The sequence below is a fragment of the Rhea americana genome, unplaced genomic scaffold (genome assembly GCF_003343005.1).
Source record: "Rhea americana isolate MKP2758 unplaced genomic scaffold, rheAme1 scaffold_281, whole genome shotgun sequence".
NCBI classification, from domain to species: domain Eukaryota; kingdom Metazoa; phylum Chordata; class Aves; order Rheiformes; family Rheidae; genus Rhea; species Rhea americana.
In genome coordinates, this window is record NW_028186403.1 from 821,689 (window position 1) to 955,382 (window position 133,694).

Here is a 133,694-nt window from a genome sequence, read left to right on the forward strand (position 1 = left end):
ATAAACATTCCCCACATAATTGTTGAATTATCTGTAGTTCCCCTTTGAGAAAAAATCTTTAATTATTGGATTAGTTAAAACATCAATTACACATAAGCTTGATCAGAACTTTTGCCTCAAAAAGCATAGAATGCAGGCCTGTGTTATATGGCCAGATAAGCGTATCTGAAGTAGCTGATCTCCAGTTCGGTAAGGGAGTGATCTGTGAAGGCTACAACTGGCTTAATCCAGGAGCTATGGCAGTTGTTCTTTGTAGATGCTAGCTTAAGCTACGAATGGATACTGGCCATGCCTCTATAAGGGAGCAAGCCAGTGCCTTATTTACTTCTGTTGCCTTTCTCCCAGGAATATTGTTTTCGAGCTGATTCTTCATGAGGAGAGCAGTTGTGTGTGATGTGTTACCAGATTTTCCATGAATGTCTATTCTGTTAAGTTCAAGAACAATGCAACTACATTGTCATTGCTCATCTAGCACCACTACATACCAGAGTGAATTCCGATGCGAATCCAAACAGGCAGGCCTGGCAGATGTCGCAATTCAAAGGATCCCATGAAGCTAAGGATGTCCAGAGCCATCATAGAGATGTCTACTGCATGGCGATTGCCATTCCTCTTCGGTAGACCGCTCACCACCATGTAGGCATCACCAATGGTCTCAACCTGTGGTGGAAACACAATTAAAAGATGCCAGTTCCGTACACAGTAAAATAAATACTTAGTTAAAAGTTAATCCTCTTGTTCACGACTAAGCATGTCTTCCCTAACCAGCAAGATTGCTTCATTTAAGACAGCTGACACTTTTTCAGCATGTGAGTATTCATAACTATCCACAGCATTCCAAGTAATGAATCTCACCTAGTATAGAATATTAGCTATAAGCAGGCACACAAGCATTGACATGAGGTAATCTTGGCCTGTTGGTATCTCTTTTGTTTCTGCTTGTCTTTGCTAGTACTGAGACATTCTTCCAAAACCCACCACATTATCCAATTTTGACTTCTCTGTCTCCTGATTTTAATTAAAAATTTAAAAAGCGAGGAGTTAATCACCTTGTAAACGTCATGATGGTCAAGAATGTGGTCAAAGTTCTTGTAGATATCGTTAAGCATATCTACCACCTCCATTGGGGTGCTGTATTTGCAGAGTGTGGTGAAGCCAACAATGTCACTGAAGTAGATAGTGACTTCTTCAAATAGCTCTGGTTCTACCAGGCCAGTTTCCTTCAAAGACTTTACTACTGGCCTGTAGGTATAGAGAAGGCAGAAAGAAAGATGAATAGTCTGTGTTTTACATTAAASGAATTTTCTCACACAACCCAACCACTTCGTTGTTTCCTGGGTAGGAAACATCAAATAGTTTGCTGAAAACTACCATTGTAATAGCAGTTTAGATGTCCATAATGCCTTTCAGCCAAGGACTTCAAAGCACTTACTAATATTAAATAATATACAACAGCCTTACARAATCCAAGTGTGTTAAGTAAAAGCCATGAGGAAACTGAAACACAGGACAACTGAACTTCTTAGCCAAGGTCAGAAATGGGAAAACTGTGCCAAACCTAAAATTGAAATTCTGGAATTTCTGTCTTGTAGCCCTAGATTCACTCCCACTTTTGTTCCCAATAACTGAGAACAGACACTTTTTCATGTTTCCTTGGTGCAGAAATAATTGCATCCTGACAATTAGATCACCTCATCCTGGTTTCAGATGAGATATCATCATCTGATAATTTTATGGAACAAAAATTCAATATCATCACACTCACTATCCATTCAGATGCAATTTCTTTTTCTTGCATGTCTAAATCCAGGAAAAATCTGTTTTTTAATGGGGAAATTAGAAAAGAATAACTGAAAGTGACCCAGAAAATGTAGATGTTGCACAATGGTGTGTTTCATTTCAATGAGATAGGAAAAGGGTGGAAGGAAATGGATTTCTTGTCCTGTAGCCTATCCACTCAGAACATTTCAGATATTCACCCAAATTGGATTGATCTGAACAAACACTTAGATTTTTTTTCTTTTTTTTTAATCAGTCATTAAGTCAGCACCTTGACTGTTTATATGCCCTTGAAGCTAGTGACAAAGTACCATGATAGTTTTGCTATTCGAAGTGTATGCAATACCAAAATTATTAGCATCATCAGTATTACAATTTCAGTACTACTTGTCCTGTCCCTTAAAGTGTCCATATAGTCCAGTCTGGCCCAGTATGGCCCAACCTGCTCTGCTCCTCTGTTGCACTGCAAAACCACAGCCTGAAGTTGGACTGTACTCTTCCTGCTCTCCAGCAGGACACACTCCTTCTACTTAGCAAAGTGCTGGAGCAGAACAAAGCTCTGTGCATAGGGGATCAGTGTAGATCTCTGCATTCTGCCAGGAAGGCAGTGAAAGAGAGGTTTTGTGCTGGGAGAAGGGATCCTGTACATGAAGGGAGATTGAGGAAGATAGAGGGTCCCAATACCGTCTTAGCATGAAACTTCATTGGAGACTCCTTGTCTCACCAGGTAGGGTGGAGACTTCAGGGACAGGTTCTTCTTTCCTCCCTAGCAAGATCACATTGGAAATTGGAAGAAAACTGGTGAGAAAAGAGGCCCCTAGAAACTCCTCTGCCTTTTGCCCAAAGGACTTCATAGTTCTTAGGATGGGATGGTATTGTGTTATTTTGGTTTTGCATCAGTATAAGAAAAGATCCAAGTAAGGTTGCCATTGCTACATGATGGTCTACCTCACTATCACACCAGCCTTTCAGACTACCTCCTTCTAAATTTGGAGAGCCTTACTTGACTGTAAACAGTCTAGGAGTATAAGCCTTAAAGCATTAAGATCCCTATGTGTCCTGCTTGTAACCGACAACATTAGGGGCCAACATTAGGGTCAGGCAGCCAGCCGCCACCATAGACTTGCACTGTCTGAAATTGTACATACTAATAGTGAGGACATGCATTTTCCGTAGCTTCTTTCTGGACTGTTTGGTGAAGGTTTGACACGTCTGGGTGTTAAACACAGTGCCACCTTGTACATGTGTATGTTTGCTCTTAAGAAGAATACAGCTGCTTGGGCTGCTATTTTGGTCAGATTCCACTTGGATTAAGTGTCCTGCCTCCCTGACTTTCCCTCTCTGGTCTCAGCTAAGCATGTTACTCTAGTGTTCTTCACTTCCCAGTGCTAATGTCTGCTGTTGGAACTGCAGTCTGCACCATTTCTGAATGGGGCTGTCCGATTCTCATGCAGTTTCTAAAAAACACCAAGGTACTTGAGGTATTCAGAGTTTTCCTGCTTGTGTCACCAGAGTAACTGAAAAACCCATGTGTAAGTAGGTAATAAGTATAGCATTATCTTAGTCTGTGAGGTGTTTGGGCCAGGTATTTGCAAGGATCCCATCTCAGGAAACTATATTTAAAATCAGTCTATCTGTCTATCTATTAGAACTTACAATGATTATGTAAAATTAAGAGTCTTCATAATTCAAATTACTRCCAAGTTGTTGAACAGATCAATAGAGCATTGACAGATGCTGATAAAATGAGAAGGAATGATTTGGCCAGTCTTGGTCAAAAAAAAATTCTTCAGTGTCAGTAACATTCAGGTAGGTCATGTGATTTTATGGTTTAGAATGGTACACACAGGTGTGAAAATGCTCCCCTGTTGTGATACAAATGTTACTAAGACACAACTGTCATTAGCAACCTTAACTACAGGTAAATGAGGATGTTACCACAGGCAAATACATTTTGTGGATGAATGAAGATATTTTACAGTGGCTTCCTAATTGAGACATTTTTCTTCCCTTGGCTTAAATCATTCTACTGTAATTGTAGATCACATCTGGTTCATTTGAGCTCAAGTTTGTTCATAATTAAAGCTCCAGTTCAGTAAATCTTTTTAATTCTAACTATACGTTTAATTGCTGAGCTGAACTGGAGCCTCAGGCAGGGACTGCCTAGATAAGCACCAGTGGCCTATATGGGAAATCACACCAGGATGCAAAGTCCATAGAAAGTCTATAGTTCTGTCTGGGCAAATAAGGCCATGTTTTCTCTGTCTGCTATCCATTGTCCTCAAATGGTCAGTACAGGAAAGCAGAAGAGGTACAGAGAGAACTGGTGGCACCTCCTAAATTTGCCCTTTGTGCATGAGGCTGGGAGAATTAAGACAGAGGAAGCAGTTTTTCATTCTCTCATTTGAAGAAATACAAGATGAATATTAATTCCAGCCACACTCTTCAGGAATCAGATGATACATGTAAATAAAATTCAAGTGAAAATCTTACTGGACAATACTAACCCTGGAAGTAACATGAAATTAAGCCTGTCTGCTCTGTCTCTCTCTGCTTTGTATAGCTCTGTCCTTTCCTCCACCAAGTGCTCCAGATTCCGAGAATATAGCTGTAGACGCCGGATCAAGGTATCCATGTAGCTTTCATTGGTCTGGCCATGGTAGTTACTGGGAATAACAGTAGCCAACAGGGAAGAATGATAAAAACACATTGTTGAGAAAGAGGCAAAAATCAGCAACAGAAAACTTTTGCAGTGTTTGACTTCCATACAGTTAGAATGCAAATTGTTTAAAGTATATTGWTCTTAGAGCGTTTATGTTTACGACTTGAAAACCTGTGGCTCGCAATTGTCATCTAGAGCTGCTAATTCTTAAAACACCTTCAAATCACTGAGCAGCCCTGCTAATGTTATCAACTCCAGGTTACCTTAGGTAATCCATGAAGATTCATTTGGAAAAAAGTAACTGGCAAGCTTGAATCCTGAGAGAAATGTAAAGAAAGTGGGCAGAAAATTGTACTTAGCATTGAGCTGGGGATTAGACCTAGAAGGATTGAGGAAATTTGGGGGTGGCTGTGTGGAAGACAGAACAATTCAACACAACAGTTAGCAGGCCCTGAGTTAGTTTCTCTCACAAGATCCTGCAGACTGCAGGCAGCAGACAAGTGCTGGAAGCAGACACACTGTAGCATAAGCCACTCATCACCCCTGTTTGCCTTGGCAGCCCAGGCTCACGAAAGCAGTCTGAAAAAAGATGGGACCAGGCTGACTGCAATAGTCAGATTCATATTGTGCATGGACGAACTTTAAAACTGCTCTTATTCTAAGCAAATCTTTTTGGCAAGAACATACCACCTTGGACATCCTTATGAGGAGAACACCTTGTTACAAGTGGCAACCTCCATCCTCCTGTAGGATGGAGACTTACGAGCTGAACCAAGATGTCTTTCTACCCTTCTGCAGGACGATATGTTTAGTTACGAATAGTGAGTTGCCCTTCTGCCCATGCAAAGTAGAATGATATGAGCGCTGTTGGGATTGATTCATGAAGCCAGCTTTAAAAACTAGGGAGCAATTTCTCAAGAGAAGAAACTAAAAACTCACTGTTTGGATAATCTGAATAATGAACTCAGGTCAAACACCACAGGAGCAATAGTGCAGTGGCCAGGTGAACGGCCTGTGTTTTCCAAGGGGCCTTTCCAACTCTGTCCCTTATTATCCCACGACTTTGCACCAACAAAGCCTTCTAATTAACTCTTCTGATGAGGTGCAACCCAGCACTTTTAGTCACCTTAATTTGGGACCATCCAAACTCATTTATGGTACAACCCAATCCAAACTTTCTAATCATCCTCTAAACATTTGCATGCATTCATTTCCTGAAACTTAGATGACATGACTCACTGTTCAACTCTTAGCTAGAGACAGGTGGTGAATTACTCGAATGGCTTGAATCTCTAATTATTCAGCTTCCTACATCATAGTGTACCAATCTGAGGAAGGGTGATCATCCTGTCCTCAGCTAATATATGCACAGATGCACATATACACACATATACACATGCATGCACATGCACGCCTCCTTTTCTGTCGAAGGATAAGGAAGGATCAAAGTAATCACAGTTTTTCCACTGACTGAATCATATTTACATCATATTATATACATGAGCTTTCTAACACCTAGAAAGAGTTAGGAGTATCTTGACAAACAGCCGCTGCTGCTCACCTGAATATTTTAGCCAGAGTGTTCTCAATTTTCTTAAAGTCAGGTCTTTTCTCTGGATCCTCCTCCCAGCAGCTTTTCACTAGTGTATACACCTTTAAACAAAAACAAAAACAAAAAAAATAAGGAAAGTCTGCCCAAGCAATTGGCATAGAAGGATAATAGTGCTAAACAGCACTAGTTCATTATGGAATTTCCGGTTACTCTTGACTAACAACTTATTAAAATGTATGACTAACTGTTACAAATCTATGGTTARGATTCATTGCAAGCATCTTAAACTTAACTCTGTGGTGACTAGTGACATGAGCTTAACTTGAATTTGCAATACATAAATGAAAGGCAAGTAAATTGATCCAGGCCTGCAACTAGTGCCAGATACGGTTATTGACATGAAGGTCAATGCTGTGGTAATCATATCCCTTAATATCCTGCACTTTGGGATCTTTTAGAAACTGGTGATTCAGTAAAACAGAATGGGGTTCATCTGTCCAATATGTAGATGTCTACAGCACAGACATCTGCACCTGAGCAAGAAGCTATAATCAGTGGAGAGAACAGGCATATTTGCAGTGTGATTCATTCCATCTTAAAGATATCCAAAATAGGTCACAGGAACGGCACCATGTAACTTTCCATTTCTTTCCAGTGACTATGAGGTGATCAGTTCAAATACAGAGATGTGCACTGCATATATCTAAAGTTACCTGAGCTGAATCTGCTTGTAATTCAGTCATTTAAAAGCTAGATGCCTACGTCTGGCAAAATCACCTTGGGTTCCCTTAGGAATTAATAGAGAGAAAGGCATCTTGGTCTAAAATAAGCCTAGAAGATAGGTCAGAATAGTCCTCTGGATGAGTGTTCTCTCCATCAAATGTAAAGTGGACCTGTGGAGAGACTAGGCTGGACTGAGATATCTAGCTCATAAATGTCTAAAGATAGGTGATATGAATTCTTTCTGAAATGTGTTACATTGTCACCTGTTCCTGTGAGATATCATCTCCTGTGATCCTCATGCATTATTTAAAGACAAAATATCAGTGTAGCACAATGAATTACTACCAATTTCAGAAGACATGACATTATAATACAAGGACAAGTAAACAGAAGCACTGCTTGAAAGTACTTTCAAAAGATAATGATAGTCCTTCTTCAATTATTGCAACACAATGTACTTGTGAGTATATTGTACATTGGATCAGAAGACTGATCTATCCTTTAATATGCAGGTCAAGCTGCTGCTTTCCCACACACAGTTATACAACCCTAACAATTTGGTAGTATTTCCTATGTTGGTGAAACACGCTCTTTATGGTATAGCTGTTCACAGCCCTAAGATGGCATTAAATTAAATAAGCACATTTTCTTATTTTATTTTAAGGTCTCCTTTGGTTCATCCAAACTGAATGTAGTTTTTAGGGAATTCCAGTGGAGGCAGGTGAGAACACTGTCTGATATGTTTGCTTTTTTTTGAGATAACCCTGGGCCTCCCTAGTGAAATGGGCAAATCCACACTGCATCTATTTTTAATGTATGTATTAGTTATTGAACAATCACTGGGAAAAAAATAAACAGACACTTCACAGGATACATTGAAGAAATAATTTTTGTACCTTGTATTTCACTTTGGTAAYAACTACAGAACACCTTTTCTTCTCATGAGTTCAAGGTGTTTGGCATAAAATGTGTGCAGCCTTCATCCTCCCAATATCACCAGCTCTAGTTTAGCGAAGAGTTCTGCCCTTCACCCAGAGAATGTTTTAGTTATAGTTAACTTACTTCCATCTCTCTTTCTCCCACAGTTTCTAGTGACAGGTCTGGTCGAAAGGGCTTTCCTCCTTTGCATTTCTCTACTCTGTAAAGTTTCTCTAATAAAAGAGAAAAGGTGCAAACTTTTAACCAAAAAAAAAACATAAGAACAATATTCCTGGTGAATAGTGTGCCATGGCAGTGTTGAAAGTTACTGCTCAGACAGAAGCCTGAAAGTCAGTTCCATCGATCTTTGATGTGAATTTCAACTTTGGAGCTTTTCTAAACATAAAGCACAAGATCAAAACAGACTGGTTTGAAGGTCTCTGAAAACAAAATTAATAGGGATGTACATGAGTATTTATTGGTCACAGTAAACATGGTTATGGCATCTTCCCAAGTGAATGTTAGGCACTAATAGTATGCCTGTCAGCATAAGTACAGTTATGGCAAAAACAATGTGAGAAGCCCATTATGATACTGAACCTTGGTCAAATGTGTGGGGATCTATAACTCTCATCTGATCAGTTCAAATCACCTGCGGATGGTTAGCTTCTTTAAAAATAGGCTATTAATATATGTAATTTTAAAACATTGCATTTGGTAGCTCAGTTGTACTCTTACCATGAAATCCATCCTGTAAGAGTTATATGAACTCAGAACACATCAGAATGCAGACTTGGTTTGCAGGACTCAATTTAAGCGAAGTGACTAAGAGCTAAAGCAAAAATATCTCTCTCCCTCCACCCCAGACTCCCAAGAGTTCCAGAGGGAGAGAGTTTTTTAAAGTGAAGCACTTTTTGACATCCAGGGGAGAGAAAGAGAGAGAAACAGAACGGGACCAGTGACTAGACCTGAAACATATTTATCAGTAATGTCTGGTTATGTTTGGGAGAAAAAATTGTTAATGGAAGCATATGATGAGATGAGGAAGGTTTGTAATCATGATGACGTGTAAGTCTACAGCAGCTAGGGATGCCTAAGCACGCCCAGGGTGCATGGTCATTTTAAATACATACTGGTACTTCTATACTAGCATTGTGATACAGAAATTACAAGCTAGAGAAAGAACAAGAAACTTTAACAGTCTCCAAATGCTATGGAGAGGAGAAAACTGCTTAGAAGTCTCCTGTAAACTAAGACATAACAATCTGTTCGAGTCTCCTATATGCAAGCGGACTGTGTTAGATTTCCATGCTGCACATACTCCTGAGAGCAGAATTAACAGCAACTATTAGCAACACTGCAATTAGCCAATGGCAGAAAACAGTGGCACAAGGAGGCAGTTTGAATTGAATGTTGGTACAGAACAAGATTTCACAATTTCAAGCTGTGAATAGGTATTTCTGCAGGAAAGTGGAGAAACCAACTGGCCTAACAGCTGTCTCATAGAGAAGTCAGTGAAGAAGACTATGATGTTTTTATTATTACACGTTATAAATCAGGTCCTCTATGTCTCTGTTCTTTGTGGGACCTTTCTCTCATTAATAACAATATTGTGTGTTAAATTAATCAATACGTATTTGTAGATTGAGAACATTAGCTCACTGAGTACCTGAAAAGTTGCACCTGAAACTACCTGAAAATTGAGTTTAATTTTCTCAAATTTATAGATGGATGCTATATACAGGCTTTTTTAATTAACTCTTCTAAAATTTGAAGGCATTCCTTGCTGCTGCCAGTGAAGTCCTGGCCAAATGGTTTCATCAGCTGTGCWGAGATATCAGTATGATGTCTTCTAACTTACAGAGATTAACTTCTGACAGCCTAAGCATTGAAAGACTTTCTACAAGAGACTCAACAGATGAATCTAACATGCAACAGGAACATCTTTTTGCCTATTACCATTGACTCTATTTTGACATTCTTTTCCCCATTTTTTCCTGAGATATTTGCAAAATAATGGTCAATCGAAATTTGAGCTACTCTCCTCTACAGCTAGACAACGCCACGAAAAAATCTGCTAGCCTACAATACATCTACTAATGCTTTTAACAAAAAGCATTTTTTTTTCAGTTACACTGAGTTCAGACTTGCCAAACAGGCTTTGGGCCCAATAGGTTCATTGCTGCTTTACTAAACCTGCTGATATGTGAGGCCATCTCTAGCAACAGACAGCCTGCACCTACAGGTACTAAAAATCCTTTCAGTTGGATTTTCAGTTGGATGGATTGACCTAATACAATTTGAAAGGGACAATTTTTCTAAAATGACAAAATGCAGCATTAAGACACATTAGGAACCAGATTGTGACTATGACAGCCACGACCAAACAGCAGTGAAGGTATCAGTACATCTCAGAAGAGCCCAGAAACAGAGCACGGTGTCTGAGGCTAACTTAATAACAATTAACACAACACAGAGGGCCTATAACTAATCAGCAAACAGTTACAAAATGCAGTTTAATAAGGATTTGCTTTGCCAGGTAAAATGAGGAAGGAAGAGAATTGTTCTTTCCCTTCTGCATCCATTCTGGGGATATTTGTAAAATCCTTGCATTCATGAGGATTGTGTCTGCTTCTCACAAGGAAAAAGAATAGAACTTTTATCTTCTGTACCCTATATTATTCATCATCTGTCATACAGTCCTATCTCTTAAACCTGGAGTCCTGAAGAGTTTGGCTGAAGACAAAAAGGCATCTCTAATCTCTCTTAGATCCACATTTATATAAAAGAATTAGTGATATGAAAATTATGTTACCCTGAGTGTGAAAATAGACTTGTGATAATGCAAGATATTAAGCCTACCCTAGAAGTTTTCCTGAAAGAGAAGAGCTATTACGCAGGTTGGATCCTGCTCTGAATATTTTAACAAATGCAAGGTGGATCTATCAGAATGACTCAGAGCTGAAGGTAATATCTAAACCTGTTGTTGGTAACTGTTGCTAGGGGAAACCCAAACCCACACACATTTATGGCAATTTTAATATATAACAATATGTGGGTTCTGGGAATCAGGATCAACAGGGCTGTTAACCACTCAAAAGCAATGTCACAAAAAGGGATTTAATTGATGCAGTATAGGAGGAGATGGATTTTTTGATAGTTAAATGACTTAGCTTAATTTTGACAGGCTTGAAAAAAGCCAGAATTGATAGTCTTTAAATGCCAGCTGTTCTCCTATGTCATGCTGCTGAGTTTTCTTTGTTGTTCTGTGTTGATATTGTTGACTTTTGATGCCAAATATGAGTGAATATTTACATGTTGTGCACAACTCATAATCAGAAAAACCTTTCTTGTGGCCTTTAATTGTTACAGGAGGTCTAGGCAGTGTTGTGTAATGTTAACTTCTATAATGCTGTGGCAAAGGGGGAAAGGGAGGAGGAAGAGCAAGAAAAATAAATTCAAACTTTGTCTACAGAAAAAATAGTGACAATTGCCCCCACAATGAGATTCTTCAAATGAGCTCTTCGTTCATCACACAGTGAAAGAAGCAGTTTCAAGCACTTGTCAGAGACAGTGCCTTTCACAAAAAGACTGTGGAGAATGGACTAGTTACAGCTACACCATCCTGGGCAGTTGCAGTGGAGGAGAAATTTGTGGATTTACCTTTAGTGTCCTGGCAGAGTCCAGTGTAGAAGGTCTCCCTGCGCAGGATGATTTCTTGCGCAATGATCCCATAGCTGTACACATCGCCCTTCTGAGACACATCAGCATGACGAAGGTGCTCAGGAGCTGTCCATAGGTCTGAGATCCAGGTGACAAAAGGGGAGGAGGTGAAGGAGGAAGACAGAAAAGTAATTGAAAAGGGTGACCCTTTTCAGAGCATCATTTGCCATAGTAACAGTTTCTTTTTACTCTTTTAATATCAAACTCCAAGCCCACTGTTACCATTTATTTCTTCTATTAGCAGCTCTGTTGAGAGGCTGACATCAATACGAGCTGGATAATGCTCTGATCATAGAATCATAGAATCAGCAAGGTTGGAAGGGACCTCTGGAGATCATCTAGTCCATGTAGTAGTTTTCAATCGTTTGGGGGTTGCTGACCCTACTATTTCCACCATAGGTGCAGACCCTTACACATCCAAAACAATTAAACTTACTGACAATGAATTTGCTTTTCTTAGGAACCTTTCATGGGCTTTTTAGAAATATCCTGTGCATCTGTTTAAGACCAAGGAATGCCAGTGCTCAAAAAATGACTCAGAAGTAAGTTCTTGTGCTAGATGCAAAGACTGTTTTATGCAAGATGTCAAATGAGAACACTATAGTATTTTCCACTGGCCTTAATATCATGACCCCATTGAAATAATCTCAGAATGCTCTTCAGCCAGACATAATATTACTTAGTCATAATCTCTTTCTTTCTCCAGAAATTATTAATCTGTATTTCTAGTACATCAAGCACCATGGTATCTCAAAAACAGAATATTGCCATGGTATGACGGTTGGTTATGACATGTGGATGATGTATCATAACAGAARGTAACACTGAGGACGATGTTATAATATTAAGTTGCAACATCCAACCACAAAATGAATCTGTAGCTCTCTTGTGAAACTAAGTTTTCTTCAGCAAAGGAAGTTTAATAGCCAGAAATTTTGAGGCTGTTTCTCAATACATTTTATGTGCAACCAAAAAAAAGGAGAAAAATATAAAAATAATATGAATTGAAATAAGAAATTTGTAAAATGAGGAATGAATATTTACATTCTGTGCACTTTTACTTTTTTCTTTTAATCTTCTCATTGCTACTCTTGGGCACATTTATGTTTGAATGTAAAAATTTTCTCTCAATTCAGATGCAACCTCAGGTTCTTCTCAGATCATATACTACAGTCATGGCACAATGCTGTATTTATTATACACAAAACAGACTACACAGATTCAGATGACATAACTGCAGATAGGCTTGTCTTTTCACTCAGATCAAGCAGGAAGGAGCAGAATGAGCTGGAAGGTGGGCTCAGTTTTATAGAAATGTCCTACGAATAGTAGATAAAATAGAAAAGCTATGAAAATGATTCTGATCTCACTGAACAGAAATTACTGGATTCCTATCTAAGGAACAGAAAACATTAAGGATAGCATTACAGATTTTTAAAGATGTTTAAAGTGACAAATGTTAATGATAAAGTTAAATAATAGAGCACTGTGAGAATATGTGTAGTAACACATGCAAATTGATCAATGACAGTGTCAGGTGGTACTTAACTTCTTTTTGTTTCTTCACACAAATTCATCATCATTGCTTACAAGAGCTGTTTGCATTAAGGCCCTTCGATGCTGCAAATGCTTCTTGCAGTCCAGCCACCTGTGAAATCTGTCTTCTCACACACAAATTGAAAATTCATCTTTCTTTCCCTTCTCACCTACACTGCCTAATTTCTTTCTTCACCTGCTAATACTTCTCACTGATTGTGTTATTTAAGTTTCAAAATTGTTTTTGATGTAATTTATATAACAGATGCTACATGAAACAAATGGGTAATGTATATCTCATCCCTTGTACAAGATATAAATAGGTTTAACTGTATTATGAGTGTAAGAAAATATCAGGGGTTGGAAAGCATGAAGGAGAATCCAGCTGAATATTGTTTTTACCTTTCCTTGGTGGTAGAATTGAATGACAGCCAAAATCAGTGATCTTTACCACCATGCGATTGTCCACTACACAGTTTGTGGATTTAAGTCGACCATGGACTTCAGTTTTGCTTGAGTGCAGATAAGACATTCCCTGTGGTTGATAATAAAAGAGGGAGAAAGCAAGACTGTGCATGAGACACTCAATTGTTACCAGAATCAACAAGGATGTGAAGTATTAGCTTAATATCTACCCAGGTAATTAAATGGCCTTTATCAGCAAAGCATATGCAGAAATCACAACTCTCTCTCACAGAGGGAGGGAGGTATTATTTTACAGAAGAAACAGTCCAAGATCAAAGGAGAAGTCAATGTTAAGAATTCAGGATGGATCACTAGATGGACTGTGTCTTAACCTAAGACCATCATACTTCTCAGTTAGCAGAGTGTGACATGGCAGCTTAGTTTTTGGTAAGAGTAAGTCAAAGTTAGGGAATTAGGGAAGTTCATTTCCTCACACAGAAGTTTTTATTTCATTTGCAATAAATACTGTTCTGGGAAATCTAGTATACTAGCTTTGATCCATGTCACACACTTAAAAAATGTTTCCAACTACGTGTCCAAACAACAGTTATAATATGTGTGAGAATTGCTACTTATGTATGTATTTGCTTTGAAGATTACCACACACCAGAGACTTCATTCACTAACAGATTTTTTTCTACAAAGCAGAGGGCCAGAGAAGGGTCGATGCAGAGAATGCTGGATGATGCACCATGGCTTATATAATGTGGAGGATCAAGTTAGACAGTCATGAAGGTCACTGTTCATGACTTTCTTCACACTAGTCAGTACATACTATCAGTTACCCACAAGCAAAACTCAGAAGTGAGCACCATGAGGACTGGCTGATTCAATTTCAGTCATATTTCCTTAAATTCAGAGTCCGACTCACAAAATCCACATTAGTGTACACAAGTGGGTAGTTTGCTCCTTCTTACTTATCACCTCTGAATTTGGCTTWTTTAGTCTAGAACAGTCAAATATAGTGTAAAACATGACAAAGGGACCAGCAGTGAGGCATAGCAGGAAAGGAATATTAGTATTAGGTTGATCACTGAGGAAGGAAGTAGGGTAGGCTAATTTGCACCCTCTTGTTATTATTTACCCTGTTTTCATCTTTCTCTTCTATAGTATTTAAGCTTAAACTTACTTATAGTGTACTCTTGTTTTAATTCCTTTAGTCCTCTTTTCTATAGGTCAGAATATGAAGTCCAATATATATTCTGCAAAGGCCATAAGTACTGGCTCATTATGTCCATTTAGTTTCTTCATTGAACTGTCTTCCACTTAAACTCCTACATGTATATCTTGTCCTCTTGGATGCTAGCTGACAGACTTTAATTTGGGTTACATAGTTCATGTGGTCATGAGTGTAGCATATGCCGTGCTGGATTTTCTCTCTTTTGCACCCCCTTTTGGGAATGGATCAGTGCTATAAGAGATCATTGAGACATGAGCTGAGTTTTGGGAAGAGTAGATGTATATCTGAGACATAAGCAGCCTGCTAGAGATGCAATCCCTTAAGAATGTGGTTGGACTGGTTAGCCTATTTAGACCATGAGAAAATTTACAGAAACTATGTGCACTCTCTATCCAAGCAGCATGTTTCTTGATTAAGCAGCTTTTAATCATGCAGCCCTGCTGACAATATCCAGCCTGCTTCAGGGCCTGTTTCCTCCAGCTGCACCTTCTTCCAGCTCTTGCTTACAACTACTAGGAAATATACCCACTATTATAGCAGGAGTTCCTTATCAGTTTCAAGATCAAATTTGAAGGCAAATATAAAGTTAATTTACATATGTCAGGGCTTTTCTGTTACTAATTTCTGTAAGCAGAAGTCTCATAACATAGTATCACCTTTCTTTCCAACTATCCCAGGCACCTATCCGGAAATACAGAACCTATTAAGAAGCTGCAGAGTGATTTTCAAAATTCATATTGGCACTTCTAAATCACTGATTCATTCTTGTAACCTCTATTTTGAAGCTTTAGCTCTGACTGAGACCTTATAATAGAACCATTTTCCTGGTGCAGTGCAAAAATATTACAATTGCTTGCACAAATGACCTGCAGTAGCTCCTTATTTAATAAAACAATCTCACAATGGCAGTGTGTACACTTATAACTGCAAGGCTTGATTAGTGCAGTTCCCTCTTAGCAGAACTTTCATCAGAACTCCTTTGTCACGTATAGCCAAATCCGTGTAGCTATAGGTGGTGCTGATCAGACCTAGAGACAGCAAAGATAGCAAGAAAAAGAAAATGGAGCAGATTTAGGGATTCAGCATTGCCGACATAACCTCCTCCAGTGGACATGGTGCTACTCTGGAGTAGTCACTGCTTGGTTAACTATGTCAGGGAACAGAAATCACCTAACCTGCTCTACTGAGAAACACTGATGCAGCAGCTCCTGTGAAGAAATGAAGGGTCAGGGAAATAAGAGGACTATTCGGTCAAAGGTAAAAGTAGAGTGTAAGAAAGCAGTGGTACAGGGAGGGAGAGTGTATCAAAAGCTAAGCAAAAGAACTGCAGGAACTGGTAATAGGGCTTTTAATTGCAGGGAGAGCTGCGAATGGTCTTGAAAAGTGCAGCTGCTGGGATGAGGGCAACTGGAGCTGAAGGGCCATGAAGTGGCTTAAATAAAGCAAGAAACCATTAGAGTAAAAACAAACAAGGTGCCTGGAGGTGAGGGAGCTGCCATTTGGGAAAAGCAATACAAGAAGTGCCTACATCCAAGAGGCTCCACCACAGCATTAGCTCAAGGAATACAAAAGGTTGGCAAGTCATGCAAACTGACTGTAAATTGCCAGATGTTCCTAGGTACATATGGGTTTTCAGGAAGATTCTCTGAATCTTCTCTGCTAACATGGATAATAATGCTCAGGAGCCATTCCACAGAAAGGATGCTGAGTGCCTTCCATTCTCAGACTCCTTGTCCCCCTTACTGATGATTCAGTGAATGAGTGGTTATGAAATCCTGGTCCCAGTGAAGTCACTGGCCATTCGATTACTAACTTCAGAGAGAACGTGATTTCTCTCTTTCTCATAAACAGAGCCAATACCAATTGATATTTTCTTAGGAAACACCTGCAGGTGAACTGCAAAGTGTTAAAAAATACCCTGCTTTTATGATATGCTAAGAGGGGGAAGCAAAACACCACTGCTGTTACTTAAAATGAAACTTAATGCTGAATGCTAGCTGAATTTAAAAGTAGTTAACAAGGCCAATAAACTGTGGCAACTGGGATTAACAGGATTTTAATAAAGAGCGAGATTTTTCAATATCTAATTAAAAAAGACATAGTGGAGTAATTCATTGAAGAGAGCAAGTCTAAAYTGAGGCATATAGGGAAATGGGAGGCCTGTGAAACTTCAAACCAGCAATAGGAGGAGGAGAGCAACGGGGTACTAGCAAAACACAAAGGGTTGCTCTCTGCAGTGAATCATAGAGGTTCCTTAACTACCAGCTAAACTGGTACAAATCTATAATGTTGAACAACACTTGCTCTACTATGTTCATTGACTCTTCCTTCCACATGGACCTAAAATGCAGAGATCTAATAAAAGCTACTAAAAATCAATCTTGGTTTCTATGCGGGATGATTTCTTCCCTCTCTAACTGCCTAAAATGGACCACTCTAGTGAGTAAGTTTGATCAGGATGCAAAATAAAGTTTTCTTGGAAAAAGCAAAAGCGGATCGCGGTTGGAATAATTCCATTGTTTTGAAAAAACCTTTATATGCCTTTTCCAAGGCCAGACAGCATAGTGTACTTTGTAGGCCTTGTGGCTGCACAGCTTCTACTGATCRAAGCCACTAGTAAACAGATTGTAACCCTCTGATCTTTGGGTCACTTCTGTCTGGGGCATATTTTATTTGTTTGTGTGTTTTCAAATAGCCCAGAGCTAATTCCTCCTCCCATTTCCTCTTTCTGTTGGAGTGCCACTAGCTCATCTTGCCTTATACAGTCCAAGAGGGGAAAGAGGCCTGGGTAGATGCCCTTTTCCAGAGGACTGGTTTCTCAAAACAGGACAGATATTGATTAACATTGCACTATCAACAGGCTACTTACCTTGGCAATATCAAACATAACAGAGATTTTAAATTCCCAGTCCATGAAAGTGCCATCAGGGTAGGAGATTTTATCATTTAAAACATGCTGTAAGGGAAAGAAAAGAATGATTCTAATCTACATTAGGAAAAAAAAAAAAAAAAAAAAAAAAGAGAGAGAGAGATCTACATATCTAAATCACACAGCCTTTCAACCAGGGTATGAAAAAGGTGGCCCTTCATTTTTCTTAGGGAGTACATGCACTAGAACAGGAGTTGACTCAGAAGACAGAGAATATGAAATATATTTTAAGTTTACACAGAACTACATAGGTAAGGACTCTGGRAAAGAGAGGTTTTTAGGTTATTATGGTAAATCATAAATTTGGTCTTAGAGCCAAGATACGTCTTTAGTAATTGTGATGGCAGTCCAGTTCCTACCAATTTACTCATGGCATTACAAGTTCAAAAAAGACTATTCCTGCATGTAATTGTAATGGCCAGTGATCTACAGTTGCTTCCAGCCATCATGATTTCCACTGCTAAATTTAAATCTTTATGAACATGCTGGTTTACAAGAAAAGACCTGGAGATAGAGATGTTATTTTGCTGCCTTGCTGAGAGATTGTTCCAGAGTCTGCTGCAACTGTTAAGTCTTTGCATGGACTCGGAAGCAAAGAAAACTTATGCCTGCAGAAGATATGATGCCACCATTACTTCATGACCAGCATTGAAATAATATTGGCAATAATAAACCATAAGTCTTTCCAGATTCTTGAGAGGTAGAAATTAACCATTTCTTTTCCTAAACCAAAAAATAAGAAGGATTGATGTCCCACACAGCACAGGATTTCCTAAATTCCAGCCTCAAGCTGTGTCCCCCATACTACTATTAGATAGGTTTTTTTCCTATATTTTAAAACTTTGAGACAACTGTGGAGGCAGCAAGAGCATCAGCAGAGATGAGAGCTTGGAAAATAAAGAAAAAGATATACCCTGTATGCTTTCAATGAGCAACACAACACCAATACAATAAATTYCAAACCCTGGCTGCTGCTATTGCCTGGGCATGGCTCTGCCTGTATTTTACTTGCTTGCAACTCACAGCATCATCTAGCTGCCTACAACCAGCAATCTGCTAGCAACAGCAGTAGTTGGGTAGGGGCTAGAAAGAGTAGGGCAAGGAGGACAGAACTTGGAGTCATAAACCTGTCACCACCTGCTCAGTCCACTGCTGCTGCATAGGGGGCAGAGGCATACAGCAGGGGATTATTTTTCTTACTTCAAAATTTAATAGTTTGAGGTGGAAGGGGGCCTGTAAAATCCTTTACCCGCAAGGAACCTCTCTCGCAGTACTCAATCACTGCAAAGATCATGGTGTCTATCTTCACAGTGCCATAGAACTTGGTCAGGTTGTAGTAATCGATCTGTAGGAGCTGCAACAGAAGTATTACATCCATTTTGAAAGAGTAGTCACTGCTGGTGCAGAAACACATGTCAAGGAAAAGTTGTGAAGGGGATTTTATTCTCAGGCCCTGATAAGATGTGAGTTCCCTTTGACTCAGTGTGAACTAAAGCATTGTGTGAAGTACTTGAAAGCATTTTTTATTCTATAGCTTTCTGTTTTCAGGAGATAAGAGTGTCTGCCATTCTTATCTGGGTTTTTTGAGTTCCTGAGATCACTAGATAACTATCTCCATTACTGCCTCTCTAGTAGAAGAACCTCACAGTTGATCAGAACAGCCATTAGGAGTGAATGTTACAAATCAGTGTGTAAATGAGCAAGCCATAAAAATGTAATGATTCTGCAGAAGAAAGTTCTGAAGAGAACTGATCATCTCTAACAATCACTACATAATGATAGCATGGACTCTGCTCATTTATATAGACAACCGTAGTTTAGTTTGCTTTGAATTACTTTTAAAGTTTATTGAATTCATATTGCATCTATATGTTGTGTAAAAAGGAAAAGTGTATTTTATTCAGAAAGATGCAGTACTGTAGCCAAATTCAGTTCTGATGCTGGAGATGTTAGTATGAAGAAGTTAGCAGAGAGATATTTATATTGAAAGAGCTGCACTTAGACTTTAATAATGAGATTTAACTACAATATTTTACTTTTAATGAATTAATTTGATGTGAGCAAAGAGAGTGCATTGCCTTTTAGCATCAGCTAAAAAAGTGTGTTTTAGCAAGGCCCTATGACTGTGTATGAATTTACTTTATTCATCCTCAGCCTCACCGGCTTACAGCACAGACTCTGAGCTAGTGATGAGATCACAGATCCAAGGAGAAAGATCATCAAGCAAAATACTTTGAGGAACTCCTATTCCCTTTCTCCTCATATGTTCAAGTGTATGTCTGTTGAAGTTGACAGTGGAAAGCAATCGCTTGTAGGCTTCACCCACACTGCAGTGTCTGGTTGCTACAAGCAAATTTACCTTGTTTAGTTCTACTTTTTGCTTCTCTGTAAAATTACCATCATTATTCTTGAGATCCTTCAGGATCACCACCTGAAGAAAAGATACCAGTGAAAGAAAAACATAATTTTTATACAACAATTCATCCTTTTTTTCCCCAGGAATGTCTATACAAAGTAATATTTCAAAAACCCCTGCCTACTACTTCACTATTGAAGTATCTCTTAATCAACTAAGTAGTTATGCTTCTACTTCTAATTCAACTAATAATGATTTATATTTCTCTTAAAAGATTTACCAGATAGGAACTATCTAGAACTGACTTTAATGCAGATTCTAACTCAACATGAATATACCTCAGTCAGGCAGATAGTTCTACTGAATGTATAGGAATTGTCCATTAATCCATTAATCTCTTCAGTAGCAAACTATCGGATTATTGGTACCTCTGTTCCTACTTTTGCTCTTTTGGACTAGGCCAGGAGTCCACTGAGTCTAATATTTTGCCTCCTGTCAGTCAGCAAAATCCAAAGCACCTAATAGGAAACAAACTGCTTATTCTTTCCATAAATTCAGCACATCTTGCAATGTCAGATGGAGGTGTTGTGTCCTGACCTCTGAAGAGAACTAATCGTCTCTAACAAAGATTTCACATAAACAAAGGAAGAGAGCGTGGATACTGCAGTCAGTTTTACCTTCTTGTCATATTTGCCTTGACGCAGTCTTTGGATGGTGTCACGCCTCTTATCTTCATCAATCTGGGAACAAAGAAGGATMATCAACTTGCAATTACCACATATTTCCTACTTGACAGGTTCCAAGAGATAAGTAATGTCAGTGTGAGCTACACAGAGAAGCACAAGCAACTCTCTCTCTAATGAGAGCCAATGAATGCCTCAGAAAGTGTGGGATGTCCATGCCACTCCCAGAGCTGCCTGGGCCTCCATCTGCTGACACTATAGAGGCAGAACAAAGCAGAGGGAAATCACTTGTAACAGTGGTGGCATGGAAGAGACTGGAAATCAATCCTCAGACTGTTCCTCCATCACAAAATGAGCTTTACTGTTCAGAAATGTATTTATTCTATTAGGGAGCTATTGACAGGGAATAATCGCTTTTCTCCTTCAATACAACAAGTGAGGGTTAAAAATTGAAATAATTTTAGCAGAACCCAGTCCTATCACAGACACAGCCTGCATAGTAGTCAGAATATGCCAATGCCCCACCATTTATGGTCTTTAGAAGACAGAAGCCAAGACCCAGCCTACAATATCATACTTCTCTTACCTTCAAACTAACATGGTTTGTCTCACTGGTCTCCAGGGGTAAGATTTTCTCAGGTGGTATATGGAACCATTTCTTATTTCGAAGCTTATTATCYTTCCTATACTTCCTGTGAAACAAGCAAACTTGTTCAGAATATCCACTCAGCAAACTGAAACCACAACAGGAGATTAGGGCAGGGAAACTTGGCATGTCAGGAAAATCTTGAACACAAGCTCTGTCCCCTCATACAGTTGCCCAGACCAAAGCTGCTCTTATTCACGTAACTCTAGCAAAGCCTAAACATTTATTCAGGTCTATAGATTTAGCAGAAAGACAACCAACAGGCCATTGCCAAAGTCTCAAGGGAGGACGGTACAATTTAAAGCACRAAGAGCCATTTTGTATGTTTTTCTTCTCTGTGTTACTAAACATACTCTAAAGGGAGGTCTGACAAACAAATATGAGCCAAAGGAAGTCCTGGCATCAATGCTGAATTGTAAGAATTGATGCAAATACAGTGCCAGGAGACGAGGCAACAACACTGTTGAGATGAGATTCCTTTCTACTGGTGACTCTCATATTCTGCCTATCTTGCAAAAATGAGGGAAGAGCCCTTGGAACTTGAAGAGGGAATCTGCTGTCTCTCTTGTAGAACTTCAGAGCAAACATTGTCTTCTTTCAGAAAAGAGTGCAGAAAGACTGGGACTCATTAGACTACCCTGAGTTGCCATTGTGTCACCAGGATGCAATGTCAGGAAGTTAGCACTTTCTGCTTTTGGAAAAGCTTGAAATGCCACTAGGTCCTGTTTCTCTCTTCCTCAATGCTAACAGTTGCAGAAATTCTTCCATTCTAAACTTAGTCAAAATGCCCCCAGAACTAGCAAGGAACATATGAATCCCAAAGTAAAAGAAAATTCAAACTGGTTAAGCACATTCTGAATTGAACTAATCTACAAGGTCTAATGCTTAGTTTTGTGRAAAGGACTTTGCCTTTTTCTTGGCAGTTGGAACTACACAAGAAAATATGATGATTCAGTAGCCCTGATAACTTGGGGGATAAATGAGAAATAATATGGCATTTTTGTTGATTTTCATAATTGAGGGTCTCGTCAGGGTACAGTCTTCTGTAATAATTATGGTTGATAAGTTTGTTTATAGTTTCACACTAGGAGATGAAGATACCTAGTGTCCCTAGAAAAAATACCACAAACATTCTAAAACTTCTCAGGAGTCTCTTCTATATTTGGTATTTGGGTATATTACAGTGGTATGATAATATGTGATAATAATCTAATCTAAATACAATGTTTGCCCAAGCAGAAAAGTTGTTGAAGGACAAACTGGGATAAAGGGGCTAGTACCTTAGAATCAGCAAAGAAATGATCAAAACCAGAATCACAATTCCAGTGAGTGTAAAGACAGCAATAGTCAAGATATGTGGGCCTGCAGAAAGAAAAAAAATTGGAAGTAAACAACTTGATCATAGACACCGAGAAAGAACATTGTATTTTTTAAAAATTACCGTTACCCACAAAAACACAATTCACAGTTGCTGAGCAGGAATATGTTTTGGTTACATCTGAACTCAGAAGCTTTGGTAAAGACCAGACGAAGAGATGACACACACCTGCCCCCTTTCACTGCAGGATGAAGCATGACCAAGAACAGTGCAGTCTCACACCAGCATCTGAGGCATACACATTCGGTAGGGACCCGCAGGTGAGAAGTGAAGTTAACAGTACTAAATCTCATATCAGATCAGCAGCAGACTTTTCAGGTCTTCTCCTCTTTAAAAAGAAACTAGGATAGCTCAGGAATAAAGTTGACTTTCTTAATAACCATGTTTTTAAAAATGATGAGGCCGAATTACTCCTTGTAATAATTCCAGAAGAGTGTGATGGTGGCAGCAAACCTTAGGTATATCCCTTCTGTGAGAGGGCATATAGATGGAGTAGGCAGTTGACCATCTGAAATCCAATGGACTCTTCATTGACTCCTTTGGATAAGGCTTGCTCAAAACTGGGGGACAAGGATTTAGTCCCTACTGTTTTTATCATTAAAAGCAATATTCAGTAATGACAGTCTGATTTAGGCTTTCTTATGCTGAAAATGAGCTATCTTTCTCTTTCCAGTGTAGCAGTACACCAAAACAGTCAGATATATTCTTCCTTCACAGTGAATTTTCTACAGTGACTCATACCTTTTTCACCCAAAATCTTTACTGACATAATTTACTTCAGGCCTAAAGGACCTGAGGACCACAATTTCTATTCAGGACTTGAGCTGATACAGATTACAGCTGCTTGTGAATTCAAAAGGCATTTCTCAAAAGGATTTGTTATCCAGTGAGAGTTTGGGGTGAAAATTATGGTGCCACTTTTGAGATATGCAGTCTTGTCAAGATTTGGCACCTGGGTTCTTCCTTTATTGGCCCAGTTGTTTAAAGCTGCTCTAAAGTAGACAGAGCTTTGGAGACTGGACTCACTTCTGAACTCTTCTGTAGACACTGTGTGTTGGGATTATGAGTGCTACTGAGTGGACTGTTCTCTCCAATAGGAAATGAATTTCCAAAGGAATTTCCTAAAAAATCCTCAGAAACTTAAACTTTGCACACTGTGGTTTGCAGCTTAAGGACCAGCAGGTTCAAGCTCCCAATGGGAGCCCTGTGAGAATCACAGTTTCTTGTTCCTGAGACTCTGCTACCACCTCCTGGCCATTAGTATTACAGTATACAAAAGGATATTGTATCACAAATTAACTGTTTTCTGGTCCTCTATAAGCAGAAATGTTTGCATAACAGAAAGCAGACTTTTTCCATGTGTAGAGTGAGGGTTGAAGCTTTCTGAATAATGGAAAATTTTGCATCCCTAATATCACAGGATGCCAGGAGAGGGGAGGGTATCAGAATTGGGTCAGCTGCTCTCAATTACAGATTAGGAAGGAACTGGGCTCTGATTACTGTATTTGATCTCCTTTCTGGAGGAAAAAAATATATTTCTGTTTGGAAAGTTTCGTATAGTTTTGGCAAAGCTTGGTGATTGCTTAAACTTTGGCTATGAAAAGTAACCCTTTGGAGTGATGTATTTGTTTAGAAATCACACTGGAGGAAAGTTTATTTTTAAAAGTGTAGRAAAAAAAATAGGCAGTTGACTTTAGGAAGCAGTTTTGCTTTGATTGGGTGTAGTTTGGAAGCAAACTCAGGCCATCATTTAAAGTTGAATGATAAGTTACCAGATTTGTAGATACTGGCTTTCTTCAATTCTCAAACGTGGGGATGGATGAGACTGGGCCTGGAGCAATACTGAGAAGGCTGTGCCCAGGCAGCAAGCAGTTTAGAGAGCTGGAGCAAGGAGAGTCTCTGGCTTATGTGGGACTCATTACTGCCTCTGCAGAAGTGGGCCATGCAGTCATGCCAAAGGAGACTATCTGAGCAGTGACCAGAGCTGAGAAGTGAGAACTCATGTCAGCTCCCTCTGCTCCTCTCAGAGCTGCCCAACCGGACTCAAGTCAGTGCTGGTGCATCTCCTCTGTTTCTCTCCTGTCTCTGCCACCTGCTCGTGGTGATTCCCACGGCCATGTACCATTACTCCTGAACACTCTCTGGCTTCTCTTAGGAGGGGAAGACCTGACTTGAAGTCAGCTGTTTTTCTTTACTAATGAATAAAAAATTTGACTCTGCATACCACCTTATTATGAATGTACTCCTTTTTGTTCCCTGTTTGTTCTTTAAGTTATCTATGTTTGCATGATAACATACCCTAATACAGATAAGTCTAATAGTCCCTAATAGAGGTAACTGAATGGCAGCCTTTAGCTAATACCAATGGAACCTCTGGACGCTCGCCGACGTGAATGACTCAGCTAAATACTGTCCCATCGTGCACTACCCCATTCAGCCACTGCCAATGCAATAATTTTTGTCCTCAACATCATACCCTGAAGAATATGCCTTACCATCGCCAATGACCATATGGCAGCAGTCTATACAGGGAAAAAATCCCAAAGTGCTTAGATTAGCAAGGCTCTGCCCTGCTGAGTAACAAGAGAGTTCAACTGTTCTATCCAAGAGTCATCAAAAACCTGGCAGAGAAGCAGTTGGTGATTTCTGGAATTGCGGATTTAAAGTTTGGGCGGAGACAGATTGATAACCTAGTCTCCTATTTTCTATCTGCAAGGATCCAGCTCTCCTACAGCCCATGAATGCTGCATAACTAATCTCACTAGCTGTTGGGTGTCAAAGCTGCACAAAAGTAAATGCTCTGCTAGCAAAAGAACTAATGCATGATCTGCAGGTGATTAATAGATGAATAGCCCTAAACAGTATTATTCAGACTTCTAACTCAAAAGACCAAAAAAAGCTACCAGGTTTGATATGAATGGAAAATTGGTTCCACTAAGCCAGTTAACAGCAACAAACTTGGAGTCTAGACCAGGAACATGTGAAATACCAAATAGAGTAGAAATCTGTGGAATTCTGATACATCAAACCTATAGATGCTAATGAGAATTGAAAGCCTAAACATGGTGTAGCCAACTCGTTCTGTCCTCTGTTTTCCACACAGAGAGGTGCTTCATGATGTGGTCAAAACCTGTCCTGAGACATTTTTTAGTCTGGAAGAAAGCTTTCTAATGAGGTCTGAAATAGTGCTTCTGCCAGCACAGAAGCAGCTAATCTAAGCAGATCTTTGCTGAGGTGCCTTCCTGCCAGTGAAGTTTGTTTGTGCCATATTTAACCAGGAGCTGTTTTTAAACTTCACTGGCAGTATTTTTTATAGATTTTTTTCAACACAAAGGTCAGCATTTCCAAAATCCAAACACTGAGTTAAATCAGGAGTTATGCAGTTCAGACTTCAGAGAATGAGATGGTAGAGACAAACAGTGAATGGGGAAGGTGCTGTTCCTCATTCCCTTCCCTCCTCCCTCTGCCTCCAATACTGAGTCATTTGGTGGGAAGAGGCTTGCAGCAAGGAACTGTGGAAATGAAGAAGCAAAGGCTCCCTAAATCTGAACTTCTGTCCTCTTCTGAGCTCCATCCAGTAAGTTTAAAGGGGCAGACAGAAGCCACTATGCTGCATGAGAGATATAGAAATGCAGACTCAGACAACGCCTAACTCTTTAACTGGTGAAGCAATTCACACCATCACAATCTTATAGTAAAGCTTTATGTTCCAGTGTGACCTCTTCCAAACCATGGCATGTTACTGCCTTCAGTCATTGATTCTGTCTACAGTCTACAAGAGATTTAGCAGTGCCTCAACAGAAATGCAGGTTTAGAATTGGGCTGGATGCAGAGAACAGGAGGGTTTGATTAGGGGAAAGAAAGACACTGTTCTCTCTCCAGCTCCTATTGTCATTAACTGGGAGCAATATTAAGGTGGCATGCTGGTGGGACCTTAGTATTGTGTGAGTTCTCCTCTTAGAAGAGGTAGGTTTAATGAATATCTCACCAGTGCCTGGAATATCATTAGGCAGCTTGTGGCTTCTCCAGGCAAAATCCGGACTGGTAGTCAGCACACGTGTCTCATTCTTGTGAGTGTCGAAATACAGGAGAGTCCTGAACTGTATGTGTAGGAGTGAAGAAATGTAGTCAGTAGCTATACTCTCCCTTTCTTGTCCCATGCTTCAGACTACCTTAATAAATGTATTGCCCAAAGTTGGAGTAATTCTTGCTCTTTCTGCTACAGTGGTGTGTTCCTCAATTTAGCCATATGTTTGGCTGCCATATTCTTTCCTCAGTCCTCCCCTCTCCCTGAAAAGAAATATAGCAGTCCTKCAGATTACCAGCTGTACTTCATTTACTAAGTCACTGCGTGTCATCAGTCCTGTTAACCTTCAGCACATCTCTCATGACCCCCTCTCAGCATACACAGCATGCCTTGGCACACCACCATTTCTACTGTAGCTGTTTTTGACATCCTTATGCCATAGTGCAAGGCATTTTGTTTCTCCTCTTGTATCTATGGTTGAACATTTGCACCCTGGACATACATACATGTGCAGACTGGGACGTGTACAGCAGTGTCAGATTGACATCAACGTCTCCAAATTCATCTAGAGTCACAGGACCTAGTGCACCTGTGGACATAAGGAATTAGTCAGAGGGCTTGTATTCTAAGAAACACAAATATGTGACAGGAAGAATGGGATAAATTAAAAGATTTCTGATGCTTGGGATCGTCTCTTCCTTCTTATTGTATATGCTAGGACATATATCCACATAATGTGGCTTTGCTTCTCCCTTAATAGCACACTACTTTTTTTCCACAAAATCTGGATTCAGTTCCAATAAAAGGTGTGGAACTGACTGCACTCGAGAGGAAAGGTCTTCCTCTAGCCATTGAAAAGATATATTTATCAGGTCTCTTCAGCATACCAAGAACGTCAGAGTAACCTCCCTTGAAGAGGCTGCTTTAGAGATTAGAAGAGAAATTGCCTGTTTGCATCTTCAGTTTGAGTCTATCAGCAAGAACGTAAATACAGACATGCTTTCATACCTCTTGCTCTTTTGAGAGCTATCTGCTTGGCTCTAATAATATTATTTTAACCAGATTCTATTTTTTCTTTAACCTCTTGCCTCCTTATGTCAGCATATGTACACACTGAGAAAACTGCCTATGCAGCACATTCCAAGGATTTAAGGTGGAATCTTMTAAGCCACTCAGTGTTGGCTTGACTTTGCTCTCATGAAGTCAGTCGTAACAAGAAGAGTGCAAGCTAAGCTAATACACAGCATTCCTGAAAATCTCACCTCATTTTTTCCTTCCTTTTTTTAGCATAGTCTTTTCAACCAGCTTCAGATAGTTTTTTGCTGCTGTTTCTGATGACTTATTTTATCCTTTCTGAAGATCAGCGTTGTTATTTTACTTTGGCGATGATCTTCTCCCTTTTTATCTCAGAAACTGATGCTGAGTTTTTGATGGTCCATCTTTGGGCAAAGTTTTAAAATGACATTGTCACAATTTAACAACTTGTAGTAAACTGAAAAGGAAATCTGAATGCCAGCCTATCTCTTGGGGAAGCATAGACCTTGACACCCACTCAGATGCTCCACTGTTCCAAGTCCTTTCTCATTCTCTAAACAGTTTCCCTATAGATAGTTCAGTTTTCTGTACCAGCAGGAGTGAATCACTATATTAGTTAGAAGAAGGATATTGGCTTCAGGGGCTTGTCCCTACCTTCCTTCTTCACTGGCTTGGAAACTCTGTCTCTCCTCCTTTCCCCATACCTCCTTAGGCAGGAATATTCCTTACAGATTCCTTTATATTTTCAAAGCAGCAGGGAAAGGCTACATTCCAGAAAGGAATCCTGTCCTCAGTGTGTTCCTAATTGCAATATTTCACACGCTCCTCATTTTGGCTTTCTGCCTCTTCGATTTTGCATAGACTGAGTGGATTCTTCACATGACTGCTGTATAGGCCTTTTGTTAATACTGAAGATAACATAATTGGAAAAAAATGATAAAACCGAAAAAAAAAACAGTGGGAATAGAACTCACTGAAGAGCTTAGCCTTGTTTAGTGTAGAAGGCACTTACCCTAAAACAGCTAAAAACAAATTTCTTTCCCCTCATCAATTTAGTGAATCCTGTTCAGGACAGTACTATATTACCTTCAAAAGTGACATTTCGGAATTCATTGATGAAACTGATAGGCAAAACTGGGCTCTGGGAGAAGATGAATTTCTTCAGAATATGTCCAAAAAGTAAGACTGCATTAAAATAGCCAAGAACAAAGTCATTGTCCAGCTAGAACAGAGAAAAAGAAAAATGGCAACTTGAGAGTTTGTATTTTTGCCTAGACCTTCAACAGCCTTTGTGGTCTTCATTTGGAAAAAAAACTCCAGAATGGAAAGCCAGAAGTTGCTGAATGCCAAGTGAGTATATGGGCGATGTCAGCATTATTGCTTGGAAAAATGGAGGCCTGCAAGATGGTTTTTGGTGTCTGAATACAGAGAGGTGGGGAAAACTTAGGACTATAAGAGGCCCATCTGAAGCTCTGGCATACTGATCATGGAGCAAAGGATTCAAGAAATTCTGTACTGTGGATCCTGGGCAAGTCCGCTCTGTAGGACCTGAGGCCCCTGATTTTGGATTAGATTTTTTTTTGTACAGATAATCTGGTGTGATGCCAGTGAGTCTAAACTTCCAGATGGCTATAGATCGGGGCAGGGAGCTGTGCCAGAATTTCCATCTGCCTGCTATAGAGCTAGTACCCAAAATGCCCTGGGTCAGGGGTGGGGGATCTGGAAGCCCTGTAAATCCAGCCTGAAGCTTCAGGCTCCCTGCTGGAGAGTTGAACCACAAAGCCACAGATCCTTGGAGGAACTCTATTTGTAGGGTCTGGTTCTTGAGCAGACTGCAAGTGCAGTCATATCACAGAGCAGACACAAGGTTTTGGTAGCTTATGCTTTTCAGGAAATTAAAAATATAAATATTTCCCCAGGAAAAAAAGTTACATTTTTTGAAACATTTAACTGGAAAGTTACTGTACAGAAACAGCAATGGTTGCCACTGCTTATACATATCTGCATACACACATCAGCCAAAAATTAGTAGCTTCTGAACTTTCCACACTCACATCCCTATTACACATATAAATCCTCCTTCAATGACGTCTTGCAGCCACATTGAAAATATGATTAAGGTGTCAGTCACCCAAAAATGGCATAAGAAGGTCATATATTTACAAGTCTTCTGCAAGCCCCATGAACATGACACTTGCAGACCAGACAAAAAACTTGAGCTGAACTTGGCAAAACAGGAATATGAAATCCTGCATGTCTGTCTTACAATATTATGCATTTGCATCATTACAGCAGAATGAAGTATTCTCTTGCATTAATGTATGAAAACATTAGCATAACATCATATTGGGGATGATTACAGATGCATTTTTAGTTTTCATTTCCTAGTGCATGAACATGAATCAACTGAATGTAGTGATCCGATATAAAATAGTGCAGTTACCTGGAGGGCTTCCTCAGTCTTTGTGGTATTCGAGCTGTAATTAGCTGGCCACAGGGTCAGGACAAGTACATTTTGCATGTAACTGGCTGAGCTGTTGTCCTTGAAGTATGTGTTACTGCAGAGCAAAGCACAAGAGCCCCCAAAACAATCAACAGGGACAGCAGAAACCATAACAGAATCATTCTCCTCTCCCCAGTGGAACTGTTAATTAACAGGTTAATGAAGTGGTTCTAAAAATAACAATTCATCATAGACACAGCCCTTAACATTGTTCACTCCCTGGTGGCAACTTCTGTGCTTAACTACATAAAAAGATAAGATCAGGGAGATCTGGCAATCTAAAACACAACAGTTGCAGTGAATTATTGTTATTACAGTAACTGTTTTGTTTCTGTGCTGTTTATTTCCTCTTCTTTCAAGCAAAAGTTAYATCTATTAAAACTGAGTATCTTCTTGGTATCCAAAGTACTGGAATCTGTAGTTTCTTCACGTTATTGTTTCTGACTTTGTATTCTTCAGTGTGTTTCTCTAATTCTGATATTTCATGCTAGAATTGATCACAGCAGGATTTGCACTTAAAACGTTTACCAGGAAGGTGTGAAACAATTTGATAAGTGCAAAGAGCAGCTTATTGATTTGTTCCTTTAATTCAGTGAGCTAGGAAAAGTCAGAAGAAACCATGCAAGCTTGCAAACTATGCTAAAACAAGCAAGAAGGATTGCAGCTTTCAGATGTCTTTGATTTCAGCATCCTGACACATCATCTGGAAGTGTTCCCCCAATTAGTCTGGCAACCACTAAATTCATGTATTACAAAGGAATTTAGCCATACATATTAGTGTCAAGTAGCAGCACCTATCATTGCTACAGCTAGACTGATTAAAACCCTTTTTGTATGAGCTTTCGCTCATTATTCATGTTTGATCATCCTTTTATTTTTTGTTTAGCACCATAATAAGAGTTCTTGAAGACAACAGGCTCTGCTCCACAAGTATGAGATGAGATCCTGACTCAAGAATCCTATCATAGCCATTCATTGAACTGTCTGACTTTGAAGTTGCACTTTTGACCCTGGAGAATTTCAAAGTATTTTTCAGTCCAGCTTGGCCTGAACTATCCAGGTGAAAAGGAGATTTCATTAGACTCCACCAGACTKGATAATCCTACAATAGCCCCCAACACCCCCACCCCCATCCCCAGCAATGTCTGACTTAAACACTGTGTGTTTGTATACTGGCTGCTAGAGGATTCAGACTGAATAAAATTTAAATCCATTGCTTTGCCTGAGGAACTTCACTGCTGGAGAAGATGGGATTTTTGCCTACTGTCTTCTGCTGTTGCTTCAGTTTGGATGTGTCCATATGTGTATAAGTCCAATATGTGTTCATATTTTGTTTGTGTTTTATGAAGAACATGAGATATTCAGCAAAATCAGAGGAGTATGTAGCAAATTTAAGTAGGGCAACATGTAAAATGGGCTAAGGCAGTTGGCTGTATCAAAAGATCACATATCACAGCAGAAGAGCCCCTAATCTCCCTTTCCTATTGTAAAGGGGAGAACTGAGGCAATTATACATGCAGCACCTGTAAGTAAGTCCCTGTTGTGTATTTAAAAATAAAGAAGAACTGTTGCCTTAGGAACAGCAACTGGGAGTTCTTAATGCCTCGATAAAGTTGTGAAAATACTATGTGACTTGCCAGGATGATGAGAGCCAGTCTCAAAAGGCAGTTTGGAYATCTAAGACAGTTTAGCTGTGTGGATGCAAGCTGTGTTGTGTCAGTAGGCTTGGGGCCAGAGATGAGCCCTTGGTCCTCCTATTTACTAATTTGCACAAAGCTTTTGAGGCTACCACTGATAAAGCCAATTTATATCAATCCTCATCTATAAATATTTTGTAATTATAAAGATAAAATTGAACAACGGAGTACTTAGTACTTAGGGTGAATACTAAGAAACACCTCTGAAAATTTAGATTTATGTAGTCATAAAGATGTTGGTCAGTGAAGGGAAGAGTTGTCTCATCCTCTAAGTCATTTAAAAATAGAAAAAACAAATCCTGCAAGATTATTTATGTAATTGTCTGGTTGGATAGATAGTATGAAAAATACACAAACTCATGATCATTCTGACATCAGATTCTATGGTTCTCTAATGGGTTCCACAGTGAGGTCAGGACTATGCCGTATGAAGTTAATCCTACCAACTCTGGTCACTGCCTTAGAAAAATCTTATGTGAACTAATTTTGATGTTGTAGAGGATGTGCCACAATTTAAGCACGAAACAGCTTAAATGGCAAACTTGGGAAGGATGGCAATGAAAAACATTTTGTCAGGGAACATTTCTTCAACACAACAGTTCCAGTCATACTATTTCCATTATCTCTATCCTGCAGCAAGCTGCAGAGAAATGAGGAAAAGCAGAGGTGATACTTTACTTGAAGAGATCAATTAGGATGATAACTACGTCGTCATCCACTTTCTCCATCCCTAGGTCAGTGCTGACATCAGCTGGTGAACCACACATGATGATCACTAGAGATCGGGCAAAAATGGAGAGATACAGATAAGGAGAGGACATTTGCTTATTCTCAGTGCTTTAGTAGCAAGTAGTAGAACAGTCTTGGGCTAAGGCAACCTGTGCTGTGTTGAGACTCAGGCATAGAGCTACAGACAATCTGCAACAAGACTGGGCTATCTGAGGGGAAGCAACATGGTAAAAGGTCCCTCAATGCCTGCTCCACATTATGTTTGATTGCACCAAGGCATTACCATTTGAGGCTTCCTCAAATGAGCATTAGCAATTTTGAAGCAATATAGGCTACCTAATATGAAAGTTTCTAAGGTAAATGGCATTCAAGTAATAGATAGTTTCACTGTCTTATCGCTGTCACACTCGCTTTGCCTGTTGATGCCAGGTGCATAGTCTTACTATGAAGATGAAGAGCTACTCATCAGTGTCTCCAGTATAGATGGATCAGTTCCTGAAGAAGTGCCCCTTTACTGCACAGACATCGCCTGTATGTGTACCAGAGTTGCAAACACAGGAATGGTAGAGAACTAAGCATTCTTGTAATATTCAAGGCCCTGATCAGAGCTGTGATTTCTGGATTTCTTTCATAAAAGAGGGTTTGTAAGAAGACAATGTCATACCTCAATGGCATAATTAACCCCAAAAGGCCTCTCGAACCAGAGTAGTCCCCCATATTCTATAGGGAGGGAAAAAGGAATCTGAGAACTTTGTGCCAGCTTATGTTTGCACCAATATGAAACAGTGTGTGTGTGCTTTCCACCATTTCTGTGGAAAGACTGTCCCTAAAAGGTAACTAAGAGGTCAGACTGATTTTCAGGGAACAGCAACTTACCTGCAAGGGAGAATACTCCCTCAGCCCCCCTTACCATTGCTTTTCCGTTTTGGATCTTTCACAGTTTTTTTAAGCTGCTCTGGAGTCCTTAAAATTTCCTTGATCTTCAGGTTTTCAGAGAACTGTGTGACTCCAGCATCTAGCGCATTCATGTACCTGATACAAGGCAGGGAACACAGACACTGTCAGAAAATTGCTAACCCCTCGCATTCACATAGTTCCTTCTCTCCAAAATATGCCAAAAATGCTAGATAGACTGTTTAGTGTTTGCGACATAGTAAGGAGCAGTTTTTCTACACCTATGAAAGAAAGTCAAAACAGAGCATGAAAGAATTAAAAGTATCCTGAATGTCACTCAAAGGTATTTATGCCTGGTAGTACAAATAATAGGTTTAGAGAATACAATAATGTAATAAGACATTAACACTTGAGAAAATAAACCGGGATGTGGCAAAATTCTACTGGGAGATAGTGCTAGGATTCTCTGCCATAGTAAGACGTGGGGGCTAATCCTAGAAGACACGTCAGAAGATTCAAAGCAGTAAATGGGAGCTACAGAAAGAACCAAGGTCACAAACACACACACACACCCTGACAATGAAAGACAAGAAGGAAGCAGGAATGTAGCAACAAAAAAATCTATACTGAGTCAGTTAAAAATTAAAGGAAAGAACTGAGGAAAGCAAAAAAAAGCCGAGTGAGTAAAAGCTAGCTAATAAATCAAGCAAACCCAGCCAGCTCCCTAAATCCTATTCTTGCTTCACTGTGTTGTGTCTAAAAGATAGTTATTCTGTCTGAAATAAAGTTAGTGCAAGGGGCAAAACACATTTTTCTATTTTCAAACTCTTTAGCTTTCTGATCTAACAACACTGAGGTCCCAGCCCTGTAGAGTACTAAGCATCTTTTTCTCCCTATTATTCTCAGAAACAGAAAACGTAATAATTAATTTACAGGAACATAGAAATAGTTGGGGCATACTTGATACTCAGCTATCAGTGAAGAGATTCATGCACTTTTATAGATATATAGGGAAAACAGTTAGACCATGTAGTATACTTTGTACTTTAGCAAAAATTTATTTTTTAAAATCGGACAAATAAAAAATCTTCAAGCTGGCAGTTTCTATTAAAGCAGATTGCAATACACATTTTTCCAAATATATTAGGATGAAAAATGACAATAAAATGGGAAGAGATACAAAATTGATTTTAAAATATTTTATTAATTCAACAATCAAGAAAAGGAGCTTGAAAAACATGAAGTTATAAAGAAGACCCTGAACAGAGGTATTAATAAAGACAAGGTATGAAACATTTCACAAATAACAACTTATATAAATTAACTTACCCGAATGGAATGAAATTTGCAGAATTAAAGGGATATAGCTAAAATATGTGTAGTGCATTGGCAGTTATGTCTGGAAATACAGAGAAAGAGGGATTGCAGTAGCAGATTAGAGAAGTTCACTCATGTTTCAAAGCAAGAAAGAGAGGTAATTCTAGCAATTACATCATGTCACCAAGTTGCTGCCTGTAGTTAAAATAAAGAAGGAAACAACAGAAATTCCTAACTATTTACAAAATAGTGAAATGGAGATCAGTTTTTAAGCCTCGTAATTCTGCAAAGGTTGTAAAATTACATATAGAAAATATTCTCTAAGTAAGTCTTTATATCACTTTGAAGTCAATAGAGTTTTAGATTTCCCTTAAAATTCTGCAGGTTCCTCAGGTTATGAACTGGAAATATAAATACTAATTATTTCCAAGAATTCTTAGCTGCCCTTGGACTACCTTTATAAAAATAGTAAGAGAAGAGGTAATTGAACTAATCAATATTTCATGTCTTAACATTGGGGGGCGGGAGTCAAAAGAGCATAGAAATATTCACATGAACTGAAAACTAAAGAGTCAATAAACAAAGGGTAATAATAAATACCAGTATATTAATGTATATACTTGACTAAAATAGTATTTGATATTATATAAGGAGAAAACTCAGTATTCTCAAGAATCAAGCACAGGCTAATGTTTCATATCACAAAGTAAAAACTGTCTCCTCTGCTCCGAACTTGTGAGAGCACGGCTTAAATTTTGCAATCATTTGGGGTCATTTTGTTCAAAGCGAGATACTGTTTTGCATTTGGAAATGTTTCAAAGTAACAATAATGTCCACGAAGAAACATTAAAAGAGCCTGATAAGACCCCCTCAACCTAAAAACAAATCTGTATCGAGTCTGATGAGGGGTCCCTCATATGTCATGCTATTCACATGAAGTATTTCCAGCAGGGACAAGCTTTGTATTATGCTGTCTATAGGGATTTCCAAGGCTTTAGAATTCTTAAAAGTATTCTCAGAAGTGCATGAATGTCTGCACTGATAGCTGAGTTCATGCAAAATCAGATGTGTTCCAACTATTTTTATGTTCCTGTAAATTAATGGTTACCTCTTCTGTTTCTGAGAATAATAGGAGGAAAAAAAGATGCTTAGTACTGTACAGAGCTGGGATCACAGTCTACTTTAAAGTAGACTGGGTGTAACATTAGGATATGCCATACACCTAAAGATGTGATTCATCTTTTCCTCCTCTCATTTCTTGATAGCAGTACGGCACCTCCAACAGAGTAGGAACTGAAGAACAGCCTGTAAAAGTAATGCCCCAAGATGGAGACAGAGTTTATCAGAACAACAGGTGGGCCAGATGTGGAACAACACCTTACCAGAAGCAATCTTCTGAGTTTTCATTCCTCTTGTAAATATAGGCAGATTCCCAGGCTGTGGTTTTGAAAGGCAGCTGAGCGTTATTCCAAAAATAATAGAAGAAGTCATTCAGTTTCCTGGCTGGGGTCAGAATGCGGGTTAGGTTTTCTTTATAGTCACAGGACAGTCCAAAACTCCCTGCAGAGATCAGAGGCAGGCTCAGTATTGTGTCAACTCTGAGGGGAGAGACAAGAGGACAAGTCTGAATGGTTTGCTGTTGCATCAAGGCAGCTACTGTGTGATTTCCATCTCTAGCACCCTCCAGCCCTTCTCCAGCCCGTCATGGTACCATGCGTTGTCTGAGTCAGAGGGTTACAACAGCAGTTTAAGTGTTCTAGGATGTATCCAGTTCTGCTCCCAGATTGCCATCATAGACTACATGCTGTTTGCTGGTCTGTCAGGAGTTGGCTTGTAAGTGAAGTTCTTATTTTCAGCAATTCACCCAAAAGCTAGGAAATGATAGTGACTTTATGACATTTTCTAGGGGCCAGGCTAGAACAACAGATCACAAAAAGGAGTCATAGGAGATATTCTCAGGAAAACCCCCATCCAATGGAAATGATAAGCTACACTCTCTTAGTTTCTCAGGTAATCTTTTTGTCAACCTATATGTATGGCAAAAGAACTTTTGGTGCTTGTAGTCACATTTGTAAACTGATAGGAGAATGTCTTTACAAATTTGAGCTATGTGTTCAGGGAATTTAAAGGAGCCTATCTTGGTAATGTTGTTAAGTAAGTTTTGTATGAGCAAGGGGGATCTTATCACCTCTCTAATTTGTGAGCACTGCCAGATGACTMTTTGTCTTCTAGTATGATTTGTAACATGAGATAGATTTGATCTCTTTATTTGGCAGTGCTGGAGGGGGAGGGTTTTGTTGCCATCAAAAAGCTTTACTCCTACAAGTCAAAGGAAAAGATTTTTAGTTTCACTATGTCATGTTTTAGAAGATGGACAACAGCAACAGTCAGAGAGAAAGTAAGACTTTCCTTACTTTCCTCTGCTGGAAGTGATTTGATGAAACAACAATATTTTTCTCCATAGAGAGAATAAGTTGGATGAGATGAAAGCATTTTTATACATGTTGCAGTGTTAAAAATGATTCAGTTTTTCAGATTAAAAATGTTTCAGTTCTTATAGTGGATGAGTTCTTTTATGCCAGTGAATTTTGCCTACAAAAAAAACACGTCCATCAGAGTTGTTGGCATTATTAAGACAGAAATTTGTTTTTCATGTAAAAGCCATTGTCATTATCAAAATAGAGAGTTTACATTTGGTGTAACAGAAATAAACCCAGGAGATGTAATGAATCAGGAAGACTATTTCACTAATGAAATGGACTTTTTTCTAGCTGGTTTAGTATGCTGTAAGGTCCTATTTTAATTTACAGATCTATTGCATCATAGGCAAACCCAGCTTGCTGCCTGACAGTGCTCGTCATTACTCTGCACAAACTTCTGCTACTCATATTTTTTACAGGATACTGGTTTAACTGTGTCAACTTTGGAGGAAAAGACTTGGGCATTATTCTGAATAGTTCCATATCCAGCAGATTAGAAAACCAAACAAACATTTAGGAGACACAGCAAATAAAATGGGGTATATTGCATAATATTCTATCGTGGTCTTATACATAGGATGATTTTATTCTTTTTATTATTCTATAAATCAATCACATACCTTCACTGACAACATTATGGCTCTTCTGGTTATCCCACTCAAAAGGTACAGAGCTAGAAGCAGACAAAGCTTGAGGCAAAAACATCCCTGTCTTTTCAGTATCTCTCAGTGAAGCGAAGACATTAGTAAAATTTTGAAAGGGGACAGTGATTTAATTGGGTAAAAATATGGATTTGTATTTCACAACTGAATATTTTTTAAACTGAATTATGCTAAGGCTGCGGGTTTGGTTCACACTTTATCTGATATCTGACAATGAACACAACATATAATATAATACAGAATTATATAGATTCATGTATAATATGCTGATAGATTCTCTCATTCTTCAGAAATGCTTTCTCAGGCAGAAGAGTTAAGATGAAACTGGGTGCTCATTATATGAACACTTTACTGTAGATAGTTGAAATTTTTGGCTTTTTGCTTGAAGCATGTGACTGAAGCCCCTTTCAGTGACTGATTATGCACTCAGAAGGACCTCAGTTGCTACAGTACTGCAGTATCAACATGCATCAAGCCAATATCTCTCTTTCCTGCTGTGTTTGTTGAACAGTTAAGTGTTTTGACTCCTTATAAACATTTTCCTGCTAGTAGTGGGATTGCATTGACGGGTTCTGGAAGAAGATATCTTACTCTTCACCAAACAGTGGCTATGAACAGTGGTGTAACTGCTTTGACTGCATAGCCCAAGATGTTTGCTGAATCCCAAGCCCCTGTGTCTCTGCTGGCCTGTTGCACACAAAACAACTTTGTTCAAGAGTTCATATCTTTAACACCATAATATTGACAGGGAAAGGTGCTTTAATACTTACGAGACCATTTGGTAGGTGGCATAAGTGCAAGCAGGTCCTATGACAGCACAGCCAAGTGTGCCACTCTTCTGCAAGAGATCAGAAAGGGTTAGCAGTAAGGACAGTGCAGAGGACTATCAGAAAGAATAGGGTGGGAGAACAAAGAAAATTACAGGATTTAAGAGGGAGTCACAGAACTTAGGCAGGAATGGAATACAAAGAGATCTACAAAAAGTTTAAAAGAACAAATCTGGTGCACAGAAGGGAAGAGTCAGAGAGAGCTATCTAAGAAAAGAGAGAGGACAGAACAGTGCCTGCCAGAGTATGACTTTCATTGAAAAATAGGAAAAAACTCTGTGGGAGCTAAATTCTTGGTCTGAAAAGTGGGGGTAGTAACAGAGGAGTATAGCACATGTTAGGACTAAAATGCAGAGTATTTACATCTTTTCTCCATGTGATTTCTCTGATTTCTAGCATGGAGTGAGCATACATTTCATCTTTGCCCTCTGGACATAGTTCCATGAGTATTTTTCTGGTATCAATGCCAGTCTAATTGTCCCTCTGCCCCAAGCTGTACATTCGCATCCTCACACAGCTCTCCCCTTTATGCTGGCACAATATTTGTGTAATCTCATGGTGAGATCAGGGGATCTCAGACCAGGAACTGGTCCTGCTAGAAATTGACTCTTTTTTCTTTTCTGCTTGGGCTGTTTGGGTGTTTATTTTTACCTAGATCACTTTGGCTGTGTGACCACACAAAGCGCTGTGCAGATACAGAACAGGGAGTAAGCAACTGCAAGCAAGAGGCTGTTTTAGTTGTCACCGCCATCAAATGTCTAACGACAGCCTCTGAGGAACATTAATAGGCCTCTCTCCAGTATCTGACTGTTTGTCTTCACAAAACCTAAAGAAACATCTGATCTTTGAAAACTCCATCTCCCTCTCAAATTTATTTGGAACTGAACAACAGTTTTAAAAGTTACCTGTGAAAGACAGAGAGATATATGAACACAGACACACGCATCTACGTGCACACATGTACCACACACAAGGAAGAAGTATTTTCCACTTAGGAAATTAGCCTAAAAAAAGCCTAATACTCACATAAATTTCCTTGATGAGCTCCACACCTTCACAGGTGCTGGTACGACAGCCTTGTGAGACATACAGTGATGAGCTAAAGCTGTGGAAGGTGGCATTGACTTTCACATATACTCCTGCAACAGAGAGGTAGAAGAAAACAGCATCATGAGATGTAGATAACTGCTAATATACTCTGTCCTTCTTTTTTTAACACAGGTAGTCTCACACTAAGATGTTTCCAATCCCCAAAAATTACTGGAAAGCCCACCTACCTAACTGCTACTATTTAGCATGAGATTGCAGAATTTGCTCCAGTGTTGACTTCCTCTACTGAGTATTAACTACTGGTCATTATCAGATACAGATTTTTTGAGCTCTATAGGAACTAGCTGAGGCACCACTTTCCAATAAAATTGGAAAAAAAAACACTTCAATTAGCAGGCAAGATGCAAATGGCATCATTTCTCAAGAACTTTTTTGTCCCAAGACATTCTGGAGAGTGACAATAGATTGATGAAAGAAGTAAGATATTGAAATGAATAAAAATATCATCTACAGTGAGTTTGAATGAGGACACAAAAAACATAAGGGCTGTGGACTCTTCACACTTCAAGTTATACTGTGATCAATGGGCATGGGTCAAGATGAAAATTCTTCTCCAAGAGTACAGGCTACCCCAGCCAGCAGAGGAGAAAGTCTCACTTTTCATAAGGTATATCCCATAGCCTAACAATTATGAAATAGGATGAATTAGTGCTAGGTTCTGCTGCAAGGATAGCTCAGTTACTGCACTGGATGGATCACTGGTCTTGTGTGATCCAGTTCAATAACTCCCGTGTTCCCAAACCCAACTGAACACCTCCAGAAAGGAATGCAGGAAGTCTGCCTAGCTACCATGAAAGCCAGAATAGTTCTGCCTATAGGACTTCTATTTTCACAGAGGGAGGGCCATTACCACCATAAGAGCTACACAGAGAGGATGGACAGCCAAGAAGCCTGTCTGAGAAGAAGTCTGCAAAAGGTCAGATCAGTAGAGAACTGTGGCACTAAATCTGAAAAGAAACTGCAGTGAGAAAGGGAAAGTCAACACTCATTGCCCTACCTGCCATCTGGAATCGCTCTCGTAGCATTTCCAAGGCTTGCTCCACGGCTGATATCAAATCATTAGTAGTTGCTGGGAAATCCGTGTTATCCATGAGCATCACATTGATCACATAATTGTTGTTGCTACACTTGTCTGAACCAACTTGTTGCAGCAGTGGGAGCGAGAGAAACAAAGGCCAAACGGCCAGATGCAACATCCATTGCTTCATCATTGTTCAGTTTAGACCCATTGTGTGTGTTCGCTCTTTTCCCTTTCTCTCAGAGATGCTCAGGTATCTCTCAGAGGTCTCTCTCTCGGATACTCTACAGTTTTGTTTCTGAGTCGGACAAAACAGATTTCCACACTGTAGATTCAAAGACAGGCTATACGAGCCTCCTTTCAGGTGCTTCACTGTCCCCTTTTCTGTCTTCACCTCTGCCTGTCCCTCCAGCGTCCTAGGTGGCACTTCTGTTTGTTAACAACAGCAGAACTCAGCTAAGGCTAAAGGTTGCTGTGAATGTTTGCTCATGGAAAGGCTGAGGCTATAAAACTGAAGCATTACCTGAAACCTTGCCTGATAAGGACACTAACTTTTCATCACACTGATGGGCTGAGAGAAGGAAGGAGGAGGGGGCAAATGGACTGTAAAACAGGACACTTTAAAATGGAAATAAAATAAAAGGTTTGCTAAAGTCTAGAGGAAAACAGATGGTTGCTTCATGTTTGCATTGCCCTACAACATCATCTCTGTCAGCTGTGCTCATAAAGCAAGGGTATATTTTCTTCTGTGGTAAATTATCGATTTCATTTGTTTAGCTTTCACCATCAAAGTACTTTTGATATTGGCAAGAATGCCTGATTTGCAGTCCTCACTGAAGCCTTTGCTTCTGTTTACAGAGTAGGCTCAGCACAATGCCTGTCCGCTAGTAGTCACCCAATATTGCACCCTAGAACGGCCTAGATCTGCCACAGAGACATTGCTACCAAGCAGCATTGCTCATTCCCATTTTGTCAAATAGCTCCTGAAATGGGAGACAACACGTTCATATTTTATGTGGTGTGGTCTCTTGCATCAGGTAGGGATTAGCAATGCTAGAGGGCTCATTTTGGACCTGCAGGACTAAAGCTAGAATGTAAATGGCATCACTAAAAGGCACATACTAAAGAACACCATGGTATTGTTCCTGAGTAGGGCTCTAAGGATTTCTTTGGTATATTTCCAGGAATGATCTCATCAATCTCATTTTTCTGAGAATGGTCTCATGGGAAGGTAGGTAGAATGAATGTGAGACAAAAAAAAAAAAAAAGAAAGAAAAAAAAGAAAGAAAGAAAGAAAAAGAAAGAAAGAGCCTTATTGATAAGGGGAGATGTGTGAGATAAAGTTGTGATTAGTAGTGCAAGGTCTAGTTGGAAGCCTGTAGCTAGCAGTGTACCCCAGAGGTCAATACGGGATCCAGTCTTGTTCGATTTATTCATCAATGACCTGGACGAAGGGACAGTGCCTCCTCAGCAAGTTTGCTGATGATACAAAGCTGGGAGAGATGGCTGATATACCAGAGGGCTGTGCTGCCATTCAGAGGGACCTGGACAGGCTGGAGGGACGGGCAGAGAGGAACCTCACGAAGTTCAACAAAGGGAAGTGTTATTCCTAGGGAGGAATAACCCCAGGCACCAGACAGGCTGGGGGCTGACCTGCTGAAAAGTAGCTCTACAGAGAAGGACCTGAGTGGGAGTCCTGGAGGACAAGGACCATAAGCCAACATTGTGCCCTTGTGRCCAAGAAGGCCAGTGGTATCCTGGGGTGCATTAGGAAAAGTGTTGCCAGCAGGTCGAGGGAGGTGATTCTCCCCCTCTACTCAACCCTGGTGTGGCCACATCTGGAGTATGGTGTCCAGTTCTGGGTTCCCGAAACAAGAGAGACATGGAGCTGCTGGTGCAAGTCCAGCTAAGGGCTATGAAGATGATTAAGGGATGGGAGCATCTCTCATCTGAGGAAAGGCTGAGAGAGCTGGGACTGTTCAACCTGGAGAAGAGTGAGGGATGTGTGAATATCTAAAGGGTGTCAAGAGGATAGGGCCAGACTCTTTTCAGCGGTGTCCAGCAACAGGATGAGAACCAACAGGCACAAACTGAAACACAGGAAATTCCGTCTGAACATGAGGAAAAACTTCTGTACTGTGAGGGTAACAGAGCACTGCAACAGGTTGCCCAGAGAGGTTATACAGTCTCCATCCTTGGAGATACTCAAAAGCCATCTGGACAGGGTCCAGGGCAACATGCTGTAGGTGACCCTGCTTGAGCAGGGTGGGGTTGGACTAGATGATCTCCAGAGGTCCCTTCCAACCTCAGCTCTTCTGTGATTCAAAAAGGCAAATTTTAAATAAAGTGCAGAGTATCACTGGTCAGAATTTGCAAGTGTCCTATAGAAACTTCTATCTTCGTACTGAAACCTAGAATGAGGCTGTCAGATAATAAATCATTTCATTTTTATTACTATCCTGAGATAATTTTAAGACAAACAAAACAAGAACATTAATCACCAACAGTGTAAATAACAGTGCTCTTTGTACAAAATAGAAAAACTGAAATTCCACAGTGTCTTTCATTTGGAAAGCCGATAGGCTTAAGAGGTGATGCATACACTTCAAATGTATTTGCACAGTGTTATTACCTGACCCTATTTTTAATACCAAATGACTATTTCTTGGATGCTTCCTATACCCCCTATACAGAGGAGACTATCAGCCAGCATTTAAGACGAAACCTTAAACACCTCAGCACATCTAATCCTAATTGTAATTAGAAATATAGTAACTCTAAATTAACAATCTGGCATATAAAATCTGGACTAGTACAGATGGCTAGAGTGACAGACTGAGAATGGAACACAGCTTTTCATGTCGAGATTATCTGATCATTTCTTGCCCATTTTATAGGTATTTAGAAACAAAGTGCTTGAAATTTTTCCTATATATGTTGGTAAGAGTTTTGTAATTAACTTCAGCTGAGTAAGACTTGCATTTTTATAGTTTTCTTAGCCTGAGAGAAAGAGTTAGCAAGCATGGATAATGCAAACAGAATTGTTATTTTACATTACTGACCACATACGGACTATGTAATGGCACTGAAGTCCCTCTGTTTTTATATTTATACATGTAGCTATTTACTTTTTATGGCAGCTTAAAAATATCCTTTAAAAACAAAAGGCAAAACCAACTACAGCCTTAGCACAGCATTTCTTCCTCCCTCTCCTTTCCCACCTGCCTCCAGGGTGCCAAAAGGATTCCCCAGTCAGAACAAGTTATAAATGAGTTTTTGACCTCTCAGTTTTGTAATTGCCCAGTGTGTGAGATCTCTCTGTGTCAAGTTTCATGATTGGAGCATACTTTGAGCATCAGGTAATGTGAAGTGGGAGGGACTGCTGCAGAAGATTGCCACTGAGGTGAAGTGAGTGCTCCTAGACAGGCAGTGGTTGACCACTACACTTTCTCCTCCACCTCAGGGTTTTATGCATCAGATATCAGACACAGTTGCTTGGCAGACAGCTGGTTCACAGAGTCAGGAAAAAAAAAAAAAAAGAAAAGAAAAAAAGAAAAAAAAAGCAGTGGGGCTGCGCTGTGAGTTATTGAGACTATAGAAAATTCTGAAGGGGGAGAAAAAGAGAGAGGACAAGTGAATCTTATATGTAAGGCACAACATTTGTTGGTTGTGCCATGAACAAAAGCAAAAACTTCTGTATATTTGTGTTTGCTGGATTTCCCTGAAGGAACACACCATCTGTTCAGTTCTCATGTAAGGAAAGAGGAGGGAGACTAAGGGAGACTGAGACCCTGCCTATGCCTGAGGGACCTTCAGTGCCAGGAAATAAAACAAGTGAGATATGCATGAGAGTCTATAGTGCACCAACTGCGGAATGAAGCTAAGCCCCTAAGGTCCCCAACTAAGTTGATATAAGAGGAAATTCTTTCCTAATGTCCTCTAGCAATCTATATGTTCAAGAGCTTACCAGTGAGACAAAACAAGCCAGATGCCTGAAAGATCTTCCATATCTTTTCATGGCACCAACTATTTCAATAACTTTTCCCTATCCATGAGCCAGCTCTCATACTTCAAAGGGGAGAGTGACACAGCTTAGAAATCTCGAAGTCCTATTATGCAGCAGAGGGGGAATGATGCCTGCAGGTGACTGAAGCTAGAGCACAAGCTTTAGTTAGAATTATTGTCTTGCAGCAGAACTACAAGTGAAGGGAGCATACTGAAGGCAATGCAGTCTCTCACAATGAAGGGACGGGATGTCATGGGGAAGCAGATCAAGAGACTGAAAAAACATGAAGGTTCTGCTAAAGATATCTTCTCCTTATACCCCAGGGATAGGCTACAAATTTCTCCCAAAAGCTTCTCCAAAGCACATCGTCTAGAACTACTTATTCTCTCTTAGAAGATTTCATGTTTAATTTTCTAAGGAACTTCTAAGAAATAACATGCTAAAAAAAGCCTGTGTCTCACTTTTCTGTTAGATTTCTCTAACTTTACCTTCTACACCTTGGTTACTGTTATGCCCTTGTCAGAAAGTTCAAAAAGATCCCAGCGTTAAACTTTCACTATGTGCAAAACGTTTAATTTGGTTCTTCAAAGTTCATACGTACATCTTTGTAATCCTAGCATTACCAACAGCTGATGAAGGTCTTCCATTAACTACTACAGATACGAATCATTGAGTACAAAGCCTGAAGCTTATGACATATTCTGCCTTCAGAACTGTCAGAAGCACAGGACAGCTACATTCAGATAGGGAGGTCCTGTATTTACTTATCTGAAGAGAAAATGTAATCCCTTGCCAACAATCGTAATACCTGAGCATATAATGAGTAGTTACAAAACATCTTAACAGGTCTGTGTGGGTGTTTCTTCTAATCTGTGTTAGATTAGAAATATTGATCCAAATTAACTCACTGAAAAAAAGGTAACACTGGTTTTAGTGAAAAGTGATTTTTGGCCCCTGACTGTAGGGAACTGTTTGTTTGTTCTGCCTTCTCTTTCACTGGATAATGAACAACCAGATTTTATAGGGTTTAGTTGAAACAGATAATCAACACTGACTTCCTGATCTAAAACTACTCTGAGTGATTTTCTCAGTCTTCTGGAACATTCAAAGACATGTAAACAGAAACCAGAACAACAGAAACATCACTACGGTGCTCCTTTAGCTCCCTCTGCCTATGTAAGATTACTCTCCACAGAACATCTCCCAGTACGTATTTTTACTGGTCCAAGTGACAGAGCTTTCCTCACTTCAAAGACTTTTTTTCTTTTTTCTGTATTAAGTACAAGAGTCCCAAAAAAAATGGGAATAACAGGCCAGTCTGGTATCACAGGATACTTTCGCATAGCCACTTCACACTGTAAAAGTGTAACTGTATTCACAATGAGGCACCATATTATCTCCAATACCTTTGGATTCATTTTTAGGATCTTTTCACTGGCATCTAGCCTAATTTCATTTTTACTTCATTACAAACCATTACTCCACATGGCCTACTAATAAAAAATTATCTCCTTCCTTAGATGGTGGAGAGAAGGGAAAATAGAGAGAAGCTATGGAATGAGAATTTCAAATAGCCCAGAAGAGCCAAAGAGCTATATGAAAATATCAGTCAAACTACTAAGGAGGATGGCACCAATACTCCTAGCAAGTCAGAAAACAGATTGTCTTCCATTTTATTTGCTACCAAAGAAAACCAATGTAGCATTTTTCTAGCAAATATTTTGTCAAGAATCTTGCATTGTGATTCAATTATCTTCTTTTGCAGAATAAAATATTTTGACAGTGTCCTTTAAAATGGAACTTTCTTCTATGTACTTGCTACTATTATTTATTTTCTCAGTGTCACTTAATTAAGATTGTTATGATCAACTTCTGAGTCTCACAATTTTATTTTTACTTTCTCCAGAGTGGGGAACTTGGATAGTGCGCAAGAATCTGAGGTTTTACTAAAATAAGAGGGCGGCTACAAGTCTCTAGAGTTGTAAAGTTGGAAAATGAGAAGCAAGGTCATAAAAAATTCTGAAAAAATATTATACAAATAAAAGAAACAACAGAAGCATTTTTATATTTAATCTTCATTTATTTTAAAGCACATTTTCCTTGGTTTCAGTGGCCATGCTTATGTTTTTGAATAACTTAAGCTGTCTATATTAAAAAATATGGATTTTTTAATATAAAATTTGCATATGATATTGTACCTTATAATAGTAACTTATAATTAGCCAATCGAGTAAAATACAGAAATACCTCAAGCAATACTTTTTTCAAGCTCTACCCATTATTACTGAGATTAATTTCAAATTATTTTGATTGTTTGGAGCCTTGAAACCTTTTCTCCCCTCTTTAAAAAGATTTTAAAAATTATACTGAAGAGAAGAAAATAGTAATGTTTCTGTTGCATTTGTTTGTTTTCATTTTTGTTAAAGATTGTAATAAAAAAAATGTGATTACAGACAGCAAAGGAAATGTTACAATACTGTAATGTCTGTGTTTTTAAGGATAGTATGTCACAGGTCTGCACTGCCCAGTACAAATATGCCTTCTCTAACTTTAAACATTATAGAAAAGAGCTAGGACATTAAAGACATTTTTTCTGTCTTTTAAATGATTTCTGATAATAATATTTCTACTATCTAGATTTAGAAGAAGGTAATGTAAATGGTGACAAATATAGCTAAACAGAAACTGTGTTTGCTTTTCAGAACTTGTTCTTTTCTCATTGAAATAAGCCACATGAGAACATGGAGAAAAACTTTTAAAAATATTATCTTTTGGGATTGAGACTATCTATTGATAAATAACTAGCCTGTAAAACAGCACACAAATGTATGGATTGTGTGTTGCGCCAAAAAGGTGTAAGTACAGATCCTGATAAAGCAGAAGCAATCATTATATTGCTGTTCCTGTGAGTTATAGAGAGTTTAGGTCTGTCCTTGGAATTCATAGCTGCTGGCACAGATTAGTGCAGAATTACACTACAGCTGCAAAGAACTGACTCTTCTCATCAGAAGTTACCGATCCAATAAAAGGAAATCTACACACATGGATAAGAAAAGTTGCAATTGGAATTGCATCATATCACCAGCAGCTAGGGTGGTGGCCCCATTTACCCAGAAGCCTATGTTGCAACATACCAGAAGATGAAATTAAATATGTGATATATCATAAATATCTAGCCCAGTTAAGAAAGCCTTCTTCCTCTTAACCCTTTCCCAATGCAAGCACACTTTTAAGTCAACATTATTCACTCATCTAAATTGTACTCACTAGAATAGTAAGAGGTCTTCCCTCTTAACTTCTAATTTTGTATTCTTTCTCTAAAAGACCGACCATGTGAGGATTAGGCCAAACTGAATCACTGTTCACAGTATGAACATGTATGAAACACACATAAAGCACGACATTCTTTAGGAAGAGACAAACAAGGAGCTCTGCCAGCTCAATCTGAGGCTCGCTCTTGTCAGATACAGGCAGTACAAATGAATTTCCTACTACCCATAGAAAAATTAATAGGTGCTCCTTGTGAAATGACTTACGATAGTGAATCTGAACTGGTGATAAAAAGAAACCATTTCCCAAAGCTTGTCTTTGGGAACATCTTTGGTGAATAATCAAAAACTGTTCTTCCTGAAATAATATGCCATGTTTCTGTATTTTGCCAATAGAGACAAGACTGTCCCTGACATGTCAAAGGCCACGAGGACTTCAGTCCATCCTAAGCACTTGTTTATTTCACAACTCCAACAAGATTAGGCCAGAGTGAACTACCAGTCTGTGTTTCAAAAAAGTTCAGTGGAGAGAGTAGATCTGGCAGCACTCTGAACCACCGTAAGCATGGAGTTTCCTCCAGGATTCTCAATATTAGAACAGGCTATGAGAGGCTATGCTTGTGACTAAAGAGCTTTCAAGAGACATCATCACTGGTCAAGTATCAGTTCCACTTGAATCATCCTCTCCCTCTACATACGATAACTTTTTCAAGCCAGTAGTAATAGTGCTTTATGGCTCACTTGCTCTCACCAGAAAGTTACCAGTACATGATATTCACAGACTCCTGGACTAAACAGTGAAAGGCCACCTAGGGAAAATGTAGAAGTGATGAATGTGTGGTTTCCCAGCATAAGATTCTCTCATGTGTAGTAAGATTATAACCTGAGGTTTCCACATACTATAATTCTGCTTAGTAGATACAAACAGCACAATCAGTTTATGGGGGAGACGGGACATTTTTACTGAAACTCTCTGTTTGGATGCTCTCTTCTGCCTAGTCTCAGTTTGAGTCCAGACACCTGAACAGCTGATTCAGTATTTGCTACTGTTGGAATGGTAACTTTGGTGAGCAACAGAAAGGAGCAAGTTAGTAAGGTAGATGGTTTTTCCTTGTGAAGTTCAGGTCTCTCTGAATGGCAGCACAGCCCTCAGGTGTATCAGCCACTCCTCCCAGCTTGGTATCATCAGCAAACTTGCTGAGGAGGCACTCCGTCCCCTCATCCAGGTCATTGATGAAGAAGTTGAACAGGATGGGACCCAGTACTGAGCCCTGGGGAACTCCACTAGCCACAGGCCTCCAGCTAGACTCCACGCCACTGATGACAACACTCTAAGCTCTGCCTTTCAGCCAGTTCTCAATCCACCTCACAGCCCACTTCTGTTACCCACACTTCCAGAGCTTATCTAGGAGSATGTTATGGGAGATAGTGTCGAAAGCCTTGCTGAAGTCAGCATCCACTGCTCTTCCCTCATCTACCCAGCCAGTCATTCCATCAGGGAAGGCTATCAGATTGGTTAAGCAGGATTTCCCCTTGGTGAAGCCATGCTGGCTACTCCTGATCACCTTCTTTTCCTCCATACATCTGGAGATGACATCCAGGATGAGCTGTTCCATCACCTTTCCAGGGACGGAGGTGAGGCTGACTGGCCTGAAGTTTCCTGGGTCCTTCTTCTTGCTCTTTTTGAAGACTGGAGTGACACTAGCTTTCTTCCAGTCTTCAGGCACCTCTCCAGTTCTCCATGACTTTTCAAACATGAGGGAGAGCAGCCTGGCAGCAACATCCGCCAGCTCCCTCAGTACCCATGGGTGCATACCATCTGGGCCCATGGATTTGTGGATGTCAGGCTATCCTCTAATCCTATCCTGCTCAACCAAAGGAAAGTCTTCCCTTCTCCGGACTTTCTCCCTCATGTCCAGGCTGCAGGATTCATGAGGGCTGCCCTTAGCAGTGAAGACTGAAGCAAAGAAGGCATTCAGTAATTCTGCCTTCTCTGTATCCCTTGTCACCAGGGCCCCCACCCCATTCAATAGAGGGCCCACATTTTCCCTAGTCCTCCTCTTGATACTGATGTATTTGAAGAAGCCCTTCCTATTGTCCTTGACATCCCTTGCCAGACTCAATTCCAACTGGACCTTAGCCTTCCTCACCACATCTCTACATACTCTGACTGCATTCCTATAATTCTCCCAAGTAGCCTGTCCTCTCTCCCACATTCTGTGTACTTTCTTCTTCTGTCTGAATTTGGCCAAGAGCTCCTTGTTCACCCAAGCAGGCCTCCTGCCCCTTTTGCTGGACTTCTTACTCATAGGGATGCACTGCTCTTGAGCTTGGAGGAAGTGATGTTTGAATATTAGACAGCTCTCCTGGACCCCCCTTCCCTCTAGGGCCTTAACCCATGAGATTCCTCCAAATAGGTCTCTGAAGAACTCAAAGTCTGCTCTCCTGAAGTCCAGGGTTGCAATCCTGCTTGTTGCCTTACTTCTTTCCTGCAGGATCCTGAACTCCACCATCTCATGGTCACCGCAGCCAAGGCTGCCCCCAACCTTCACATCTCTAACCAGTCCCTCTCTGTTGGTAAGGACAAGATCCAGCAGGACACCCTTCCTCGTAGGCTCCTCCACCATTTGCGACAAGAAGTTATCACCAGTGCATTGCAGGAGCCTTCTGGACTGTTTGTGCCTTGCTGTGTAGTCCTTCCAGCAGATGTCAGGGTGGTTGAAGTCTCCCATGAGAATCAGGGCCTGTGATCATGAGGCTACTTCCAGCTGTCTATAGAAGGCCTCATCAGCTTTCTCTTCCTGGTCAGATGGCCTGTAGTAGACACCCACAACAGCGTCCCCCATGCTAGCCTGCCCTTTAATCCTTACCCGTAAGTTCTCAGCTTGCTCTTCATTCACCCCTCGGCAGAGCTCAATACATTCCAGTTGCTCTCTCACATAAAGAGCAACTCCACCACCTGGCCCTCCTGGCCTGTCTTTCCTAAAAGCACATAGCCATCCATGGCAGCATTCCAGTCATGTGAGCTATCCCACCATGTCTCTGTAACTGCAGTGAGATCACGGCCCTGTGACCGCACACAGATCTCCAGTTCCTCCTGTTTGTTCTCCATGCTGCGTGCATTGGTGTACAGGCATTTCAAAGAGGTAGTCATGCCTGCAGGTTTCTCAGGAAGGGTATATGGGTGTCCCGCATAGCCATGTCCCAAACGCACACCCCTAGCTGCATGCACCTGTTGGAGGCGCCCTAACCCGAGCTGTGTTTTGTTGTCTACCCTGTCTCTATGGCACCTTCCCACACCTAGTTTAAAGCCCTCTTTACTAGACTGGCCAACATGTTTGCAAAGGCAAACGTGCCCCACTTGGTGAGGTGAATCCCATCTCTCCCCACCAGTTGTTGATCTTCAAACCACGTTCCATGGGCATAGAGTCCAAAACCCTGTTGCCAACACCAGTGGCACAGCCAGTTGCTGATTTGGAAAATCTTCCTACTCCTCCTCCCATGCCTCCCCCTAATCGGCAGGACCGATGAGAAGACCACCTGGGTTCCCAGACCCTTGACCACCATGCCCAAGGCCTTGAAGTCTTCTTTGATTGTTTCTAGTTTGTTCTCTGTATCATCAGCACCCTTATGAAAGAGCAGCAGAGGGTAGTAGTCTGATGAGTAGACAAGCCTTGGTAGCCTTTCAGACACATCTCGTATCCTCGCCCCCAGCAGGCAGCAAACCTCTCTAGAGGTGGGGTCAGGTCAGCAGATAGGCACCTCTGTCCCCCTCAGCATGGAATCGCCCAGGACAACCACTCGTMACCTCTTCCGAGTGGTCATGCAAGGCACAGGGTCTGACAGCCCAGTTGCTTCCCTTGAGGCCAGGTCTGGGTTCTCCTCATCCTGGAGTGCACTAAACCTGTTCTTCAACTGTAACTCCAAGTCTACAGGAGGATTAAGGGCCTTTCTTCTTTTTGTTTGAGAAGCAACTAGCTTCCAGCCTTCTTCGACAGTGCTGTGCTGTACTATTTCACTCTTCACAGAGTCCTCCAGCAGCTCCCCTGCTGCGGGGTATTGGGACTCTGGGAGCAGTATGGTCTGAGAACGCCCTGTCTATCTCCCACTCACTTTCTCATACATTTCACAGTCTACTGACTTCATCCCGCAACTCTGACTTGACAACACAAATCGTCAACAGCAGCACACCTCTTGCAGGAGGGCAGACCATCAGTTCAGGCCTTCTGAAGAGGCTCCAAGCACTCCTTGCAGCCTGAGACCTGTAGGGCCACAYCTGCTGCAAGAGGCTCTGTCTGGGTTGACACTTCCGACACAGCTGACGTAGCAATTCCCATAGCTACTGGCAAATACACTTTGCGGCGAGTTATAACTGTGTTTGTGAGAGTGGGCACTACTAATGCTGGAAAAAGAAAGATGTCCTCTTACACCTAACTGCACTCCTCCTGCACAAACTGCTGCGTCTGTTCACAAACTGCTGCATCAGGGAGCTGCACTTCAGGCCTGGCTCTTAAACAGACCTCTTCCTACTACCAACTCACAGGGTACTTGATCCACCCTAAACAAGGCCTACTTGTGTCAAAAGCCCCAACTCCCTCTATTCAAGGGCAAGGAGACTGCTCATTAGCAGTAGGTACACCCTGATAGAGTGGGTGATAAGTGCTGGGGCTTTTTCCAGGAGAGCTTAAGGCTTCCTGCACAGACATAAATATCAGTGAAAACTAAAGAAACGGGTTCTATTAACAAAAAAAAAAAAAAAAAAAAAGGAAAGAAGGAAAAAAAAAAAAATTTTGAGCTTCACTGCATGGGGTCTTTTAATTCCCATGACTGCTGCTCTTTATTATCTTGGGCAATAGAGACCTGATAACAGCATTAAATGTACACCTCACCTTCACTTCCCTGTGGGCTAGTCTTTGCTGTCAACTTACATATTTCACCTTTTCTCATCATAGGCCTAATCTTCTCTATTTAGGACATAGGAAGACTCAGATGCTGCTGATACTATATGAAAGAAGCAAACCTTCTTCTTCAAGCTCCTTGCTTTTACAGGAATTGTCTCTCATTTACTCATCCCAGGGGACTGCCCTTCTGGCTTTGGTAGAGGAACACTTCATTACTCTTGCTTTTGCAAATCATTTATCTTGTGATGCTGCCAGATGCTCTTTCAAAGATACAAGAGACAGAACACGATGAAGGATCATTACTGAAAAAAAGTGATCTTAACCAGAAAGTACTGCAACTGTAGCACATGATCATTGCTGATGCAAAGATCACTTTTCTATCCTCTTGCTTTGGCTATGTCATGATTTTTTTCCACATCTTGCTTTTTCCTTTGCTCCCTTTTTTTATTTCTCTGTTCCCCTCTTTTCTCCCCTTTTCTTAGTCATCCCTTTCTATGCTCTAATTTTTCATGTAAATACTCATTATGCTTCCTCGTGCTTATCTTACCGTTTAGTCCCAGGTGGATGACTTCCCTTTTGCTGCTATCAGTATAAGTCAATTCCCTCTCTCGCCCAGCAGTTCTGTGTGGGAATAAACATGATCATTAATCATTTTACAGCTCACAGCCTCCAAGATAATGCCACTGTCTGTCTGTTCCAAACAGACTGGTGGTAGTAGGAACTACTAAATTAAGAAGTGTCATCTTGGCACTTCATATAAAGAACAAGATTAAAACAAGATTAAAACATCTCTACATACTTTGGTTTGCATCTGAATAGTAATTGCATCAAACTTACTAAAAATATTTAAATGAATTTGATGCTAGTGAGACTATAGGACTGAATGACTTCAGCCCTCTTACACAATTAACTTAAGCACTAGACTTGAGTGAAAACACTTCTACTGCTCTGAATGGCGTTTAGACTATGCAGAAAGCCCTTACCAATTGCTATAATGCAGAATTCTAGCCATTTGCCCCCTACTTAAGTCTCTCATGCATGACATACCTACAAAAGTCAAGAGAAAACTTTTTTTTATGATCTATTAAATCTATGACTCATCTGTTGAGATGTGCAGTTAATAATTTGTGTTTTTTCTGATGGCCAAGTCTGTGTTTTTGACTGACAGCTAGCTCTAAGTAGACTGAGAAACCACCAGCTATTGGCCTATCACCTTACTGTATCAGCGGCAAAGTTTGTACTTTGTTTGTACAAAGTTTGTAGATGAGGCTGCACATGAAATGACAACCAAACCGATCCTTTAATACTGCTRTAGACCTCACATATAAGTGACTGATCTGACAGGCAGAGTTACAGATTTGCCTGCTGAGAACATGCCAGCATAACTTCACTTCAATCATGCTGAAGTTGCTGAGAAATAACTTCACTATTAAATGTAATCAGTTGAGTGACTTAGTGACTCAGTTGAGAGCTTTCTTCCATTTAAATCCATATTCTAATTGTATTTAGTATGTTTCCTTAGTATTCCTAGTATCCTTAAAACAGCAGGATCTTGGGAAAAAATCTATACAAAAAGGATGGAAGAATGCAATGTAGTAAAAGTGTATTTTCAGGTACATTACTTTTCTTAAAAAATCCTGTTTCAAAAATCATATTGTCTGTTTTCTTGCTTGCATTTCCATCCAAAATACAACTCCACCAGTGAAACCACCTGCTCCTATTTCTCCTCTCTTATCCAATTTACTACAACATTTGTACGCTGAAAGAAACTCAGACCAAAATCTTCATTTTTCTTGGCTTACTGTAAAAAGCCAAAGTATTCCATGGCAGTACTGAAAATTATACTTCAGGAATTACTACAAGGTATTTACAACTATTATTATTTTCTTTCAGTTTGAAATAAAGTACTTCTGAAGCATTGTTTAAGATCTGAAAGGAAAAGGGCATCTTACAATATCCCTGTCATTCAAGATGTTCTTGATTTCACAGGGCTTGATAAGGACACTCTTACACCTGATAAGCTTTCTGGCCTGCAGAACATTTTTTTCTTTTAGATAATAGAAAATCCTAAACAACTGATAAGAAGGTAGGTATCTGTATTATATGAATTAGTTWACATATGCAATCTTGACGGTGTAAAAAGAAAAAAAGACTTAAAATCAAGTATCTGAAAAGGCAATAAATTCAGAATTATTTATGGAAAATGATTTTTTTTTCCTGACAGAAGGAATGCATTACTTAATAGAGAGATAAGAGCTATTAAAGGAAGCAAAATCACTGGCACACATTCTGAATTTTGAGTAATTCAAAATTAATTTCTTGAAGAGAAATCCTCTACTGGAGGATGGATAATATGCCTTTCTTCCTTATGGCCTGTAGTATGAAAGCATATTCATAAGCAAGGGCTATCATCATAGTTCTGGGTTGCAGGGCAGCCTCTCAGGGCTAGTTGTTCCAGGCTCCAGTTTGCCTGAAGTGACTAGGAGAATGTTTATGTGAAATCCACTCTCCAGAAAGAAAACACACAGTTCTTTATTGCTGAACTACATTACAACTGACTGCAGTATGACAGGTATATATTTATTCTTATAGAAATCTCTCTAAGTAAAAGCTTACTTTCTTTTGGGTAGAGTGCAAAATATTTTTCTTCTCATGGAAGGTACAATTCTAGAAACAATGTTACCTGACAAGTCCAGCTCATGGGTAGGTATTTTTTGGTTCGTTGAGTTGTCAGCAGTAGAATATATATTGCTCCTCTTCACTGGAATTGCTAATGGTGCAATTCAGGCAATACAAAAATGTAAGTTCTAGAAATTCCACCACACGGTGTTCCTCTGTAACTAAATGAGATGCATCTTATTTGCAGCAAACTGCAATGTCAGAGATGCTACAGGAAACAAGGTCACAGCTTGTGATCATTCTCCAGAGTTTGACAGAGAGATCAGCTATTGTACATAGTTAAAATGTACACAACCTGTATACCTAATATTTTATATTATGCTTTCCATGTTCCACAAGTATAGAAATATAGATGGAAAGGTTATATTAATAGAATCACAGAATGGTTGAGGTTGGAAGATAATCTACCTCAAGCAGGGTCACGTAGAGCACGTTGCACAGGATCATGTCCAGGTGAGTTTTCAGTATCTCCAGAGGAGGAGACCCCACAACCTCTCCTGGCAACCTGTTCCAATGCTCTGTCACCCTCACTTCCTCTGTTCCAGTTTCCACCTGTTGCTTCTTGTCCCGTCACTGGGCACCAGTGAAAAGAGTCTGGCCCTATCCTCTTGATGCACTTCCTTCAGATATTTGTATAGATCCTCTCTGTCTTCTCTAAACAGGACCAGCTCTCTCAGCCTTTCCTCAGATGAGAGATGCTCCCATCCCTTAATCATCTTTATAGCCCTTAGTTGGACTTGCTCCAGTAGTTCCATGTCTCTCTTGTTTCAGGAGCCCAGAACTGGACACAGTACTCCAGATGTGGCTGCACCAGGGCTGAGTAGAGGAACAGGATCACCTCCCTCGACTTGCTAGCAACATTCTTCCTAATGCACGCCAGGATACACTAGCCTTTCTGGCCACAAGGGCACACTACTGTGTGCTCATGGTTAACTGGTTGTTCTCCAGGACTCCCATATCCTTCTCCACAGAGCTGCTTTCTGGAGGTCAACTCCCAATCTGAAGTGGTGAATGAATTCCTAGGAATATGTTTATTCCAGTAAATGTAATAATGTAGTAATATTTATGTAATATTACTGTAATAATATTAAATGTAATAATGTTTATATTGTTTATATTGTTTAATATTGTTTATATTGTATAATGTTTATATTCCAGTAAAGTACAAACATCTGTGCATTATCATTGTCTGTCAGCTATGTAGTATCCTAACAAGTGAACATTAACAGCACAAATCCAGCAAATCTGTGATTCTTTACTGGAGCACAAACAGAATCCTGATGGTTCAGGCCAAAGCTCTGTCTGCTCCAGCCTCCTATTTCCTGCGTAAGGTCCCAACATGGGACTTCCTGGTCAAAGTTCTCCTGACTGTGCTGAAACTGGCTAGGTGGGGGGATTCTGGCAATGACGGAGCCTATTTCCGTTCTTTCATCCATTCCTATCTACAAGTACCACGGAGCAGCAGACACTAGCTTCTTGTACACCTACAGGGAATGGTGGGTATTAGGTGATTAAAGGCTCATCTCCATAAACAGAAAGGAGCAACAGAGGAACAATGACAGGGAGAGAAACCCAAATAACCCAAGCACCCTGACCTGGCTCCTCCTAGGGCTGTCACAGGACAGCAATGAGCCCACTCTCCTGGTGTGAAACCCACTAAGATGAGGCAATGGGAGATGCTCTCTGGATCACCTTCCAGACTGAGGTGGTTACTGACTACAGGGGTATAGGACTGATTATGGGATGTGGGGGAAGAACATTTTGGTACTATACAARACTTATTATGGGATGTCTAGGGGAAGGACCAAAGACTGAAAAAAGGGAGGCATAAGGATGACTGGGGGAGAAATCAGTGTAGGAAAATATAGGGATGAGGAATAAAAGGGTTGATCACATTTAAACTGGTTGCTTGCCAGTACATTTGTCTAGCCATGCCCTGCACTTGATGACCACAATCTGTCCTAATTAAATTCAATTTCTAATTATCTTCCAAGATGAGAGAACTCTACTCCGTGTGGATGTGTTTATCAAGATGTAAGTACCAGCAACTGGCATTAGGTCATAGGGGCCTGTGTATCTGGGGTGTCAGCAACTGGAGAGACTGGAATCCGTGCATCTTGTATAGGTGCGTATGTCCATGTATAATCACTAGCAAACATCAAGCTGGACTAGCCGGCAAGCAGATTAAGAGGCCTGGAAGCCAAATACTGGAGTGGCCATAAGCCTGGGCTGGATATTGGTGAGACCAGAGCGATCAAAGAGTTAGCTACCAGAGCGTCCAGGAGGTCAAATCAGGCAGGGCTGCCAGAAATTGCGAGGTCTGTGGGTCAACTGAGAGACTCATTTGCATGTTTACGTATCTCTGTGCATGAGGCCACTGGAGATCAGAGGATCCAAGGGCCAGCAACAGGGTAGACTGAGTGTTTAAGGCCAGTTACTGGAAGGATCCATGTGTGTGTCTGTGTGCACATTTCTGTGTGCAAGGGTGTCTGTTTACCAGCAAACAGATTGGAGCTTTGGAGGCCTTGGAGATTGGCACCTTGGAGGCTCATATGACCAAATGCTAGTAACAAGGGAGGCAAGGTGCCACTGAATAGACTGAATGTGTGAGGCCAATTACTGAGGTAATCCATGCTGGTTGTAGTGGGAAGGGTGTCCGAGCATCAGCAGCTGGAGTGAAGCTCAGGTCCGGGTGCCAGAACTGGGAAGACCTGAGATCCAGGGGCCAGCTACTGGATAGACTAAGCGTCTAAGGCCAGCTACCTGTGGGACCCATACTGTGTACACATATATGTATTCTTCACCAGTAGGTTTTCATCCTGGAGGGGGACAAGATGAGGGTGTTTGTGTTTGCATGAGTGCTGTGTTGAGCTGGCTGGCCACGTATAAAATGCATGTATGTACTGCGTGTATGTGTATAAGTGCGACTACTGGGAATAGATGTTCCACCCTGATACTCCCTGGAACTGGGAATATGGAGCTGTGGTAGCCTCACCTCTATCAGGCTACTGGATGTGGCCACTCCTAACAGTGGACACTGCTCTGCTGGATGTACTATCTCACCACACTCTCTTTTTTTCATTTTTCATCCCTGGTATCATTTGATATTTTTAGATCTCTTTTTCTACTCTTCCTTTGACGAGTGAGACTAATTAAGAGGAAAAGCGGCCATAAAGGGATAATAAAACTATGACGTAGACCACATCATTTTGTTCACTCCTTGTTTCTTGAGCGGTAGTGGCTGAAGTCCTGCAACCTCTAAGATTGATTTGCAGGTATATGGTTGTTATTTAAACTGGCAGCACACATTTTAACAAGATCACGTGGACTCACCATGAGACATGACGTGTACTGGARTACGCCCCTGAACACAGGTGCTGACCCTGCCAGCACGGTGGTTAGTGGCCACACGGCTGTGCACCCCCCCGACCTCCCTGCTGTGCCACAGCCTGCAGGGAGGGTGACAGCGCCCTCAGCACCCTGAGCCCTGCCGTGAGCGCCACGACATCCCCACAGCACTGCTCTGGTGCCACAGAAAGCGTCCCCCAGTCCCGTCCCGTCCCGTCCCCCCCCCTCCTACTCCCCCCTCTTGCTCTGCCCTGCCCCGGCGCCATCTTGGGCACCGACGGCCGCCTGGCCACGCCCCCGCCGCTGCCTCGGGGGCCGCCGCAGCGCCGCGGAACCGTGGGGGGGGCGGCGCCAGGCGCCAGCCGGCGCCTCTTCGCTGCCGCGCCTCCGCCGTCCGCCGTTACCACGGCAACGGAGTGGTCGGCGGAGCGCGGAGCCTGGGCCCGGCGGCAGGATGGTGAGAGGCAGCGGGGAAGGGAGAAGGGAAGCGGGAAGGGAAGAGGAAAGAGGAAAGAGGAAAGAGAAGGGGGCGCGGGGCGGGCGCGGCGCGACCCCCAACTCAGGGCAGGGGCGCCTCGGCGAGGCCCCGCTCTGACTCTCCGCCCCGCTCCGCTCCCTGCCCAGATGCTCTCCCGGGCCAAGCCGGCCGTGGGGGGCGCCCCGCCGCCGGGAGACCGGCGGAGGAAGAAAGGGAAGAAGGTGCCGCAGCTGGAGGAGCTCCTGGCCGTGCGGGATTTCACCGGCGCCATCACCTTGCTGGAGGTAACGGCCGCGGCGGGGCGAAGGGRGAGGGCTTGTCCCCCTCCCCGCACGGAGCGGCGGCGGGAGGGGGGAAGCGCAGTACCGGGGCTGGGGCTCCCCCGGACCCCTCCCCAGCGCGGTGTTTCCCGCCTCCGCCCTCCGAGCAGTTAGGCCCGTTGCGCCCGCTTTAGCCGCGGCGCCGCTCGCGCGGGACGGTCTCGCCCGCCCGTGGGAGGGAGAGCAGCGTGCCGCTTCCCTCGGGGGGSCAGCCCCACGCCGCTTGTCAGGTTATCCTGAAATAAGTTGGCCTAGCGTCACCTTTGACTAACGGGCTTGCTGTGGGTGAGCCTGTGTGGCGGTTACAAGGCGCTCGCCAGCGGGCGGGGTTCTGACGCGCTCTCCTCCCCGCGCAGTTCAAGCGGCAAGTGGGTGAGCAGCAGGAGGATGCCGACCTGTGGATCGGATACTCCGCCTTTCACCTGGGGGACTACAAGAGAGCGCTGGAGGTGAGGCGAGGCGAGGCGATTCTGCTCCCTGGCGCAGGGAAGCGGGAGGCTGTCCTAGAGCCATGACAGCGGGTGGGAAATACCCTGTAACAAGGAAGAATTCTGACAGGCCATTCGAATATAAACAAACGTACAGTAATAAGGCCAGTGATGTGGAAAGCCCACACTTGGATTGCGAAAGAAGTATTCGATGATGAAAACAGACTTTTTTTAACCTTGTCTACTATCTGATTTAGTATTTACTCAGTAGCCTAATTTGCACTTTCTAATGTCATAGTACATGACCTAAAGTTTCCATTCCCTTTTTGTAGGTAACCTTCCACAGTTTTGGTTTTTTAGATTTAGCTATGTCTTCAGCTTCATCAGGTACCTAATGTGTAATATGCATGTTCTGTGTTTTCCATTCTTACTTCCCAGGTTGATATTTCTGGCCCTTTCATGTACTTTATTGTTTTTCTATGTATTTTCTTATGTTAGATAAAATAAAACATTKTTATTATTTGAAAGTTTTAAGTCACTAAAATAAATGTTGATTACTCAAATATGTGTAAATTATCAATATTTGCACCATCAGGTGCTACTGTATCTCTTTTGTGCATGAGTCCCTATGCTATTCTTTTTATGTTCATTTATGTCTTCACTGAAACTGAATTTGTTGCCAATCGATTTGCTATCAATGAATTTGTTGCCAGAGTCACTGGGATCATCTTTTCTTTTTGGTTGCATATTTCTCTGTAGAAGTCGAACAGATTTGTGTTGCCTAGCTTGCTATATACCTCTGGGGCTAGGCATATGCTGAGTGCAAAGAATCTAGGCTAGAATCAGTTTTGCATACCAGAACAGGAAGCATTGTGGAGTGTGGTTTGGAGATGCCACAGAGGCTGCGCATAAGCTAGAGAAGATCTGGAAACAAAATGGTCTATTTGAATAGTATTTGTCTCATTGGTGTATTTCTGCAGATCTAAATTGTTGGGTCCACATAATACTGCATTGTACCAGTTAGGCTTACTGATTTCAGTCTTTTTTAGCTGGGGGAGGTCTTCATCACAATCCATTGTGAAATATAGGTATGCTCTGGGCATTTCATAGCCTTTTATCTTGCCTTCACTGGGAGAAATGTTTAAAATGGGTGATAATTTGAAGTATTAATGAAAAAGAAAATAAACTATTGAGGAGTAGATTGTGGCACAATGATGAAATTTTTCCTTTTAGATAAAATTAGGTGTTTAACTATAGTGATGCGTGGTCACGTACACAAGGTTCAAATATGAGGCTGAAGTTGAATTTATTTTTCTAAACCTTACAAGTAGGTTCACAAAGATATTCCACTTTACTTTTGCTATAGAAAAATTGAAGAGGAAACATTTGTTGGCAGTAGATTTCCATATTCAGTGAAAGAATAATCACGTTATTTTTGCAAAGATCAGATTTTTCTGTGGTGTTTGCTTCACCACTAGGTGGTGCTCTTGATTCAGATTTGTAAACTATGATACACAAAGTCTTTCTGCRCTAATAGGAATATTAAAAGGGGGTTGTATTTCRGGGATTTGGTGAGGTTTGGGGATTKTTTTTTAGTGCAAGATCACAGGGCCTCTATTTTCAGATTTCATATTAATTTTGGCATAGTAATAAGTTGATACCTCTGTTAGTTTGGTGACACGAGAAATGAGTTTGTGCATCTTGACCTAGTTCCTTTTGGGACACAACATGGTGCGCTTGTACTTCCCTACTTCCTAATAATCAAGGGATAGTGCATGGACTCTGGAGACTGATTTAATTCCCTTTCAGTTATATATTTATGTATTCAGTTATCAACTTCAAGGTTGAAGTRTAATGTTCTATCCTCACTGCTGTGTTATAGAGGCCTTGTTGGCACTGTCAAGGATAAACTCCTTGATTATTTATGCTCTCTAGACTTTCTAACACTCTTTGGGGTGTGCTGAGAGCTCTGTAGATCAAAAGCTATGGGTAAAATTCTCTAGAGTAACACTACACACAGTCTAGAGTTATTCACGATCTTGAGTGCCAGCAAGTGAAAGTGTTTAGTCTAGTATACATTCCCAGTCCTTGTATTATAAAAAATTAGGCTTGCTGGCCTCCATAACAGGGTCCGAATCTAGGTTTCCACAGAAACAGACGTTCAAACCAAAATTAGAGTAAAATAAGATTTAAGAGCACATGTGCAGAAACTAAAGCTTGAACTCGGTGCCTCCAAAGAGGGACCCTGAAAAAGAAATTCCTGGGCACTTACACTCTAAGTTTCCCTGTCCTTCACGTGATGGTTTGGACCARTTGTGAAATTTAGATCTGGGGTCTTCTCCTGTTTCATTTGGTCCCTTCATTGTGTCTAAGCAGGCTGTAAAGAATTTCTCTCTTATCTCCACAGCTGCAGCTTCTCTTATTAGACAATTAGGCTTCCTTATCTTTCTAGCTTGAACCAGATTTGAGGCCTTCTTTCCCTTAACTGGTGAAAAGTTCACAGCTTGTGGCCCAAGGCTTCAGCAATCTTAGCTACTAACTCTAAGCGAGTTATGCTAAGTGCTAATTGACCAATTCTAGACAGCCTCAGTCCAATATTCTTCTAACAGTCCTTCCCCCCCCCCCCTTTTTTATGCATTCCTGCTAACATTTTAAACAGAGTTCCCGAAGTTTTTCGAGGCAAATTAATACTTTCCATAATTTTATGTATAGTATTACTGTAAGTAATAGACCTACCATGGTTAAACTTAATATGACTACTACTGGGTGCAACATGCAATTACAAGTTCCTGTTGCAGTTGGTGACCACCCCAAGAGAGTTTCCCACCAGTGATACTCTCCATCTCTCTTTAGCCTTTCTAGGACATGATGTATTTCTTCTGCATTGTGGTGAACCATAATTAGTTTTTTTTTTTTTTTTTAATTAATCCAGATGTGTTCTAGCAGCTGATACAGGTCATCACGTTGTAGTAGTTTTTTCACCAGTGTTAGATTCATTCTGGTTGGGACAGGCAACAACTCCTGACTTAATGTATAGTTAGACTGGAGTAACTGCTAAGATGTAACAGGAGCTGAATAGTTAAGTCACATCCAATAATCTTCRTAAAGTTGCAAACACAAATATTTGAGTGATTACTTGTATCTACAGTAACATCACTTACAAGTATAAGATCACAGAGGGTTCTCATACAAACACATCCTTTTCCAATATATACAAGTATACTTTCAGGAGTTTCATCAGGATGTATTTCAAAATGACAAATGTTTTGTTCAGTATCAAGACAAATGTMTTGGGCTTTGATGGTTTTAGTTTCACAAATGAATCCTTGTTGTTTCTGTACAACACATGCCAGTTTGCCATCTGTTTCTGTTTCGCTGGGCCCACACTCTGTGTTCTAATGGACAGAGTATTGTTCCGTTGTGATTTATTCCCAGTGCAATGATTGGGTATATAATGTAAACCAAGGCATTGCATATTGTTAAGACAAAAGCTGGAGCCTTATTGTTGATGGGGTTATAAGTAAAATTGACTAAATACCACCAAGATTGGAATTTCTTTTCATATTTAGTTACATTATCCCAAATTACCTTTTGAATTTTAGTGGGTAAGGTGCCCTCTTCACCTTCTCCTATAATTGCTGCTATCATTGATTGCATCCATAGTTGAGGTTGGATACAACTTAAGAGCTAATGAAACATTAATTAGAGCTGCACCAAGTGCATCCACAATCAGTTGGTGGTCTTTTTCATTAATTTTTTCCCATTGAGGCAATATTTCAGATGAAAGCCATTGGTTAGTTCCCAAGGCCAAAAGAGAAGACTTCAGTGGATGTTTTAATTTGTACAAGTCATTTGTTGTTGTGCTTAACTTATTTATGAGCACTTGAGCATCTATGCTATTTAGGACTCCCAGTCCTGTTTCTGTACCAGTCACATCTTTCCTTGTTTGTTTTGGAGAGGTGAGGGTTCACCTAGACAACCATCCTGTCTGCCCCACATAGGACGCACTTGGAAATGGTGAACAGATTGGTTTGATTGCAGAGATAATAATTTGTGATAATAATTCTACTTGTTTAAGAGATCATGATGGATTAAATAATACTCATGTTGTCCTGTATTTTTGATCACATACAGTCCAATTTTAGAAATTTGTGGGGTTAAGTTTTTCATATCCCTTATAATAGAAGAGGTATTCATGATGGGGTCCCAGCTAGTCAGGGAGGATGTTGTTTTACTAAGCTCAGTAGTGCATATTTTAAATTCGAAAGATAGCCCCACACTGTGACAGGACCAGAGGCAAACTACAAAAACAGGTTGTATTAAGGTAAAATTGTACCAGCAGTGTAGTCTTTCAGTGACACAGATTTTCCCTTCCTTTTCTTTTGAATTGATGTCAGTCACAGACATCTGAGTTGCCTTTTCATGGGAGGACCCATTCACCATCTGTCATCCTATCTTTATTTCTTGTCCTGGAGTTGGGGGAGTCGGTTAGTACTATCCCAGCTCCATTCATTCTCTAAGTATACTGCAGTTCTGTGCACAGTTGAGAGGTTTAACCTTTTATTAGAATTCAGTCTCATACTTCCAATATTCTTAACATGGGCTTGGGACCATGGCCACTCTAGGGTTCTCTGGCCATGGGCTAGGAGGAGTAATATGGTCAGGATTTGGAATAGCAACATGAACACAGCACTTTCATCTGCCATCCTTGGGGTGCTGTAAAAGAAAATAAAGACTTGTTTCAGTGGGGAAATTTTTAACAGGCTACCTTGTTAAAAGGAAGGAAAAATCCATCATGTACTAATTTTGTTTTGCACCACTGCTGTTGATAGCTTCCCAGGAAGGTGGGCCACAAGACTCAGTTACTAAGTGAACAGGATGATAGCATTCACACTGAATTTCGCTTTCCGACTCTTAGTTGCCATAAGCAAGCCAGAGATTACTTCTGGAACCTGTGGATAGAAACAAGATTAGGTACATCCCTGGAGTATGCTTAGCTGTCTTCATTGCTCTGTAGTGACACCCACTGTACTCCTTGGTCCGCCACTTGTTTCATTTGTGAGTGGTGAATCCAATTCTCTTTTTCTATAATTTTAACAGCATAATAAGAACTTAACAATACAATGTAGAGTCCTTCTCATTTTTGTTCCAATTTAGTTTTTCGTGAGAATACTTTCACTAATACTTCGTCTCCAGGCGAAGTACTTGAAGTACTTCGGCAAAGTACATTCACGTACTTGAAGGTCTGATGGTACTGGCTGAAACCACTGAGCCTGATTCTGTGAAGCCTTAAATTGTTCCTGTAAAGCTAATACATATTGTGTCATCCATTCATCTCCATCCAGTAAGCTGGTCTTAGCGGGAATATAAGTTCCTGGTACCGTTGAATGTCTCCCAAAGAGAATTTCCGCTGGTGTTATTCCTATGGGTTGTCATGGAACATTTTGAACATCCCATAGAGCTAAGTTCAAAGCCTCCGGCCATTTGAGACTGATGTGTGTGTATAACCTTGTTATTTTTTCTTTTAACATTCTACTCATTCTTCCTTTTCTGAAGACTATGGGTGACAAGGGGTATGTAGGTTTCTTTTTATTCCTAGTGATTCATATAATTGATTACTTATATTTGCTGTAAAATGAGTGCCCCTGTCTGAATCAATAGTTTCTGGAACTCTGTACCTGGGTATGATTTCCTTTAGTAAGGCTTTTACTACCCCTCCTGCACCAGTCTTTCTTGTTGGGAAAACTTCTACGCAGCCTGATAACTGATCTACTACTACGAACAAGTGTTTGTACCCATGGGCAGATGGCATGTTCGCATAATCTATTCGTAGTCTTTGAAAAGGAAAGTAGGCCCATGGCCTGCCTCCTAGTTCCGAATTTTGTCTTTTTTTTTCAGAGAGCTTTTGGCAAGTGGGGCAACTGTTAGTTATTCTTTTTGCAGCAATATAAATCCCTGGAGCCACTCATACTTTTTTTCGCTTGGCTAGCCACGGCTTCTACTCCTCCATGGGCTTTACTGTGGAACCATCTAGCCACAGTAAATACATATTTTTTTGGTAGAATTGGTTTTCCTCTAATTGTCCATACTCCATCATGATCTTGTTTTGCTTCCCACTTTTTCCATTGTTTCTTTTCTGCTATAGAGCAGTCTTCTTCATACATGGTTTTGGTGTTTGTTAAATTCGGCCATTCACTCTGGTTCCCCATAGGAATTGCAACCCTGCATTCTTTTATAGGTTGCCGGGCTGCAGCTTTTGCCACAGCATCAGCTCAGGTATTTCCTTTACTAAGTTCTGTGGTGTTTGTAGTGTGGGCTGGGAGTGCATTACAGCAATTTCTTTAGGCAGTTGGATTGATTCCAGTAAATTGCGTATTTCTTCTTCATTTGCTACTTTCCTTCCTGAAGATGTGAAAAACCTTCGTTCTTTCCATAACATCCCAGTTGCCTGATATATCCCAAAGGCATATCAAGAGTTGGTGTAGATATTAACTCGCTTTCATTTTCCTAAAAGCATCCGCTCTGCTCCTTGTGCACTTATTCGTGCAGGAGTGGTTCTGCCTCTATTACTTGTTCCTGACTGACTACAGCATACCCAGTTCATCGTCGTCCATGCAGGTAGTAGGATGAGCTGTCTACAAATAGAACTAGATTTGGATTTTGCAAAGGAACATCAGTTAAATCAGTCCTTGGTTTACTGGAGGTGCACATCACCTGTTCACGTTGATGGTGTTCTTCGTCATCCAGTAGCAGTATTACAGTGGCTGGATTTAAGGTATTGCATCTTTTCAGAACTGTATTATCTGCCATAAGGAGGGTTAGTTCGTATCAGTGTGCTCATTATGGAGATAGCGCTTGGGCTGCATATTGTTTTAGCAGTATCTCCACTTCATGTGGGATATAAACAATCATAGTGTCCCACGATGAGGGTGCAGCTTTCTTCTACTCTGACTGCTGCTTCTGCCACAGATTCAATACAAGCTGGTGCCCCTGCTGCAACTGAGTCTGGTTGGACAGAATAATATGCTACCAGTCGCTGATGAAGTCCTAATTTCTGTGTTACTACTCCACTGTCAATCCCTTTATGTTCAGGTACATACAAATTGAAGAGCTTTGTATAATTTGGGAGCCCGAGAGCAGGTGCAGACATCAAAGCTCCTTTTGTGGTTCTGAAAGCTTGTTCTCTTTCAAGGCCCCGTGTAATTGGTTCTGTCTCTTCATTCTTAGTTGCCTCTATCAGGGRTTTTGTTAGTTCTCCCAACCCCAGAATCCATAGCCTGCAAAATCCCACAGCTCCAAGGAATCCTTGTAACGGTTTCTTTGTTATTGGTTGGGGGAGTTTTAGTTTTATTATAGCATCTACCCTTTCTGGGTCTACTAGTCATTGCCCTTCTCTTAGAATGAACCCTAAGTATTTTACCTCTTGTTGACACAGCTGCAGTTTAGAAGGAGATGCACAGTGACCCTTTTCTGCTAAAGCAATACATAGATGTACAGTCTCTGTTATACGGGTATTTTCATCCTTACTTGCTATGAACAAGTCATCCACATATTGCAGTAGAGCTGATGCCCCTGGTCATTTGACGTCCTTTAAATCATTCCTCAATATTCATGAAAAAATGGTGGGAGACCCTTTGAACCCTTGTGGGAGGCATGTCCATGTTAACTTTCCACRTAAAGGCAAATAAGGGTTGGCTACTTTCAGCACAGTGGGATACTAAAGAAAGCAGCTGTTAAATCAAATACAGTAAAATATTTTGCCCAATACASTATTTGCAAAAGTATAGTGGATGGATCAGGTACSACTGGGTGAGGAGTCACCACATGTTGATTGATAGCCTGCAAATCTTGTATAAAGCAGTATTCTGGATCCTGATCTTCATCTAATGTATTCTTTTTTTACAGGAAGTGTGGGAGTATTGTATGGGAGTATACATACTTTAAAACCCTCCTGAGCTAAATATCAGTCTACTTGCTTCTGTATACTCTTTTCAGCTTCTTATGGAATAGGATATTGCTTTATAGATGGTGGGACTCCTTCCTTTGTTTCTGTGACTACAGGTTGGGCTGATACTAATAATCCAGCATCAATACTGGTTTTACTCCATAGTGCTGTTGGTACTGACTTTAACATATTGGGTATATTCAAGTTCAGATTTTTGGAGTTCGGATTGTCAGTTATTACACTCATTCCCATAATTACTAAATCCATTCCCTTGGATGATAAGCACAATTCTACATCTAGTCCTTGCAAAAGATCCCTTCCCAGCAAATATACTGGAGGTTCTTGGGCTAATAGAAATCTTCCCCATGCGCTTTTGTTTCCTATTGTTACTAATAGGGGTCTACTTAAATTTTTCTCCCCTCCTGCAGTGATTCCTTCTATTAATACCTTATCTTTGGTTTTGGATCCTCTTGGGGTAAAATTTAAAAGAGGTAATGTAGCTCCTGTATCCACTAAAAATTCGACTTCTTGTCCTTCTACTTTTCCTATTATGTGTCCCTTTTGATCTAACTGAATACACATACTAAAAATCCCTAACTCCTCCAACCCCCAAGAGTTGTCAGAACCTCCTTCCTCTAGTCATTGTGAATGATTTCTTTCTTGCACTAACTCTTTGCATTGATAATTTCCTTCCCTAGTTAGGCCTCACAGCTGAAAAGGGCATTCCTGTTGTAAATGTCCTAAATTCCCACAATAAAAACACTCTCTCCCTTTGCTCCATTCTAAATTCCTTCCCTGTTTTCCAGGCCTTGGCTGGGACCCTGGGCTCGGTCTTCCCCTTCCTCGACCCCTTTCTTTTACTTGCAAATTTCTTGCTAGAGCTTCTGCCAGTTAACTTGCTTCTTGTTCTTTTGCTTGCTTGCTTGCTTTTACTTGCTCAGTCTTCTGTTTTTCTTCTCACCCCTCATAAACAAATACAGCTACACTTAAAATCTATTGTAAAGTCTCCCCTTCCCAAGCTGACGAATGCTCTTTAAAATACTTTCATATATCAGGGGCCGCCTGATCTACAAAAACACTAATTGCAAGTGAATCATTGAAGTTTTGTGTGGTCATTCCCCCATATTTTAGCAGAACTTGTTGAAGTCGTTCCTAGAAGTCACTAGGGTGTTCATCTAGTCGCTGTCTACATTCTTGCGCTTTAATCCAATTTACTGCTAACTCACCACATGCCCTAATTTCTTCTATTAAATTGCAGAGTCCTGTTTGGCACGTGGCTCTATCTCCTGCATTATTATAATCCCAGTTTGGATCATTTCCTGGCCAGGGGTTTCTATTCCCTCCAGCCTGCTGAGCTAATTCTGCATCCTTATTAACCATTTTATCTTGCTCATCTGGTTGGAATAATTCCTTCAAAAGAATTTGGGTATCTCCCCTGCTCAGATTGTATGCTGTGCATATGTTAGAAAACAGCTGGGCGCACGGCTCAGCATCTTACATTAACCTCAGCATTTTACTTCCCCACAAAGCTAGGTCACCAGGGCTGGTTAGTAAACACATGCAGCACAGGATTAGTTAGCACGTTAGAGATCATAGGATAGAGTCCGGCAGCCAGTAAAGAAGATGGAGGAGGAGGAGAAGGAACAACAGGTAGATTGTCAGGCATATAAAATGGAGCAGAAATTTTTTGAGTGCTATCTGGAGTATAGGTTTCTGCCCACGCAAGTGTTACTTTTGGCAGGGTTCCTTTCCTCCTTCCACCTTGGCTCGAATGCTCTCGCACCCAAGCTCAATTATCCCAAACATACCAGTAATCCATTTGAGCTGGAAATCTATCTTCTAGATGATATCACAGAAAAGTTAATTTTTCCTGATCAAAAGTCCATTGCGGTGGCCACCGCTGCGCTGGATTACCCTCTTTTGTTGCGAACGGCCAGTCTTCTTGGCATAATGTAACTGTGCGCTCTTTTGACAAGCTGACAATCTTCTTCCAATTTTCCAGTACCTCGACTAAGGGCATCCCCTTCTTTACGCCAGGTGTGTTTTCCATTGCTAGTRCACCTTACGCCGATTAGGCTGCGCACCTTTTGAAAAGCTGCAGCAGGGGAGAGACTCAAGCTCACCCTTATACTCCCTACTGAGAGGGACTCTAACCCCCTCTGGAGCTCCCTTTTTCCGAGAGGGACTCTAACCCTCTCYAGAGCTCCCTTTATTTTTCCTTTCTCTCTCTCTCTCTTTTTCCCCCCCCCTCATGATCACATTATCGATCCAAAATTTAGAATTTGGTCGGTAATTTAAGACTCACCATTTTGGTGCCTCTCATTGCCCAAGATCCCAGGTGAACTCACCTGATGGCGCCAGATGATCATTTGGAGACGAGAGGTCCCAATGGTGGTCACCAAACTGTTATGAAAAAATTAGGCTTGCTGGCCTCCATAACAAGGTCCGAACCTAGGTTTCCACAGAAACAGACGTTCAAACCAAAATTAGAGTAAAATAAGATTTAAGAGCACATGTGCAGAAACTAAAGCTTGAACTCGGTGCCTCCAAAGAGGGACCCTGAAAAAGAAATTCCTGGGCACTTACACTCTAAGTTTCCCTGTCCTTCACGTGATGGTTTGGACCAATTGTGAAATTTAGATCTGGGGTSTTCTCCTGTTTCATTTGGTCCCTTCATTTGGTCCTGTTTCATTTGGGGCCTTCTTTTCCTTAACTGGTGAAAAGTTCACAGCTTGTGGCCCAAGGCTTCAGCAGTCTTAACTACTAATGCTAAGCAAGTTATACTAAGTGCTGAATGACCAATTCTAGACAGCCTTAGTCCAATATTCTTTAACACCTTGCCTCATCTCTCACAGCTGGTGGGATTCCACAGAAATTCTGCTGCTCAATAATCTTTTCATCTATAATGGTACTGTCGTGGTGAGGTAGGCACACTGGTTGCATGGCAGCTTTTGGGTAGGCTTAGGAGTTGGGGTAAAATAGATGTCATCACCTACTGTGAAAAGTGGAAAAAAAATGAAAGAGACAGAGCCCCATCTCCAGGAATATGTCCAGAGAGAATGATAGCAAAATATCTGGCACATCCACATGTGGGTCTTCTCTTGTCATAGGCACACTAACAGATGATCTCTAGGCAGAGACCATTAGCTTGACTAGGATCACACTTCTCCCTTCTTAGTAAGCAGATGCCATTCTCAAAGGATATACCACTGACAGTGACCCAGTGGGATCACCACTGGCGCTGTGCACCAATTTACAAGTGGTGGTGTACCAGATCCTTGCAGCAGTCATGGTCACTGTCCTTCCCCAGAGACTGCCTAACTTCTGACATTCATAAACAGATTAAACAGATTTTTTCTAACAAGAGGGTGGCCAGTTTCTTCTTAAGATAGCAAGATCAAATCAGTCTTCTGGAGCCTGCCACCTCTGTTATCCCTAATGAAAAAAAAAAAAAAAAAAAAAAAAAAAAAAGACTCTTCCTACCATAATTGGTTCACAGCACTGATCTTAAACCTTTCCAGAAAGAAATCGTAACATTACCAAAGGACCGGAATCAGAACGTAAGTCCTTCTGGGCTGCCTTATCTTATAAGATGAGGCAGCTAGGACCTAAGAATGTGAGGGTTATAAGACATATTTGAGATACTGACAATTTAATTGGCAAGGACAGGCACATTACTAGGAACATGTTTCACACTGACACTCCACAGACACAGATTTGGCTTAGGTAGATGGGATGCTGGCATGACACTGCTTCCAGATATGGTAATGCTTAGAAGTCCTCCTGCACAGGCAAACCATGTTGGCCAACCAGCTGCACGTATGAGGACAGAGCATGATCTCTTGGTCAGAGCCTTTAATGCATTGTTTCTGTTTCTTTCGAATTCTCACAAACCACAGCCAGAGCTTCAGACAGTCTTTGTGATCTGCTGTTTCCCTCCTAGCAAGGATTTGGGAACCATTCCACTTCTTAACTGGGCAACACCTGCTGCCTACTCCAATTTGGCTCCAGATTACTTTGGTCAAATAGTGAAGCGTGAAAGGAACACGGGTATACTGAGGTAACAGCTCATCCATGAGGAATATCTGGCCTTGCTCCAGAGCTTTTAGTAGAAATATGAGAAATCAGGAACGCTTAACTTCCTGATGCTGAAGCAGAAAGTAAATAATGGATCTAGCTGAAGAATGTAAAAGATAGGGTACAATAAACATCTCTTTACCTCCTTTAAGCACTTGTGATACAGCTCCACAGGTTGGCCGGTTTCTTGGCTCTTCAGGGCCTATATTTATGTGCTTGGAGAATCCAGACAAGTACTGAGTCCAGCATGGTTCTGCTCAGTGCCCTCGTTATTGTCAGTAGGTATCTGTACTGTTAAGCAGTCATCCCAGCAGCATGGATCTACAGAAAGATGTATGTGCCTGTGTATTGTATTAGGGTGAAAAGCAGAGAAAGGTGAAACAACAAGAAGCTGCTGAGCTCCTGGTTGGCAAAAGTGTGCTGCAGGTTAACTGCTGGGAAGGCCATGGGAGGTTTTTGGAGAGGAGGGAGCAAACCTCTCCTGTGGAGTATTATTTGAGGGATGGTAATGTTGAATGCCCTTCAATGAGTAAATGGGCAACAGCAGAGTCTGGGCTCGTGGCCCAGAACTACAAGGTAGGGAGRACAAATGATCATCTTTTTTATTTACTGTGTTTCCACAGATTCACATTGGTACTGCTACAGCAGTSTCTATTTATTACTTGCTTTGAACAGCCAAGCCAGAATGTGACTTGTGTTTACGCACTTTGTCTTTTCTAATTAATCTGCCTGAAGCCATAGCCTGAAGAGACCTCTGGGTGCATTTAATCTGAATGCATTTTGAAATATTCCATATGGTCCTGATAAATAACGATGGCCTGTCCCTCAGAGCTCTGTGACAGACCTGTGTCACGACTGAACTGGCCTCCATCGGAAGAGTTGGTCTATTTGTACAAGTTTTCTTTGAGGGTTTTGWTTTTTYTTTTTTAAAGTCTTCTTGAAGGACAGSTAGCCTCTGACGTACTAGTGACACTGGGCCAGCTTTCAAGGACACAYCTTACYGATAGCTTCTTTGTTTGGGAGTGCTGTTTACTTTCACTTGGCAACAGAAAAAAACTTTTATGGTTGCAAACTATAAACTTTGTTGTCATCAGCATGTCTATTCTGGGGATTCACTGCTGTTTGGGCATGGCCTTAGCTTATCTAGCACTATATATCTCTGCCTTTCCCCCAAAGGGAAGAAGAATTCCGCCAATATGGTAAACTCTCACCAGCGAAACAGAAATCCCAACTCATATGTTTCAGAGAAGAGTGTGGAGTTGGCAATGGGATGTGTGAGGGAGGTGACAGCCTGGCATTACCCAGCCTATTTGCCTTACGCTGCTTGTTGGGCATGTCTGGATGAGTAGCGGGAACACCAGCAGGAGGCACTTTCACGGAGCTGGTCCTTCTTCATAATTTAACAGACGCTTGACAGAGGGGAAAAATGGCATTGAGGGAGCTCCCTGCCTCTSTTTTTAGTACCTTGTTATTATGCAAAGATATTTATTTTCAGGAGTATCACTGGTCAGTATCTGCAAAGGGTTTTTTTCATTAAAAAAAGATTGAAAGATTGATCTGCTCAGGCTTTTACTTTTTCACAAGTAACAGGAAGGGAAGCAGTGTACATGACAGTGTTAAAGGATATGTAATGAATGTCGATGTGTAAGAAATTTCAGAATTCGATGGCTGTTTGCTATAAATCTTAAAATGGGAAGTGATGATGTTAAGCACTGTTTAATAGTGCTTGTATTTCTAGGYTAGTGCCTATTTCTAGGCTTGTATTTTAATCTATACTAAACAGCTACCTACAGATTTTTTTACAGTTTAAGAGTTGCTCCACTAAGTATTCACAAAGGGATTTCCCTAGTGTTTATGGCTCCCAGGCTTTGACTGGAGCAGTAAWTAAGAAAGGGTCAGAAAAGACTGAGGAAACGTTGGTTCCTTTGCTATTTTTAAAACTATTACAATATTAGGCAGCATTTGTGCTGCTATGGTAAAGATTCACAGTGCTGCTTGTCTTTGTTGTCTGTTCTATTGCTGTGGTCAGAAAAGAGCCAATGGAGTATATTTTATGCCAAAACTTAATAATTTAGTTGTAAGAACTACAAAGATTATCTTGAGAATAAGTTGGATGATCTGAATAATTTAATAATATTGCAAAATAATGAAAGAAAGAGTGGTACTTAATGTATGTATTAGAGATTTTAAAAAAAATCAAAACTCTCATCTGTTGCAGGAATATGAGGCTTTGACTAAGAAACCAGCTTGCAGTCCTGATGTTTGGGTGAATCTTGCCTGTACCTACTTTTTCCTGGGGATGTATACACAGGCTGAACAAGCAGCCTTGAAAGGTGAGATGCATGTCTTGGATTGATGTAAAGGATAATTTGTTGTTTTGAACACTAAAAGTGATTTCCAGAGAAGGGATTTGATGTTTTGGAGAAGAATGAAGTATACTTTTGAACAAAGGCTTTTTTCATTTAACAGGAGAGCTATCATGKTTTTTGCCTTCTAAAAAAATCTTGGCAGGTGGAGCAGTTGGAACTGAAAGAGGCATCTGGAAAATAATTCCTCTTAATTTCTAAATATAAAACCCAGCATATGCTGACCAGCAGCAAAACCTCATTGCTCTTTTGACTGATTCTGTGTCTCTGAGCCAGTGCAGATGATGGTAATTAGGATGTGAAATTATCAGAAAATAAGCATACGAGGGAGTTTAGCACTCTCTGATGTGGACAAAAACTCCATTTACATACTTTAGGTGACTTAGTAGGTGGTCTTGTTGCCTTATAAGTTGGTTATTAGGCATCTGAGTTTCAAGGCATAGAGTTCACTGCAGTCACATCATTATTATAGTTCCACATGCATGGGATCRTTTAAAAGAAGAGAAATGGAAAATAGATTCCCTGGCAGTTTTATTGCCTAAAAGTGTTTCTGTTGTTTGATTTTGTTACCCATCACTTCCTGTTTATCTTAGTAATTTATACTGTTTCCCATCACTATAGTATCTCAGTGCTTTCTAAGTAAAATTAATAATAATGAAGTTCTCAGTCAACTTCTGACTCTTGCTTTTTTAGGATAAAACTCAAACTATGAGTTTTGTCTTTTGTTTCTGTTTCTTTAGTTTTGTAGTTGTCTTGGGCTGAACATAGGGTAGGGAGTARAGAATTGTGTACTCTTCTGCTACTGTAGAGGAACTTCTTTGAAGAGGGTGGTTCTGTAGTATCTTTTAGACATAATTAGAGCCTGGAATCTCTTTAAAATCCTCTGAAAGTTCATTCTGAGCTTGATTCCCCCAACTGAAAATGTTTTATTTCCAACTCTCAAATGTGGAGCTTTGTCATCCATTTTGTTCAAGAAGTGTGTAAAYTTCTAATATTCACAGATGGTAATTTAATCTTTAGAGCACCAAAAGTTTGAGCTTGGAGATTACTATCTAGGACTTGAACTGAAATCTAAAATTGACAATAGAACCTGAGGTGTCACTGTTGACCTAAGCCATGGAGGAAGCAAGCCAGTACATCCTGTAGCAATTGCAGCCTGCTTATTGGCATCAGCTTTAGATAGCATGAATTACAGTAATCTGTTCTAGAGATGACAGTGCACAGTTGGGCATGCATCTTTATTAGCCGTGAACTGAAAGTGAGAGAAGGTTAATTTTCCCTGCCCCCTCAGATCAGCTCGTAGTAGCATGGTAAATGGCAGGGTAGGAGTGAGATTAGTGGTACTTGGGCACCAGAGAAAAGAGAAGGAATATTAGAAAAAGAGTACAGGACATAGGGAGCRTAGCCAGGGAAAGGAACAGAGAGTAGCTGAGTGCTGACACTGGTGGTGTCCTGATTTTACTTAAGTGTTTAAGTAGGACAGCATGCCAGTTTTTATAGTAAGGTGCTAAGCCTTTCTACAATGCTCTTGTGAGTACTGTAAATACTGATGATTCCTGGCTACTTAATGGCGACAAGGCAGGCACAACTGAAGCTTTGCAAAAYTTTGGAGCCTTCAGTGAAGAACGGAAAGTATTACATATTCCCCTTTCCCCTCACATCACCTCCATCTTGTCTGAATTGAGGTCGAACCATTTTATTTTCAGTCAAGAGCTATCCTCTTATAGATTTTTTTAACATCTTAGCATGCATCGTTGGTGACTATTCTTAACAGCTAGGGCCATGGCATCTTATAATCTCTTTCATGGCATTGCAAAAACATTGATGAAATAACATATTTCTTTGAATAGTAAACCCAATAGGTGAAGTCTCCAAAAGAGTACCATTTATACCTTGAAAWCTGCTGAAAAAAATGACAGATATTGCTAGTGTTGGGCTGCTTACAATTGCTATTTTAGGGTTATTTTGCCTGAGCTCTTACATACTCTTTGCTATTTATTGAGTATTGTTGTAGCTATCAGATTAAGACCTTGAAAGTAGCATAGTGCTAACACAAATGAGGGAGAWGTAATTTGTTTTCACCTAGAATTCTAAAGTTAGAGTGTGCTGGAGTCTCTGAATGAAAGGGAACAAAAATGTCAGCTAACTTTCTGGAACAGCTTTTCCAAAARAAAAATCCAGAAATCAAATAAAAGTTCTTTCTTGCCATATTCTATTGCTAGTGCTTAAGAACAATTAATTTTTTACTGWTTGAGGAAGAATATGCAGGATATTTAAAAAATAAGAAGAGTTAAAGGCCATGAGATAATTACTATATTTCATGCAAGATCTGTATTTTGCATTCTCTTCTGGAGTGAGGTTTTATCTTTATTTTATAATAGATGTGAAATGTTCTCCTAATTTGTCATTACTTAATTGAAACTTAACAGTACATCCTCTCAGGAAAGAATAAATCTGTATACCAAAGGTTATACAAACCAGAATTATTGCAGATATAACCTAGGAAGAGGAGCTGAAAGGTAGTAAAGTCAAGTCTTTCTTTGAAGGTTGTTCATTACACTTGTTCTTTATTTCCTCTAGGTTTTCTTCCAAATTCCTKTCAGACATTTCTGACTTCTCCTTTTTCCCTGCTGTCACCTTCTATTGTAGTTACTAACGTTCCTGGATCTAAGATGAAGGTAGAGTTACTTTCAAGTCAGCCACTGTTGTTTTATGGTCATCCCACAGCAAAGCTGTCAAGTGATGCTTTGTTTATTCTTTTTGCATATGTGCTGTAATACATGGACTGAACATACAGTTTCTGTAATATGTGCTAGCCCATCTAGCCTTGGGAAAATGAGACTGAGAATCTTAATCAYGGCTTAAGAAAGAATAAATTAAATCTTTAAAAAATATTAAGAAATATAAAATTWAAAAATTAACAAATAGTCTTGTGTTGCATTCATAGTTCCTATGTCTTCAAGAAACAAAGGGCAAGGACCAGAAACTCATCTGGCACATCTGCATGGARATCCTGGCAACTAATCCTAGTATATAAAACCTAGTGCTGTCAGAAGCCATTGACTAGCACTGCATTAAGAAGGAAACAAGAACTAACAGTGTCTTTTAAACCACAAAGTATATGCCAGCAAATGTGATTTGCACGTAAGTGGGACTGCAGTTAAATCTGTTTTGAAAAACATTTTTTCAGGATAAACATTGAATTTTACAATTAAGATTCATGCACTGACAAGACTGTGTTGCTGAACCAGTCAAAAAAGTTTTTTTTATAATTACTTTTTCACAGCACTGTGTGTCAGCTCAGAATGWGGTTTAACTGAAGAGAGATATTTCTCATTTAACACTACACTGGAAGGAGCGTTATTGCACAAAAGCAGAACGGAGATGAATTAGTAAGAACAATGGCATTTTGCAAACTAGTTTTGCTTATGCCTGCACTAATGTTTGCCAGGTGTTAGATAATTGTCAGCAGCGAAAATGTGCAGTTATGAAAGGGCATGGAAGAGTTGCTGTGTGTTTTTTTTTTTTTTTTTTTTTTTTTTTTTTTTTTTTTTTGTCCTTTAAAGTGCCTGTTCACCTATATGCAAAATTATCTGCTTCCTACTTGTATTGTAATTATTGAGAACAGTAGTTCATTCTCCTGCATTTTAGTTGTTTCTGAAATAGTAGTGTTTGATATATGGAACTTTAAAAGTGCACAAGTGAAAATACCAATTTATATGTATTTAAACTTCAAAAGCTACTGACCTTATTTTTTGTTTTGCTTTTTGAGGAATGTGGAAGCTACAAAACAGGAATAATTGACAGTTTTTRTTTCAGTCATATTCACATTACTCTGCTTAGGCATGACTGAAATGAAATGTGTATATGTTCCAAGTAACTGAAAATAGTTGAACTGACTTTTAATTTTGAGAGAGAACAAGAGTATTTTGAGGGAGGGAAAATTTCAGTTAATTTCCTCAGTAAACTTCACATGAGAAAATTCTGAACAGTCTGCAAGTGTGAACCTCATTGTTGGACCATGGGTTTTTTTCGTAAGTTTTTCAGCCAGGAGCTGCCTTAGGACCATGTTGCTCCCACCAACTCCTAGCTAGCGTGTGAAACGCTGCTGTAGGGTGTGCATATGCCTTGTGTTTGCTAGACGGGATTTGTTAGTGCTGGACACAGGACCTGCATTGCCTTGTACCTTTATGATAGAGGGCAAAAACGCCAGAATGTCTGTGACCYTGTTTCATCATCTTCTAACTGCCTGTGGCAGCAATGTGGAGCCCACTAAGAGTATGAGCTGCCACTTTGTCAACTAACTTAAACTTTTTGTTTAAAAGCTAGTGAAAATAACTGTCTTCATTCTTTTATTGTAGCTCTTTATTTTATTTTAACAAATACTTCTTTGAGTAGCTATCCATTTAGAATCAGCACATAAAATACATGGGAAAATGCTTTTTAAGATCAGTGCCAACTGTAATCACTTTAGTGTCTGGAATATCGACACTGGTCATGACAACAATTGTAGCATAGGTATATTAGAGTGTTTYCTAGCCAGAGGTATACATATCCTCTCCAGCTACTTCAGATTTGTTCAGCACAAGGCCAGTACTAATCACTGGAGCAGGGCCCAACTTACTGCAATGCTGCACTCTCAYTATGTTTATCACAAACCCTAGATTGCTTAACGCTGATCTTAAGGAAAAAAAAAAAAAGTACAGTCGTCTTCCTGAAAAGTGAGAATAAGAGAAGATTGTGATTCCTTGTGGCATCAGTAGTTAGATCAGTGATAATGAAATTTGTTAGTAGCAGAGTCATAAAAGAACAATCCTAGTGTCCTTCAAAAACGTCATTCTCTGATGAGGAGGGAACTGCATAACTTCCTTTTCCAGTGACTGACAGCAGCTTTATCCAATATTCATAACCAGATTTGTCACAGAAATTAATCAGATTTGGTTCCTATGTTTCTTTGTCTTCCTCCAAAAAATGTATTTGGCACTGGGAGAGAAGAAACTGATGATACTGAATGTTTCCGTGCTTCTGCTTTGTTATATCAACAGGACTACATTTTTTGGTTATTGCCATCTACTTCCCTGGCTGGCATTAGGTAAAAGTGTCTCATTTTAAAGAGTAACAACATGGATTAAATGATGTAATCTGTTGTGAAGCAGGAGGYTTTTTACTTCTTCATATATCCAACACTTATTCCATCAGAACTCAAATTCCATGTTTTGCCTGCTTTAAGTATAGGGTAACATGGACTAAATCTGGCTTTTGCCAAGAAGTAGACTAATAATTTAGATGTTGGATCAGATGCCAGGTTTGAGAGGGCAGTGCTATAGTTGTTCATTGACCAGTAAAACAAAAAATTGTCATTTTAGATTCTTGAGGGAGTATTCCTTGCAAATCACTTACAGTCATGCTAAAACCTACACTGGTGTATTTGCTCACTGTACTGTGGTTATACATATGTTATTTTTAGTGTAAATCCCACAATCTATCCTGCTCGTATTTTTAGAGTCTTGGATGACCAATTGTTTTGAACTGTGAAGGATGGTTAGGGTGGCTGTGGTCAGCTTGTTTTGCACAAAGACACATGTGGGGTCCACGTGCAACCCTTCAAAAATTTGATACTAAAACCTATCAGTTAATGCTGAGGCACATGTGGAGTTACCTTGGTGTCATTGCTGACAACATTTTTAAGAACTTGCGTTTAAATTAGTGTACTCTGTAACTTTTAAACTCAATAGATGAAATCATTTATAGACTATATTACCTTGTTTATTATAATACTAGTGGTTCTTATAGAATAGAGATTCTAGATAGAAAGCATTCAATTCTTTAATAATTAGGCTATTGAGAAGCCCACAACATATTCTGTGTTGGAGACTGTTTGGCTTTTTAACAACTTGATCTTCAGCTAGTAATATTTTGCAGGGTATTTTGGTTTTATGAGAACTCTCTCCTACTGCCTTTTCCTTTTGGGACTCCCCTGTTTCAAGCAGTTCTTTAAAGATATGATTCACTGTTCCCATTTTCTAAAGTAGTTGGTGAGGAGGCACCCCATTTTCTAAAGTAGTTGGTGAGGAGGCACGTGTTTAAATAGCAGAGCTTAAGAAAGGAGAGAGGAAAAAAATAACTGCTGTGCCTAGCAGAAGCAGATAGATAGCTTTATGCTGCTAACTTGACTGCTTGATTGCTTTTTGACATTGTTCACTGAGTTCCAAAGTTCCCTCATTAGATGGCAAGAGAGTAAGAAGTCTGGAAGAACTCTGGAAGTAAGTAAGAACTCTGGAAGTAAGAACTCTGGAAGAAGTCTAAATTGCATTTGCAAAAATGTAAATTATTACTAGAAAATTCCATTGGGGTTGGGGGGAAGAGGTTTTGTGGCTTCAGCCTCCTTTCATGATTTAGGATGTCAGAAGAATCACAGCCTTGTGTTACAGGCCATTGCTTTGCTAACTGTGCRCTTTTGTGGCCTCACAAACACAGTAACTAATTCTGCTTTTTGTGAAGATTCCATATAAATCTTCTCTGTGGTACATAGGTTGCCAGCTGTTGGTCTGAGCAAGAATGAGAGTGCTCATTATCTGAGTAGGCTAAAGAAAATACAGGAAACAAGGGAAGGCTTTTCGGAAAATTGCTCACAGAAGAAATTAATAGCTCTGTTGGACAGGGATGTCACTCTCAGTGAAGCACAGGGCTCTCTAGTGACTTTAAAGCCTCACAGTTAACAATCTGTGTCATAGGGAGTGTATTAAATGGAATTCCTAATCTTGCTAGAGAAAGAAATTTGGTGAATTTTAGTGGCTCTAGAGAGAAGATATGTCCCTTAAACCTCCCTCCCGTTTCTTAGTTTGAACCTTATCTGATCTGAGTACAGGATTCTTCCATGCATCTTTTGTTTCTAAGGACAGAAGAAATACTAGAATTAAATACGTTATAGTGTGTGCATGAGGAACAAAACAGTAGCAGCAATGGGTTTCRCAGGACACTGAAAGTTGACAAGATTCCTAGAATTATGAATCACATAATCTACCTCAARTATTACATATCATAGAAAGAACATTAATTTGGTTTTTCTGTTGCTGTTTTTTATTTTTAAGAGATGCTCTGCTGTATGTCACTTGTGCAAAATCGTGGAATTATACAGAAGGCCYTGCACAGAAATAATAGTACAGTTCATCAAACTTGTAAAGCTCATAGAAGGAAAGGACAATGACAAACTATTTTCTGCAGAGGTTTCAAAAGAAATGACAGCGAATGAAGATGGGAAGCAGGAAGGCTTTTCGAGCACCATAAATTGGCAGAACCTGCCCGAGGGCGTGATCTGCACAGGCTGTTGCAGTGAAGAAGTGTACTTGGGCTAGTTAATGACAAAACATGTGTGTAAGCAAGTCTGTTGGGAAAGGGAGTTAAAACTGAATTGTTCTTTGTATCCATACTACTGAATTTTCCTTTCAGCACCTAAGAGTCGTCTCCAGAACCGTTTACTCTTTCACCTGGCACATAAGGTACGATGTTTCTTCATTGCCCATTCTTTGTTTTATTTTCTTTTCAATTTAGTAATATGTAATTTATACTGGCAACCTGGCAGAACAATTAAAATGCCTGTGGTGGCAGAACAAACGTTTTCCACAACCGTCTTACTATATTCAAATATGAAGGAGAAAGTGTGAAAACAGGGTCTCAGAATAGATGCCTTCAGTATATATCATCTAAAGCAAGTCCTACCAACACATTTTACATAAGTCACATACAGAAGCTTAGTGGTATTTTTGATTGCAAGGCATCTGCAGCTGAATAGAATCAGAAATGTAGACATTTTCTTCTTCAAGCTTTTCTTCTAAGTATACAAAGTTTTCCTTGCTCAAAGCTGCTTTCTACTTAGCAATTTCAGCAAAACGGTCAATAAGCTATTACTGACCCTCCTACGTTATTCAGTATCCAAGACAAAATATTGTTTGTAGCATGAGATTTACTTTAATTTCAACAGCAATTAAAAGACCATTTCACTATCGTACGTAGCTGTATTCCCTTTAATTTGATTTTATACCATCCTGAAGTATACCTAACAAGTACTGTGCTCCTGCAGAGACAGTGTGTTGAGTAAAAGAAAGTATTAAACCCGAATGTTCGCTTTGATGGCATTTTCTGTTTACTTAAATGACTGTAAGCTTAAGAGAACACTGTTAGAATGTTTTTGTAGTGGCATTGTCACTTAGAGATTTATGATATAGAGAAGTTGAATGGTCCCTAGTTCATGTAACTGGTCTTTGGAAATAAAAGACTTTATGAAAATACGAAGAAGCTCCTTGCATTGAGCTCTGTTTTGTGCGACTAGCTCAAAGAGGGAGGAACAGGACTTGAATAAAAATTTTGGATGTAGATATTTTAGATAAAGAACAAACGTGTAAGAGAGAATTTGTATGTGAGAGATTCATAATTACTGTTGCTCACGTCAGTAGAAACAGCAAAGAGAAGCACAGGAATAAATGATTTGAGTAAACTGATTAGGTGAATAGCCTCAACTTTACTATTGTAATACAAATGTAAAATTATTGTTCCACTCTGTTCCCTGCTTTTGTCCTTGTTTGTTATGCACAATGCTATGCTTTTAAAAATAAACCTTGTAATTAAAGAAACTGGAATTTTAAAGGGCTGATGAAAAAGCATTTGTTGATGCTCTGGAAGAAATTTGGTGAGAATGTTTGTTGTCTTGGCAAGACTTGAATTTTTCTGCTATCCCTGAGAAATAAGATTTCAGTCTACAAATAGCAAAATTTCTGTTGGCTCAAATAACATTCAAGTCTTGTCTCACRAAATTCTGTATGGATTTCTCCAGTTTCAGCTGGTCTGCCTCTTTTATGCTTGGTTTTCTCCATTRGTCAAATTAACTTTAAAGTAACAGAATTTTTCCAGATGTTCAGTGTCACCTGCTGCTTGCCGGCAAGGACAAAACTAACCCAGCTAATTAACTTAAAATGTTTTTCTCACTGAACTCTCCTGAGAATGTGTCACCCTTTCTTTTTCAGTTCAGTGATGAGAAGAAACTGATGAGCTTTCACCAGAATCTGCAAGACATTACAGAAGATCAGCTTAGCTTGGCATCTATCCACTATATGCGGTCTCACTACCAAGAAGCTATCGACATCTATAAACGCATTCTTCTTGATAACCGGTGGGCATCTTCACTCTAAATCTTACTGCAATGTCTCTGATATTGCTGGTATTTCGATTCCATTTAGTTGTTTTTTTCTCTGGGGGGAGGTGGGGGAGGAGAGAGGGAAGGAATACAGCTCATCTTTTTTTCCATTTACTGTGTCCCTTTCCCACCACGAACTATGGACAAGTCGTATCTCCTCAATTTTGTTTATTACAAATCATTATTAAAAGTACATATTAAAAAGGTCTCTATTCATTGCTTTCTTTTAGTGACTTTTTTTGTAATCCATTCTGAGATCCTTTTTTCTTTGTTACGTACTCCTGAAATGATACACAATTGTGTATCTGTTTTGTCCTTTTTTCCTCTTCTAGTTGCCAGCCCAGAGAGCCTTGCTTGCGATTATAGGCACTTCACTTGTTAGCCTTCTAAGAAGAGTTCAGTTTTAGTTTTTATGTAGAGTTGTATGTGTTCCTTTAAGTCTGAGATTCTTTCCATTTCTATTTATTTTGATGCAACAGTTCCTGAGATTTTCTTTTTTTATCATATCCTGCAACTTTTTAGTTTGGAATTTAACAAGGAAGAAAACTAACTTGTAAGTGGCTGGAAATATTCATTATAAGCAATAAAAGATGTCATGGTGTCCATTTCATCCCCTCTCCTTCCACTTCTACATCCTTGTACGATTTTACTTTTTAGTGTAATGCTTCTAGCTCCTTATTGGCCTGTGATGAGGAGTCAAAGAATACTTTGGCAAAATAGAAACTGCCACTCTAATACCAAGTTGTATTTTGACAGTTTCTCCCCCTGAATGCTTCAGAAAAAGCTGAAACTCCCTCGTAATACATTTAGTAYGTTGTTTAATGCTCAGGGAAGAGATTTCAAACTCCAAATCCTGTAGAGGCAATCACTCAATGCTAAGTTACTAACCTTCATAATAATTATCCTTCTATTTACTACTGTTACCATAAATGTCTGCCTTATTTCTCTGTGTAGTTCTTCTGGCTTCATAACTTGTAATGGCAATTTTTCTGAAGTAATTATACTTGATATAAGAGTTAATAATGGCCACTAGAAATATTTGTGAAATTTTATGTGCATGTTAAATGTAGTTTTGCACACACTGCATAGAAAATCCTATTCTGTAAGGCAGAAGTTCATCTTCTGTATATTTCTATAGTGTGAAGAAATTCCCAGATTTGCAGACCCACAGTTCTGTAGACAGTTCTTTAAAATTGCAGTAGCTGCTGTTGACAAATGCTTATGCACATCTGTAACTGATTCTGTGCAATTTATCTAACAGAAACTAGAGCTATAGTTACAGAGGAAGCATTTCTTAGAACTCCTAATTTTGTACTTGTGCTTGTAAAAGATGCGTAGGCATGTGAGGGTTTTGTTACTGATTGTAAAGTTTTGTGGTATAATTATCTGGTGGGATTTAAATGCTACCTTTAACTCTCTTTCCTCTGTCTTGCAGGGAATACCTGGCCCTGAATGTGTATGTGGCGCTATGCTATTACAAGCTGGATTACTATGATGTATCACAGGAAGTGCTTGCTGTTTACCTTCAGCAAGTTCCTGACAGCACCATTGCTCTTAACCTTAAGGCTTGTAACCATTTCCGACTTTACAATGGGAAGGCTGCTGAGGTATGTATCAGAAAGCACTTTAGTTCTGCTTTATTTTAGTTCACAATTCCATACAAGTTTCTTTTCCTTGTTACCTGTTTTAATCTCTGATGCTGATAATGGACTTTTATCATGTAATTGTGTCCTTTTAGGAATGTTACTTATTTCATAGTCTCCCTAGTATTAAGAACTGAGGTGTATATGTGTCCCTGTCCATCCATCCATGTGCACATTGATCTTATTGTTTTCTTGGTGTGCTTTTGACCTTGTTTCATATATATTATCCAACTCCAAAAAATCATATTAAAGTGAAAAAGCACAGTTCTTCCTGTGACCCAGCCTATCACTGTTGAAGATGTCTTTCTGTCAGTTTGGGGAATAATATGAACCTGCACTTATCTTGTATGCTTTTCTGGTTTTTTGTTAAGCTTTTTGAATGTATATAATTCCAGGCAGAGCTCAAGAGCTTGACAGATAGTGCCTCATCTTCTTTTGAGTTTGCCAAGGAGCTCATTAAGCACAATCTGGTGAGTAATACATTTTTCAAATTTAATATAGACAGCACTCATTTATAGAGAATTGGAGACCTCTGAATCTCTGCTGCCACGTGAGACCCATTCCAGAAATCCAGTGTTGCTATCAAGTATATCTTTCTTTCCTCCCTGGCATTTTTTCCTGTCAGTTTGAGACTTATGAAAACGATAATGTTGGGTTTAGCCTCAAGGGCATATGATTTTAATGTCCTGTGACAACACCCTCGCAAGATACTTTGCACAGCCCAGTCCATACAAAGACTGTAGAGCAAGTCAGAATGCATGACCATGAACTGTGTTTTTTAATAAGACTAAGACATCAGTGGAATTGTTACCAAAACTGGAAATAAAACTCCTTAACACCAATGTAGCATTAAGAAGCAGGCATTCCTTTAATAGGTGCCAGGGACACAGGGGATCCTTTTACCTAATATGCCCCCCTTCCCCGAGACTCTAAGTCGTTAAGCTTGTATCTAATGTTCCTCATACATGTTCATTACAATTCTTGGAATTAATTTGGGTATTTATTGCTTTTCCGGGAACTTGCTTATATATTTACATATCATTACATGTGCAAAGTAAGTCCACAGGGGGCTGTCTTTTAGGGTTGCAAGGGTCTCTAGCAGTGGGTAGGTGTCGTACTAGGGTGAACTTCAGCTGAATTCTTGCAGGTTCTTCCAAATAAGGTCTCAACTTGCTTAATGGAAACTTCTTGTTATTTTAATGGTTACATCCTGGATGAGAAACTTCAAGGCCTGGTTATCTATAACAATTGCCCCCTTTTGAGACTTATGAACTTACGTTCAGGAGTCTCATCTAATAGGATAGGTATTGGATAATTGTTCTGGTTATTATTTTGCAGGTATCTACTTCTTCCTCTTATATGTACAATAAGAGATTAGCAAGAGCATTGTACCATTACACAAGAAATTATAATTACCAGAATTATCAGAATTGCAGTTTGTACCAGTGAGGCCAGCCATCCAGATAAAGAAAACCCTCTGACACTTTTTCGAAGATCCTAGGCTTGTTGTACTATTTGCCTAATTTGCTTAATCTGTTTATTAAGACTTTCTGTCACATTGGGAATATGGATGCAGCAGTGATCTGAATCTAGTTTTAAATATTCACATACTCCATGTTCCTTTGCTAGGATTAGATCAAGAGCTAAACAGTTTTGTAACATCATCTTGGTATTAGCCTGCACCTGTTGATTGACTTGTATAAATCCCTTTGCTGTCACTTTGGCCAATTGTTCTACTTGCCAAGTAAGGCTTTCTAATAATTCTCCATTTTCTAGGGCCATTAATCCAGGTGAAGATAAGACTTTGGATTCTTCTCATCCCATTTGTACTGCAGCGCTAGGCCCTTTCCATATGTCTTCAGTAGTTTCCCTTTTAACTTTCCTCCAATATTGAGCTTTAATACGACTCCTCTTCCAGGTTGGGAACAGGGTCAGTAATCCCAGTGTTACCAACACCCTAGGCTGGGCAGGATTATAGGACAGTGAGGTTGTCCGGCTTCCGTCGCTGAGCACCCAAACCCTGTATCCTGGGGCCCGAGGCTGCACCACCYGAGCATGCCCCAAAACGCTCTCAATTCTCATACTGTTTTTGGTTCCAGCATTTGGCAGATTGCCTCTTTCCAATCAGTGCCCAACCTTCATTGTCCTTATGAAATTTCAAACCCTAAGTAGATCACAACCCTTCTTCCTATCTGGGCCTTGTTCTTCAACATCCAGTATCCGCCTTGTCCTAGGAACAAGTCCTACTTACAGTCATCTGTATACACTTCCCTTGGGTTTTGGCAGCCAACAGGATATCATCCACATATTGTAATATTGTCCCATCAGAGTTGTTTTTCTTCCACGTCTCCAACTCCTTGGCCAACTGGTTGTCAAATATTGTTGGACTATCCTTAAACCCTTGGGGCAATRCTGAATCTCTGCTGCCACGTGAGACCCATTCCAGACTTTCATTCCCAACTTACCTGGGTAAGTTCCATTTTACGTCCAGTGGTGGACCTTTCCCACTCAAAGGCAAATATTGCCTGCCTGTTCTTACCTAGAAGTATGCAGAAAAAGGCATCCATGAGATCAAGTACCGTAAACCATTTATGCTCTTCCTTCAAAGAGGTCAGCAGGGTATACAGGTTGGTTACTACTGGGTGGATGTCTTGGACAATCTGATTTACGGCTCTCAGATCCTGTACTAGCCTATATTCCTTGCCATTCTGTTTTTTTACTGGTAATATCAGGGTATTATATTCTGATTCACGTTCTACAGACCACCCATATTTCAAGAATTTCATTATCAATTCTTCAAGCCCTTTCCTAGCCTCCCACTTAATAGGATATTGCTTCTGTCTTACCGTTGACTCCAGGTTTTAGAATAACCAGGTTTTAGAATAATTTCACCGGTTCTGCTGTTTTGGATTGGCGTGGGGTTTCGCTGAGGCATTACCACGTCCTCTGCCTCCTCAGGAACCTCCTTCTCCAGCTTCTGTATGTTCTGTAACATAAAAATTCTCGCCTCTATGGCTTTCAATTCTGGTATTAATAGTTGTATTTCTCCATTTTTCAAAGTAATTCGCACATCCAGTTTGCTCAATAGGTCCCTTCCCATTAGGGGCATTGGACATTCAGGCATGCAGAGAAATTGGTGAGTTATCCACTGCTTACCGAGTGGCTGCAAAAAGGGCCTATTTTCTCATTCCCCTGTGGCACCAACAACATTTACAACCTTAGAGCCAAAACTTCCTTTACAGGTGTTAGGAACCAAATAAGTAGCTCCCATGTCAACAAGAAATTCTACTCCTTCATTCCCCAGCCTTAACGTAACCAGGGGCTCAGCTGGGGATGACTCCTCTGGTCCCCTTCGGAATTCATTATCCAATGTCATCAGCTTGATAGCTTGCAGGGGTGGGTCCAAGGTCCCAGTCTGGGGCATTCCCTTTCCAGTGCCCCCTTTCTTTGCAGATTGTGCATTGGTCTTCTGTGAGGCGAGGCTGCATAAAGAGGGGGCCCTGCCCACTCCCCTTTCCATTCTCCCCTGTGATTCCTTCCTGATCTTCCTCTTCCTCTCTGCATTCCTCCAGTCAGAGCCACAATTAACCTCCTAACCCTCACATTTTCTCTTCTAGCCTGCCACATCTCCTTCTCTTTTTCTCTATTAGTAAAAACTGTCCATGCGATCTCCAACATCTTTCCCCAATCCCTTGAATCTGCTCCTTCTAATTTCTGAAGTTCCTACCTTATATCTGGAGTCGATTGCTTCATAAAGATAGAGGCCAGTTGGGTAGCCTTTTCTGGTTGCTCAGGATCCAAATCAGTATATTTCCTGGCATAACTTTTAACCACTCCATGAAAGCAGATSGGGATTCATTCGGTTCTTGTTTGACTTCATATAATTTGGACCAGTTAATTGCCCTTGGCATAGCATGTCTGATATCAAACAGTATCCACCTTTGATATCTGGTTAGAAGTCCTTGGGGTCCCAACAAATTGGGATCCCATCCTGGATCAGCAGCAGGGAAGTTTTGATCCACTGTTCCCTGCAAGTCCCCATTTGCATGTACTCCCTCCACCTGTTTTCAGGTCGCATTTAACACCATTTTCTTTTCATTACTATCTAGTAGAGTATCTAACACTACCTGCAGATCATTACAGTCAGGGTCCTGAGTCCTAATTATTGTTTCAAACACCTTAGCAACCTTTTCCTGTAAATTCCTGCCATCTCCTTCCAGGATCACAGATCCGTGATTGAAAAGGGCACCTTGACCATTACCAGTACATTATTTCCCAMCCCCTGTCAAAGAGGTGCCTGTAAGGCTTATTTCTCTTCTCCCTGTTGTCTTCTTGTCCTTCCTGCAATCGGACTAAGCCCTTCTGCCTCACTAGATTGGCCTGCACCCTCCATACCATCTGCCTCGTCCCTTCGCCTATGCATATTGGCGCCTTCATCATCAAAATTCCTCCCCACAGACCACTAGGGCTGTGTCCTCCCTCCTCCTCCTTTTCGCACTTCAAACATCTTTTCCCTGTGCTGCAAGCCAAACACCACCTTTTCAGTCTTCGTCCTCCCCTGTCCTTTTCCAGTGCTAGAATCGCGGGCTCCTGTGCAGTAATCCCACATTCTCTCTGCCATTCCGGGTGATTCCGCGAGGTAAGGAATAGATCTACATTCAGCACTTCATCCCACTTCGCCTCCCTGCAGCAAAATAACTTAAGTTGCCAAATGGTATTATATCGCAACGTCCCATTCTTTGGCCACTTTTCCTGGTCTTCCAGAGTATACAGTGGTCACCAGTGGTTAAAATATTCCACAAGCTGTTTCTCGGCTAGGGGGTCGCCTCCCATTTGTTGCCAATGCCTTATAGTGCATCCTAAGGGRGGAAGCCCTTAAAATTCCCCCTTCAGGCGATGTAAGGTTGCCCATCATGCAACAACGCATGGTGAAACAGGGGAAAGGAGAGAAAAGCTGAAGACAGCGCGGCTGCACAGTGATACCCCAATACCTTTAAATTGATCTGCAGGCTTTTCAGAACGACCTTCCCTTCCCTTCCTTTATGTACCGCTATAGCCCGATCCTGCGAGGCTTTCRCTGCGTCTTATGGACAGGCACCAGGCAATGACCTGGATCCTTAGGATCCTTTTTTTATTTGTATTTTTTTAAATAAATAAATAAATAAGGAATGCGTTTACCTTTCAGCAGGGACCTTGTTCGTAGCTCTCGGGTCCGGGGATCAGTGGTTCTCCCCTAGAATTGCCCGGGGCCGGCTGGAGGTGCTGCGATCCCGCGGATCCGTTGAGACTCAGAAACCCACTAGTGTCCCATCTGGGTCGCCAGAAAACTGTTMCCGAAACCGGCTATAAAACTCCTTAACGCCAATATAGCATTAAGAAGCAGGCATTCCTTTAATAGGCGCCAGGGACGCAGGGGATCCTTCCACCTAACGCGCCCCCCCTCCCCGAGGCTACAAGTCGTTAAGCTGATGTTCCTCATACATATTCATTACGATTCTCGGAGTAAATTTGGGTATTCATTGCTTCTCCGGGAACTCGCTTATATATTTACACATCATTACGCTTGCGCAGCGAGTCCACAGGGGGCTGGCTTTTGGGGTCGCGGGGGTCTCTAGCGGCGGGTAGGTGTTGTACCAGGGTGAAGTTCAGCTGAATACTCGCAGGTTCTTCCTACAAGATTCGGCTCTTCCTCTTGTTTGGCACGCTTCTCGGTTTTACAATTCGGGTCAAACCAGTCTGTTCTGTTCTGATAGTGGAAACCTGGGTGAGAAACTTCAAGGCCTAGTTATCTACAGCAGAATTAAGATAAATTAGAATAGTTTCTATCCAAATGTACTTGGCAAGGAGTTTSTAGGGAAAAGATAGGCATGCAGGTCAAAACATTTGTGTTTTTAAGTAAAAGACTCGCTGATGAACTGCTAATGCTCCCTGCAATAGTATTACTATTACTTTGCTGAATGGTTGATAATAGTAGACTGTTATTTAATGATGGGCAGTTGCTTGCTTTGTCATTATTCAGGAATGGTCACAACAAGTTAGCACATTTTTTCCAGGAGTTAAAACTGATTTCAGAGTGGACTTKCCTAAGTTAACATTCTTTGTTTTGATTGTTGGCCTTTTGGCTAACTCAGTGGTTAAATCAGTATGTTGGATGTTGTTAGGGGAACTGTCTTGTGAACCGAATTGTAAAGTAATTGATTACTCCTGATCATTTTAGGATTATAAACAAACCCAGAATCTTTAGGCTAAATTTTCACATAAATACATCAGAAGTAAATTGTATTTTTCATCTGTGTTCCCAGTGTTCCAGTTTTGTTTCATGTCATATTTTTCTTAAACTTACTTGATATATAATGTGTTATTGGTTTGAGCTACTAAAAGCTGAGATTCCTTAACCTTTTCCCAGTGGATTAAATGTTTGATGTACTTCAGGCTAAAGATTGTCGTGTGCTGCAATTTTATATTAAAGCAGAAATGACACTAGTGTCAATTCCATTGACCTTATCTTGCCATTAGTATAGGAATTTAAGGACAAAACTCCTTGAGTTAAGAGGTCATAGACAAAATTTTGACGTGAAGTTATCAATAACCTGCTTTTCTCTGCAGGTGGTGTTCCGAGGAGGAGAAGGGGCATTGCAGGTCCTGCCTCCTCTGGTTGATGTTATTCCTGAGGCTAGACTAAATCTTGTGATTTACTATCTCCGGCAAGGTAAATACATCTTCCTCTGGATCTTTCATAACTTCAAGGATAATATCTATTCATCTGATCCCAGCTGGTCACTCTGATTTTTTTTTTCTTTGTAGTAATCTGTAGTTTATTTAATTTCCAGTTCTGTAGAAAACAGTGGTGTATGGGTTCCCAAGGCTTGCAGAGAAGGCCTTTAATTGTATGCAGTTGAATAAATTACTTCAGCAGACAACTAGAGGTTCTTCGGTTGGGAGGAGAGGGTTTTTTGTAGTGATAGTACCTCTCCTCTGCTTGAATCTGTGAGAATGATAGGTATGTGTACTACCAAGGCAATGACAACTATTTCATATTCAAACAGAATATGAGCCAAAGTGACTAGGAAAAAGTAACATTTTGGGAACAAGACATGTCATTCCAAATCCATTTTACAGGTCTTAAAAAAAAAAAAAAGTAGGTGGCCAGAATCAGTAGAAAAGCCTTGTCTTTATTTTCTACTTGTTTCTACTCGTTTCTCTTTTTAATTTTCAAGCTCCTTTGAATTTTATTTGAATTTAGTTTCAGAGGTGTTCCTCTTCTTCCATTGTGTTCTTGTATTCAACAGCGAATTGATTGGTTGAGTGATGAATAGGTGTTAAGTGCAGTCATCTAGTATAAAGTGATGTGATGATAGCTTTTCCATCCACTACTTTCTTATAACCTTGTATTTTGTCGCCATTAGATCAACAGAGCACCTGAAAGCAAGTAAATGTCTTTTCTTACCTCTTGAATAAGGAAAATCCGTGCTCATGTTTTTTTTCCACAAATCTGAAAAATTACCAGAGAAAGAGATTTATTTTAAAAGCAACCATGCTGTGCCAACTTTATATACTATGCCATGCATCCCAATAAGTTTGTCAGAGAATCTGGATATGAATTAACATAGTAGAGCTCTCTCTCTTAAGTGTTGTACTAGCAAAGAAGAAAAAAGGGGGGCTTTGTTTGATGTGGTTTATTCCTATAGAGACCTGTCATAGTACTGTATTAACAAAATTTTCCCAGTCCAAAGGCATCTGCACTAGGTTGCTTTGCTAATCAGACCATACTGACAGATCTTTTTGAATTAGGTAATGTTTAAGATCTTTTCAGTTACTTCTTTTTTAGGTGAAGGAAATTGTGTATTAAATTCAGCCTTAAACTAGCTCTTGTACTCCTAGTGCTTTTGCTTGATAGAATTAGGATAAGAGCTGCTGGACAGATGTTGAAATATTGATAAAAGAAACAATTAAGTCTCCCTTCAGAATCATCTTCCCTTTTCCACCTTGAGGGGTAAATAAATGTGAGAAGAAAAAAGAGAGGAAGATGAAGATTTTATTATCTTGACCTTGTACTGCTGAGAAGGCAGCCACTGGATTATGAACAAGGGGCCAAGTCATCACTACAAGAAAATTGTAGTAATAAAGAAGCTATTATTCATTCCATGTTTGTTATCTGCGTTCTAGAAAACCATCACCATTGTGATATAAATTCACAGTGATTTATAGTTCTCTTTTTTCCTGCTGTCTGAATGCTTTATTTCTTGTCTGTGACTATCAAGGAATATCGTAGAGGATGAGTGATTTGTTCTAATACAATGTGCTGTGGTTTGTAGTGCATTCTAACGTCTGGTATTTCAGATGATGTACAGGAGGCTTATAACCTGATTAAGGACCTGGAACCTACAACTCCACAGGTAATTGGAAACTTATGCCATAGTACATAAAGAAAGAGGTTATAAACTGGTTTGAAATCTGCCACACGCAAAACTAGGTTTCTGAGGACTGCTTGCCGCATTCCCACCTTTAAACCTCTGGTGTTTTTCCATCTTTTTTTCAATGAGACTTAATGTGCTTGCATAAAATATTATATATGTGCTTATATAAATACTTAGTAAGTTTATTGATGTACCACGTGGGATCAACTAATAGTACAGCTCTGTTGTGTGCAGATTTGATTCTGAGGAGCTGACCATTAGTGCAGAGATACAAGCCCTCTTCCAGCTACAGCTACTTCTCACCTTTGCCTTGGTTGCAGTTACCAGTCCTCAGGTCAGCTAGCACAGATGCTCACATGGTTTCTCCTGAAGCCATTTCAATAAAAATGAGTTAGGATAGATTTAATAGTTTCAATAATAGCTATTCGCTAACTCTGTCTCACTTTGGCTAAAATGAGTGAAAACTAGTGTCCTTGACTCCTATTGTAGTTTTCTTTTGTGACTGTTCTGACAGGATTTGTTTCTCTTTGCAGTTTATTTTCCAAAGGTCACTCAGCTGGGCATGAAAGGGACCTTTTATGAGTCTATGTGAGGATTAGATGGAGGGAAGGGAAAGAAAAATCTCAAGAACACAGATCTGGTGATTCTGTGCTGAGGAGTGTCATCTGCTGCTTTGCCTTTTACTTCTCCTTGCACTTTTCAATGCAGCAATACTTATTTGAACAGTTTTATGCAGTTACTGCTCCCTTAGCCTCTAATTCTTTTTCCCCAGCATTTTCTTTCCTAAATCCCTCATCTATGTATATTGTATAAATACCATCATGATATCATTCATCATCACCCACTTGATAAAATTTGCAATGGGAATCTTTGTGCTTTTTTTTAATGTCTTCTACTTCACACGAAGGAACTCCCCATTAAGACTTGCAAAACTACTTGTGTGTCTTGCTTGAGTTATTCTCAAATTTATTCTTTGTCATGATGTCTATAAAATTTAATTTGGCATTGGTAAGAGAGTTGATGTTCTAAGATGATTACTTGGCATGCTGGCTAATTTTGTCAGATTGTTTCCTTACAGTCTTTTTCATTCTTTTTTTTTTTTTTTTTTTGTTTACATCTGTAACAGGGCAATTCTGGTTTATCAGGAGTACCTAGTGTAACAGATTTATAGCTAGAACTCTGAGTTATAATATTTGAACAAGACAAATGCCTGACAGATCTTGCTCAGAGAAGAGTTAAACGGTATTTGTAATTCATAGGAGTAGAGTAGCCTCCTAATTAGAGTAGAATAACATGAGCACAGACCTCCTGATATTTTGGCCCCAATAAGAAACATTGTGCATTTTGGAGCAAGGGTGGTAGTAGTTAACCAGTGTTCATACCTGAGGTGGGATCTGTGCATCTATGTAGCAGGATTCCACTTGATGATTGGTCACATCCCATGATGGGGAAGATGGCATGGTGATATGTTGTGGTGTTCTTACTGGTGCATCATCTTTGAGCAAAAGATCTTATCAGAAAACTCACTACCTCTTTGCAGACCAAACATTTTACAGAAGTGAATAGCTAACATGTAGAATGCATTTTTGAGTGTCATTTTGTACTATGCACAATGCTATCATAGTAATAAGCTATTTTGTAACCAGCTAAATTGAATTGGGGTAGAGTTGGCATTAGGAAGAAAATAATGTGCATGCTCTCTTTTCTCCCCTGAAATTATCACCTTCTCTTCTCTGATCTCGTTTATTTTTCTTTAGGAGTACATCCTCAAGGGAGTGGTAAATGCAGCACTTGGACAAGAAATAGGCTCGGTAAGTGAGGCCCATGAGGTTCTCCAGTTTCCAACAGTAGGACGTAAGTGGATCTGCAGGGACTGGAACAGAGCTGATGGTGAAAGAAGCAGTCATTTCACATTTAGATTGCAGGATCTCTGAGCCTCCTCTCTTCCTCCCTGTAGTACTCAGTCCAGAATGACTAAATTGCAAATCTCTGTTACTAATCCGGAGAATTAACCTGATTTCGGTTTCTCCATCCAGTTTAAAAAAAAAAAAAAAAAAGAGTTTGCCTTTTACAGTGTAACTGTGTATTTAGGGGCATACAGTGGCATATTTACCTTTTTTTGTTTTTTCTTCATCCTCAGTTTGCATGTTATGCTCTGCTTCTCCCATCTGTTTCCCACAGCATATTTTCGCTGTGTACTGTAGAATCAACTCTGGAACTCATGTCATCATCTTTTTTCTTTCTTTCTTTCTTTTTTTTTCCTTCTAGAGAGATCATCTGAAAATTGCTCAGCAGTTCTTCCAGTTGGTAGGTGGATCAGCCAGTGAATGTGGTATGTTTGAAATACTCTTCCTCTGTATGTAATCCCTCTTACGATATTCAAATGTATAACATTGTGTCTTTACAGAATTGCTAATTCGTAGTATTGCTAATGCTAGGCATTTTGTTGCTATAGTACAAATAACAGAAGTTATTCATACTAGAATTTATAGTCTGAAATAAATTCACAGGTTTAAAATAGAAAATTCAAATGATTCCAAGCCTTACTATAAGAATTTGGCCTAAAGAGAGGCTGTGCTGCAAACTGCTAGTCTTCAGTGATAGCAGCTTGTCCTTGAATAATCATACCCATTGTAGAGCCAGAAAAGAACAGCCTGATTAGTTGACAGGTGTGGCTGAAACCTACTTACAGGTACCAATCTGGGACTGCAAATGAAAGCCTATTGAATATGTAGAGTCCTAGCATGAAGTGTGTACCCTAAACCTGAGGATAACAAAGAGGAATTTGACTAGGGAGAGAGAAGGAGGCTTCTGAACTAATTCCTTGGCTGAATCCTAAAAACATCAGAAAACTCAATAGTAAATCAAAAGATTAAAAACAGTAAGCAACCTAGTAGACCAAAACAAGACTTTGTCTTCCCTCACCAAAATAAAACCAAAAATATCAAATAATAAAAAAAGCTCAATACAGAAGTTCAGCAGAAGTGGGACTCCCTAGTTCCCTGTATGGGCATTGTCAGTAGGTTTATTTCTGTAGTTCATACACGCATATGCTACAGATAGTTCATGGTCCTCAGAGAYAGAATGCTGTCTCCTGTGTCCAGGGAGACAAAGTGAAGAGAAAGAGTTCAAGAGACAGAGGCAGCACTGATGAAACTTCCAGAAATACGTTAAAGCCATTTAGTTCCCTGGCTGCAGCCCCTGTATTGCTGAGGTGGTAGAACAGAGAGCATCTCATGCGAAAGCTGAAAGTGATTCAATTGATGAGCTTTCCCTACCATGTTCTTTTTGCAATGAGGATATCCCTTTGGAGCTGGGATCCCTCCTGGGAGAAAGCAGCAAGGTGAACTGTAGTGCTGGAGGACTAAGTTAGTGGGCGTATACCTAGCTGGGTTTGTGATACCAGTAAAGTCAAAGGGTGACCGATGTAGTGATGATAGACCTCTTGAAGCTCATAAGCAATCTTAYAGGTGTGATATGTGATCATAGCACACATAGATAACAATAATACAGAGGTAGAAGACATATCCTGARAAGATGTACAGAAAAGAGATATCTGGAAAACAAAATTTAAATTGTTAGGAAACTAAAAACCTTACTTTTACTCTGAAACACTTAAAAGGCATATGTAGAACAAGACAGAGRGACTGAGGCTTGAGAAATTGTTGAGAAAACAAATAAACAGAAATTTAGTCTTGTTGGAAAGGTTTGGGGGTTTGTTTGTTTGGTTGTTCTTTTAACATTTGAGCCTATGGGAATGATTGGTTGCCTCTAAACCTAAATGAAAACATTAGTACTGGAAACATTTTACACTTTTGGTACTTCAGTGCTCCCCTGTCATCTTTTTAAAGACATGCAGAGGAAAGCTGACAGGTACAGAAGAGAACACAGTTCAAGGTAACTGCTCTCTAAAGCTGAAATTGTTTATTTTTTGTATCCTCAAACGAAAGACAGGTTGAAGTCAACAAACTTTAGATAAGAAATAGAAAAGAGAGTTCCAGTTAGGTAGGACATGCAACAAAAAGTAAACACATGAAGACCAAATGTATAAATGCTCCTATATACATATAGTAGATGTTTTATGAGGAGATGAATAAATGGAACACCTGATTTTAGAGGAGGCTGTAAGTGTAAAGTCATTTAAAACATAATAGAAGGAAGACAGCATACAGGATATTTTTTCCAWTTAATTTGCAACTGGGCATTACTGAGTAGATGATGATGGTACAGAAATGGTTCTAAGAATTATGGAAACCTTAGCTCAAAGTAAATATGTTTTCATTATCAGTGAGTAACACAGAATTGTTTAAAATTACATGCTCAAATAGGAGACATACAGTAGTAAAGCTAAATTGTTCACCAGCCATCTTGAACGGTAACGGTGACTGGCATATTAAAGAGTTAAGAGGCTCTACGGAGATAAAAAATAAGATAATAGTCAGAGCCCATATTGACTGGGTAAATGCAATGACATGGCATGATTCAGAGAATGAATTCCTAAATACTATTTTTTGTCTGTCTTAGCAAGACTGGAAAGAAAACACAAAAGTGAACAGATGATTTATGACCAATACAGATGTTACATAGAAACTGCCTTGAAATATTATGAAAAAAAGCAATTCTGTTACAGTGAGCCAAGTATAGTCAAATTCAAAATTATGTGTGAGTTAAAAACTTCAAAAAAATTCTACAATACTTAATTTCAGAAAAGGGAGYTACGTAACAACCTTTCTCACTTATAAAAGAAAATTAAAAGGGAAATAGCAGTGAATAGGATAAAATATTTGCACTTGGTTTGAAAAACTTGAAAGACTTCTGTTTCTGTAAGGAAGGCCTTATATTCATAAATAATGAGATATATGAAACAAATAGTGACATGACTAAGTTTGCAGTGGTGCAAAATTACTCATAGTAGTAAAARTGAAAGCTCCTACAACTAGGAAATCTGTGGAAGAATATAAGAGGTTGAAGTCAAAAGATGCTAATTAAATTTATTTTTGATAGATGTAAAATAGTACAGATGGAAAAAAAACTTGGAAAAAAACACCTGAACTGTAGTTATAAAATTATGAGAAGCAGTAGAAAAGTTGAATAGAATCTTAGGAATTATGAAGAAAGAGACAAAGAACAAAAGAGAAATAATCACTGTACCAGTGTATACAGCTGTGATTCTCCTTTTTCTCGGATACTGTTTGCAGTTCTGGTTCTTACATTTCAAATGAATATGGTAGAATAAGACAGGGTACAAAAAGAACAGCAAAGATGATCAGAGGAAAGGGATGCCTTCTTGAACAAAGAAAGATTGAATAAAATAGGCTACGTGTCCAGGAAGGGTGGTGACTGTTTTTGGTTATGGTAGTGATACAGAACATGGTAAATGACATGGAGAAGACAAATAGTCACGGTAAGATACAAGAACTAAGGAGCATCGAAACAGAATGTCAAGSAAGATGCTTAAAACAAACAGCAGAAAGTACTTTTTCACATATCAGACAACTTTTTTGATATAGGAAGTTGCAGAAATCAAAAGATGTAAAGAAGTTCCCAGGAGAAAAAATGAATACGCAATTTTCAGTGCTGGTTAGGAAGTCTCTCAATGCAGATTGCTAGAAGCAGTGAGGAGCTTCAAAGGAACAGYATTATATATCATATTATGTATTCTCATGTGTGAAATCAAAATAGACTCCTTTTCAGCCATATATTCTTATTAAACAGGCTTCTGAACCAGATAGACTTTGAGGCCAATCCAATCCAGCTATTTTTATGTTCTTGTGTATCTTAACGTATTAACCATTATGTCAAATAGTTGTGGTCATTTTTGATCTGCTACCTTTTATTTGCTGGATTTAGAATGGAGAACCGAATTCTCACTATTTGTGTGCTTAGGCTTTTGCTAAGTAGCCATCCATACTCTTGARGCATGGAAGTTGTACTTCAGCATTTGCTGAAGTTCTTGCAAGGACCTAGCACCATTAGGTTGTGTGTTCAAGGGCTTTTGTCAAGTTAGCTAGCTGCTTCACAGATGTGTAATGGAAAAAGAGATTGTGTTCGTTAAAGTGAAGAATTCCTATGCTGTTTCTTATCTGGCAATTGGGCCCACAAACCTCCTGATCTTAATGTAGATTATCAAAAGTGAATAGATTAAAATGAAAGTGTGAAAGATTTTTTTCAGACCTATTTCCTATCTTTCTGACTTTCCTTTGCTATCAGTAGAAATCCCGTGACTAGATTAAGAGAAGAGCAGCAAGAACATTTAGTTTATGAAGAAAACTGTCTTGTATTTGATAAGGTCATTTGGGGTCATCAATTAAATCTTGGCTATTTTTAATTAGATCTCTCACTGAGACAATCAAGGAACATAGAGTGAACAGAGTTTACGTGAAAGTACTTCCCAATGTAAGTTGAAATGCTTAGATGTTTTGGAAGTGATTATGCAGTTTAAGAGGGGAGAAAAATCCCAAAACACACAMAAAAAAGAAGTACTTACAGTGTAGCAGTCACTGCTCACCCTCTAGCAGCAATAAATACCACCCAGAACAACAGCTCTGTATTAGTGGGGTTTTTTTTAAGCTTCGTGAGAATTCTCACTCCTAAATAACTCATGAAATGATATTACAAAGGAGGCTATAACTAAATTTTTACAGTTAATTCTTATGTTGTAAGTGATCTTTTCCAGTGTCTCAACTTAGTGGAAAATGAAACAGAGATCAGATATCTGAAATAAGTAAAGGAGGAAATGGGACAAAAGAAACATTAGTGAAAATAAATTAGCATTAACATTTCTGTGAAATGCAGTGTTTCTGATGCTGAGCAGAAGTCTTAAAAATTACCCTCTTCACTGCCAATATAATGGAGAACAGCACCCCTCTCTTTTTCAGTAGTCCTCTTTTTAAGACTAGTAAGGCATGTCTAGTGTTGTGAGGAGGAATGACACATTTCCTCTGCACTTTGCACAGTCTTCTCTTAAAGGTATTTTTAGGTTACCCAAAGTATTTTTWAAAAGGAGAACTTTTTCATCTTCCTACATGAGTCACATGGGATGAATTAGAACTATAGGTTTCCTGTCATTAGCATTATTAGTGGCTGAGTTGTATGAGATTTACAGATGTAATTTGTTTGKTTTTTTTTAATGAAATCTTTCATTAAAAGTACATGGAGGATGAAATACTGGACTAACACAATTTCCTGCCAAAATGTGGATGAAACAGTAGATACTGAAACTTGGAAATTCTTCAATCACTTATGGGAAGAGAGATTTCTAATATTTTATTATTGTGATTTATTTCTAGTGAAAATTTATTTTCAAAATCTAAGTCTTTTTAAAATATTTCTTTTCTTTTTCTTAGATTTTGTTTAAAATAAATTAYTGTGAGCTTATGAACTTTAAAAATTGCATATGAGAGTAAAGGGACATTTTTGAGGTACCAGCGTTCTCATTACCACAAGAGTAGAGGAACACTGAAAAAAAATTGCTTCTCTTACTGTCTTGCCCAGGCATATAGAAGTAATGATAGGTAGGCCTGCRTATTAGTAAGGACAGACAAATAAACAGGCCAGGTTCTGCTCCCAAGTGAATACCATATATATATAAAGCAATTTTCTAAGACAGAGAACTGACTAATGTAGCTCAGCCATGAATAAGGACGGAGTGTCTCTATAAGGAAATGACAGGATGTCAAGCCTAGTATCTCCTGGTGGTGCAGGATAAAAAAGAGAGTTTTCTGCCTTTCTTTGAAATGTATGTTGAGATCTTATATGATGCTTTCCAGCAATATTTACTACCTGTCCTTGGAAAGAAGAATTTACAGCTTTCCAGGGAAATGCTGCGTTTTGTGCAATGATGCAGAGTCCAAGATAGGGGCCTTCAAACATACAAAATTTATGTATACAGAAAAAATACTTTGATTTTCCTTTGTGGGTGAATTGATGGTAACTGACCTGCAGGATCAGATTACTGCAGGACCATTAAGGCCTTAGGGCCTTATTGCTGCCCGTTACCCCTGCATTCTGCACTGAGCAGCATGCTCTCTGATGGTCATTTGGCAGAGTACCCACTTGGGAATACATCTCCCCCATTGCTACTTGTGTTCCTCTGTCTTTGCACAATCTCTGCTGGCTGAGTCTAACAAAAATTTTTACTAGTAAACTTACTTTAAAATCTCTAAAAAAGCTTTGAAATAGCTTTTCAGTAACACAGCTAGCAATTTCAGAATAGATGACAGTATAGTATAAAAGTTTACTGACCTTCACTTGAACTGATCTGCCAAACTTATTTATGGCTTTACCTTTTGAGTAGTGTGGCAATCCCAAATGYATGAAAACAAAATGAGTTTAGAATAACAAACTTAGGATTTGTAACAAATATCATTTCCAAAAAGTAGAATGATTAATGGTAAAATTATGCTACATAGATGATGTTCTATGGAAAGTGTCCTGTTACTTAAACAATTTGTCACTGTATAATGTATAATGTGCTATTGAATGCAATCTCACAATAGTTATTKTATGCAGGATAAAGTTGACAAGAGGAGCTAATAGTTTTTTCTAACCTCTAGTATAATCCTTTGCCTGAAAAGGCAAGTTATACTATTTTTAGGACATAGTCACTTTCCAGGTTGCCAGCAATCTGTGAAATTAATTTCCATTACCATATATTTTTTTAATTCTAAAAATTTGTATTTCTCTTTTCAATTTAGATACCATTCCAGGGAGACAGTGCATGGCCTCCTGTTTCTTTCTGCTTAGACAGTTTGGTGATGTCCTAATTTACCTCAATTCAGTCAAGGTTAGTAGTATTATTTAGTATAGGTAGTACTGTAATGCATGAAATCACTGCCTATGGAATTAAGACTACACTGTGTGCAGCAGTATGTAAATGCAAAAAGATACAGAAACACAAGCAACTCTAAAATGGGACATAGTTTGTAAACACAGCAAACGGATCAAAATGCACAGAAACAGTAAGATAGCATTGTTCACCRTGGTGGACTGTGGTATTGTCATGTTTGCAACTTAAGCATTATGAAGTTTGGTAGCATCACAGAAAAATAGGAATGTAATTAAAGGAAGATAATGAGATAGTTTGTGTATGCTTATGTGTTTGGACAGCATGGAAACAAAACAAGTGTTTGTTTATAAACTTATCAAATGAATGATGGAGATTTTTGTCAGTGATTGTTACCTGGGGGCAGGAATTTGATGAACAAGAGTGCATAAGAAAGATAGGACATGAAGGACCCTGAAAGTAACAAAGCTTGTAATTTTTAGAGAAGACATCCACTGAAGGGCTAAGGTAGGGCAATATTACCAAAGCAGTAAGCTAGGAATATTACTTTTGCAGAAATAATCTGAATGGTTCCCTGCAAGCAGTGTTGCATTTTTTCAAGTAAGRGCCTGCAGTTACTGTAGTGCAACATCCGTACTCAGTGGATAGTAATAGTTATAACTAAAGATGTTTAGCTATAAATCAGATGTGAGGACCCAGAAGGAGGCTGGATTCTGACTATGGGATTAAGTGATTGCGATCTTATTCCAGTAACTTGAAACAGAGTGAGAACTCTGCATTTGGTAGGGAGGGGAATGAGAGTCTTCTAAAAGAGTGATTAAATAGCCAGAAGAGGACAATTATGATACTCTAAGGAGGATAAGACCTGAAGAAGTTGCTTTTACCACCATGGTTGCAGTGGTGGCAAAAGCAGCTGATGTGTCAAGGAAGATGAAGCTGAAAAAGGAAGAGGTCACTGAAAAAATCACAAGTGGCAGTGGAATGAAGAGATAAAAAAACAGTTTGAGTGTGTGTGTAATTGGAGAAGATGAGTGCTAGAAACTAACAATATGACATTCATTTTGCATAACTTGAGTCATCTAAAAGTCAGGCTTCTAGTTGTAAGTATAGTTGTAAGTAATCACTTGATCTTTTTCTATAGTCAGCAGAGACAGATGGTAATTTCCAAAGGATAATTCATCTTGTCTGTTTCTGACTCTTAGATTGGAGCGAGTCACCTCATAGAAGTGCCCATCTCTTTCCATTTACTTTAAAAAGTTCTTAAACARCTAGTTCCAACCTGAAAAGGTTAAAGTTAAATGAGATTAATAACTGCCTCCAAGGTGTATAAGAAAGCTTAGAAATGAGACAGAGAAGGGTAGCATCTGGAGAGGCAAATGGAGTCAGTAATATTGGAAAGTAAGGCATGGCTAGTGTTTGTAAAGGAAACAGCCAGAAGCAAACAAGATGATAAACAGAAATTAAGAATGAGAGAGTGGGCAGAAGGGAGAGCAGAGAATAGGGCAGAGGCATGAGGTAAGACAGTGTTAAAAGGAAGGGATTAGATGAGACAAGTCTGCATCTGTGAGGAGATAAAAGAAAGTATTGTAGGAAAGACTGGAATGAAAATCTGAAGGGAAAAGGAAGAGCACAGATTTTGTCCATAGTAGTTCATAAGATGTTAGCAAGATCCCATACCAAAGAAAATATGGGTGAGGAATAGATCTAATGTTTAGAAACAGTGTCAAGAGGGAGGCAGAAATCGTGACAGGTACTGGTGCGCACAGTTCAATCGTGCACATCAATTGTCAGCTAGAGAAAAAAGTGTTCTTACTTCATCAGATTTGAGAGAAGAGTTTTTATGGTGTATGCACATGGAAGGGGAAGGATTATTTGACTGGTTGGGTTTTTTTTAACTTAGTTTTTTGGTTGAAAGAGGAAAAAAAGTGAGCTTACTTTTGCATATTATAAATATGTGGATCTCTGCTTGCAAAATGAGCTTCTCCACATAGTGATTGTCAAAATCAATCARCAGGAAAAAAGCTAATGTGCAACAGAAAGCTGCTTATATTCTACCTACAGTGTTGCAATGTTGTATATGCCTATTTGTTCCATACTCAGAGATGTATTTCTATTAGGTGAGTTGTCAAAGAGGCAGAGATATGCTGTTAGGAGTCTYCTCCATTTGCCACTTGTTAGAAAGCTGTGAGCACATAGATGTGCATAATCCATTTTCTCCATATCTTTGGTCTGTCACACAGATTAATTTATTTCAGTGTTACAGTTTTTCCAGGATAATGTAACAGTGTGTGAAGTAGTTATAAAAGAAAGCARTAGTTAAGGAGAAAACAAAATACGAAACTTAAATGCAGCTAAGATGGTTAAAGTTATGACAAATATATATGTATATATAAAACAATCATTGTTAGTTTTTGAAGTGTCAGAGTAGTGATATATTGTAGAAACCTCATTTCAGAATTTGTTTGACTGTTCATTGCTTACCAAGTTACGGTGCCAACGACAGGTCCTAAGTGGTGTGTTTAGATCAGTCAGTTAATAACATTTAGTGATATTTTGGTCCCTGCATATAACATATCAGCCTTATGGCCAGTCAAGACCTGTGGGACTCGGTTTTCACCAGAAACATGTAGTGTGTTAATGACCGTGGTTCTTCCCTTCTGCAGTATGAAACACTCAAATTCTGCACATATAAATGCATTTGGTGGCATTCACTAACCATACACCTGTTTTGATTTGACCCATTTTAGTCAAGGGTAATCTTTTATTGTCATTCCTTCAGTTTTCACATTTGTTGTATCAATGCATTCATCAGGATGTAACAAAATATTAATCTATGTAAGGAAAATTTATCTGAAAAAGATCAATTCACATAATCACATAACTTAATACTCCTATTTGAAATACCAGCCACTTGCTCTTCAAATACAGAAAGAAAGGTGATTCAGGATATTATTGGAGATTTAAACATTGTCTTAAGAGAGAGAGATACTATTTGCTATAAAGAGAAGTTAGAAAGCAAATGATACAAAATGAGGATTAGAATAAATAAGGCAGATTTGAAACCTCCATTTACATTAGGAGAATTTGAAAACAATACACACGGTGTTGGAATTGCAGCAAATTCATGACAGTTTTTCTAAGAAGATGCATTTTCTTGGTTTATGAAACTCATTGTCATGGTTTATCCTTGAGGTCACAAATTCAGAGTTTCATAGACTGTATCTAGCAAGTTGCAGAATGCTCCAAGCTTAAATAAAATACGTCCTAGCACTTCGAGACAYAATGCAATTGATAAATAGCGAGGATTAGGGACAAAAGTTTGCTGCCTATTACAGCTTTTCTTTCATGATCCTTTTGAAATAGCTGATATTGACCATTTTGTAGCTGAGACTAGTCACTGATCAGGCTTAGCTAGGTCACTGCCCTCCTCTTCGGATTTCAGGGGTACAGATTGTTTCTCTTTACCATTTCTCTGTCAAGATTTAGGTGGCTTTCCMGTGTGCTTTGTTTGTTTCATTTCACAGGAATTGACTTCAGTAAGATATCTGTGGCTTTTTAGGTAGAGCTGTACACTCTGTGAAGATTGTTTGCATGATGTTATTTCAGGAAACACCACCTTCATCTATGATTGATTAAAACTGCTCCAGGCACTAGAATGTCTCAGAGGACACCTTACTATAAATGTTGTGCCAGATGGCCTAAGGATGACATTATAACCCTGAGGATCCTCTGGGAAGACAAGCTAATTCAGGGTCAACTTAGTTCTGGTCACAAGGAATGCTTCGTTGTTCAGCTGGGTGTCTTGAGCATCTCATTGAAACAGACATCGCTCAGAGCACAGTCAGTTCTATGGGAAATTTGAAGACCAGTAAAAGACCTCAAAAGAGTGGAGTGCAGTGCAGATACTGTGTCCATTCTGAAGATAAATAATCTAGGTGACACAAACACATTTCACTATTGGCAGCCCAGGTTTTGTTTCTACTAGTTTTATGTCTGCAGCATTTCTGATCTCTAGCACTAATACAGCCTGGATGAAATGACACAGGTTTTGAGTTTGGTTGCTGATAGAATTTTTTTCATGTTAATTCAAAAATATAATGAGGGCTATTTGAGCAGAAGGAAGTATTCATGCAGTAAAACCAGCATCTTGCTCATCACCTTTGCTTAATCTGGGATTTACGCTGATTCACCCAAAACCATCATTGAGACAGAATACAGCAAAGTATTGCCATTCTTATACTGTGAAATCAGTTAGTTCACCCTAAAGGTACAGAAATGTTTCACAAACTGAGCTTGAGATTCACCCAACTGGTTCACACTTATGCTTTCCTGTAGCAAGCTATATTTGCCAGCTCTTTCCTACGCTAACACAGACCATTTAGATGAAGCCTAGACATTTGGCAAATGGTAGCAACCCTCCCCTCCCCTCATGTGTGTCTGGCTTGATGTATGTAGAAGGACTCAGTCAATGTCTTTTCTGACTGCCATGGACAGGGAAGGGAGGAGGTTTTCAAGTGTCTCTCCATAACAGAAAAGGTTAGAGAGCCTTGGGAAAGAGTCCTGTCCCTTGCTTCCTGTATCCCTTATCCAGTCTCAACTGCAATTTTTACCTCCTCCTCACTCCTAGTAAGGGAACAAAACAAAAGTTAGCTAAAACATGAACTACCTAACACAACCTCCACTTCTCACATAGGTGTTATGTAAGGAAAAACATTTCTATGATGTCCCTTACCTTGCTGTTCTGCTCCCAGGAAAGGTTTTCTTACAGTGGCTTTGGGCAGTGCGTAAATCACCCTGCTCTTTTTCTATGTTTTTCATGAGCACTGCAATTCCACTTGGCAGGAATCCTCATTGCTGCTTCCTATTCATGCCTGTAGCTAAGGTGTCATGTTCTAGCTTACCTCTCTTTGCAGCGTTGTGGTGATGGTACTGAATGTGAAGTATGTGTCAGCATACTCAACTGACTTTGGTAAYGTGAGTTATACTTTAATCTGAATATTTGACCAACATTAAATCTCAGTTATTTGGGTCAAACCTAAAGATCTGGCTAATTTATAGCTAGAATCATATTTCCTGCATTGGCCCTTGCAGCTTGTTAGAAAAATATACTGCTAGATCAACATAATATACCACTAATCAGATTATGTTCAGTCTAATATGGTATAATTTTATGGTGGAAAAAAAAAACATGTTAGTGTTACACTTCCTATAGGAAGAAGGGTGCTTGTAAGCAAGGTTTTTACATAAGGAAGCCATATGACAAGGTATGTTCTCTGGCAACAGTCCAGTACTCTGACTCTACCTCCATCATGTGACCCGGTGTGTCAGACCAGGATCTATCACAAAAGCAGCTCCACAGGCTCTCCTGTTGAACCTTGAGAAGACCTGGAAAAACAAACTGTTTATCTCCTTAAGCCATTAGGGAGTCAACTGCCTATTCACCGCCCTAGATTTGCAAGTTTTGGGGAAGGTAAAGAAACCATGGAATCACAGCATGTCTTCACATGCCTAAATTGAAAATTAAACCCATAAAAGCTGCCACTGCAACTTTGAGCTTGGAGCATTCTCCGGATCTCTCATGGTTAATACTGTGGAATGTTTCTGCTATGTGTGTAGTGAAAAACGTAGGATGGAAAGCCAGTCCATAATTTTCTACCACTGTTTATAAATGTCGTATGTTCATAATGTGGGTTTTTATTTTTCCTTCCCATTGTGTTGATACAGTCTGACTCAGATTTGAGGGAGTTATTTTTAATGTTGTTATACTGCAGAAGTTTTTTTTTTTTTTGTCTGTGTTGCTTGTTTTCCAGAGTTACTTCTATAATGATGACACTTTTAACTTTAACTACGCCCAAGCCAAAGCTGCTATGGGCAATTCTAGTGAGGCTGAAGAGGTATGTATTTATGTTCTTTTTAAAAAAACAAAAAAGGAAATGTTTTCCATGTACTSCCTTCTTTCTTTCCTTTCCTCCCTCCGAATCTTAATGTTGGCTAAAAATAAACAGATTGTGTGGAACTTCATTTTCCTCTTCTTAGAGGAACTGAAACTCTCAGTGAACACTATTCAGAAAAGATTGTCTTGCTAATCTGGTAATGTGAGGGACATGGGAAGTCATGCTGCTTGTGATGCATCACAGGAGTGCTCACAGTTATCTCTAATTGATCAAACGCTGCCCTCTTAATCAGATTTCCTACGCTTTGTCTAGGATCCCAGGCAGTCTTACTGTTCAGACTGACTAGAACATGTTATGCAAATACACTGAATAGTTAAGAGCTGCTAGGTGTCCCCTAGAAATTTGTAAAAAAACAAAAACCTTTTCTTCCTCTGGGAGATGTAGGAGGAGAAGAGGAAGTGCTCACTATCTTATTCAGTAGCATCCAGATGCAGCTGGAGGAGATTAACTTCTACACACAGCATTTTTTGTGTCTATGTGCACCAGAAACTTAATTACAACTAAAATATGCAGAAGCAAATAGCTATTATGAAGATGGAAGCAAAATTTTCCGGAAGGCTATCWGAAGACAGACCAAGAAATCCATGTAGTCTTAAGAAAATCATATAATTTCTGAATCTTTCTGGTTTTCATCTTTTTCTAATTTTTTTAACCTTTCAGATTTCTTGAACAACAAAGTCTTCCTCCTGCTTATTTCTTTTCTTTTTCCCCAACACTTCATTTAATGTCTGTGATCTGAAATTCCATCTCTCCTTAAGAAAAATGTCTAAGAATGTCAGGCAGAATGGATGTATATTGCAATTCTCTTRGCTTAATTTAGTTAGCTTAATACAAATGCAGGTAAATATCTTTTGAAATTGTGTTAGCAGGACTGTGGAATAGGACTGCGGATAGTGGAAACCTTCTGTTATCTTAATGGTTACATTCTAGTTGAGAAACTTCAAGGGCATGGTTATCTACAACATTGATACTGAGAGTTCATAAAAAATGAAAATGGTAACTCTATAAGTAAGCTTTAGTAGCAGCCAAGCCGCAAAGGAAACACAAGAGTGTAAGCTGTTGTTAGTCTACATTTTTTCTGCTTATATTCTTATCAGTGAGTCTGTACAAACTTCTGTTRTGTAGCTGATGCTTTTAAATTATACGATTATGTGAATAAATTGATTAGTGTGTCCTGATGTCTCATCTTTGACCATGATGATGGCACTTTGAGGTAAAGATTACCCCTCCTCAGCATCTCATAAACTTGTAAGATATCTCTACATATAGCACTGTATATAACTTCTTAAAAAGATTATCTCCCAGGGCATAATGAAATAAACCCTATGATAAAGTGCTACTCATAGTAATAATGCTTTTTTTTTCAAAATTAGAGAGTTAGAAATGTCTAACCAATAAAACTGTCAGTAATTAGTGGAACTCACTCTTCCAGTATGTACATCTGCTCCTATAAAGGCATTTTTATTTTTGCCAGCAGAGTCCTAGTAAAGGAACGAATACACCTGCAGAARGGCATGAATAGCCTTTTTTCTGCAAGTAAAGCCAGAACAGATTTTTAAATGTAGGACAAAGACTAATGTTTTGGCTCAGAACCTTGCTAAAGCCAAATGAGTTTGGGAGAGTTTATTGCTGACCCAAAATGATCTCTGATGTGTATGGAGAAGAAAGGATCATATATGTATAGTGAAACCTCTGGTATTTCAGGAAGATGTTAATTTGATTGCTTGCATCGCTTTCTAAACMAGCACATTGCAAATAGCTTTTCTCCCAGCCCCTATCTTCCTTTGTGCYGTTTGTGTTGCACGGCCGCCCACTCACGCTTGTTCAGAGCAGGCCGCACCCTCGGCACAGCTTGACATTTTGAAGCTGCAGAAGTCCCTTGATAAGCGTTGCAATGGTTGAATCCTCCACCTGCCTGACACAGAGATATCCATACCTTAACACTTCTCATAAGCAGTTGTTCATGTGGCCTAAACCTTAGCTGCATGTTGAAACGAGGCAGGTCTGCCTTCTGCTTGTTTAAAAGTACATGCATACATAATCTTTTATTTTACTTCTTCCTGCAGGTGTTCCTTTTGATCCAGAGTGAGAAGATAAAGAATGATTTTGTTTACCTTAGCTGGCTAGCTCGCTGCTGTGAGTCACTTTACTCTCAACATTGCAGAATACTGGTCCTTCTCCATTGCATCAGTCCTGGCAATCCACTTTCCTAATTGAATTTAATGTTTTATGTGGGTTTAGGACTATGAAAGTGAAAAGCTGATTAGTGTGGGTGATTATTGCACCATTCATATGTACATAGRGCTTTTGTAAGCAATTGCTGCCTCAGTGCAGTGCTATTATGGTTCTGTCAATGCAGCTTTGTCCTAACCTGTGAACTTATTTTGTTCTCAATTGTCTACTCAATTGTTTGAATGAAGATTTTCTGTCTTAAAAAATAACTCTGAAATGGTTAAACATAAAATAGAAATGGCCATACTGGGTCAGGCCCATGGGTCTGTCTAGCTCAGAGCCCTCTTAGATGAGAGTGACCAACATTGGATGTTTATGACTCAAGTCTGAGACTTTCTAGCCTAATTCGTTTTACTTACAGTGCCTCAATCCAAACATTTTCTCATATCATCATGAAATTTGAGTACATATACATTTGTAGTACATGGAATCTAAATAGATKTATTTCAGGGCATTGTGCCATATTGCAGATGTGGTCAACATCTCTAATGTGATCTTCCCAGCCAGGCACATCACATCTCGGATGGCTATCTTTGATTCAGTTTTAGGACATGCCAGTTTCTTMCTTCTTTCATCAATCCACGACAAAGCCTGGTTAATTGTGAATTTTATATATACATTTTTTTTTCTGATGAGACAACTCCCATTGCAAAGGGAAATCATGGTAGTTCAGTGCGTACTTTGATTCTCTGCTGAAGCAATTTTTGACATAGAGTTGGGGGTGTAGAACTTTTTGAGGGTGCTACCTTTTATACAAGAAGTAAAATTAGCACTATRTTACCAATAAAAAAATTTGCAGCACTTTTGTAAGAGTTGCTACTTACTCTTGAGTGTGCCTTTCTCTGTTCTAAATTCCTAGTGGCATTTCAGTAGAGCTGCTTTATTTTTCTATATCTGTCTAAAAATTTTGATATTCACTACGAAACCACTGCTAGAATTCTTTACAGATGCAACTGTTCAATGATGAATGTGGTGATCTTTTTGTGTAAAGTATGTAAATTACTATTATGTCCTTCTGGATGAAACCTGCTATGGAAATTTCAAAGCATTTTAATACATTCATGTCAGCGTATGATTAGGTATCAAGTTGTAGACAATGCAATCCTGAAATATTTGCAATGGGTAAAAAGTAGTCGAGATGCCTTTTTTCTTGGATGCCAAACGGTATTTTTTTTTGTTTAATGTGGTACAATTTATATTGAATTCCTCCTGCAGAGAAGATAAAAAGTCACTGAATTAGCAGAGTATGATATTTCTCTATATGGATAGTTCAGAAATTAGTCAGTATCATAAATGCTTTTTTTTTCTTTTCTCCTTTATATTTCCCTCCCTATTAAGGAGGCAGAGTTCATTAGCTCAACAAATCATGTGTGGAATTAGGACATGGCTGTTTGCCACGGTATATGTTATCTGGAGCTAATGAAACAAAAAGTCTGGTTTGATGTCTTCTTGCTTCCTACATCAGAAGTGTCTATAAAACTTCTGATTTGGTGTTAACAGGTTCATTGTTGATGACTGCTACTCATTCAATATGCAACATATCTATTGGCCCAGTGGGCACAGATATAAAAAGCTAAACAATTCCTCTTTTAAAAGAGCGTAAGAGTTGTCCAKGCATTAACAGCCAGTGTTCTCTGTGAGTAGCTAGTAAGGCTTGAAAAGGAAAGAAATATTTTATCTCCTTCTCTTTTTTTTTCCCCAAGACTTGAACATACTGGGAATTAACAATATAAACCTCAGGTTAAACAGAGTGGGTTCTTATCTTCAAAAAATCAATTTTTAGAATTCTCTATATTTAAGCATCCTAGTTAAATTTCCACTAGCTGAGATAGAAGATTCAGATTGTTTCCTTTCTAGTTGTGTTATAACAGTGATATTTGAAGTTAAAGGCCAGTGAAAATTTCCAGTCACATGTGCAAATTTAAACTGACCACAAAATATTTGGAATTTCACAGTGTTTTTTCCAGTAGCTGCATAATGATGAGTTTTGTTATGCTTGTAGGTTTTTTAGTTTTTCTTTTTTTTTTCACTCCTTTGTTTGCTAAGATTTTTTTTTTTTTTGCAATTTTTTTACATATAAGAATACACGATTCTAAGTCTCACCATCTAAATGGGTTGCCACAGCTCCTTGTTCTGGAGAAAATGCTGTTTCTAACACTTTCCATTCTGTTCTTTAATCACATCTGATAGGAGTTGTGGTTATCGTTGTATCTGTGAAATGTAAATTTTGAGATGTAAATTTCATAATTCTTCTTCATGATTTTGCTGTTCTCTAATGAGTTACTATTATCACTAATAAGGCAAAATGTAAGGATAGGTTTCCGTTCCCAACCTCATGCTCATAGGGTAAGGCATTCTGTTACACTGAGCAAAGAAGTTTAGGAATATTTATTCCACCTGCCATTTGAGTGTTGTGCATGGTGTATTCTTTTCCCATAATCTCAACTTTCTGTTGTTATCGCAGATATTATGAATAAGAAACCACAGCTGGCCTGGAAGCTCTATTTGAAGATGGAGACCTCAGGGGAATCCTTTAGTCTTTTGCAGCTCATTGCAAATGATTGCTACAAAGTGAGTCTTGTCTTGGGAGCTTGGTATATGGCATGTTAATTTAGTGACCTTACTAACCGCCATTCTTTTTGATAATTTCTAACTTTGTCACCACTAGTGAATTTTCACTTACAGCAGTGATATGACTATAATTAATGTACATAAGTTGGCAAGGACTAGCCAGCTTTTTAACCAATAGGTCTTCTGGGTAGACAACCCACTGATCACAATGTTGGAAATTATTGCGTGCTTGAGCTATTGATACAGTAACAACAGTTTCTTTTACTACTAGTGGGATCCATACTAACACATAACAGAACCTTTTCYAGAGTAGATTTTTAAAAAGATGAGGTTAGACTGACCTGACTAACATGCTTTTAAAAATCAAGCTAGAACAGACAGTGTCCACTTTAGCCGAGACTAAACAGATGGTTTGGACATTTTAGAACAAATTAAAATATATGCTACCTATATGTACTAAGCTTCTAGAGTGTATTTACTAGTTTAAATAGTAAGTGCTAATATACTCTTGGCACACTTCCAAATTCTTATTTATACAAAGCTATATTAGGAGTGAAGAGGTCTTGGGGAGCTGATTAGAATTCTGCCTAACTTCCTGTTCTTCAGATGGTCAATTAATGGACAAATGAAAACTTCCTATGAGATTTACCTTCAGAGAAGTACTCCATATCAGTAGCACCTCTTTTTTTTTCAGTCTAGCACAATAAAATGTGCTGGACATCTAGTTGCATAGCAAACTAGAAGTTTGAGTAAACATTTGCAAACAGAAGGCTGTTTGCAATTGCTTTATCAAGGTCTTTACTCTTTTGCGAAACATTTGAAGGAAAACATGAGAGTTTCATCCACGGGGTGGATGTAGAGACATACAAAGACCTACTGTTTTGAGAGGATTGTATATCCTCTCAAGGATATATCCCCTCAATAAGAGGAACAGCAGTTCTATAGTGGGAGAAGGGGATGTTCTTTGGAAAAGCATTATGGTGAGACACAGGCCATCAAATTTTCGGAATGTATTGGCACAAGCCACTTATATTAGAAGAGGGAGCTAAAGTTATTTGGGGAGCAGCCATTTTAGGTTTAATTTAAATTAAATGTAAAATATAGAGACAGATTATAATTTGATGACCATGGAAGTATCATAGTGTACTGTTTTAAGAAGGCAGGTGTGAGAACAGCAGAACAAAGATAATAGACTTAAAAAGCTCATGGAATTGGTTCAGTAGAGACTCCTAAGATAAATGAATACACAAGATTGYGCAACTACTAACATAACTTTATTAGAGATACAGTGACCAAAATTCCCAGTGTGGAGGAAAGATAGTAAGAGTCCTCTTGAAAACATCCCAGCGATTCTCAGTTCAGCCTCAGTTCAGCCAAGCTCTGCAAAGAGCAGAAGTATCTGTATGCCATCCATAACATTTTTTCTTGCTGTCTTTTTTTTTTCCATCTGACAGTACCATGCTTCTCAAAATCCTAAAGAACACTTAACTATAAGTCAGACAATATACCTTGTGATCTCAAAAGTTCTCTTCCAAAACTGAGGGAATCCTGTCTTATGCACCTCTTAAGTATTCCATTCACCATTTCACCCTAAATTTGTCTTTTTGGTCAAACAAGTGGCTAGGTCTTCGATGTTTCTGGTGATGCCAACTGTGGAAGTGAGTTATCTCTACATCATTTTTCATCAGTGACCTGGATGAGGGGATGGAATGCCTCCTCAGCAAGTTTGCTGATGATACCAAGCTGGGAGGGAGGAGTGGCTGATACACCWGAGGGCTGTGCTGCCATTCAGAGAGACCTGGACAGGCTGCAGAGCTGGTCAGAGAGGAACCTCATGAGGTTCAACAAGGGCAAGTGCAGGGTCCTGCACCTAGGGAGGAGTAACCCTAGGCACCAGTACAAGCTGTGGGCTGACCTTCTGGAGAGCAGCTCTACAGAGAAGGACGTGGGAGTGCTAGTGGATGACAAGTTGACCGTGAGCCAGCAATGTGCCCTTGTGGCTAGGAAGGCAAATGGTCTCTTGGGGTGCATTAGGAAGAGTGTTGCCAGCAGGTCGAGGGAGGTGATCGTGCCCCTCTMCTCAGCCCTGGKGAGGCCTCAYCTCGAGTACTGCATCTAGTTCTGGSCTCCCCAGTACAAGAGAGACATGGAGCTACTGGAGAGAGTCCAGCGTAGGGCTACAAAGATGATCAGAGGGCTGGAGCACCTGCCCTATGAGGAACTGCTGCAAGAGCTGGGCCTCTTCAGCCTGGGGAAGAGAAGACTGAGGGAGGATCTGATCAACGTGTACAAGTACCTGAAGGGAGGGTGTCAAGGGGATGGGAACAAACTCTTTTCAGTTGTCCCATGTGACAGCACAAGAGGCAATGGGCAGAAATTGAAACACAGGAAGTTCCACCTGAACGTGGGGAGGGGAGATTTCTTCACTGTGCGAGTGACAGAGCACTGGAACAGGTTGCCCAGAGAGGTGGTGGAGTCTCCTTCTCTGGAGATCTTCAAGGCYCGCCTGGATGCAACCCTGTCTAACACGTTGTAGGTGAGCCTGCTCAGCAAGGCAGTTGGACTAGATGATCTCCAGAGGTCTCTTCCAACCTTACTGATTCTATGATTCTATGATTTTGAGTTTGACTTCAATAAGTTGACTATTTTGCCTAGATTCCTCTCAAAACCATATAGTACAGTAGAGGAGAAGCAGTTCCACCTTTTGGTTTATCCAGAACTCTTAAAAATTGCACTTACAGGACTAAATGTTTCAGATTATGTTCATTATCTACACATGGCCACAGATAACTGCTCCAAAGACCAAGGAATTTCATTGCGAAGACTATCAAAAATAATTACTGTAACATTATAACTTATCTTACTACACTACCTGCTCTTTTTACCTCTCCCASTGAATGGTTGAGTCTGCGTAACATTCTTCAGTTGCTTCTGAAATACTTTATTGTATYGGAGGTCTGCAGAAAGTGCTACAGCTGTAATTGAAGAAGGCAGTCACACTCAGCTTCATTCAAGAGAATGCCAAATGAACTCAGATAGAGCAAGGCCAACAGCTACTTCAGACCAGTGTAGCTGGATGGCTCATAGCAGTTTATTCTGGCCTGCAGGAGTTGTTCGGTGAGAAAGTTGTCATATTGGRATGCAGGACTTCTGGCTAAACTCTTGCTACTAGTCCATGGAAAAGCTCATCTTATCTATATAGGCAACAGCATTTGATTTGAGGTGAAGCATTCTTCCTGCTTTTATGTGAGATAGAAGGAGGACATTCAAGTGGAATCTGCTTGATGGAACCGTTCACTCTCATTCATCAAATGTTATAAAACTTACTTAGTTGCCAGTTTGGGGAGATCAGTATTCATTTCTTTTCTTCTTAGTTGAGATGTCTGAAACTGTTTATGCTCATTCTTTATTTCCATCTGATAAGTGCTTGCCAGTCCTTGTGGTAAAATCACCATGTATTTGAGAAAAAGAGAATTATTACTCATTCTTCAGTACCTGTACTTCTCTGATTAAAGTATCCCAACACAAATCCTGCAGCTTGCCCTGTTTTCTCAGCAGATGCAGGCTTCTAGCCACCAATGAATAGGAAGTTATGTGCAGTCTGCCTTCTGTGTTCTCTCATGGGACGATGCGTAGCCACCAACAACATCATTGCTACTTAGGCTTGCCGAAGTGAAGAAAATTGACAGTCATAAATAAGGTCCACATGAGTTCTACTAACTTCAAAAGCCACGTTTACAGTAGTTATTCCTTTCTTACTGACTGTATCAACCAACTTGCTGCTTGTTCCTGTTCACAAGTAGAGAAACTGATGGAGAAAAGATAGGGTACACAGTGAATTTTACTATGCTCAGGAAAATTCTGGATTAAAGTGCTACTGAAGCTGATTTTGTATTGTACTGTAACAATGAAGAGTAAAACTTAGGTCTAAATTAAATCCAGAAGATATCCAAATCTGCCCTTGTGACCATAGATGAGGAAAATGGATTCTGATTTGAAACATCTGACATAGTCTGAATCTTTGTACCTACTGTAAACAGGTCAACTCATACTTTAAAGGTCAGTGCTGGATGTAAAAAGCAAAGGCATGAAAGAAGTTCTGTTAGCTTATGTTAGTTATATCTGATCAAAACAAGAGCAGAGCTGTTCATAGCCAACTAACAAAGTTCACAGTACAGTTTGTCTATTATATGTTCAAAGACCTGCAACAATAATGTTATAATACTACTTGTTTTCCTGCAAGGAACTAAAATGTGCCTGTTTGTGTCACTCACTGCCAGGAAAAAAACAGGAAAATGCATGTTGCTTCTATGAATTACTGTTGATTTCAGAAAATCAAGATCAAAATATTTAATCTCCTTTTGAAAAATGGTCATATACTCAAGAATATGTAATGTTTTTTTTTTATACAGATGGGTCAGTTTTACTACTCAGCCAAAGCATTTGATGTTCTGGAGAGATTGGACAGTAATCCTGAATACTGGGAAGGCAAGAGAGGCGCTTGTGTGGGTGTCTTTCAAATGATCTTAGCGGGCCGAGAAGCAAAGTAAGTACTGTTTGTTATATATGAATTGGTTTACTCTTTTGCTATTTCCAGTTAGCTGTAAGCTAGAATCATATTCATAGYTTCAGGAATGCATGTCCTCTTCTAATTCTTTTTTGGTCTTTTGGAAAATACAAATTCTGATCAGTAATTCCATATGTAGTTTTTTGAAGTTTGTCTTCCAAATCATCAGTTACAGAATATTTTGTGGAGAGTATCTTATCAGTGAATGCTATAAACTGTAAGGGACCAAAATATAATGCTGGTCAATATAAAAGAGCTAAGTTATAAATATCGTATGTTCATATCCTAAGGGAAAGGAACTCATTTCATGTTGATGGCCTGAGAATGAAAAAACTATCCTATGACATTTTAAGGTTCATAGAAAAAAAAGRAAAAAAAAGAAAATGGAAAACATTTACTCAGCAATCCAGGAAGGACACTGTTTCTCTCTAAACAATGAGTAGATGAGACTAGGCTTTTACTAAAATTTACTTTCTGAAGATTCTGTCCCTGTCAGGCAAAGAAACTTGTTTGATTAAAGTTCAAAGGAAGTTGCATATAAGTGTTGCTGATTGTTTGCTTTTGGCCCATTTCACTTAATGGAAGTATGAAAGAGAGTAGTAATGTTATATTTAAGAACTATTCCCTCATGAATATTCAGCTGTGATGCCAGATGGCCATTCTGCCTTGTCCAAAGTTGCTGATTATACATCAGGTGTATACCTGAAGGTGTGCACGTTGGCTTCTCCATCTTTCTTGTATCCCCTTCTCTTCTGGCATAGTGTCCTTAACTGCTACACCCTTCAGGAGTCCTTTTGGCAAGTACTGCACTAGATGCAGTAAAATATATATAATTTACCTGTTCTTCATCATGCATGCAAGTTGTTGCTGTAAAGTAGCTGGCACATTGCAGATTTATACTGTTTATCCTAYTGGTAATACTCATTTCCATGCTATTTGTATTTATTTGTAAGGCATGTGGTACTTTGGCAGCATTAAGCTAGATCTTGCTATACTGAAAACTAGCAAATAGTATAAAGACAAACAGAAAAAAAACTTAATAATTTGTTTTGTTCTGGGGAGGTATTTTGTAAGAGTAATCATTTTTATAAATATATGTGTGTGTGTGTAAATATATACATATATACACATATATGTATACACACATACTCTCTTATGTATTTTTCTATAAATTAGATATAAATTACATACATTTAAATATATACACATATATGTATATGTACACACATTTTATATACAATATTACATAAATTATATACATTTGTGTGTGTATGTGTTTATRTATGTATATGGGCTTAATTCCAAAACAATTAATTATATTTTGCTGATTTTCACTTTTAATTTCTCTCTTGTTGAAAATGCATACAAGATCTTTTTTTTTATGTATTTATTATCCTAGGATCTAAAATATTGCATACTTTTACCTATTTCTGCTCTGCAGATGGAAGCATCTCTCTGTCCAGGAACAATATTTTGCAAAATACTTGGGAGTAAGGGATTGTTTATTGAAACTTCAAGTGGTATCAGTTAATTCTCACCCTTCTTTAAATTTTTGCCTTTCAACTTTGTAGAGAAACTTTACGGGAAGTGCTGCATCTTCTGAGGAGCACTGGTAATCCTCAAGTAGAATACATTATCCGCATCATGAAAAAGTGGGCCAAGGAGAACAGAGTCCCTGTCTAAGTCAGGGTCATCAAAACAACTGGGTCAGTTACTATTTTGTGTGTGGCTGTTACGATGTGGATTCTGGTTCCTCCTGTGCATTCTGGGTGTTTCCTTCTTTGCAGGTACATCTTTAGGACATAAAGCAGGTTGACCCAATCTACAGCTGAGCGAAGAGCATACTGCAGTGAGATTGCATAACATTCAGCAAGTAATTTTTTTCATTAAAGCTTTATTTTAGAAGTAAAGGTATTGAATTCYCTTCGCCCTTCAGTAGAATCCTACTGTTTCACTAATCTCTATTCCTCATTCAAGGTTTCTCAGTCTTTTCGTAATATAGTTCCAATTGTCCACAAATCAAAGCATTCCTCAGATGTTCTCCAGACTTTGTGTACCAGTTACTGGAGTCCGTTGTGTTTTTTCAGCAAGTCTTCTGGCCTCCAGAAAAGAATCATTTGTTAAATGACTGAGACAAACCTACTTTAGCGGATGATGGAATGTGGCAAGTAGAGAGGAGAATTGTGMCAATGAAAAGTCAGTACTAGGATATCAAATAACATGAGTAGTTTTTTATATATTCCCTGCCTGGGGTAAAGTGAAAATCATAGTCTGTGCTATACYTCTGATAAATTTCAATAACTAATAACTTCATCTCTCTTACTTTTGTCTATAAGGATCTGTTCTCTTTTACAATTAATTCTGAAGGTGAGAGTTAATCAGCCCCAAACGTCAAGCTCCACAGTGGCCCATTTGCTTTTTAGGTTGGTAACAAAGCATGATGGTGCCTTTTTTTTCAGAGCATGGAAGATTGTCTGGATTGTTCAGTCTTGCTTGAAGTTTGACCCTAAAAYATTTATTCATGTTATTATAATTCATGTGAATAATACCTTTAGTGTAACAATCTGATGGATAAAAGAACTGTTTGTTTAGAATCATTTTCTTCAGCAGTTTGCACCATACTTAGCAATAAATTCATTATACTATTGGTGACAAGTAATTTCCTATTTCCTAAGGAGAACAGTTCAGGGAACACACTATCCAAAAAGAAGGCTGCGGTTGTAACATAGAAATGTATTATATGGTTTGCAATGAGCAATATTTGTATATTATTTGTAAAATGAAAATTTTCCTTTCTTATGAAGTATTTTTATATCTTTGAGGACGAGAACTTTTCAGAATACTGTATTCTGTGCTTTGATTAAAGTTCTTATGTGGATCTACAATAGAACGTCTTACTTGGTCTGTGTTGTCTCATGTTGAAGGAATTGAAATGGTATGTTCACTTTGCTGTGGAAGAGGACAGATTTGCAACTAGTCATTAAACAATTGTTCAGTAGTCATTCAAGGCAAGCCAATGGCCTTGGTCCTGATCTTTAGTTTTTTTGTTTTTTTTTTTAACTGTTTGATGCTGAAAATAAGGAGGTATAAAATGTATACATCTTTTTGCCAAAAAACATGCCAGTGTCTTTAAGTGAAAACTGTAGGTGTCATTATTCAAATATCTGGACGTCTGGATGTGCACTGCTATGTTGCGGCTATTTGCATTTACATGAAATTTAGAAAAGTGATCCATCATGGAGCAACAATAATAGAGCTTTTCAGCAGAGGCAGGACCAACATTACAGTGCTTCAAAATAAAAGGTGTGAAAGAAACAGTAAATATTTTTACGGAAAACAGTTATAAGACATGCTTCACTCATAAAAAGCATTTTTGTTTTCTCTCCCAGTTTAATTAACTTGGAAACAGACTGGGAATGCTACTATCAGTCTTTGTACAAAGCTTCAAAAAAAATCATCTTAGTGGCTTTGTAGCAAATGTTGAATGCATCTAATTACTCCTTTTACTGAAACTTAACCTGCAGGAGAGCTGAGGAGTATCCACTACAGACCATTTTACATGTTCGGTGAATCTTCCATAATAAGTGTGGTAGCATTAGAGTATATGGGTTTGGAGACTACTTTCAAACTGYTTGCCCAAGACCAGTGAAAAAGTTGTTGAAAATGTCACAATTACTCACATTAGTCACAAAGTCATACTTAATATGTTAAATAACATGGGTTTTAGCACAGTGCTTTTTTTTCTTTCTTTTTTTTCTAACTGATAATAAAGCTTTGGGCACTTAAGGTATAAAGAAGAGGGGACTGCAGAGATTTACTTTGTACAGTGATGAAATGAAAGCCATATTACATATCATCCTGGCATTTAGAGTCTTGATAATGGAACGGGTATGTAGGTAGTGCTAAAATACAGAACAAGAAAAGTGCTRAAATACTGGCTTTTATTTTACCTTGAAAATACATTTTAAGAATGCCTTCCATTGTTTAAGCTGAAATCATATTCAAGAAAGAATTATAAATAGAAGTTCCCTTAGCTGATATGAAAAGAGAAGTTAATAGAGAATTTCTACAACTTGTCTCAAGTAGAGTAAACTAATCTTACCTTGCACATATCCATATCCTCCTGAAATATGGGAATATAAGGAGTTAGGGTACTTTCATTAGGAAAGGTAGGAGTGGAGGGAGATACAGAGAGAAACAGAAGTGACCATACAGAACAAACAGGCAGCGAAGAAAGACTGAAGGAGAACTTTTTTAATCTGAGTATGTATCTCATTCTGGAAAACAGAATATAGGCAGAGCACAGAAGGTACTATGTTAGCAATCATATTAGTAATAGTGACAGGTAGAGAAAATCAAAACCCCAAGCACTGTGTAACTTCTTTTAGCTGGGCTGTCACCCATTCCTGACAGATAAATAAAAGGACCTTTAATTAAGCTCAGTAATACCTGAACAACAGGTACTCCAATAACATTGAGCTGAATTATACTACTGGGGAGGACATTTATCCTTTCAATTGCTGCAAATGAGCTCCAGGATAACATTCGCTTTGGCCAGCATCTGAAGTGATCCAATATAGCAGCAATCCTCTTGGATTAATTCTGGAATCAATTCAACTTCAAGATCTCATGGATCTTCATAAGAAAGTTTTCTAAAGTTGATTATAGAACTTGGCCATTAGGTTAGGCCATTAGACASAAAATAAGCAATTACATGTGTAGTTATTAGGTGTAGCTTTGCTATATGGAGGATGTACATACTTTGASGAACACATCTGTTTTTTTCCCTTTGTTTCACTCATTAATCAAATCAATTTTTCCCAGTATTATCTCTATCAAGAATTTACAATCCCTCCTTTTTGAGTTTCATTTCCAGCTTTCCCCCACATTTGATCTATTCAAATGCTCATCATTGAAGCAGATAATTGCACAGAAGTGTCATGAGAAACCATTAAAGTACAAGTCTTTCAGGATGACTAGATAATCTGATCTGACCCTACATATTGCAAGACAGTAGATTTCATCTGCTTATCTTTGTATCGAATCCAGTAACTTGGCTTTCAATAAAAATATTTACCAGAAAGACTTAAGACTCTTGATTTGTAGGCAGAAGATGAAAAAATCCATCATTTTCCTTTGTAATTTGTTCAAATGGCTAAATCATCTTTTCTCTTTTAAGAATTATATCTTAATTCAAAATTCTGTTTGCTGGGCCTCACTTCCTAATAATTGATTCTTCTGATGTCCACCTCTGCTATGCTAAATAGCCATTAAAGCCTGATATTCTTTGTTTTGGTTTGTTTGGGTTTTTCTTTCCTCTTTAGGGATACACAAACTGTGTGCATGTGATCTCTGTCTTTTTTTGGATATATTAAAGAGACCGCCTCTATATAAGGACTTTTCCAGACTGGAAAACTGGCACTTTCCCCAGTTTGTCAACATTTTTTTTTAAAAAAAAAAAACAAATATGTCTGTGTAGTACTGGGCATAATTTATCCCTGTATGTGACATTGCAGTATGCTCCTCCATACTCTACTCACTGCTCTCCTATGTCTGTATTCAAAGGCTTTATTCACATTTTTTGCCGTATTATCACATTAGCTCACATTAAATTGCTTCTCCACTGTGACGTGACATGTACARTTTTTCCAGATATGGTATTTTCCAGGATGCAGTCTTACGTTCCAGAGAGACAGCCTTCCTGTAGCTCTATGAAAAATGATTTTTGTTTGAATGGGCTCACTTTTCCAGCTTATACAGATCGCTCTGTGTGACTGGTCTTACCARCATTAATCACTAGTCTGTTTTTTTTGCAAACTTTTATTAGCACCCATTTTACATCTATATCTGGATCATCAATCAATATGTTGGATCATCAGTCCTTCCAGGACCCTACTAAAGAAAACACCCAAAACATTCTGTTAATGATGGCTTATGGTTACTTTTCACAATTTGTCATTCTCAACTCATTTAAGATGTACATGTAACATGAGATACTGTGTTACRCTACTTTCTAAAATGAGTTATGTGATAATAAAAATGCATTTCTATAACTGCTCCTTAGCTAAAGTTGTAATGAGTTAAAATCCTGTGTCATTGACAGAAGTTATACACATATATATTCTTATGTATTCCCATTCATTCCTTATTAGATGAACCCTATAGCATCCCAGAAAGATTGATGGAGGTGGAGTCCAGCTGTTTAAGACTGCTGGCAGAATTTGAAAGATAATACTAGTCATCTTTGTACTTTGATCACATTTTGAAGCCAAGAACCAAAAGCTTATTTTTGGTTTTGTACGTTCTAAACTTTCATTTTCAGTTGAAACAAACATTCAAGCACATCAAATAAAGCAGTTATTTGACATCTCTGGCCGTGGACTCTCCCTAAATTCCTTACAGGACATAAATGATGAATTCTACTACCATCTATTTATACATGTTTTTAGAAAATTTTGTATTTAGTAAGAGATGTGACTTTTGAGAAGATCCAGTGTATTCTTAAAAAAAAAACAGCTTTAATTCATACTTACATATTGTATTGTGCTTAATTGCTCCACATTATATTTTTTTTTTGTAATTCTCTATGTCAAGTCATTTGAAATAATAAATCTGTAAAATAAGTAATGCCCTTTAAAATATTTTTTCAAGTAGATTTGTAAGAATCTGAGACTTAAGTTATTTTGRTAAGGAAATACACTATGGGTTAATTTGTAACAGTTCTCAGATACARGTAAATCTAACTGAAAAATGGGATAGTACCCATGCTATTTTCTCTGAACTGCTCTTTCATGAATCTAGGGATGGTATTGTTTACCTGGAGTCTTCAAACCACACTTAAAGGTAGTCTTTAACTGGGGAAGAATGATGAGCCTCAGACTCTGCCATCTGTTCCTTGATTACTGTAAGCAACTTTCAAGTGGTTAGTTCTGTGAAAAGCCACATACAATAATGGAGAATTGTGCGTGTTATATAATATACAATATTGTATATTGTGTTATTTTGTGTATTCTGTTATATACAATAATGTATTTTAACAATACATATAATAATATGTAGATACTTTATGTCATGTAGAAAATAAYCATGTTTCAATTCTAAACATTGCCCTTCATAATGCAATGGCTGTAATTTTCCTCACTGATTGTCCTTCTAAAGACGATGARATCATTACACATGTCTAAAGCTACTGGTAAGCATTTTCTTGCCTGTCATCAGTGGGTGTGCTTACAGGGTGAGGCCATTATATGTGATGAAACACAATGTCTTACCTTGCAGAGCTAGTGAATTAATTATTATTATAGGAAGTACATGTATGTCTTTTAAAAGTTAATCCACATGTGATTGTTATGTCTGAGAAAACATTAGAAAAATTACGTTACAAAAACTGGCAAATGATATCTGTTACATTCTTGTCACTGCTGGTTGTCACAATATTTGTATTGTAAAAGTTCAAGCTTACTTTTTTGTCTGACTTGTTCATGGTATCGCAAATGCTGAATTTAATCATCATTGTACAAATTGRGAAGAAAGGGCTGTTTTCCTCCGCCATTTAAAGGCAGAAGAGCTATTTTCAGGTCAGCAAAATAATTTCAATAGCAAGATATACAAGACTTCCCATTCAGCTTAGCTAGTTATTCTCAAATAGGTCCTAGCGTAGTGTCAGTTTTTCATTTCTCTGTCCTCTCCTCCTCTAGCAAGTGTTGTCCCTTCTCATCTATCCACTAACATATGATGGCCCTTACAGAACTGCCAAAGTGCCACTGTTTTCCACTTACCTCTTCTTCCCCTTATGCCTTCTCTAGAGCATTACTTGGCTTGTCCTACTTCACAGAAGTGAAAGTTTGTTCAGATTTGTAGAATATGCTGTCATGTCAATATGACATGACATTAAGAAATAAATAAATCTCTTAAAACTATGAAGAAGTATTTAGATGAATACTCAAAATAAGTTAACTATGACTCTAATCACTTATAAATGTAAGGGAGAATTCTTTTAAGACCAGAAAAATTACATTTGAAATACAACTGTCATACATAAAATGCTTGTTTTCACAAGCATTTCTAGCATGTAGCAGCCACTCTGCCCTTAAAATTTTCACTATTATTGCTGCTATTCTACACTTAATAGTCTCAAAAATCTTTAAACTTCATATGTCTTCTCAAAATACAACTTTTGGAGGGTGATAGGAAAACAGAGTTTAATAAATTCCATTTGTATATTTAAAATATTCATGTATGGAAAATAATTTTTCTCAAGTAATTTTTCAGATGCTATTTTTAATGCTGTGTAGTAAAAAAGCAGCTTTGTGTTGGATCTGCAAGCTCAGTACATAGTTAATTCCTGGTGATGAATATGTGCTTTGCTTTTTGAAGGCAATTTGGTTTGGAAATAAAATCATGGAAGTATGAAAATGCTGAACTGCACATGCAAAGTACACTTCTGACTATTCTGATTGTAAGCTTGTATGAATGTTAAAAATGTGCTAACTTGTTTATGCAATCACTCTCAGCTGTCTGCAATAATGTGCACTTATTTAGATGTAGAACATTGTACAAGTCAAAGCTGTTTCCAAAGTGCTGAGAGATAAGCATTGAAAGAAATGGTTAGGAAATTGGAGCATTCAAGGTTTTGTGAAATCAATTTGGAAGCCAAAGCAGGAAAAATAAATAAATAAATAAACACTTCCAAAGTCACAGTCAAATAATACTTAGTGTGTCTTTCTGCTTCCTAGACATTTGGTTTGCAATCTTTGTATATTAAACAAAATTCTGTTTTTTGGAAGGGTGAGCATTACTTGACAGTTGTTTCCTAAACAGAAACTCTACTTAGCTTTCTATCTATTAGAGTATTTTATAAGTGAAATAATTTTCTGATAATTATTAAAAATACTTCACTAACAACAGAGAACAGCACATTGGTGTGTGACCAAGCTATTCTGACCTGCAATCTAACTGATTCCATCTTCATGAGTTCTGGGAGAGTATTTGTCTTGTCCTAGGTCAGCACTTACAAGAGAAACCTCAGAAAGAAAACATCTATGGCACATTAGCTTTTTTATAGGTCAGAATTACTTCCAGGCCCTTTTAGCTCATTAAAGGGCATTACTACCGCCTTTAGTTTGCCATTCAAATTGAGAATTCCATACAAAGCCAATGTTTCTTATTCATGTTACCTATGGGTGGGGCAGCTACTTAAAATTGTGATTCATTCACATTTGTGGGGATTTTTTTAATTACTATTCAAAGAAAAAAAAGAGCAGACAAAAATACAGAGATAAGACAATAACCTGACTCCAAACTTTCAGACAGACTGGTAATCTTAGGCTGCCTTCAGGGGTGCTGGCTTGATGGAACAGGCTTTTCGTTGGAGACAACTTTCCCTTTCAGGCAAGTATCGTTGAGATGCTTGAGATAGCAAGGAACACTGCAAATAAGAAAAAAGTATCAGGCAAATACCCAGAGCACATAATCCTTCTCAATCTCTGTAAATAACTATATATTTTACACTGTGAAATGAGCATGTATGAATTCGAAAGCAGCTATTGTTACGAAAACCTTTCTACAGGCAGCTCAGCTTAAGTTTTTAGCACCACTGTTAGTCACAATGAACATGTTACAGGCAGGTGCTCCTCAGTTTAAGTTTCTTCATCAGTCAGTTCATTGAAAACAGGAGGATTTTTTATGTTATGGGGAACTCCTCTACAAAATATTTCTGTGTTTCTCTGATGTGTATCTTCTTGCTATTTATTATATCTACACAAAAATCCTAGGATCTTAACTAAAAGGTCATTTTCTCTAGTAATCTTTTTAATCTTTTTGTGACCACTTAGATGATATCTTTTTTCTTTCTTTCTTTTTTTTTTTTCTTTTTTTTTTTTTTTTTTTTTTTGCCTCTGTTCCCTCCTCCTGCTTAGAAAAGGGTACACCTGTAATAGAGAATTTTCTGGTGGTTTTAGATCTCAAACTAATCTTCACTGCTTTGCTGAAAAAAAACATTTGTTGCTGAGATTCCCAAATTAATTACATTTAAGTCAGAGAGCCCACACAGTACTGTATCTAGAATTGTAGCTTTGGAGAAGTTAAAACAACTTGTTTTTCAGTCTCAACTGAGTTCACCCTTAACGTTAGCAAAGCTTGAAGACAGAAGTCACCTGCTTGTTCCAGCAAGAAATCTTGACAGCAGAAGCAAAAACAGTTACTAACAAGCAAAAAAAGAAAAGTAACCAGAAAAGTGCTCTTATCTTGATATTTAGAATTGACTTGGYAACTGTTATCTGAGGGAACCAATTACCAGCATTCTGCTTCTTAAGTGCACCCTCTTAGAGCTGATGTTTAATGTGAGCTTGAGGACTTAAAATCTCACCTTCTCTTCAGGATCAGGAGGTTGTTTGCAGCAGCAGCAGCAGCAGCAGCAGCAGCAGCAGCAGCAGCAGCAGCAGCAGCAGCAGCAGCAGCAGCTTCTTTCAGGTCTTGCTCTTCCTTGTCCAAGATGCAGTTCTTTCCATTTTCTCTTACCTGTTTTTTCTAATCTGGCTCACATACTATTCCATGTAAATACAGTACTTGAAGCTATACCTTCTCTCTGCAGTTCCTCTAATTTTGTGATCTTACTGTAGCTTTTTGATTAATTTTAAATAATTTAACAGTTCATTTTTAAAGAATTTTACAGTATTCTGAGGGATCATAAAAACCACTAATTATACAAATTTGTGTCAGTTTTAGTTTCTAAGTCTTCGCTGAAAAAATTTGTGTTAACAATACAGATTACAGATTTGGGATTTCAAATGTTTTATCCACGGCCATCCCCATACCTTTGACTGGTTGTAGAACTCACATTATCATGACATATGCTTTTGTAAATTTCTTTACTCTTCTAACATGAAAACTTGTTCTGGTTTCTAGCTTATCTTACACAGGAGATAAAAGCCAATGTTCTATTTTTGCCTATTATCTGCTAATGGGGTAGCCTGGCACAAAACATAATATTGCAACCCCATTCAAGAAGCAAACAAAAGATGCAGCCATAGCCACTTCCAAGCTAAAATGCATTTTCAGTGTGGCCTCTTACTACAGTAGTGGTAACTACCTTTTGTGTTTAAATTGTTATTACTTTAAAAACTTCCTAGGTGTGTTGAAAGCTTCTCTTAAAGTTCTTGAAATTAGTCCAATGGCTCACATGTTCAAATTTCCTTCTCTAAAAAGTAGAGTTTGACAAGTCCATGGTGTGCAATATATCAAATGGAATAAAGTGCACAGTCACTGTTCTTCTTCCTTAGAATAATGATAAACTAGAATTACTTCTGCTCTTGTAAAGTATATCCTAATAACTTGAAGGTAATGCATTCTTTCTAGTCCTCCTCTTAGTATTTTTCAACCTACCTACAATCCTTCTAAGCCATTTACTTTTACTTCACTGACTAGAGTACTTCAAGCTTTCCAAAGATATGGCAGATAAGCTAGTAATAACTCCAAGCACACATGCCTGCTTCCTGCATAGCAGGATTAAATAAAATTTCTCTCCTGAAGGAGAGAAAGCTAGAGGTATGATCTTCAGGAAATGGTATTTTTAAAAAATGCCAGACACATTGTGGTGCAGTGAATTCTGGTGATGCAGCAACAGTTCTGGTAAAAGCTACACAAATCCCATTCTTATCTGCAGCAGCAGCAGCTCCTGACACAGCAATGACAGTTGCAACTACTATAGCAGCAGCTTCAGTGAAAGGACCATGAGGATCAACAAGATGTCTGGTTGGACCATTAGAAACCAAGATACAAGGAYGGTGTAGTGATGAAATAACCCATGGAAAATGAGGACATTCTCAAAAGCCAATAACAAAAATTGGTAAGAGCATCTCTTGAAGACTTTTGAGTGGCTATCTGAAATCTGATGGGCACAGGCCGGAACTGGCTGCCAATGTATCTCCTACCTCACTGGAGAATTCCAAGAAGACTAGTTTTTGTTAAGCAAAGCAGACAACAAACTGTTAAAGTTGCTATCCTGTGCCACTTAAGCTTGAGTGGGGAAACTTTCTACTAATTTATACATAACATGTTTTTCCCCGTGTTCCCATGCTAGGGAAACAACCTCACTGTTCAGGCATTTAAAAAATAAAATAAAATAAAATAAAATAAAAGCTTCTGAAACTGAAAGCAAGTTCTACTGCGAACAGGGACACAACTAAGCATGGGGACAGTTCTGCCTACTGATAGGACCTGGGTCTGCTGCTTTGGGGCGTCCAGGCTAAAAGAAGCCATACAAAGCAGTAGTGGCTAATTCCATTAAGGTCCAGTAGAACAGCCTTGGTTTGTATTAACACTGTGCACTATGTCTGACTCCAACCCAATCAACACAAATGGCTCCAAAGAAAGAGTGTGTGCTGGTGGTTTATTTTCCAGATAGAGGAACCAACCCAGGGCAGAGGAGGAGGATCTCTGAGAACATTAATAGAAATTTCTGCCCAGCCTGCACCAGGGTAGAGGTCTCTGGTGGCTTATCGGGCTATTGCCATCCTTTTCTGTATTTAAAATAAAGTCAGGTCAAGAAACTTCCACTGGCTGCGGCACCCTTAGTTTTGTGCTTCCAGGGTGCATGATCAGCTTATGCTGGCTTTCACTAAAGAAACAAAAGGCAGCTTCATATTCACCTCAAAATTATTCTCTTTTTGTAGCTGTTAAATTCTTCTTTAAATACTTAATGTGCCTCTCAAGATAAATTTTCATTATTAAGTGTCCTTCAGATAACATACAAAAGAAAAGAATCTGTATTCTATAATGGAGTATTTCTCTATGGGTATAACATAAGGGAGAGCAAAATAGATGGTAAAACACACATACTTACTACATTTTTTTAGTATTTTATGCTCCACTCATGCATGCATATTATACAACGTACAAACAATACTTAGTCTGAGACAGTGCTTAACTACAAAGAACAAAACAGGTAGCACAACAGAAAAAATAATGATGAAAAAAGAAACCCTAACTCTGCTTGAAACTTTGTGGTATGGCACAAGCTAGGAACTCTTCTGGTCTATTCAACATTAAATTCTATGATCTAGTGGGATTGAGTTTGTTTCTTCATAGTCTTTCCTTACTGTTTGCAGTACATCAGACAAAATGTAATGGTAACATATTCCAGTAACTATTGTGCTTGACTGTGCTGCCAAGTTTCTTTCTGATTGTTCCGACACTAAGATGCAGAGTACACTAYCTCTGGCAACTTCACTTTAAATTCAAAGATCCAAAACTACTACTTATCWAGAGGCATTAACATATGTTGAGCCTCATAAAGATGTGCGCTCTAAGATGCTCAGAGCATCGTCATATCTATGAGGTATTATTTGTTTAATTAAGCTCCAAGAAGAGAAGGGATATGAACAAAACAGTGAAGATCTACCAAAACCTTACATGTGGAAGACTGCTATTTCTATCAAAGTCTACAATGGCATAACTTAGAACAAATGGCTGCCTGAAAGTATTTCCAACATCTTCTCTTTTTTTMTCTGTAAACTTATCAACAGTCAAATCTGATTTTTCTCCTATTTAAAAAGTGTGTATCTGACCAGGATGCGAGTCCAAGTAAATGGATTCCAGACACTTGTGAAACTCATTTTCTTGTGGTGTACTTTAACTACATTCATTACTTCTGAATACGTATCTTAGCAGTTTGAAAGACATAACTGAGTTTTAGGCTGGAAACTTATAGATAAGCCACAGCTTATCTGTACACCTTTCCAAAGACGTCTCCAAGTATTAACTGGGGACATGTTTGTGTTCCTGTTATTATGTTGTTCTTATTTCAGTCTCTGGTCTCCTAACTGGTAACAGAAAACAAGCATTCAGGAAAACTGCCAAAAAAATCCATAAATTCCACACAAGACTTCTGTTTGCTGAGCACTACCTAGCTCTTTAGCTGAAGAAAGCTCCTCTTCCACCATCACACAACTTAATGACACAGACTACAGAGAAACTTTGATGAGGACTAGAATCTGTCTGGCAGGATTTGCAGGTTTGGAGCTTAGTGATACTCAGTTTGAATCCAGAAGGAAAGACATTGCCTATTATGTGCCCCATCTGATAGCTGTATAAAATTCTTGACAGGAGAATTGGAGAGATTTTCAAATAATTTCATTATGACAATGGAAGTCAAAACATATGTGAGGAATTCTTTTACCAAGTTTGCTAGTTATACTAGAACCTGCAAATTTTTAAGATAAAGCAACACACTACAACGCTCAACAAGGCCTTTCAGGCTTCAAAAGGACAGCATATGTTTCTTGGATGATGTCAGTCTTCCTGCTATGATCAGTATTCTGGAATGTTCTCCATTCCTTCTTAGTAAAATCATAATTTTCAATAATATTGTTCTGGTGTCATGAATGTTCTCTGGAGTCTAGATGAAAGTAGTAAGTTAAGTCAAAAGACTTGTTAGATGAGGAGAGGAAAACATCAAGCACTGTGATGAATGCAGTTTAGAAAGTAAGGCGCTGGACAAAAAAAGTCTACTATAATTATTCAAAATAATATGTATACTGTAAATATGTATAATGTAAATTATGCTTTGCTTGCATAACGTAAGTATACTTTCAACATGAGATCAAAATTCCTAGCTATCATTTCTGAGGCTAAAAAAGGGCAAAAAATGGCAATGTCTTTCTGTCTGTTCCAACACAGCTGGAAAATAGAACATGTAAGATGTTCATAGCTTCTTCAARCTTAGCAGTGTTTTGGTAGCACACCTCCATCTGTAAATACCAGCCAACTGTCAAGCTAGGTGGTGACATGCTGAAACGCCTGCAGTAGTTTATAAGCTTGCAGGAAATTCTTGCTCATGGAGAAGCARGCCTCACTATTACTCTTCCCCTGGACTTTCCTTATGTGGTCCCACCTCTGGAGGACAGTTCCTTCCCACCTATCTACAACTGCTTCCCGCATGCAGAATTGCCAATCTACAAGCCAGACACGGCCTCAAAACAAGCCACCTCTGTTCAGAGGATAACCTCGTTGTCAGACTGGTTCACTGCTGCTCTGCAAGGAAGGCTGGGCAGAAGGCTTTGAGGAACAGTTTCCATAAAGCTGGTCTTGCCAGTTGATCCAGCAGCACTTTAAACTGGGCATGTTAATGGAACTGAGACAAGTTGCATTCATACTATGGCCCTTACAGCCTGGAAACAGTAGGTCTCTCCTCCCTCCGGATTAAAAATCTTGACCATTTCTAGGATTTTTTTTTTTTTTTTTTTTGGTCACTGACACAGTTGTTGAATTCAAAGGAATTTGGCACATACTGCTCTAAGGATGACCCCCCTCCCCGGTGCCTCAGCACGTATCCCACGTTGCCCCGAAAGGACGAGCGCTGCACAGCCCGACACCCCGAAGCCGCCGTTCCCCGGGCCAGGCCGCGGCCCCGGCGGCCCCTTGTCCTTAGGGGCGGCGGGCCGGAGCCGGGACCGGCGGCTCCCGCTTCCAACACCCCGCGCAGCGCCGCCATGAGCTGCCTCCGTCCTTTCTTCCCTCCTTCCTCCCCGCCCCAGCGGGGCCTCGCCTCGCCTCGCCTCGCCTCGGGGGAGGCGGGGGGAGGGGGGTTCCCTGCGGAGGCCGCTCCCCTCCGCGCCGCGCGCTCCCCTGGCGCCAACCGCCGCCCCCAGGCTCGAGCGGGAGGAGGGGGGAGGGGGCAGCCGGCTCCCGCC

General features: G+C 39.4%; 2 protein-coding genes and 1 pseudogene across 4 annotated transcripts in view; 1 reads left to right on the forward strand and 2 right to left on the reverse strand.

The window, feature by feature from the left end:
* Nucleotides 1-41,022, reverse strand: part of GUCY2C (guanylate cyclase 2C) — a 45,336-nt gene extending 4,314 nt beyond the window's left edge. The window contains exons 1-23 of one of the 3 annotated variants that reach the window (XM_085308804.1): nucleotides 40,809-41,022; nucleotides 39,728-39,840; nucleotides 38,645-38,712; nucleotides 36,115-36,330; nucleotides 33,432-33,553; nucleotides 32,471-32,567; nucleotides 30,036-30,150; nucleotides 28,679-28,814; nucleotides 27,064-27,146; nucleotides 26,519-26,630; nucleotides 22,433-22,514; nucleotides 21,093-21,198; nucleotides 20,501-20,563; nucleotides 19,827-19,898; nucleotides 18,717-18,821; nucleotides 17,408-17,494; nucleotides 13,296-13,428; nucleotides 11,298-11,435; nucleotides 7,779-7,867; nucleotides 6,003-6,094; nucleotides 4,287-4,445; nucleotides 1,050-1,242; nucleotides 486-660 (exon numbers count right to left, since the gene is read on the reverse strand). In XM_085308804.1, the coding sequence (XP_085164930.1) occupies nucleotides 486-660; nucleotides 1,050-1,242; nucleotides 4,287-4,445; nucleotides 6,003-6,094; nucleotides 7,779-7,867; nucleotides 11,298-11,435; nucleotides 13,296-13,428; nucleotides 17,408-17,494; nucleotides 18,717-18,821; nucleotides 19,827-19,898; nucleotides 20,501-20,563; nucleotides 21,093-21,198; nucleotides 22,433-22,514; nucleotides 26,519-26,630; nucleotides 27,064-27,146; nucleotides 28,679-28,814; nucleotides 30,036-30,150; nucleotides 32,471-32,567; nucleotides 33,432-33,553; nucleotides 36,115-36,330; nucleotides 38,645-38,712; nucleotides 39,728-39,840; nucleotides 40,809-41,022 (2,770 nt within the window). Of the gene's footprint in view, nucleotides 1-485; nucleotides 661-1,049; nucleotides 1,243-4,286; nucleotides 4,446-6,002; nucleotides 6,095-7,778; nucleotides 7,868-11,297; nucleotides 11,436-13,295; nucleotides 13,429-17,407; nucleotides 17,495-18,716; nucleotides 18,822-19,826; nucleotides 19,899-20,500; nucleotides 20,564-21,092; nucleotides 21,199-22,432; nucleotides 22,515-26,518; nucleotides 26,639-27,055; nucleotides 27,147-28,678; nucleotides 28,815-30,035; nucleotides 30,151-32,470; nucleotides 32,568-33,431; nucleotides 33,554-36,114; nucleotides 36,331-38,644; nucleotides 38,713-39,727; nucleotides 39,841-40,808 lie in introns of all 3 variants that reach the window. The other 2 variants (XM_085308806.1, XM_085308805.1) reach the window with 2 other exon arrangements.
* An 18,396-nt stretch (nucleotides 41,023-59,418) lies between these two features.
* On the forward strand, nucleotides 59,419-120,895 carry IFT56 (intraflagellar transport 56). The gene is made up of 19 exons (XM_085308797.1): nucleotides 59,419-59,489; nucleotides 59,657-59,794; nucleotides 60,187-60,279; nucleotides 74,499-74,613; nucleotides 82,096-82,145; nucleotides 83,667-83,812; nucleotides 85,272-85,443; nucleotides 85,875-85,949; nucleotides 92,086-92,188; nucleotides 93,820-93,875; nucleotides 95,654-95,707; nucleotides 96,165-96,228; nucleotides 102,593-102,681; nucleotides 108,492-108,575; nucleotides 110,702-110,771; nucleotides 113,332-113,438; nucleotides 117,851-117,984; nucleotides 119,577-119,711; nucleotides 119,793-120,895. Exons 1-18 carry the CDS (start codon nucleotides 59,487-59,489, stop codon nucleotides 119,686-119,688), a joined length of 1,665 nt encoding a protein of 554 aa, XP_085164923.1. The 5' UTR covers nucleotides 59,419-59,486; the 3' UTR covers nucleotides 119,689-119,711; nucleotides 119,793-120,895.
* On the reverse strand, nucleotides 62,902-64,455 carry LOC146593728 (uncharacterized; annotated as a pseudogene).
* Nucleotides 120,896-133,694: the final 12,799 nt, after the last annotated feature.

Coding starts and splice junctions, on each gene's coding strand:
- IFT56 (XM_085308797.1), top strand. Junction 93,876..95,653: donor TGGAACCTACAACTCCACAG/GTAATTGGAAAC, acceptor ATTTTTCTTTAG/GAGTACATCCTCAAGGGAGT. Junction 110,772..113,331: donor TAGCTGGCTAGCTCGCTGCT/GTGAGTCACTTT, acceptor TTGTTATCGCAG/ATATTATGAATAAGAAACCA.